Source organism: Dipteris shenzhenensis, chromosome 9, assembly GCF_047967505.1.
Source record: "Dipteris shenzhenensis isolate YYH24624 ecotype China chromosome 9, Dip_SZ_1.0, whole genome shotgun sequence".
Classification (NCBI taxonomy): Eukaryota; Viridiplantae; Streptophyta; class Polypodiopsida; order Gleicheniales; family Dipteridaceae; genus Dipteris; species Dipteris shenzhenensis.
Genome location: NC_141604.1, coordinates 13,753,299 through 13,889,998, shown reverse-complemented (window position 1 = coordinate 13,889,998; position 136,700 = coordinate 13,753,299). Strand labels below are relative to the sequence as shown.

The 136,700-nt window shown below is 42.2% G+C and overlaps 2 protein-coding genes across 2 annotated transcripts; one reads left to right on the top strand and one right to left on the bottom strand.

Annotated features, from left to right (window-relative positions):
- Nucleotides 1-48,867: 48,867 nt before the first annotated feature.
- LOC147898233 (uncharacterized) lies at nt 48,868-49,976 on the bottom strand. The gene has a single exon (XM_087379727.1). It carries the CDS (start codon nt 49,837-49,839, stop codon nt 49,228-49,230), a length of 612 nt encoding a protein of 203 aa, XP_087235853.1. The 5' UTR covers nt 49,840-49,976; the 3' UTR covers nt 48,868-49,227.
- A 20,166-nt stretch (nt 49,977-70,142) lies between these two features.
- On the top strand, nt 70,143-127,640 carry GLB1 (nitrogen regulatory P-II-like protein). The gene is made up of 8 exons (XM_087379392.1): nt 70,143-70,497; nt 71,407-71,452; nt 71,558-71,585; nt 71,749-71,836; nt 113,642-113,709; nt 126,872-126,941; nt 127,061-127,096; nt 127,294-127,640. Exons 1-8 carry the CDS (start codon nt 70,278-70,280, stop codon nt 127,374-127,376), a joined length of 639 nt encoding a protein of 212 aa, XP_087235518.1. The 5' UTR covers nt 70,143-70,277; the 3' UTR covers nt 127,377-127,640.
- Nucleotides 127,641-136,700: the final 9,060 nt, after the last annotated feature.

Here is a 136,700-nt window from a genome sequence, read left to right as displayed (position 1 = left end):
TTTCTCTCTCTCTCTCTCTCCTTCTCTCTCTCTCTCTCTCTCTCTCTCTCTCTCTCTCCGACTGCTCCTCTCCCTAATCTATTCTAAGGGCCTAAGTCCCTTCATAATTACTAAGGGCTTATAAGCCCTTGGTGCAAAGGCCACTCGTAGCACCTACCAACGGTGGCTGCTCACGTAGCACTAGCCAATGGTGATGCATTGACAGTGTAGCTCGCCAGACGCCCACCAACGAGGCAGAGCACCCGTGGTGGTGCCACCCTCTTCCCCTCTTAGCTCCTCTTGCTTGCTCGGCCCAGTGCTCGGCGACGATGCGACTCAAAAGTAGGCCTCGTTTCACACTAATTCGCTCATATCTTTTACGCTGTGACGTCGCCGATTGATGATCTGTTTGCACCAGAACATTTCCCTACACACGTAGGACAATCCTAGGCACATTATTAACATGATGGTCCCTACAACACTAACACATCTCTAACCCTCCTAACATAATTACATCAACACCCGCACTTGCGGTAGACACACCCGTTGCACCTGCATATAGTTGTGCTCCAGCCAACGCCTCCAACACCAACGCTCGCCAAATTCACATACAACTCTCCTACAACCACCGCCTCCGATAGTCCTCTACCCTAATGGCCCCCCTAAAATTCAAGAAATCCCTTTGACTCCTCCACGCCACAACATGGCCGGGCACCGTCGCAATGATGAGGATATTGACCTTGATGCGAAGGGAACAATTTCTTTAATCGCAACAATTTTGGCAATAATAATAACAATTGAGGTAGGCACCCCCTAGGCAAACTTGAACTTCCCAATATAATGGTAGGGGCGATCCAGCCCGATTCCTCTAGCATTTTGATGCCACATGCCAAGCAGGTGGAGATCAATCCAATGAAACCAAGGTTGCTTGGTTCCCCATGGCCTTAACGGATGAAGCATCAGAATGGTACCTAGAACTCGTAGTGGAAGAGAGCCATATGGGACCTGCTTCAAACATAATTCAAGAGGTGCTTTCAAAGGAGAGACTACAAGATGATCCCGCTCTTCAACTAAGCAAGATCAAACAAGGTCGTCAAGAAGATTACGCACGTACCTGGGCAAGATGAAACGCTTAATTGCCAAATGTGACCCATGCCCCAATGCTAAGTACCTCACAGCCTGGTTCATTGTAGGACCAAGGAAGAAAATTCGCAAGGACATGAAAAAGATTAGCAATTATGAAACGTTCAATGCTGCTCATGTGGTAGCTATTGACATCGAGGATGGCATGACTGCCTGACTTTGACATCAGAAGATCCAATGCACAAGATAAATACTCTAAAAAGGGCAAATCCAAGTCCACTGCCAAAACGTCACCTAGAGGCCATGACCATGAATCTAAAAGAAGAAATAATGCAGGCCATGAAACAAAAGCTTCACTTGTCTCAGCTGCTGCCACCTCAAACTTATCCACGGCGAGAAAATATTTGGTGCCCACACTGCGTGGCCAATCACACAACAAATGAATGCCCGGTCCTAAGAGCCAAGATCACTGCACAAGCAAATTTACTGCCAAGGTTGTGGTGTCGTATTTGCATCATCAATCACCATGATGAAAACAGTTGCATCTTCAACATGTGCAACAACCCGCCTCGACCTCAACAATACCAACTGGCACCCATGCCAATGTACAAGCAATCGGCACTTGCACAAGCACCCCCAGCTCCAAGGGTAAGTCCTATTCCCCTTTAGACACAAGTCTCGCAATCACTCAAGAATCCGAACCAAGAGTGCCAAATCCAGCTCCTCAGGCAGTTCCAATACAACAACTGCAAGCCGAAGAAGTAGACTTGCCATTTGAGTATGAAGCCGAGTACCCAATGTACTATGTTGAAAGTGTAGAAGGTTTAATACTAGTCTATGCAAATCAAGTTTGGCCCAATACATATCGAGCGCCAATCAAGTGCTACGGTTGTGGAGAAAATCACCGGATCGCAAAGTGCCCTCATCGTGGTAGCCCCGCTACTTTCCAACCACTCCAAAGATTGTGGCATAGGCCATGCCTATATGGATTGCCCCATGAAAAATAAGGTCCCACAACAAACAGAGGCTAACCCTGACATCCCAATCGGCATCATTAGTAGACCATCAAAGTCTAGGGCTGACAAGTGTAATATCACAACTTGTGAATGTAATTACACACCAATAAAAAGAGGCCACCAAGGACCCTAATATTCCACTCCACCAACCAAGATGACTTCTTAAGAAGACTGCACAACTACCTCTACCTCCACGAAGTAATGAGCATCCAAGCTCATTCACATCAGCTCCCGAGCCTCAAATGAAAGAAGCTCCATACCCAAATGCAAAAGTGGAGAAGGCTCATTTTCAGGCTCTTCAACAGTGGATACAAAAGGAACAAGCTCCATTTGAGGCTGAGAAACAAGCTCAAGATCCAATCCATGACTTGGCCCCATAGAGTATTGATATTGTACTCGAGCCTCTATTCCAACAACTAAATTCGCAACATAATATACCGCCATGCCAACTTGAAGGAGCCACACTCTCTAGCATTTTGAATTGCCCTGTGTCAATTCCCATCAGAATCCTCCTACAGAATTGTCCCAATATTTGGGAGAGTTTCAAAGGCTGGATTGAACTCACAAATCCCCCTCCACCTATGGAAGACATCGAAGATATCCCCGTGTGGATGGGTGAGAGAGATGACATATGCAACATTACTATGCCCTTGATCCACAAGGCATATAATGAAGTCCAAGCCATAGTGGATGGTGGAGTAGGTGTGAATGTCATAGCTCTATGATGAATGGGGTCTCCCACCAATGCAAGAGGTGAATTTCAACATACGCCTTACTGATCATTCATGGGAAAAACCCTTGGATATAGTGAATGGCATGTCAACAAAAGTCGCAGGAGCTCGCTTTTCCCCACAATTCACAATCTTGGATCTCCCTAAGAAATCCTATCAAATCTTACTAGTACTTCCTTGGTTGCGGTGGGAAGCATCAGTCCTCCATGATTGGGAAACTAATAGACTGACTATCCAAAATTGCAACATCGCAGTCAGGGTGAATGTGGGGACAGGAGCAATAAAACCAATTGTGCTTAGAGCATTGGATGAAACCTCTTCAATGACGATCTCAACAAATCAGCTCCCCTGCAATAGCATGCCATAGCGAACGATTCACAAAGCAATGTCAATAACTAGATACAAACATTGGCAACCATCGACAATTGCCATTCATTAGACCCCATCTTCTCACAGATAGATGTTAAGGTGATACACGTAGATCCTCAACTCACACATGAAGAACCAATTGATTTAGTGGTGCCATTCTTTAATGAACCTGAAGAAGGTACCCATACCAATGATGACTCAGATTTTCCTTGGGACCTTAAAGCTGAGGTTGAGAATGTTGAAATTGAAGATCAAGTCTTTGACAATGACCTAGCCATTCTGCATGCCCTAATGGCAGTCGAGATCCCAAAACCTGAAGCTCCAAATTTGAATAACAGCAGTAAAAGATCCTGCAAGAAAGCTAAAGGAGGAAATTGCAGAAAAGCCAAGGCCAAACACTTCAATGAATTTGAACGAGTCCAACCAAGGATCATCAAATTGTATCTTGCAAAGCCAGCTCCCTCAAAATCTAAGCCACCTCCTCTTGAATGGTCCCCTGAGGGATTGGAAGGAGTATGCCCAGCAAATGAACCCTTACTTGGGAACACCTTACCATTGGAAAAGTTACCCCATAGTTCCCAATGTAAGAAGTTTCAAAAGTATAAGCCACATGTGTGGATGAAGCTCAATCAAGAGACTATAGAAAAAGAAAGTCACCAAGATCCTAACAAATTGGTTAATGATACTATGCCACCCAATACCCATATCACATGTTAGGCTAGTTCAACACTTCGAGAAGTGCAAGAGTCCTTCAAGAATTACACGTGGCAATGTCCCCATAGCAATGCCAAGACCACTAAGAGAATCTAAAGTTCAAGAAACCGATAGCATTGGAGAAACTCCAATCTATAAGGGACTGGCAAAAACTCACACAATAAACCTCACCCTTGAAGGGGAGGAAGAAAATCTAGTTTTTATTAGGAAACAGCTTCGACAAGAAGATGAAACCAAACTCAAAGAATCCGTAATGGAATACCGTGACTGCCTAGCATGGTCATACAAAGAGATAAAAGGAATTTCACCATACGTGATAGTACACATGATACCTATAAGGAAAGGTTCCCACCCTAAGGTATGTGGACCTTATTAAACAAATCCTAAGTATGAGCTGGAAAGTAACAGTGTTCGAAAAGGTGGCAAGTTCTAAGATATATAGCTTCTTGGATGGCTTCAGTGGCTACAATCAAGTGCAAATTGCTCCTAAAGACCAATCAAAAATAGCATTTGCCTACAAAATGGGGTATTTTTGCCTATAGATTCATGCCATTCGGCCTTTGTAATGCCCCGGCCACATTCCAGCGAGTCATGTTCACACTTTCAAGTCATTTTTGAATAAGTCTTTACAAGTATTCTTGGATGATTTGTGCACCCACTCGAACAAAAAAGACCACTTCAAATGTCTTGAAGCAGTTCTAATCAAATGTAGGGATTATGGCATCTCCCTAAATCCGACAAAATGCTAGTTCATGTCACCCATGTAGTTGTTTTGGGACACATCGTTTCTCAACATGGGATTGCAACTGACATGGACAAAATGAAAATCATCATGGAATTGCCGCCTCCTATAAATTCCAAAGGTGTAAGGTCTTTATGGGACATGCCAGCTATTATAGAAGGTTTATATTACGGTGTGCCATGATAGCCAGACCACTTTACAAATTATTAGTGGGATTCTTATGGACAGCAGAGTGCGACCAAGCCTTTCAGCTTTTAAAGTGGTGCCTAATCATAGCACTCATCCTTATATCTCCCAATTGGGATATTTATTTTCATGTTCATACTGATGGATCCAAGTATGCAATTGGGAGTGTGCTTTGTCAACCTGATGAACATAAGAAAGACTACCCATTCTACTTTTCTAGTTGACAACTCAATGATGCAGAGCAACCATACCACCACAGAAAGAGAAGCCCTAGCAATGGTGTATAGTGTTAAGAAATTTCAGCACTATCTATTCACAAATGATTTTGTCTTCTACACTAACCATTAAGCATTGATTTATCTTGTGAACTGTCCATGTACAATAGGAAGAATAACTAGATGGCTCCTCTTGCTTCAAGAATTCAACTTCAAAATAGTGGTCCGCAAAGGGGCCCAACACTACATTGTCGATCACATGTCTCATGTCAAGTGGAGAGAAGCAGCCACTAGAGTAGATGATGATGCCAGATGCCACACTATTTCATATAGACATTGTTCCAGATTGGTGTGGAGATATCATTGGGCACTTAATAGCAAGAAGACCGCCCCTTGAAATGAAAGAAGTGGATGCTAGAAAACTAATTTTAAAAGTTGCACCCTATCAACTCATTGTAAGACAACTGTACAAGTTGGGCAAGGACTAGGTTTTAAGAAGATGTGTTATTCCTCATGAGATCATGTAAATCCTGAGTAAAGTCCATGAAGGCATTGTAGGAGGACACTTCGAAGGGGAAGCCATAGTAAGAAAAGTCCTCCTTGCCTATGAATATGTCAAAGGTTGTGATGTATGCCAACAACAGACCACTAAACCCCAACACAAAGACTTCAATCCCCTAACAATAGTTGTTGCACAAAAACCATTTGAAAAATTGGGGATTGACTATGTGGGTCCCATCCATCCAGTAGTAAAGGGAAGACATGCACGCTACATCATTGTGGCCATGGATTACTTTACCAAATGGGCTAAAGCTAAAGCAGTCAAAAAGGCAAATGCGAGAAGCACAGCAAGATTCTTATACGAGAATGTGATCACCCAATTCGGATGCCCCATTAAAATTGTGTCGGATAAAGGCAAGCATTTTGTCAATGAGGTAATCCAAGAACTCTTGTATGGATTTATGGTAATCCATAGAAAAAGCACACCGTACTACCCCCAAGGGAATGGACAGGCCGAATCCACCAACAAAATATTATGCATTATCCTCACTAAGGTAGTAGAGCCATAGCATTCTGATTGGGCAGAGAAATTGAATGCAGCCTTATGGGCATACCAAACCACACTCAAGGTCAATACAAGGAATACACCTTGTCAATTAGTATATGGCCTCAAAGCTGTGGTCCCACTAGAATTTGTGATACCAATCCTACGCATAATAGTAGAGGAATGCATGGGAGATCATGCATCCTTGAAAGAAAGACTCTATCAATTGGAGAAGCATATAGAGACAAGATTAGTTGCCTACCATGTCGTGACAACAGAAAAACACAGAAGAAAGGCATGGTTTGACATAAATCTTAAAGCCAAAGACATTAATGAAGGTGACTTGGTCTTGTTATACAATGCCAAAGTACACAAGGGAAAACTTAAGTATCTAGGTCAAGGACACTATCGAGTCAAGAAAATGAATCCCATCGGAGCTGTGCTACTAGAAACATTGGATGGAGTCCAATTCAACATAACAATAAATAGAAACCAACTGAAGTCCTACTACTTCAACACGCAAGCCATCCTCGACAAAAATGAAGATTTGGGAAACCCAAGTCTTCCTTAGTAAGGATTAGATTGTATCACGAGCACTCACTTGCATATGTATGTCTTTGCACATATAGGTAACATTAACCGATTTCAACCTAGGGCTCAGAAGTGATGCCTAAGTCCTAACTGCCCTATGAAATCCCAACAACAAAAAAGCATATAGTTAGTCCCTACCTAGATACTAGGTCATGTGCACTCACACACTTTCACTTAGACACATAGTCGATTGCATGAATAATTGTGCCACACACTTTCATTCCACACTCTCAAATCATGTCTAAAAATAAGATCTCTCACAAACATGCACAAATGTCATAGTTGCATGCCAACTAATCTAATGATCAATGGTACACCATATGCACATGAATGCAAGTTTAGAAACAATGCCACCACTACAAAAGATGCACAAAAAGAGCCCACTACCTCAACTACAAGATTCCCTCTAGAGTTCGCAGACATCCACCTCCTCTCAACCATGGTGACCACCATAGGCATTTGTGGTTCAAAGCAATAGCTTTGAGGAGGATTTTGTGCAAGACATGGAAACCCAAGAAGAACAAATGCCACCCCAGTCACCACTAGCCTACACAACCATTGACGGGGCCAAGTAATTGAAATTTATGTGGCCACCTACATTGACTTATGCTCTTTCCAACACAAGAACATCTTTCTTAGAAAAAAGGAGCCTGGGTAGTTTGTATGAGAGCCTAAAATCCTTGGAGGACAGCCCTACAATGACCACATACATTAGGGACTTTCTCCATTCTAACCACTCTAGCAATGCACAGGTTGGCAAGTACGGCACCATCACTGTACATCAGAGCCCACTCAACATTATCCTCGATAGTACAGTCGTTCAAAGAGCCTTCTCACTCCAAACACAAGGTGCCAAATACCCTACACGTCCTGTCGATGCTAAATTTCTCGAAGTATAGCCTCTCCTCGCCAAGGGCACAATGTTCCATAGGGACAGCATATTAGTTCGCACCACCATTAACCCTCAGCTCAAGGAAGAAGCACAATTCCTATCCACAATCCTGGGGGTTAAGTGTGGCAAGAATCGATTCCTTCCACTCTGCACATTTGTTTTGCTGAGTAGGAAACTAAAGCAAGACTGGATCCAGTACTTAGTCATCTTCTTCAAAAAAAAACTAGATGGTTCATTAGGCCAAAAATGTAAAATTCTGCACTTATTGGCTGTAATCATCAATAAAGAGCTACAGCCAATGAGAAATGACTCTGCCCCAGTCACTAAAACCTATTGAGGCGTTGGACATTCCCTTCTCACTAGTATGGGAGCCATCACCAACTTCTGCTACTATCACATTGGCAAATGCAAATACCTAAGAAGAAATGCCTATTCTAGAGGTCAAAATTGAGGAATTGCCCCACGAGATGCTCAGGTCTGTGCATAACTGCATAATATATCTCCAACAATAGTAGCAGCCAAAGCATGAGGCAATATTGGCACCAGAGCTTGAGGTAAGATTGGCACCAGAGCATGAGGCTACATTGGCACCAGTACCGCCCATTGATGCCATGCCAGTCCATGAGCCACAAGGGGAGCTAGTGCCAGATCAACAGTATGATTACTGTACCCAAGTGACTGAAATAACATTGGAACAACCCCCAACAAATACTACAGAATTAGCAAGATGGCTACATGGGCTCCAATTGTATCGACATTATCAGCAGTCCTCATCACCGTCTATCATTCTCCATCATCAAGCCAACCAAATGATCTAAATGTCCAAACTATTCACTAGCTTGGCCAAGGAGGTACATGGGCAAGAATTAGATAGACAGATTGCAGCAGCAATTGAAGACCAATTCCAGGCAATCGCTAGAGAGGTCAAGGCACTTCGGATGCAAATAGATGAATAAGTGCACGTGAACCAAGTTCTCCAAGCTCAAGAGAAGGCAATGAAGGATGTGACTTCCAACCTCCACTAAAGCCAAATACAACTAATAGCAATGGCAATCCTACAGACCTACTAAAACTCCTTGACCTCCACACATGCTCAGTAGATGGAGGCACTAGCACAAGCTCGTAATCCACAAAGAAGAAGAGCTCCAAGATTGTCAAGACAAGCTTGAAGACATGCAATAGTCTTTGGCAATATGCACATTCAGCATTGAAGAGCTTACAAGGGACTATAGAAGCATAAAGGACCAACTTGCTATCACTAAAGAGGCCAGCACTTCATAAGCAAAAGTTTTGGACCAATGGTCCACTACCACTGAAGTCATTCCTCAATAAGCGCCGGGGTCACCTTACTAATGAGAATGCTTAAGGAAGCATATACATCCATGTACCATCAATATAAAGAGAAAATGGATGAGATGCAATCCCAAAAGATAATCATCTCCAACCTTGAACTCCAATTGCTAGTGGATAGCAATGAGGCAATGGAAGACAACATCAATGAAGTCCCACTACAATGCACAATGGTGGTGTATCAAGAGCTTGTGACCGCTCTACAAGTGGAAGATCACCTCAATGCATGAGTGCTTATCCAATGGAAGCAACTCCAAGTCAAGGTCATATCCCCTCATCCAAAAATCAAATGGGAATGTTCCATAGGGACCAAAACTCTGTGCATAATGTGGGGGTTTTAAAGGTCACTGTGCCTTTACCCTGGTTATGTACAATATTCAAACACATATATATAAATGAATGAAAAAGAAGATTAGGGTGTTCTGCACCCACCAAAAGCTTGTGTGGCTCTCTGTTTCTCTCTCTCCCTCTTCCATTCTTGCTTCTGTTGAGAGCACTCTCAACTGGTATCAGAGCCCGGGTGATCTAGCTGAGCGTGCGTGAATGCTTGAAGCTCAGCAGCTCTGTGGGAGGAAGGAGAAGCTCTATGGGAAGCTTTGTGGGTGACTTTACTTGCATCCGAGCATGCAAAGACCTTGGAGGAACCTTTGGAAAAGTCACTTTGGTTTTGCGAAGTGGTTTTGAGAGCCTGTTAAGTATTTTCAAAGAAAAAGTCGTTTTTTGAGCTTTTCCCTGTTCCGTTCGATGACAAAGACTCTGTATTGACTTGTAGAGGCAACTATTGCTTGCTTTTGGTGTCCACTTCACTTCAGGAGCTTGGAAACACCTTCATTCTTGAATCTGGGATCATTTCATTGGATTTTTGACTCACTGTGTTAGTTTCTGCGTTTTCTGCCCGAGTGTTGGAACCCAAGTTTGGAGCAACCATTTTCAGATCTGTTAGTTCCGGTGGACTCAAGAGGTCCTAAAACTTCTATGTTGGTCATCATTCGCACTCTGGTGGAGTTTACAAACAGCTCTGTTTCCAAAAACGTTTTTCAGTCTGTGTGTTGGACCCAGTGATTGAGACCACGGTTTCCAAAACCATCTGTCCCATCGCATTTTGGATGCCCAAAAACCCCTACCTATCAGTTCTTACGTGATTCGGTGGAGGATTTTCAGAGTTATAGATCTCTGTGTATTCGATTTCATCTCTGTGTTATGCATTTTTCATTCTAAGGTTTTGAAACCTTAGATTTATGCCACATGGTAGTGGATAAGTGTTGACTCTCATTTCTCACTCATCGGTTGGGATTTTGGAGTTCTGGAAGAAGAGAGATATTTGCAGATTTTCTTGCTGAGTCCGATTATGCAATGGCACCCATGTTTTGAGGCATCTCAGGTTCTATTTTTAGTAGCGGTCATTACCGTGGGACTATGATTTCTTGAGTATTATGCAGATCACTTTGGTTGCGTTTGAGCAGTCTGCACTCATTTGTGGTGTGCATTGGGTTGCAGTGCATGATTTATAGGCCATTTGGATGCATTGCGATCCTTATTGGATGCGCTAATAGGCCCAAATTGCCTTGTGGGATGCTATTTTTATGGACGCTTTGCACATGGATACTATTTTATGCTGAGGGACAGCTTTGACACATTGCAGGTGATGCACTGATAGTGCTATGCTCTCTTGGATGAGATATTATTAATGCATATGCCGGTGGATGGTGTTTATGCTTGAGTCATTTGGCACTTGTTGGCATTTTGGATTGCCATTGCAGTTGGCATTTTCTTTTGGGCCAGATTTGCTCATATGGATGCATAGTATATGCACATGAGTCAGATGCTTTGAGACATGAGTTTTGGTGATATTTCACTCTATTGTGGCATACACATTTGGGTGCACCTAGTATTTGGTGTGATTCTCTCTTGCAGGTGCTAGCATTTGGGATTTTGTTTCATTTGCATCATGGCATCCTCTTCCATGTCTGAAAAGGAGTTTTTTAGCATTAAAAAGTTTGATAGGACAAACTTTTCTTTGTGGAAAGAACAAATAAGGGATGTGCTTATTCAAAAGAAGCAGATTAAACCCTTGGTAGGGAATGAAGCGAAGCCTGCAAATATGTTTGAGGATGATTGGAATGAGTTGGATGCATTAGCAAAATCTACTATCAGACTTCATCTTGCAGAGTCAATTTATTTCACAGTAGTAAATGAGCAGATTACGGAAGATTTGTGGAAGAAACTGTGTGCCACTTATGAAAAGGAAACTGCCTCTAATAAAGTTTACCTCATGAAGAGGTTGTTTGAGCTGTAGATGAAGGAAGGGGTCTCCATTACTTCTCACTTGAATGAATTCAATATTATTTTCAGCCAGCTTCAGGCTCAGAAGATGAATTTTGATGCGAAGACTAAGGCAATATTTCTCTTACGTTCATTGCCATCCTCATGGGATACCTTCCGTACAGCTGTCAGTAACTCTGCACCTGGTGGAGTACTGAAATTTGATGATGTTGTGGGTAGCTTGTTGGCCGAGGAGATTAGACGGAAGTCTATGTATGGCAACAAGCAGGATGCAACCTTAAATGTGCAAAGGGGCAGATCACAATTCAGGGGGAAGTCCCAAGAAAGAGAGAAGTCTCGTAGCAAATCCAGGGCATGGAACATTGAGTGTTACCACTGTGGCAAGAAGGGCCATATGAAAAAGGATTGCTACAAGCTGAAAAGAGAGCAAAAGGATAAGAAAACGAATGCAAATTGGGGTGCAAATCAAAAGGAAGAGAGTCCAAGGGAGGACAAAGGAAAAGTGAAGATCGAGGAGATCAATGCAGTCACACATGATAATGACAATGACGTTCTCTTCATGTATAGTTTATCTGCAGAGTTGCTTACCTCTTCACATGATGCATATTCCCAAGATTGGATTTTGGATTTTGGTGCTTCATTCCATGTTACTCCCCATAGGGAATGGTTCTCCACTTATGATAGTGGAAAGACATGTAGTGTGCATCTTGGAAATGACTATGCATGTGACATAGTGGGAGTAGGTGACATAAAGTTTTCTTTTGCAAATGGGTCTGCATTTATTTTGAAACATGTGAGACATGTGCCTAAGTTGACCAAGAGTCTTATTTCAGTGGGTCAGCTAGATGATGCTGGTTTTCACACCACTTTTGGCTTTCAGAGTTGGAAAATCCAGAAGGGCTCTATGCTTTTGGCCAAGGGTGCCAAGTGTGGGACTTTGTATCCCTTACATGTATCAGGGGTATTTGATCATGTTGTTGCAATAATCGAGCAGCCAAGCACTTCTTTGTGGCATTGCAGGTTGGGGCACATGAGCCAGAATGGAATGAAACTCTTATGCCGTCTGGGTTATGTACCGCATTTGAGTTTCTTTGATTTTGAATTTTGTGAGCACTGTCTCTATGGGAAGCAGACTAAATCAGCCCATAAAATAAGGGAAAAGAAAGAGTTTAAAAAGCTTGATTTGGTGCATTCAGATGTATGTGGTCCCATGCCTACACGGTCATTAGTTGGGGCTGAATACTATGTGATATTCATTGATGATGCAACTAGGAAAGTGTGGGCTTATGCTATAGCTCGGAAGAGTGATGTGTTCCAGGTATTTTAGAAATGGTTGGCCTTGGTTGAGAATCAGTCAGGTAGAATGCTTAAATGCCTACGGACTGACAATGGTGGAGAGTATCTCTCTCATGACTTTCAACATTTCTATGATACACGTGGGATTAAGAGGGAGCTCACATCCCCTTGTACTCCAGAGCAAAATCCAGTTGCAGAAAAGATGAACCATACCATTCAAGAAAGGTTGCAATGCATGCTTTCCAATGCAAGTCTTTCTGGTGGTTTTTAGGCTGAGGCAATGAAGACTGCAGTGCATGTGATCAATAGATCACCTAGTAAGAGTTTGGATGGTGGTATTCCTAAAGAGGCATGGAGTGGCAAGAAGCCCTCTTACTCTCATTTGCATATATTTGGGTGTGAGGCATATGCACATGTGCCAAAAGAGCTTCGAAAGAAGCTAGATCCTAAGTCTAGGAAATGCATCTTTCTGGGGTTATGGTGAAAGTGGAGAGATGGGCTATTGTCTCTGGGATCCAAAAGCAAAGAAGATCACACACAGCCATGATGTAGTCTTCAATGAGAAGAAGATGCATAAGGCACCCATGAGGGATGTGGAAATGAGGAGAATCACTTTCCAGGATGTGCAAATGAGGAGAATCCACTTGCATATGTTGATAAACAGCAAGCTGTCCATGCACCAAATGTGCAAGAAATAGTACCACCAAGTACTCCCACAGGTATACAATCAAGGGCAGATGATGGATCATCTATTGGTGGAAATGATGAGCCAAATGTGGCTGATATGCAAGTGGGACAGCAAGCTGAAATGACCTTGAGAAGATCATCTAGAGTGTCTATATCGCTTGATAGGTTTATTCCAGGGGTAGACTATGTGATGCTTACTGATTGTGAGGAGCCTTCTTGCTACAGAGAGGCTATGATGCGCAAGGATCAACGCAAGTGAGAGTATGCTATGCAATCAGAGATGAGTTCACTTATGAAGAATAAGACTTGGGACTTGGTTTCTTTGCCACATGGAAAGAAAGCATTGCCATGTAAATGGGTCTACAAAATGAAGGTCACAGGTGATGATGTGCCTAGGTACAAGGCCCGTTTGGTCGCTAAAGGATTCAAGCAAGAGAAGGGTGTGGACTTTGATGAGATATTCTCTCCGGTTGTGAAGATGACCACACTTAGATGCATGCTTGGATTAGTGGCAGCAGAGGATATGGAGCTTATGCAGATGGATGTCAAGACAGCTTTCTTGCATGGGGATTCGCATGAGGAAATTTACATGGTGCAGCCGGAAGGCTTTGAAGAAAAGGGCAAAAGTTTGCAAGCTGAAGAAGAGTCTCTATGGTCTTAAGCAAGCGCCTAGAGAATGGTATCAGAAGTTTGATGCTTTCATTTGGTCCCAGGGTTTTAGAAGGAGTGAAATTGATCACTGCCTCTACACTAAAAGGGCTAAGGATAATAGCCTGATAATCTTGGTACTATATGTGGATGATATGCTATTGGCTAGCAAGAATACTTATGAGCTAGATGCATTAAAGGCCAAGTTGCATGAGGCCTTTGATATGAAGGATTTGGGACTTGCAGGTCATATTCTTGGTATGCGCATCATGCGTGATCGGAGTAGGAAACTCCTTTGGCTTTCATAGAAGGAGTATGTTACAAAAGTATTGCAGCATTTCAATATGGAGGGGGGGAAGGCAGTGAGTACTCCATTGCCTCCATATGTGAAACTGAGTCATACAGATAGTCCCAAATTAGATGAGGAAAGGGCCATGATGGCCAAAGTTCCTTATGCATCAGCAATTGGGAGTCTTATGTATGTTATGATAACTACTAGACCAGACATTGCATTTGCAATGGGAGTTGTTAGCCGGTATATGGTTAATCTAGGAAAGAGGCATTGGGAGGCAGTTAAGTGCATCATGAGGTACATGAAGGGTACCAAGGAGATGTGCATCTTCTTTGGTAGAGGAGACATGCGTGTACTTGGGTACACAGATTCAGACTATGCAAGGCATGTGGATAGTAGGAGATCCACTTCTGGTTATGTGTTCACCTTTGCAGGTGGTGCAGTGTCGTGGATGTCTCGTGCACAGAAGTGCATTGCTTTGTCTACCACAAAGGCTGAGTATGTTGCAGCCACAAAGGGTTGCAAGGAGGCTATATGGCTTGATCGGCTAGTGGGGGATTTGGGGATTCATACAGGTGTACCGACATTGCATAGTGATTCCATGAGTGCTATTCAGCTAGCACGGAATCCGGTCTTTCATGCAAAGACCAAACACATTGAGGTTAGGTACCATTTCATCAGGGAGGTACTTGAGGACAAGCGCATAGAGCTTGTCAAGGTTCATACAGATGATAACCCTGCAAATATGCTGACGAAGAGTCTACCTAGTCAGCGGTTTGAGTATTGTCGTGTATTGATGGGCATTGGATAGTATGCTCACTGGTTATTCTCCCTTAAGGCACGTTGTCCTTTAAGTGGGAGGTTGTGGGGGTTAAAGGTCACTGTGCCTTTACCCCGTTATGTACAATAATCAAACACATATATATAAATGAATGAAAAAGAAGATTAGGGTGTTCTGCACCCACCAAAAACTTGTGTGGCTCTCTGTTTCTCTCTCTCCCTCTTCCGTTCTTGCTTCTGTTGAGAGCACTCTCACATAATCTGCCAAGACTTGTTTGAAGATGAGAAAAATAACTTATGCCTGTCTATACATGCTAGGTTTATAGCACTCAGGATGGATGCTTTCATCGCATATGTATGCCTCATGGGTAGTCGTCCCCTCAAGGCTATTGCTGGTTTGTTGCCATTACTACAAAGGCCATCACTATTATTTGCAATGCATGGCATAACCAACATCCCACCCTTGCAGCTGATGATCCCATCGCACTAGCAAAAAGAAGTGTCAGAAGATGATAGGGCCTATCTCACATCCAACTTCCCATATCTAACCACTTACTCTGCCAACCTCATAACCTCACTTACCCTTGCTGCTACTACCCTCTTAACCTTCCCTGAGCTCCATCCTAACATCTATTCCCTTCATCATCTCTTTGCTCATGCCTCTCACCATTTTCAACTAACCCAACAGTCACAAACTTACAAGCCTCTCACACCTAGCTTCTTCCCTTCCCTTGCTAATCCTACCCTCAAGGATTACCAAGCTTCTCAAACTATTTTTCCAGTTCTTCCACCCCTCCCCTCTGCTCCCCCTACCACAACTAATACTCTTCCATATTTCTCCTCCCCCATGTCCCTAGATTCTCTCCCTGCCCCATCATCACCTCTGACACTACTTGTGCTGCCATCAGCAAAAAATGACATAGTATTTGATTTTGAATATTAGGATACGGATAATCCAATTCGTACTCCCATGCCAAATTCCAATGATGGGTATGGTTTTGATGAGATACCACTTCCCAATAACCCCATCAAGGAATTTTGGAGCAAATATCATGATATGAAAACTCGAGGTGGATGAACCTTGGACAACTTCCCTACCAACCTTCGTCAGCGTCAAATTACTAAATATTAGATAAGCAAGTTGGATCCCCAACCTGATTGGTGCCATCCCAAGCTCTTTGATGTAATCTTCTTGAAAGAGTGCCTGCATGTAGCTCCATGTCTCAAAACCCATCCAAGTTCTATGCAGTTCCATCATGTCAAAGATGGGAGGCCAACATACACACTTTGGGTGAAGATCGCACCATTAATTGGCCAATGATCAAACCATACTCTAGTGTAGAATGGAATATCCAAGGCACAATGATCCGATCACTTCAATAGCATGAGCAAATAATGTGCCGCAACATTGACCGCTTCCTTCACCAGAGTGCTATCTTTTGCAAAACATTGGAATACATTCTAGAGGTCCCCAGCCACCTCGATCACGATTTGCCTCCACTCAGTTTCAATCCCAATGTATGGATCGATGCTCAGATTACAAGCTGACTTTACCAAAGAGTCATCTTCTTAGAAGCATGCCACGTATCTCTGTTCGAACAAATGGTGGATATAGGCTACCTGGAAACTGAGCAAAAATTATATGATGCCAAGGCTTTATAGTAGCATTGAGTGGCATGACACAAGTTCCATAGCGACTGGATTACACACATGGCATCCCAATTCCATGATCACAATAAGCCATAACCCAAGGACAGGTAATAAAATGGATCCAAGAGTATGTTGTCTCTGTGCCAACATGGACTTAGGTAGTACAGAATGTATGTGTAGAGTAGCGGCAAAGCTCCACTTGTACTTGCATAAGGCTAGGAATAATCTCTCTTAGGAATCCTCAACATGCAAGTTCTACTTGCAGTCCTACATGCGATTCCTACATGCATGTTCTACATGTAAGTTCTACATGCAACTCCTACATGGAACATGCAACATGCCAGTTCTACATGCAACTCCTACATGCAACATGCAACATGCAAGTTCAACATGCAACTTGCAACTCCTACTTGGCAACTTCTACATGTAGAGAGAGAATGTCTTACAATTCCTACATGCAAAGAGAGAAGCTCTCCAACTTGTATAAATACCCCATAATGGAATGAAGCCCACACTCTTTGGGGCATTGTGTTGAGTTCTACTTGGTATTCCAAGAAATTGTCTCAAGTGTCCATGCTTCCTTTCACTCCATGTCCAAAAGCATATCCTAACCTTGCAACTCCTCCTGCCCTCTCCTCCAACCTTGCAACCCATCCTCTCCCTCTTCTCCTCCTCCTCCTCCTCCCTCCTCCTCCTCCCTTCCTCTCTCTCTTCTTTCCCCCATGCTCTTACATCTTCTTCCTCTCCCACTCCTATGCTCCCCTTGAACCCTTAGTTCCTCAACCCTTAACCTCCATGATCTACGAGCAAGACGAGTTCTCCACCATGTACTCTACCCTAAACCTTGGATCCTCTTTCTAACCCTTGAACCTCTTCTAAACTTTGGAACCTCTCTTTGAACCTTGGAACATCCTTCTAAACCTTGAATCTTCCTCTAACCCTTAAACCCCTCCTAAACCCTTCAACCCCCAATGAAGGCGAAAGCATTCATTACCCCAACCATGATGATGCATGTTCCTTTCACACATGCATGCACTATGTTTGCTTACCCCTCTTAAGCCTACGTCTCTCACCAGAATACGACTCGAGGTCCTAAGCTACACTTATACTACAAACGACAACACCAATATATTTGTAGGTGACAGAAAGCCCCGGAACCCTGCATACTAAGAATACCCTGCTCTTCTTGGGGAAGCCGTGGGAAAGAGCCAACACATATCCAAGACAATCCTTTGATTCACTTGGACAATCTATAATATAGGGCAAGAAATTCCCTTTAAAAAGCAATGGTCTAAGATTGTCCTAATCATAACACATTGTGATGCCATTTTAATGGCCATTTGTTCAAACCTCCATGGGTACCTATGAAATGTTATCATTAACAACTTGCATTTAAATCCATTTATGCAAAGGAGAAAAGGGCATAAAGTATGTTCATCTCTCGATCTGTCAATTATTTGAATTCTCCTTAGTGGGATTCATATAGTAATAAAAATCAAAGGGTCCCAATTATTGCCATGGTACTCCCAATTCACATTACTAAATGGTTCTTCGATGGGGGACCACATGAAATTCCATACAAAATCCCATTAAAAGTATTCGTGAATGTAAAAAAATCCAAGTGAAGAAAGTCTATAATTGAATCCCTCTCTTATATTGCGGCATTCCCCCATTCACTAGGCATTTCTCAAGTAGGTAAAGACATATATCCATGAAATGAATTTAATTCAATCCATGGAGCCATGTTATGGTCTCAAAATGCAAACAATGAAATTTTCTTTTGTTAGGACATTAGACTTTATCTAGTTTCTATTATACTTGAAATACCAAGTCATGAAAGAAATCCTTCCCAGTATAAGACACAAGCAATTAAACTCCAATAAGGATCTCCTCTTTAAGTCACAAGCTTCCATGCTAGTAAAGTGCTAGTAACCATTAGATTATCTTAACTAAACCTTGGGACCTTGTGTGTAAATAAGAATTTATATCATTTAGTATCATTATTGATCCAAAATTAGTTCCATGCTAGTACCTAATCAAGGTAAAGCCCTACTAATGAAAAGTAACATCTATAAATGCCACTTAAAGAATTGGCAATCCTAGTAATCCAAAGAGAATCGTGAAGGAAAAACTAGAGCATAATCAATCATTATAACAATTTTTTTTCAAAAGAAACTGTCCTTCTCTATTTCTATATCAAAGTTTATGAGAAACTTATAATGCAAATACTCTTAAACAAGGTAAAAAGTCCCATGTTAATTGCGTAAGTGTTATGAAAACCATCATCAATTTCTTACTATGGATCTTTTATATATGACCATGCCATAATTAAAGGAAATGAAAATGCCAAAGGTCTCTAGTCACAAAAGCGAGTCACAAAAGGTCTCTATCATGATAAGCAATAGCGCTCCACTATCACTGGCATAGCAAAATGTTTGCTCAGAAAATAAGATCTCCAAACATATACACCAAAAGCCCTACAATGAAGCATAGTAATCAATGCTTCAAAATGGGAATGGAACCAGTAAGGTGTATAGTAAAGTGAACTATAACTAAGCCCTCAAAATAAGATACTAACTCTTTAGTCAATGAAAACAACCACAAAAGGGAGCTTCGTAACACACGCCATCACTTAAAAGTGAAAAACTCTAAGAATCGGGTGCTTTTTTAATCAACAAGGTTGTATATACTTGCAAGAAAGTAGGAGGAGTGAGGTGGATAAGCCAAACATCCAATGGTCTAATGACTACTTCTTCAACATACATAGTCAATATACATGAGGGTTCTATTAGACAACTTCAGTGCTCATAAGAAAACACACATGCAATGATGCAAACAAAGCTACCAATGCCAAATCATCGCCGAACACAAGATGCAACGTAAAATTAGTGCAAATCTTCTTGTCAGTCGACTCTTAGCATTTGTGGAGGAGATCGTGCTATACTAATTCTCATAGCAGCATGGCTCTAAAGTAATATGCCAGAGCGGTGCTTCAGTCTAGTAGTAGGGACTTCCAGGGGCTTCTCAACAGAGCTACAAAGTAGTTGGGAGTAGAGGACGTCTCAACAAAGATGAGAACCAAACTCTCTCAACCGAAATTCATAGGCCTGCAAGCCATGCGACTCCATGCACACTGATGCACAATAATTTCTTTTGGGTCACGACCATTTTTAGAGATACATTCTGAGAATATCTGTGCCAGCTATAACAAAGATAGCATAATCCGTTTCAACACAATGCAGTATTTCAATGGCCATTTCAATGGTGCGAGTGGAGTATTAGATGGGGCTCCAAGAAAAGCGCATGCTAGTCTTTCAACAATGTGACCTTACATGCCATCGAAATTGAAGTGACTCCAAGCGTATTTAGGGCCCCATTTTCTACTAGAAATCAAGAGAAGTCTCCTTGTGGCACAGAGCCAAATGGAGAATAGCTAGTTGTAAATGTAGAGCTAGTCCCTCATGTAGAGATGAACTGTCACCCCATACTACGTGCGAGAGGACACAGATAGTCATATACCACACCTTGCTAATATCCCTGAGTGTTTTTGCATTGTCGTTGCTCTAAACTATGGGCTTGTTATGTTGTAGCTTCCATCGGTTCATGTTGTGGTTTCCATGGGCTCATAGTTGCTCACCAAGCCTGGGATTTCTCTCCTTAGTGTGGTCTTTTCCTCCTTAATTCTCATGATCGATTCATAGTGCTAATTGATCAGGGTACTCGATACTTGTGTTGAGCTATCCAATGGAATCTCCCTTGTGTTTTGAGCTAAGTGGTATAGAATAGATACGTTCCCTAAGGCCTTTGTCCAAAGTACAATGTCTTTACTTGTGTGAGAGGGGAGGAGTAAATATACCTGCCAAGTCTTCATCTATACTCTCATTCATTCATTTGTACCTGGCCATTCACCATTCGATATAGAAGATGGGGTAGTTTCCCATGTGCCTGTAATGGCCATCGTGGTCAATGCTCATAAAATAAAATCATGCATTTAGATTCTTAGTCTCTATTTGATAAGGATTTCTTACTCATGGGCTTAGAAGGTAGTAATAAAGTCCAGACTATTGCCTCCACATCTAGTAGATGGGTATGGCTGTCTGCCTTATAAATTCCTTATCTTATTCCAAACTCCTAGTTAAAGAATTCGTGCATCTATTATCAATTGCTTCCCCTCCGAAAACCGAGCATATCAAGGTTCAATCAATATGATAGGGTTCTAGTTACCCTCCAAAATATCATAGTCTCTTCATGATATAAAAAAGAGGGAAATTATATATATATATATCATTGGAAGAATTACCTATTAAGTATATTTGATGCTCACCATATATATATATACATAATAGGTAACTCTTCCAATGACATGGGGTCAAAGCCACTAATGTTTGCATAAGTTATCCAACTATTGATAACTCCAAGATCACAAACATCCTGAAGGGGATGTGTGTGTGTGTGTGTGTGTGTGCATACATGTGTGTGTGTGTGTGCATGCGTGCATGCACGTGTCTATGCATGTGCATGTGCATGTGTGTGTGTGCATGTGCATGTGCGTGTGTGTGTGCATGTGCATGTGCATGTGCATGTGTGTGTGCATGTGCATGTGCATGTGCATGTGTGTGTGCATGTGCATGTGCATGTGCATGTGCATGTGTGTGCATGTGCATGTGCATGTGTGTGTGTGTTTTAACCTATCAAACATCTATCCTATTAGAATACTGGACTAGTTTTCAATGTCAAAGTAGATCAATTACAAACATCTACCATTGCCCTTTCCAAACAACTAGTGAGAATAGTCCATTAATAACCAACATCAATACCTCATAAGTGAGAATAATCCATATCATACCATTCCTCTTAACAAGGTGTCCAAGTGGGAGTCAATTATTATACTCACATTTATATCAGTATATTGTAAAAAGTACAACGATATTGATTATTAGTCTCCAATAAAGATTTCAATTATATTTAACAATACTTGGAGAAAATCCATTGTGGAGTGTTCCTTGAAGTTGCCAACACCATGTCTTCATGCCTTAGATTTTTTAATGCAAACCTGATGGAGAGGTATGCCGACTCACCTGCATCCATCCACAAACATAGCACGTTAGAACATGTACACTATGAATTGTGGGACTATAGGCTTCAATGCCGGCACACAGTTGTTGTCCGTGTCACTCAATCTAGATTAGCATAATCAAACCCTAGCATTTTACTATTCAATAGTAATCAGAGGTGGGCAATCAAAGATATGAAGAAATGTATATAAAATGTTATTGAAATCCAAGTAATAAGTGGGAATCTCAAATAAACCATAAATATGGGAGTTCCAACCAAGTCCAAGGGAATTCCCAAGGTCAAAAAATCCAGATACAACCTCAGTATACTTACCATACATTGGCTAAAAATTAAATACTTACACTTATACCTCAAAAATTTATAAATGGAATAACTGAGACAAAGGTTAGAAAATTCAATTTACATTGGCTAGAGTACTAGCCTAAGAAGCAACTTCAAACCATAAAGGAGATTGCCCAATGAAGCAACCTTAAACCATAGAGGAGATTGCCTAAGAGTATGCCAAGTGTAGCGCAGTGAAAAGCATTCCCAAGTATGTAATTTCTCAATGGGGATCTTCCTCCATTTTCTTGCTTGCGTAATCCTGAAAAGGTATAGTTGCTTTCACCATTAGACAACTCTGACTAGTCAATGATAAGCATAAAAAGTAACTATACTAGTCATTTCCATTCAATGTAGTAAACCATAAATTTGGGTATTCTAGCTAAGTCCTTGCTAATTATTACAAGCCCAAGGATTCTCCAAATATATAGTCAAATTAAGAATGCCAAATTATAACGTCCAAGTTGTTTAACTAAGGCTAAAATATAAAATCCAAAATGTTGATCTAATTCAAAGATCCCTCCCCATCATTCAATATTTCCAAAAAAATCTCTGACTGTAAAAAATGTATGCCATTAAATACATCTTATCTATGGTCATCTCTGGCCATCTTAACATAAAGGTATTAAATACTTTAAGAGAGACTAGGTAAACTTTATCATGTAATTCAAATGATTAGTGTCTACTAAGGTCCTTACGATTCTAATAAAATTTCCATGCCAAGTGTCCCAATGCAATAAAACTGTCATGGTGAATTAGGGGTAGATTAGTAGAGGGGGGAAATTATTTCTAGTACAACCAATACTAAACATTCAACGGATTATAGAGTGCTAAATTGAAATCAACGGATCCATCTCCTTCTCACTTAAAAGACATTCCCTAGGAAAGGACCCAATCCATCATTCATCTAGTCATTCCACAATATGGCTCTTTAGTATCTCTCCTTTTATGTAATCCGTATTAATAAAAAGGCATGTAATGGACCCTAAATGCTAGGCCGATAGTCAAGCAAGTACTCTTTGAGTTTTGTAAAGGGATAGAATGGTAGAACTACGAAGCAACAAAACATGAGATCGGAGACTCATGTCAATGCAATCTTGCCCTTAGCGAGCATAAGTCTCCCTGGTCATAAGTCCTAATACTAATGGCCATTGTAGCGATCTATCATAGCTGTGGAAAGGTAGATCATTATAAAAGATTTCTTCTCATTTCCTACATTCCAAGGTTCTACCCTCAGGTTGGCTTCATTATTTATATGAGAGAAGGCATGCTTTAAGTCCAACGAATCACTCACAAACAACTTTCATCAACAGTAAATCCAAGTCTAGTATCCTCTCCTTTAATCTATGGCCTTATTTGCACGAAATGGTAATTATTGCAAACAAGTAGAAAACACGTTGGTAACTATTGGCCTCGCTTTTGCCGGTTTCAGTGCACCCATAGTCTTCAAAGCGGCCAACTTTTGGCACAGCTACACAGTAGAAAAACTGGAGAGGCTCATTGTTTTTTGCTCTCCCAACAAGCTCTTAGTAAGCTGCCGACCCTCGACCCAGAGCCCTGCTTTCTCATGCCGAAATAGCAATGAGCTAAATGAGCTCAATGCTCGTAAATAGCGCAAGGAGCTCGTGATCTACGGGCATACAAGGAGACCGGTCTCAAGGTCTTGAGGCTCACGAGTAATGAAAGTAATGAAAGTACCTCTCTTCCAGTCGAAAAGCATGCATGAAACACCTCTCACAGGGCTTTTGTGCCATTGGAATTGTTGACTGAGAAACAACTCCCAAAAACTCATTCAATAATGTACGATTTGCGTAATAAACGGGCTGTGTAGATACTATTCCCTCCGGTTGGCTACTACTCAAATAGTCTGCACAACCTGCTCTAGACGTAAGGAGGCTCTGAGGCATAAGCAAGTCTTTGAAGCTTCTATTCAACATCCATAGAGCTAGTGAAAAAAACACCTGGTAAATCCCTTGGAGACTTCGCGATGCTGCTCATTGCTATCAAACATTACAACACGTAGCATGAGCATGAGCTCTGCTATGCTGGTATTGTTTTTTGTGCTCTATGATTCTTTCCAAGCTTCTACGAACTACGATTGGTCCAGTAGCATGACATGGGAAGTATGCAAGCAAAACTGGGACTGATGGCTTTTCAGCTTCGATGAAGTATTATGGGTTGTGATTCGTGGGCAGAGTTGTTTTTCACGACCAGCGGGACTCAAAATAATTAGGCAATCGAGCTTGGGTACAGAGGAGAACTCAAAATCCTTGGTAGAAGAAGAGCTTCAAGTGGCAACTTACCTTAGGTAGCTCGATCGCTCATGTTCTCAGCACCTTGGGCTATTGTAGCCAGTATATCGGTCGCTAGATGATACGAGTCAGAATAGCAGGGCTGTAGGACTCAAACTTTGGGCTGCAAGTGTGTTCACTGCACGAGATTCTAGAGTTATGTGATTATTGTGGACTTTGTACACTCCCCAATGTTGGAAGGGAAGGAAAGATGTACTTCCCAAGGGAATGAATTCACCAATAGAGCACGCTGTAGTTTCCCTACAAGTCATTAAACTACTGGATAGTGAGCTGCCTCTGTATGAAATCTGGAGATGCCGCATTTTTCAATAATCTCCAATCGGGTTACTTACCCTATGTAGAGCACTTATAATTTGAGGGTGTATCTTTCCAATAAGGTTACTTGTGGTGTGTGTATCCCACCACCATTCTCCTTATTGGACCCACCCATTTATGATTCCCATTTGTAACTTCTCAATGTACTAGTATTCAGGCATGTGATAACAATTTCCACTAGCCCATATCCCCATCAATCACCTTACAGGGGCAAAGCATTCCATGTTCATCTAAGTAACCATTTCTCATGGTCACTCCATGAAGTCATTGCTTCAACCATGGTCTTCTATGGTACGACCATCAAAGTATTATAGTTAGAAGAAGGTAACCATTTCGCGCCCAACCGAAGAATTTGCAACAATGCATAACTCACGGTCCCCCAATCCATAATATTTTCGAGGAACTTCAAGTCCTATAGTAACATGTTATAATCACGGTCATGTCATAAGGTTGGAGATTTCAGTCAAGTCCAAGAGGCTCCTCTCCCATACCAATGTGGGGAGCCATAGTACATGTGTCATGTGGACCCAACATGCACACCCTAGGATCATAGGGGTCCCCAAGGGGAGGAGTGTATGTGTATTTATCAAATGTCAATAATAATATCAAGGGTCACCAAAACATTGATCAAGTGCCAACGGTCCCCAAGAGCAATCTAAGTGGGTGCCAATTTATAGATACACCCCCAGATTGCAAGGATCCCCTAGGGGAAGTGTGTGTGTGTATTTCCCACCAACTGCATTCCCGCAAGTCCGACATACAATCCAAGTGAGGGCAACAGTCTGCCCATCACCATGGATTGGGTCAGACTATTGCCCTAGTTCAAATCATGAACTTAAACTTAAATTGAAATGGATATACTAATGTCTCAATCCTCTCTAACCAGTAAGTGAAAAGTACATAAAAGTATCAGTCACCACCTAGCAACCAAGAGAAAGCGTTGTTCCTATGGTCCCCATGCCCTAAGTAGGCCTGAAATTTAAACTTAAACGGATATACTAGTGTGTCAATCCTCTCTAGCCAATAAGTGAAAAGTAAGTAAAAGCATCAATCCTCTCTAACCAATTGGTGGAGGGTGGTCAAATTTCCATAGTCCTGGAAGAGTCCTTAGACCAGTAGGTCAGGGACATTCATAGAATGTATCAAGTACAAGATGCTTGACCAGTTGGTCAAGGGTATCAGTCCCAAGTATCAAAATAACATGCTTCTAATGATAATTAACACTTCGCACTTCTACAAATATTACCTCTACCATATGGAGACTTCTTGTGAATATCAAATATGTGAGGAGGAATTGCATCTCCTTGTAAATCTTCCATATCATGGGCAATGGATGCATCCAATAACTTGATGTTGGTCCAAAAATCATGGCATAGCAACTAAGGGAAGGGTTTGGTCCCATAATCCTCGTGCTACAATCAGGCTTGAAACTTCAATCAGCCAAAACAAGTCAATCCGAGTATAGCCATCACTCGTAAGATTTTTCTTATCTTACAATGGATATACTAGTGTGTGTTTTAACCTATCAAACATAGCACGTTAGAACATGTACACTATGAATTGTGGGACTGCACACTTCAATGCTGGCACACAATTGTTATCCGTGTCACTCGATCTAGATTAGCATAATCAAATCCTGGCATTTTACTATTCAATAGTAATCAGAGGTGGCAATTAAAGATATGAAGAAATATATATAAAATGTTATTGAAATCCAAGTAATAAGTGGGAATCTCAAATAAACCATAAATATAGGAGTTCCAACCAAGTCTAAGGTAATTCCCAAGGTTGAAAAATCGAGATATAACCTCAGTATACTTACCATACAGGCTAAAGGGCTATTGTAGCCAGTATATCGGTCGCTAGATGATACAAGTCAGAATAGCAGGGCTGTAGGACTCAAACTTTGGGCTGCAAGTGTGTTCACTGCACGAGATTCTAGAGTTATGTGATTATTGTGGACTTTGTACACTCCCCAATGTTGGAAGGGAAGGGAGGATGTCCTTCCCAAGGGAATCAATTTACCAATAGAGCACATTGTAGTTTCCCTGCAAGTCATTAAACTACTAGATAGTGAGCTGCCTCCAAATGAAATGTGGAGATGCCGCATTTTTCAATAATCTCCAATAGGGTTACTTACCCTATGTAGAGCACTTATAATCTGAGGGTGTATCTTTCCAATAAGGTTACTTGTGGTGTGTGTATCCCACCACCATTCTCCTTATTGGACCTACCCATTTATGATTCCCATTTGTAACTTCTCAATGTGCTAGTAGTCAAGCATGTGATAACAATTTCCACTAGCCCATATCCATCAATCACCTTACGGGGGGAAAACATTCCATGTTCATCTAAGTAACCATTTCTCATGGTCACTCCATGGAGTCATTGCTTGAACTATGGTCTTCTATGGTACGACCATCAAAGTGTTATAGTTAGAAGGAGGTAACCATTTCACACCCAACCGAGGAATTTGCAACTATACATAACTCATGGTCCCCCAATCCGTAATATTTTCGAGGAACTTCAAGTACTATAGTAACATGTAATAATCACGGTCATGTCATAAAGTTGGAGATTTCAATCAAGTCCAAGAGGCTCCTCTCCCATACCAATGTGGGGAGCCATAGTACATGTGTCATGTGGACCCAACATGCACACCCTAGGATCACAGGGGTCCCCAAGGGGAGGAGTGTATGTGTGTTTATCAAATGTCAATAATAATATCAAGGGTCACCAAAACGTTGATCAAGTGCCAAAAATCCCCAAGGGAAGTCTAAGTGGGTGTCAATTTATAGGATATAGCCCCAAATTGCAAGGATCCCCTAGGGAAAGTGTGTGTGTGTGTGTGTGTGTGTGTTTCCCACCAACCACATTCTGCAGGTCTGACACACAATCCAGGTGAGGGCAGTAGTCTGCCCATCACCATGGATTGGGTCAGACTACTACCCTAGTTTAAATCATAAACTTAAACTTAAAATTAATTGGATATACTAATGTCTCAATCCTCTCTAACTAGTAAGTGAAAAGTACATAAAAGTATCAATCACCACCTAGCAACCAAGAGAAAGCGCTAGTCTTATGGTACCCGTGCCCTTAGCAAGCCTAAAACTTAAACTTAAATGGATATACTAGTGTGTTAATCCTTTCTAGCTAGTAAGTGAAAACTAAGTAAAAGCATCAATCCTCTCTAATCAATCGACGCAGGGTGGTCAAATTTCTATAGTCCTGGAAGAGGTTAGACCAGTAGGTCAAGGACATTCATAGAATGTTTCAAGTACAAGATGCTCGACCACTTGGTCGAGGGTATCAGTCCGAAGTATCAAAATAACATGCTTCTAATGATAATTAACACTTCGCGCTTCTACAAAGATTACCTCTACCATATGAAGTCTTCTTGTGAATATCAAATATGTGAAGAGGAATTGCATCTCCTTGTAAATATTCCATATCACAGGCAATGGATGCATCCAATAACTTGATATTGGTCCAAACATCATGACGTAGCAACTAAGGGAAGGGTTTGGTCTTATAATCCTCATGCTACAATCAGGCTTAAAACTTCAATTAGCCACAACAAGTCAATCCGAGTATAGCCATCAATCGTAAGACTTTTCTTATCTTACAATGGATATACTAGTGTGTGTTTTAACCTATCAAACATTTATCCTATTACACTACTGGACCACTTTTCAATGTGAAAGTAGATCAATTACAAACATCTACTATTGCCCTTTCCTAACAACTAGTGAGAATAGTCCATTAATAGCCAACCTCAATACCTCATAAGTGAGAATAATCCATATCATACCATTCCTCTTAACAAGGTGTCCAAGTGCAAGTCAATTATTATACTCACATTTATATCAGTATAGTGCAAAAAGTACAATGATACTGATAATTAGTCTCCAATAAAGATTTCAATTATATTTAACAATACTTGGAGAAAATCCGTTGTGGAATGTTCCTGGAAGTTGCCAACACCATGTCTTCATGCCTTAGATTTTTTAATGCAAACCTAATGGAGAGGTATGCCGAGTCACTTACACCCATCAACAAACATAGCATGTTAGAACATGTACACTATGAATTGTGGGACTATAGGCTTCAATGCCGGCACACAGTTCTTATCCGTGTCACTCGATCTAGATTAGCATAATCAAACCCTAGCATTTTACTATTCAATAGTAATCAGAGGTGGGCAATTAAAGATATGAAGAAATGCATATAAAATGTTATTGAAATCCAAGTAATAAGTGGGAATCTCAAATAAACCATAAATATGGGAGTTCCAACCAAGTCCAAGGGAATTCCCAAGGTCGAAAAATCCAGATACAACCTCAGTATACTTACCATACATTGGCTAAAAATTAAATACTTACACTTATACCTCAAAATATAAAGGGAATAACTGAAACAAAGGTTAGAAAATTCAATTTACATTGGCTAGAGTACTAGCCCAAGAAGCAACTTCAAACCATAAAGGAGATTGCCCAATGAAGCAACCTTAAAACATAGAGGAGATTGCCCAAGAGTATGCCAAGTGTAGCATAGTCTAAAAAATTCCCAAGTATGTAATTTCTTAATGGGGATCTTCCTCCATTTTCTTGCTTATGTAAACCTCAAAAGTTATAGTTGCTTTCACCACTAGACAAGTCTGACTAGTCAATGATAAGCATAAAAAGTAACTGTACTAGTCATTTACATTCAATGTAGTAAACCATAAATTTGGGTATTCTAGCTAAGTCCTTGCTAATTATTACAAGCCCAAGGATTCTCCAAATATATAGTCAAATTAAGAATGCCAAATTATAACATCCAAGCTATTTAACTAAGGCTAAAATATAAAATCCAAAATGTTGATCTAATTCAAAGATCCCTCCCCATCATTCAATATTTCCAAAAAAATCTCTAACTGTGAAAAATGTATGTCATTAAATACATCTTATCTATGGTCATCTCTGGCCATCTTAACATAAAGGTACAAAATACTTTAAGAGAGACTAGGTAAACTTTATCGTGTAATTGAAATGATTAGTGTCTACTAAGATCCTTACGAATTTAATAAAATTTCCATGCCAAGTGTCCCAATACAATAAAATTGCCATGGAAAATTGGGGGTAGATTAGTAGAGGGGGAAAATTATTTCTAGTACAACCAATACTAAGAACTCATTTTAACATTCAATGGATCATACAGTACTAAATTGAAATCAACGAATCATTTCCTTCTCACTTAAAAGATATTCCCTAGGAAAGGACCCAATCCATCATTCATCTCATCATTCCACAATATGGCTCTTTAGTATCTCTCCTTTTATGTAATCCGTATTAATAAAAAGGCATGTAATGGACCCTAAATGCTAGGGCGATAGTCAGGCAAGTACTCTTCGAGTTTTGTAAAGGGATAGAATGGTAGAACTACGAAGCAACAAAACATGAGATTGGAGATTCATGTCAATGCTATGTTGCCCTTAGCGAGCATAAGTCTCTCGGATCATAAGTCTCGATACTAAGGGCCATTGTAGCAATCTATCATAGCCGTGGAAAGGTAGATCATAATAAAAGATTTCTTCTCATTTTTTGCATTCCAAGGTTCTATGCTTAGGTTGGCTTCATTATTTATATGAGAGAAGCCATGCTTTAAGTCCAACGTATCACTCACAAACAACTTTCATCAACAGTAAATCCAAGTCTAGCATCCTCTCCTTCAATCTATGGCCTTATCTGCATAAAATGGCAATTTTTGCAAACAAGCAGTAAACATGTTGGTAACTGTTGGCTTGGCTTTTGCTGGTTTCAGTGCACCCATAGTCTTCAAAGCGGCCAACTTTTGGCATAGCTACACACTAGAAAAATTGGAGAGAATCATTGTTTATTGCTCTCCCAGCAAGCTCTTAGTAGGCTACTGGACCCTTGACCCAGAGCCATGCTTTCTCATGCTGAAACAGCAATGAGCTAAATGAGCTCAATGTTCGTTAAATAGCGCGAGGAGCACGTGATCTACAGGCGTACAAGGAGATCAGTCTCAAATCTTGAGGCTTACGAGAGTAATGAAAGTATATAGAACTCCTCTCTTCCAGTCAAAAAGCATGCATGAAACACCTCTCACAGGGCTTTTGTGCCATTCGAATTGTTGACTGAGAGACATCTCCCAAAAACTTGTTACAATAATGTGCGATTTGTGTAATAAATAGGTTGTGTAGACACTATTCCCTCCGATTGGCTACTACTCAAATAGTCTACACAACGTGCCCTAGATGTAAGGAGGCTCTTATGCATAAGCAAGACTTTGAAGCTTTTATTTAGAGTCCATAAGGCTAGTGAAAAAAACCCTGGTAAATCCCTTGGAGACTTCGCGATGCTGCTCATTGCTATCAAACATTAGGACACATAGCGTGAGCGTGAGCTCTGCTATGCTAGTATTTTTTTTAATGCTCTATGATTATTTCCAAGCTTCTATGAACTATGATTGGTCCGATAGCATGACATCAGAAGTATGCAAGCAAAACCGAGACTGGCTTTTCAGCTTCAATGAAGTATTATGGGTTGTGATTCGTGGGCGGAGTTGTTTTTCACGACTAGCGGGACTCAAAATAATGAGGTAATCAAACTTGGGTACGGAGGAGTGAGAACTCAAAATACTTGGTAGAAGAAGAGCTTCAAGTGGAAACTTACCTTAGGTAGCTCCACTGCTCAAGTTCTCAGCACCTTGGGCTGTTGTAGCCAGTATGTCAATTGCCAGATGATACAAGTCAGAATAGAAGGGCTGCAGGACTCAAAATTTGGGCTGCAAGTGTGTTCACTACACAAGATTCTAGAGTTACGCAATTATTGTGGGCTTTGTACACTCCCCAATGTTGGAAGGGAAGGGAGGATGTACTTCCCAAGGGAATTAATTTACCAATAGAGCACGCTGTAGTTTCCCTACAAGTCATTAAGCTACTGGATAGTGAGCTACCTCCATTTGAAATGTGGAGATGCTGCATTTTTCAATAATCTCCAATAGGGTTACTTACCCTATGTAGAGCACTTATAATTCAAGGGTGTATCATTTCAATAAGGTTACTTGTGGTGTGTGTATTCCACCACCATTCTCCTTATTGGACCTACCCATTTATGATTCCCATTTGTAACTTCTCAATGTACTAGTAGTCAAGCATGTGATAACAATTTCCACTAGGCTGTGAAGAGAGTGGGAGAGAAGGAAGGAGTCTCACTTGTAGCTTTCTCACATACACAATGGGGGAATATACACAAAGGTGGAGGCTGAAAACAGTTTTCCTCTTCTTAGTTGTGTAAGCCAAAAGAACTCTAAGTACAAAAGAATAGGTGAACCCTACATGTGGGTCTCAAACCAAACTTAGCTAACTAAGGTGGCATACTAATTGAGCCACTAATTAGAGTACATAAAGATAGATGTCATCTAGTTATTATTCATGGGCAGTGTACCAACCGCATCTGCAGCTAACAAGTCGATGACATAAATGCACAACGGTCACCCTGGCATATCACGAGTAGAGCTCGATATCTCAACACTCCCCCTCGAGCCCAATCCCAATTCTTGCACACCAAGCAGGTCTCTGAACTTGCGCAACTTCTCTGCACCCAATGCCTTCGTGAATATGTCAGCTACCTGATCCTCTGTGCTGACATAAACTAGATCAATAAAACCCACTGGAACCTTCTCCTGCACATAGTGATAATGCAACTCAATGTGTATTCTTCTAGCATGATAGACTCATGTTGTCACAATAAATGATAGCTGGCCCATTTGTAGACTGATGCATATCATAAAGTAGCTTATGCAACCAAGCTACCTCACATGCAGCCATTGTTGCACCCCTGTACTCAACCTCTATGCTCGATAAGGCAACTGTAGGTTGTTTCTTATTACTCCAAGTGATTGCAGCACTCCCAAAAGAGAACATATATTCACTTGTAGATCATCTATCAGAAATACTACCAACCCAATCAGCATCAGTGTATCCATGCAACTGTATTTGAACCCCAGTCTCGTAACATAGTCCATACTACAATGTGGACTTCACATACCTCAGTATGTGTCAAGCCACATCCAAATGTGATTTCCTTGGAGCCTGCATAAACTAACTTACCAATGTAACAGCATAGCTCAAATTTGGCCTGGTAATAGTCATATAAATCAAACTTCCTACTATGCATCTATACATAGTAGGGTCTTCCAGAAGCTCACCTGCATCTGCACTCAACTTCACATTCTACTCCAAAGGAACTAAAATAGGCTTACAGCCTATCATCCCATAGTTGGATAGCATGTCCAATCCATACTGCCTCTGCAAGAGCCATATCCCACTTGTGGATTTAATCACCTCAATGCCCAAGAAGTAACGCAGCTCTCCCAAATCCTGCATCTCAAACTTCTACTTCAATAGCATTTTCACATGAAGGATATCTTCATCACTATCACCTGTGATGATCAAATCATCAACATAAATGACAAGCAGCATAATGCCTTTCTCTATTTTTCTCACATAAAGTGAGAAATCTACCTTGGAAATCTGAAAGCCAATAGTGACAAGATATTGTCCTATCTTGTCATTATGCTCTGTGTGCTTGCTTCAAGCTGTACAAGGCTTTCTTCAACCTACAAACAAACTCAGGATGAACAGCATGAACATAACCTGGTGGCTGCTCCATATAGACCTCTTCTTGCAAATCACCATGCAAGAAAGCATTCTTTACATCCATCTTATGTAAAGACCATCCCTTTGATGCAGCCATAGCAATGACTGCTCTTACGGTTGCCATCCTCGCAAGTGGACTGAATGTTTCTTCATATATACCATATGTTTATGCATACCCCTTGACAACTAATCTTGCCTTGTATCTGTTCTCAGAACCATCTGCATTGTGCTTCACCTTATAAACCCACTTGTAGCCAATTGCATTCTTGTCTTTAGGCAAAGGCACCAATTCCCATGTAGCATTTTCTTCCAAGGCATCCATGGCTTTCTCCCATTTTTCTTTTCCCATGGCTTGCTCAAAAGAAGTGGGTTTTGGTTCATGTATCACTTTGACCATATAAGCATAGTGAATGGCTGTAAATCCATCTTCCTTACTCTAGGTGTAACAACAGAAGGAATACCCAACTCATCATCAAGGCTCTGTTCTGAGCCACTAGATTCACCATCCACATAAGAGTGACCTGCATTCACATCAACCATGGGCTGATCTACTTTCTCTTTTCCATTTCGTGATACTTGCATACCACTATCTGCATTGCTTTGAGGAGATCCTCCTTATCTCAATCTGCCTGTCCATGGCAAAGTATGTGAACCACTGCTAGAGGACACTACATGTCCACTAATATTTTGTGATTGCTGCTGTGAATTTTGTGCAGCATTACCATTTTGTGCATCTACATCATCAATCACATTTATAGGTTTATACCAGCTGCTCATCTCATAAAAAACAACATCTCTACTCACTGTAAACTTACGAGTAGAAGGGTTATAGCATCTATACCCTTTCTATTGCAAAGAATAACCAATAAAGATGCACTTCTCAGTTTTTGGATCCAACTTGGATCTCAACTCATTTGGCACATGAACATAGGCAATGCAACCAAAAACTTTCAAATGAGAAATATCTAGTTTCCTACCATTATACCTCTCCTCTAACATCATGCCATGTGTTGCTACAGTGGAAGTCCTATTCATTATGTAGACTATTGTAGCAATTGTTTCAACCCAATAATAATCTGGCAGGTCTTTTTTGTTAAGCATGGCACGAGATACCTCTCCAATATGCATGTTTTTCCTTTCTAGAAGTCTATTTTGTTGTGGGGTATGACTGCATCAATATTGATGCTTTATGCCATGCTCCTGCAGGAAACTTGCAAACTCATTTGAAAGGTGCTCTCCCCCTCCATCTAACCTTAGGCATTTTATTTGCAAGCTTGTTTCTTTTTCAACCATAGCTTTAAAAGCTTTGAAATGCCCAAACACTTCACTTTTCTTTTTCATAAAATACACCCAAGCTTTTCTGCTATAGTCATCAATAAAAGTGACAAAATAATGACAGCCTCCAATAGATGCAGCTTTAGTAGTCCACACATCAGAGTGGATTAATTCCAATGGCCTCTTACTCTCTTGAAAATGTCTAGGAAATGGTTTCCTTGCTTGTTTTCCAAATTGACAGGCTTCACGTACCTTATGCATTTCTGCAACCTTGAACTTAGGCAACCCTACAATAATATTTTGGGCCTGCATTAATTTAAGTCATTGTACATTAACATGACCAATGCGTTTATGCCAGATATCAATATCTGCAACTACACCGGTCCCATGTGCAAACATTGCTACTCTCAATTTAGGCATGTCCGCATCCAACGTAAACATCCTGCCCTTCTTCTTCCCTTTTGCTATCAAGCGAACTTTATGTTTCATATCCTCAACAAAGCATCCATGAGGATTAAATCTGACCTGCAAGCCCTGCTGAGAGATGGCTCTTGCCACAGACTTCAATCCCCAAGCAGTAGTGCATCAAGCCTAAGTCTGTCATCTCAAACTCTGTGCTCAACACCTTTCTAGTCTACTGGATCATGTCTTCATAGTCACCTGTAATAAGGAGATTATCCACATATAGAACAATAATAGCAGATTTTCCACCTTTCCTGTACACATACAAGTTAGCATCTGAAGCACATCTTTTGAAGTTTAATTTATGAAAGAATTTGTTTATCCATTGGTACCATGCTCTTAGGGGCTGTTTTAGACCATACAGAGCCTTCTTCAACTTACATACCTTGTTCTCAGAATGGGGGGCCTCAAACCTAGGTGGCTGAGCCACATACACCTCCTCCTTGAGGTCACCATTCAAGAATGCTGATTTAATAAACTGGCCACTTTTTATGAGTAGCCATTGATAGTACTGTGTGAATAGTGGTCATTCTAGTAGTCAGAGTGAAAGATTCCTAAAACTAAAACCCTTCAACCTATGAAAATCGTTGTGCAACCAATCAGGCTTTGTACTTTTCCAAAGTCCCATTGGCCTCGTACTTTACCTTCAAAACCCACTTGGTGCCAATAACCTTTCTGTCAAGTGGTCGATCTACAACTCCCAAGTTTCATTCTTCATGATGCTATCATATTCTACTTGCATAGCATTTTTCCAATCTCGGTCTGCAAGTGCTTCCTCCAAACTCGCAGGCTCCTTTACTTCTACAATAATCTCAGCCATCAAGGCCATATTAACTATGTGAGCAGAAGCCCTCCTTTGCTCCTCGATTCTCTGAGACTACCTTGGACCATCTGCATGCTGCTCAACAGACATAGGCATCTAGTTATCATGGTCGTAGAGCTACCTTACCCATTGCGGCAATGGCTTTTTCGGTGGTGTAACAACAGGTTGGTGACTTATACCTTCATCATTTGATATTTTCTCCTCCTTTATAGCTCCTAGGATAGGTCCATAATGAATTACCTCTTCGCTTGATGATAAAGTGAAAGAGCTCTTCTCTACCTCCACTGCATGTGGCTACTCCCTAAACACCACATCATGGCTCGCTATGATCTTCTTTGCCTCTCGGTCATATAACTTATAGGCTTTCTTCTCATCACAATAGCCTAAGAAGATACATTGGTTGTAGCTTGTTTCTCTCTTTGTCTGGTATATGCACATAGCATTTACACCCAAATGTTTTGAAGTGGTAGACAGATGGCTTATTACCGCTGTAAGCCTCATGTGGTGTTTTACCTTTGAGTGCATTTGTATAGCTACGATTAAGGATGTTAACCGCAATATTGACAGCCTCAACTCAAAAGTGGTTTGGCAGTCCAGCACCTTTCAACATGCACCTCCCCATCTCCATGGTGATCCGCATTCAGCATTCAATAATTGAATTTTGCTGAGGTGTATGTAGTGTCATCATTTTTCACTTGATCCCTTTGCTCTTGCAAAAATCTCCAAACTCTATAGAAACAAACTCACCACCACCATCTAATCTGATTTTCTTTACTTTTCTCCCTGTTTCATTTTCAACAAGCTGTAGCCATTCTTTCGATTTATCAAAAGCTTAAGCCTTTTTGCGAAGAAAGTACACCCACATCTTCCTACTATAGTCGTCAACAATCAATAAAAAATAGGAAGATCCCCCCAAGGCATGTGTAGGCATCTTACCACACAAGTCAACATGCACCAACTCTAGAGGAGCGTTTGCTCTATTCTTGCTTTCTTGTGGGAATGCCTTTCTCTGTTGCTTGCCCATCATGCAAGCTTCACACAATTCTTTGATTTCTACTACTATAGGTAAGTGAGCAACCATACCTTGCTTCTGCATCTCCTTCAGCACTGCAAATTTGATGTGGCCAAATCTTTTGTGCCAAAGTCTGCTTGTGCCCACTCCAGCGGCGGCTGTAAGAGCACTTAGCTCATATAGGTTGTTCCTCCTTACTCCTATGCCAACAAGATTGCCAACACTATCCAAAATTTTTGCTCCTATCTTATTGAACCTCACCTCATGGTCAAGGTCAATTATGGAAGCAATTGATAGCAAATTTCTCTTGATTTGTGGAACATACAGCACATTAGATAGCTTCTTAACATCTCCATTTAGAGAAACAAATGAAACCATACCTGTACCCTCAACAGGGCATTTTGTGTTAATTCCAACCGTCATAGTGATGGGTTCCTATAGAGGCTACATGGAATAATATAGACCCTTCTTGCAGGTCATGTGACCGGAGGCACCACTATCCAACACCCATGAATCAGTGGTTGACACTTCTTGAACTGAGGAACATTCTTTCTCAATGGCCGGGAATAGATCCACTCTGCTTCTGCTGTGTTAGTTGTCTCTTTCCCCTTATCTATCTTCTTTAGGGTACCATTCTTTTCAACTGCTTTCTTGACTCGGCAATTTGCAATCACATGGCCCTTCTTATTGCAGTAGAAGCATTCTCCCTGAAACTTCTTCGTGCCATCCTTCTTCTTTTTGTCACCACTAGTAGAGGACTCACCTTTGGTGGAGGAACCACCTTTGCCTTTCACAGTGGCAAAGAACGTGGCATCCCCATTGCCACCTCCATCTCGAGCTTTAAGCCTCAATTCCTCCTCCATAAGTAAAGCATAGAACTCCTCAAATGACAATGGTTGGGGTCTCACCTGAGTGTTAAGCGATGTTACCAGTCCATCAAACCTTGGTGGACATATCTGGAGACACCACCGAGCTAGCTCTTCGCTAGTCTTTTGTATCCCAGCACTAGCCATCTGGTCATGCAGATTTTTTATTCAGGTTATGAACGCCTCTGCTATCTCTCCTTCATTAAACTTCTCAGCTGTGAGCTAATTCTCCAGGTTCTAGATCCTTGTCTGATTCCGCATCTCATACTGACTCTTCGATATGTTCCAGGCCATAGTTGCCTTAGATGTATGCTAAATCAAGGTCAAAACAATATCAATAGTACTTGTAACTAGGGCACAGAGAGCATCTACGTTCCTGCATTTCCAAGCTCCTAGATTGGCATTAGGAGGTATCATACTCCCCGGATTTGCTGGGTTTGGGGTTTCTTTTGGTTCTGGGTCAGAGTCGCCAGTACTATCTCTAGAAGCTCATATGAATCCAAAATAGTAGTAATTTTAAACTTCCACAGAGTGTAGTTCGTACCATCTAGCTTGCCTTCAGTGAAGGTTGGTGGGCGAATCCTCAACGCCTAGATTGTTGATGTAGCAACAGCTGCTAAACTCGAGTTGCTTCCTATTGAGCCGCTTCCTGTTGCCATCACTCCATATGCTATTGAAGCCCTCACCTCTCTTCTATTTTTCGATCCTTAGAGCTACCTGGGCTCTGATACCATGTTAAATTACATGGCGCAGTGGAACAAAAACTGAACAAAGAATAGAGAGTACACAACAAACTGGCGATGAACAAAATTTTCCTTCAACACTGATGTAGTACAGATGATGGCTCCATCCACCTATTCGCTCCCACAGTGGAGCTTAGATAGCAATCTAGACAAATACTAGGTGAAGAGCTACTAGCTGGAAGATCTTTGCTTAAAGATCTGATGTGGTGCAATGGACTGGGGAGGTCCCCTCTTTATAGCTATGAGGGCGGTAGTCAAATCAACGTAGTTGGTGGAACCGACCTAGTCGACGAAGTTGACCAGTCAACCTAGTCGATGGAACTGACTAGTCATCCATGGAATATTAAGGGAATATTTCTTATATCATCGCCTCAGGGGCTCTCGCTCCTGAACCCCCACCAAGGGGGCCGCTGGCTCCCGTGGGACCCCCCAACTGGGATCCAACTAGCCCCTAGGCCCCAGCAAGAATAAGGGGCTCCCACATGATCACCTTTCTACCATCAATAGTCTCATTGATAGACCTCATCTGACATGCAAGTCAGAATCCATCCAGTGTCTCGGGCTCACACATGGCGTCTCCTCATATGGGGGCCTTACAACTTGAGCACCTTGGACCACTGGTGGTTACCAGGAGAGTGGGGCATTGAGCATATCTAACAATCTCAAGCCTCCACTATTCCATTTCCTTCAGTGCTTCATCTTCTATCCCTCTTGACCATTTCTTTCTTCCTTGCACTCTTCCTACAACTTCTATCCCCTCTCGTAATGGATCCTGCACAGTCCAGGAGCTCCTCACACAATCTTTCCTCCCCTCTACAGCACATTGCCAAAGCCCCTCCTCCCTTCATCTTGATATCGTGACATATGGGAGCTCCTCTCTCACTGTTCAAAAGCCCAATTTGGATGCTCTCCAAAACTTCACCAAGATGGTGCAGGACGTGAACGTGAAGGAGGGACAACTAGTCTGTCAAGGTCACAAGATTGCCATCAATGAAAGCATGATTGAAAAGGCTCTAGAATTTTCTGGAGGCAGTATGCAAGCACACTTTTTTGAGAAGCAGTGGAAGATTCGGGATATTCTAGATGTATACCCCATCGCTCAGATCAGTAAAGATGGTGGAGTCAAGATTTCGAGCTTGCTAACAGACCTCCAAGATGTACTGAAGAAGACAATTCACTTCTTTCCTGATACGAGAGGAGCCTACAAGTTCTAGTAGGTTCAAGGAGCAGTAAAGCAACTAAAAGGACGTGATATATCTTTCTCAAGGGCGATCTCCAAGAGCATGTTAACCAACCTGAAGAATTGCGTGGATGGAAAATCCCAATTGTCATCTCAGTCTGCTAGAGTTGTAATGCACCTGATGGCATCCACCCTCAAAGGGATTTTTGAGCAATACGAGAAGCAAATGTCTCAGAAGGTGACTTTTCTACAAGAGAAAGCCATCGATGCAGCAAAGGCAATGCAACTTGAGAAAAGTCTCAGGGAAGGTGCAGAAGCCAAGGTAGATGAGGCACAAGCAAGGGCCGCCACAAAATTGGTCGACATGGAAAGGCATAGAAGAGAAGAAGCAGAGAAGTGCATGAAGGAGCTCCGAGATAGGCTCAAAGAAGTGAGAAATGATGGGGACATGGCGGACAAGGAGCTAGAAAAGATGCAAAAGGACCTTGAAGATCAGAGAGCCAAAAAGGGGGGTCTTTGCAAACGGCTCTGCAACATGCAGAACTCATTGAACATTGAAAAAGACTAGATGATAGAGGAGCTGAAAAGGGAGAATGTAGAATCCAAAAAGGTGATGCAAAAACTGTGAGAGAGCTTCAAGATCAGGAAGGATGGGGCAGAGAGCAGTCGGGGTGGAGAAGACAATGAGGCAACTTCCCAGGCCAGGAAGGATGCAGAGAGCAGCTACCACGGTGGAGCAAGTTCCAGCCACCGTAGTGGAGAAATTTGCAGCAGACACAATGAGGGTTGTTTTTATGAAACACTGTTGGAAGTCCAAAGAGCAACCTACAATATCCTGCAAGAAGATCATGATAGATGTTTGCACAAGCTTGCCATGGCTTTTGACAGTTATGAAAAGTAGTCCATCGCCCTGTGAGATTTCCAAACTAGAGTGGAAGTCTTGGAAACTGCCCATGAAGAAGTTTTTCAAGAATTTACGAAAGTTCAACAGATGCTGAGGGATTCTGATGCAGCTATTGCACAGATTGAGCAAAAAGTAAAGGAGATGAATGAGAACATCCACAGCCTTAGGATGAGGGAGGAAGGAATCAAGAAGCAACTTTGTCATGTACAGAGCAAGACTGTGGTATTGATGGCCACAATAGTTAAATCGAATGCCTATTCTACTATGCAATAGGGTCCAAAATGCATGGTCTACCATACCTCCATCATAGATGACTGTTGTATCTGATGGCCTACATGCTACCACCCTGTGCACATTTTTTGCTTTGGAGTGTGGGTGCGTACAAAATCGCTATGTAGAGAATGCCATTTGCCATTGCCCAGGTCATGGACAGATCAAATGTGCCTGCTTGCTACAGCTATCTACGACGAGAAAGTAGATGTTACAGCTCAATTTGCCATTTGGGCAAAAGATCTTAAAGACAAGGAGCTCAAATTGAAGAAGGCCAAGACCGAAACTAACTGTGAGGAAAAGGAGCCTCAAGGGAGGAACCAGCCCCCTTTCAAAAAGGGGCAACAAGGATCTAGCTTGCAACCAGGAAAGGAAAGAGGAAGCGGCATGAAGGAAAGGAGTCTTTGACATTGTAATCTACGTAATCTTCTATTGAATTGTTAATCTTCTCCAGAGTCTACTTGGGCAATGTTTTCTCAGCTAAGTGACTAGATACTGTCCTTTGATCCATGCCAATGTAGTGATAATAATGAGATGAAAGCTTTTGATTTGACACGTAATGTGAGACGAAAGATTTCGATTAGATCACTAATGTGAGACTGAAAGATTTTGATTAGTAAACTATTGTACCACGAAAGATTTCAATTAGACAACTAATGTGAGACGAAAGATTTAGATTAGACAACTAACATGAGACTACAGAATGAGAAGGTCGGGCTCAATGAACTCTTTTCCTATTTAAGTGTAGTGCAGACACAACTAAGAGCCCGTTATAAAATCTAGCCCCAAAAGTTTGTACATTGATCCACCTACTACGAATCTATGGCATACCCAAAAGACTTTGGAATGCTTTTGTTCTATCTGAAAATGATGTTGGATGGCATCCTTGTAGAAACAGACCCAAAGAAGGAGGAAAATAGCTGCAAGGACATGCTTCGGTGGTGGGTGTATTACTTGGAGTTGGCAAAGATGATGATTATTAAGTTCCCTGACTATTGTTTTTTTTGCTCCTTTAAGATACTTGTCAAGCTCATGATGTAGGTTTCTTTTGGTAGGATATGAAAGAGGCTCGAAGATGTATAGAGCACAAAGAGCAGCATGAAGAGGACCCCTAGTGAAAGGAGGAGTTACTATGGGCATATAAGTCGACAGAGTCAAGCAAGCAGTGTGTCATTTGAGTGTGTGAAGAGGTCTGCCATAGTGCAGCAGACTGGCCTCTAGAGCTGGGAGATGCTTACTATAGAGAGGTTGATAAGATAGTTAGAAGTTTGGAATTTCCTTGAAATAATAAAAATCTTGCAGACATTTCTTGAACTCGTGGATATTCTCATGGTGCTCGTAATACCTGATTTTGTATCGACCTGCTTCCACGTCAGTACTTAAATGTTTTAAGTAGCCCAATGGAAAATTTGACGATTAACAATAACCAGTCTAAAGGGCACTAGCACTGTGCAATAAATTTTAGGATAGCATGGCAGTAGTGTAGGGATAGCACGGTAGTAGTGTAGGATAAGTTATCGCCAGCGCGGTGGTTGGTTGCACGAGAATATGAACAGCCACTAGCACGATGGTTTGCTTCTATTATTACAAGATGAATGGATTCGTTATGGGAAACTAGTGCGGTGGTTGTTGGGATATACTAAAAGCAAGCATGGGATGAAATCTGACGGTTAACGAAACAATAAATAGCTAAGGGCACTGTTTTCATATAGCACTGTGCAATAAATTTTAGGATAGCACAGCAGTAGTGTAGGGATAGCATGGTAGTAGTGCTAGATAAGTTATCACCAGCATGGTGGTTGGTTTGCACTAGGATGTTTTCATTATGACATAGGTTGCATCTAGACTTAATAGCTCTTATTAGATGAGAGTACACACATGTTTGTGGACTCTTATATAGCAATTCGTAATTGCGACCTCTATTGGATGTTTTTTTGTACCAAAAAGCTCCGACTACTACATCCCACTTCTCATAGGTTGTTCCCCAATTATTCTTAAATGTTTCCTCAACCTTGTACTTAGGTTTTGTGCACTACAACTGAAAGTATGGGTCATCTTCCTCGTTCTCCCCAGAATCTACAACAACTACAAAGTTATCCCCCTCTTCCAAACAGTCAGTGAGGTCATCAAAACTCTCCCTAAACTATGGCAAGTTGTTTGTCTCTCCATTGTTTGTGACTCCATCTGAATTTAGAGGAAAACTTGAACTCAACCCCATGTCTTCGCAGTTGCAATGTTCTCACAATCGTCATGATCCCCTATGATGTACGCACTGCAAAAATGAGAAAGTTTTCTCGTTTTAATCAGTTGGCTGTTTGAAAAGCCCCATATGTTGTGCATACCATGAACCTTGAGATGAAGTAGAATCCACATGCAGATTTAAATTGAGAGGTAGCACCATCTAACCACACCCAATGTTGTTTTATATTTTCTGCATGGGGTTTTCCTTTTTCAACCATTCCCAATGCAGTAGAAAAGCATGCTGCACAAATAGGGTGTCATGTTCCCTATCATCTAAAATGTAGAAATGGTAAGTGCGTTGCATTGACCTGGACTCCTGTGAGTCATCAAGCAGATTGGCATCATGCATGGAAGAGTCAAGCAAATGACTATACGTGATATGCACAAGAATTGTTATCTGCTTGTTGTACTAGTGAGCACTTTGCATCTCATCTTGTTCTTGAAAAGAATAATTTTTTGTAAAATCTATGACAGATACAATAGTGTCACAAGGAAAATTGCCAAGGCACGTCCTGAACTGCTTATCCTGCCAGCTGGCCGTGAAATTGTGGAGCACATATTTTGGGATGGATTGAACCACGTGACCTACAAGCTCCCTTGGCTGGGTGCTCTTATATGACAATAGCCATCTCTTTTTATCGGATCCTTTAACATTGACATTTTCAAATCTCCTCCGTTTTAGAGCAACGTGGTTGTCTTCCCTCATTTCATTTGGACAGACATTGAATGTCTTCTTCTTCAACTTTAAACTGCAATGCTTGCATGTGCTGCAAATGCATTCAATCCTATGCCACTCACGGTCTCCCTTTGGATAAACCAATGGCTCCCATAGAGACCTCTGGCTACAAAAGCACCCTCCCTTGCAACACATGATGAGGATCCAGGTGGCCTACAAACTGCGCATTCATTGGGGAGGCATTGGCATCAATCCCCGTGGAGCAATGCTCCAACATTATCAGGTCTTAAGTCGTTCATAGCTTGCCGGCGGGCTAGGTCAAAGTCTATGTGTGTTTTGCAACAACATTCACATCTTTGAGTTTTCTGACATACTAGGGCTTACAATGCTCAAAGCTCCTCTGCCCAATTGAAATGTCCAAATTCTAATCCACAAACTTGAGATACAACTCCGTCTGCTGACCCAACATGTGGGAACAACAGAACAATGAGTCCCCTTTTTGCTACTACTAAAAAAATACAAAACACAGTCTAATTAAAGTATATAATGAAGCAAAATAATTCTCAACCACCGCGCTAGTTTAGGACAGTCACAATTTCAAACACCGGTTTGGTTTCGGACACGTTTAGGACAGTCATAATTTCAAACACCGGACTGGTTTAGGACATTGTCACAATTTCAACCACCAGGATGGTTTAGCATGACGATCTCAACTTTGCATATAAGACAATAACAAGTATATTTCTTTTTATTTTTGAATTTCACCATTAGAAAATAACAATATATTACTTTTTATTTCTGAATTCCATAATTTAACAGTGGTATATAACCCGAATAGCAGAAAATTAAATTTAACAAATTTAAGCACTAAAACACAATAATTTCAACCACCGGGCTGGTCAATAACTAATGTCTATTCAACCATGCTGGTTCAGGACAATCACGTAACTAGTGATGGAGTGGAAGCAGCCACGGTTGCATGATGTTCCAACCATCAGGCTAGTTTAGTAAAATAACAATATGTTGTGAAATATATTGCTATTAATTTTTGCTCAACCATACTACCGGGTTGGATAACAACTAATGTCTGTTCAGCCATGCTGGTTCAGGACAATCACATCATTGGCGATTGAGCTAAATCAGCCTCCTACGGTTGCATGATGTTCCAACCACTGGGCTAATTTAGGACAATCACATTTAGTCCTAGCCTAGTTTAAGAAAAGAAACAAGTAAACTATCCCAAAGCTCAATCACAAACAACCACTGGGCTGGTTTAGGCACCACTGATAGCATGTGTATGATGTGCTCCTCAAACACCTTTCATCCCGTCTGCTTCTTACAGATGTCCTTTCTATTTAGAGAAACTCTCGTATTTTCATGCCAAAACTTCATCAATGTAGCAATGACTTCCACACTTAGGCTGTCTCTCCTTTTCTTGCGTTCTGTTGAAGCCCACAAACTTCTCAAATCAAGATGATCGTGCATTGCTTCTGCTCTACGTTCAACCGTTGGAGCCACATTGGTCCTTCATTGTGCACCCAGGCCATTTCTCCTTTGTTTCAGGGGACACCAACATAGCTAATGTCACTCTCTTTGCAGCTAGTTGATCTAAGTTGTGCATCCCTTTCACTTTTTGTAGGCCATTTCTCAAGTTAGAGAGCATCGCCTCTTGGGCGTGCATCTCCCAAGGTGTTGGTAGGGTTGTTACTCTATGAACTTTAGGGTGCATGCTAAAGCTTGTGAAGACTTGAGACTGTTAATCACCTGAATGGCCTGATGTTGTTGTCTCGAATGCTTCCAACAATCATGACACCACAACTCGTGTTCTTTGCTCTGATGGCAATGATCGAATGCGTGCATCAGCAACCACTTCTTTCTTCTACTCTCCAAGGAGTCTTCTTTATTCTCGTTGTTTTCCCCTTCATAGATGTTGCAAAAGTGTCTTCCGTTGTCAATTTGATATAATGCCAATGCTTTCCTCGACCCGCACTATGTTCCTTGTGCCTCGACCTAGCTTTTCGACTTTCCTGTCTCGCAGCCTCTGTCTACTTCTCTTGTAAGCCATGGCGAGCTGCATGTTGCCATTGATGCCATGGCCACGATCAATCCAAAATACACCCAGAGAAGCTAGCTGGTGAAGCAAGCAAAGAATAGAAGACAACTTACTCGAAAGAAGACAATGACAAACCAAAGTTTGCGCAAGGTCACATCGAGGTGCGTGCGGGTTGCAAGGGTTTGTAGGACAAGAGCAAGTTGCAGGTACTTAAATCTTCCAAGATTTGATGGGCAGGAGGTGTGAAAATTCAAAATTCGTGAGCATAGTGAAATTTCAACTGCCTGTTTTTCTCTTTCCGACGATACACGTCAGCAAAATTGGATACCCAAACAAGTGCAATATGGCCTAAAATGCTTTAAAACACAAATAGGACAAAGGACACGCTATCGGATTTGATGCTGTGTATTATTAAATGCAATGACCTTTGGCATGCTTATGAGCCATATAGCAAGCAAGTGCATGGAAAAAGAAACAATTCAAAATTGTAAATAGTGTTGGATTTATTAAAATATCTTTGCACGTGCACAAATTGCACTTTTTCAGCTTCTTCCATTTGAGGATGAATCTAGATACCAATACCAACAACTATCAATGTTTTAAGACCACCATGCACTAGTCCCAATAGTTTGAATTTCTAATTTTTAATCCATTTTAGTTTTCAATAAATCAAAATAAAGTTATGGAGCGTGTCCTCAAATGGGTATGCATCACTTTAGCACAACATTGGAGACCCATTAACCCATGCATAATGATCTCATTTAGGTGTGTCCTTGGGTTGAGGAGAAGTCACGTAGTGTACTTTAGAATGATTACTTGGTTGCATTTATGTATAGAATAAAATTTTGATGTTTTTGAATAAATTGCTATATCCTATAGTCTTCAGGATGCATGCTTCACATGCAACATAGCACTTATAATGCTTTAACGGTCTCGTTTTAAATCCTTATTTCATAATTTTTTGCTCTCATGTTCAATTTGGAATGTGTACTACAACTTGAAGACAAAGTTTGTCGAATTCTGTTGAGCAATGCATAAGTTATGGGTCATGCAAGATACTCGTATATAGAAAAGTCCGTGAACCTCACAAAAAATGGCTACATCCAAGCGAACAATGACTCCTATATAGTAAAAAATAAGGAATACGTACAGACTCCTTTAGAGTTAAGGTTAGGATTTCTAACCCTTGTACCTTTTTAGCACTCTTTGTATTAGTATTATGATGTTGAGATGAATATGATGTTAGTCCATCATGCTATTTTGAATTACATGCACTGGTATACATGGGTTGGTTAAATACAAATTCTAATTAATTATTAGGTAGTGGAAGGTCAAGAAGGTGGATGACATGGACCATAACACCATATTGTCATATGGTTGGCTAGTATATTTTTGCCTTGCAAAAGTGATCAACTACCTCAAAACGCATGCCAGACGTCCAATGAGTACCAACATCATGGTCATATAACACATGTCCTAGAACAAGCACCAATGGAGAGTTGCTAGTAACAAGCTCCTAGATCTGCATGTCCTCTGCTAAGAACCTTGCTCATGACTTGAAGCAACACATGGATGCTTGCATGGTGGTGTCCATGAAAGGAACTCGCAAGATTCTTGTAAAACTATATAAGTCTCAACATCAATTCAAACGAAGGGGTATTTTAATTCAAAATTCCAAGGTAAATTTATAGAAATACATTTTTAGAAGGGGTTTTTTAATCAACTTTAAAAAAAGCCCATAAGTTTATATAGAAAAGGGGTCGTTTTGTTTATGAAAAGGTTACAGCCCTTAAATGCACGTTATACATAGGTTTTCGAGTAATGCACCCCATGATGGTGATTGAAAAACATTATGATCTCTATGTGGCACAATTTCTCTGAGACACTAACACTACAATATAGCTACGGATTCTACAAGCTTGATTATGACTAGTGGCAAGTTGAAAATAGAGACCTAGCAATATGATATCACTCGTGAAACTTGTCATTTCTTAAAAAATAGGTTGAGAGGGCATGGGCTATTAAATGTTAACAAGAGGCTATCATCAATCTTTTATCCTAAACACTCTGGTGCTAGTTGTGATGCATCTCCAAAACAGTTTCGTGATCTATCTTTCTATATTTTATCCTTGTGTAATGTGTAGATAGCACCATGTCTCCTAGATTAGGTAACCCCTTACATATCTCAATTTTTTTGTAGCTAATTTATATCAGACGATTTTTACGTATCTCTTTCACTAATATTTTTTGCTAAATTGTGTTTCTCTTGAATATAGACATAAAAGTGATGAAAATTCCACTCTCAAAGAGTACAACTCCGCCTATCATAATGGGACAAGGGAGATTTTCTCGGAATGAGAGGAGGAAAAGGATAAAAAAGCCAACGTGATGGTGAGGAGGAGATTAATAGCAAGAGGAATCGGGGGAGTTACGAGAATCTAGGGGTATTTTAAAGTTAACAAATATAAGAGTTGGGGAGTCTTGGGTAGAGAAAGTGTAAACACGATGTGAAGAACATTTATCTAAATTAGGGTAGAGTGGGATATTATCCTCTTGTGCACTAAAAACAATATTTCGAATCTACCTAGGATTGATATAAGCATCTAAAACAATGGAAGGTATCTTGAATCTACGTTGGTATATTTGGAATCTACCAAGGATTGATATAAGCATCTAAAACAATGGAAGGTATCTTGAATCTACGTTGGTCGAGTGGGTTATCGTCCTATTGTGCAATAGAAAGAAATGATTCCGAATCTACCACGATTGATATAAGCATATAAAACAATGGAAGGTATTTTGAATCGAGGTTGGTGGATCTTGACCCTATTAAATTCGACGTTCAATTTACAATCATTCAGTGTTGCCAGCTGGAGAAAAGGACACAACCAACGAAAATCTATATTAAGTGTGGGACATTACAACGAACGAACCATGTTGTTTGACTCAGCCTTTGTCCTCATCCACGGCCTTTCAACCCGCAACGCGCATCGATAACATCGTGTGCCTATTCGACTGCAATTCACCTCGCAATTCACCTCAATCGCAAACGCTTTCGAAAACACTGTCAATGAGTAGGCGGAACGAGAGAATAAATCATGCGACTTTAACAGCGTACAGGAATTCGATGTAGAAGTTCAAATGTTACATCACCCATCTGTTGGATACACAGCTGTTTGGATGCATAGCCGCAAGCAATTTGGTTATGCCAGTCAGATTCCGCATGCAATCTCTCCTTTAGAGTTACAAGAGCCGGAACATCGAATTCTTATGTATGCACAAATATACATGACCACTTCACAGTGGTAAAATTACATCCTCTTCTAACAATAACGCACAGTGGTTGGGAGCAAGCAGTGCTTACCTACTTATAATCATCTTCTTGGTAGCAGCATCATTGAAGAAAACTTGGCCGAATGACCATGTCCTCTTCATCTGTCGAATCCTCGGTTGATGTGGCAGCTACATAAGGGATCTGGGGTTTTTAACCATCGAGCGAGTAGCTTTTCTGGCAAGTATAGGACTCAATACGTATGGTGCTAAAGCTCGCGCTAAAGGTGATATTCACGTTGCAATTGGAGACGATATCCGAGTGATGAGAAAAGAGATTAAGAGTTGAGACACTGCCAATCACTACGACTGAAGTATTTATGGGTAGAATTCCTGCAGCAACATCGCCGCTCAGATAAGATCCTTGCAGTGGGGTTGTTCCTTGCGCGGTTAAGCCAATAGAAATTGTGTTAGACGATTGCGAGGAAATGGAGCCTGCAGGGACAGCGACGACTCCGACTTCAGTGCCGTGGTAAAACAAGCTAGCCGCGCTGCCATTTGCTACATGGAAAGTGCCCCGATTGGGATTATACACATAGACCTGCAGAACCAGTGTCAGATTGATGGAGATGACAGTTGATGGATATCCTATAGGAGTGAACGAGAGCAGTTGCATAGTGGGGACTTGGATGTCGGGGTCTTTGGGCTTGAACAGAGTGAAGAACAATATGAGGAGAAGGATGATAATGAGCACAAGAAAGATGCCAGAGATGATGCAAGCAGTCTGCCTCTTCTCGTTGAGGGATCGCTGACGGGAATTTCCCATAGCAGGTTGCAAGAGAGTTTGTGTTAAGGAGCTTGGAAAGAAGGGGAGACACGAAGCACAGAGGTAATTGCAGGCGAGGGAAGGCGAACGAGCAATGGCAGGGCTGTGGCTATGGCTATGGCGATGTCGATGAAGCAAGGGAAGGCGAAAGAGCAATGGCGATAAAGCAGTATATTCACCCAAGAAGACGATGAGAGTTCAGTTGACTATTCAACTGTGTGACCTGGGTTCACATGCACGCACCTGTGTGCGCAATGAGACATGAGTTCCCACGACTGATTACGCATAGATGGTGGTGGCACTGTGAGTACTTTGGTGGCGAATCGGACATTTTCAAAATGGTCAGCCAATGCATTCTGGAGCGTGCTTTGTCCACTTTTGCCACTCCGTTTGCCTACGCCTATCATTGGCCTAAATGCCAGCTGCTCGTCGGGCCCCTCCACTCCCCCCAGTGCTAAGACTCGTGTCGCACCCACCACATTGTCAAGGTTAGTCTCCACTTGCCTCATGTTGTCACGGTCTGTGTCTCTAGCGGCTATCATAGCGAGAGGAGTGTGGTGTACGTGTTGCCGCCCCCTTCTTATTTAACACTCACCCACCCATTCACACACCCATAGTCCACTCTAAAAAGATCAATTATAACATTACTAACCAAGTTTGTATTCACATAATAATGCCGTCAAGCATTTGAAGGTTGAATGGAAGTGCTAACATGGATTAAATTTATCATGTGATATTATAGCTAACTCAAAGCAATTGATCAATGCAAATGTTGAAAAGCATGACCTTAACAATTTGAAGATTGAATGGGGATTAAAAGAACTTGTGATTTATCTAAGAGCAATTGATCAAAGCCAAATATGCCAATGTTGAAATGCAAGACCTTAACAATTTGATGTGTTGGATCTACTGCAATTTTACACTATCTAACAAAGCATGCCATGTGCATGGTCTTAAACTGGACTCTTGAGTGAGCTTTTTAAAGGCAATCAATTAATGATTGTCATTGTATATATGCATAGCGAGACAATAAGACAAAAAGAGAGGTGGCCCACCTTGGTGCCATTCAAAGTTACTTTTTTATTATAGCAACTAGTCATTTTTATGTTTGCAATATAGGGCCTTTCGTTTAATAGTTCCCCCATGCGTTGTACACAAGATTATAATATTCTTTATCATAAAGGACTATGCACAGTGCAATTAATCATTTATAATAATTTATACTATGATATGAGAGCTTTGTATCTATTAACTTTGAGAGATCTTTCCAATATATAGGCTAGGTAAAAATAGTCCACAAATGGAGCCCTACAAATAGTCCTCTCTGATGTTGCAACATATTTGAAAACAAGTTTGTTAGTCAAAATATTGTAAAGATGTTGCACGATGCACAAATTTGTATAGACCCATATCACGATCATTACTAGCTAGTTGTTCATCACCTTTTTCTTACTTAGTTATATGTCTCTGTTGCTCACTAAATACTTGTTTAATATAATGTCAAATAATGCACACTATGTATATGCCTATAACACCATCGTCACCCACTAATTGTGTTTCATCACACTGTCACTTTTTGGGAAAGAGTTGTATATCATACTCACTCTTTCCAAAGATGCATTATATTTTGCTTCATCAATTCAATTTACCTAAGAATTAGGGCATGCTTATTCACACAAAAGTGATGGTTTCAAGGCCTCATCTTGAGCACATAAACATAGAGTCATAAAGCGACACAATTGTAGAGGGTTGTTTTTTAAAGACAAAGACCTAGCTACCCATTGCAACTAGCCCATCTCATCCATCCTTGAGACTTTATCCTTCTTTGTCTTATCAACCTTGCGTGATGGAAGCCATTCATGTTGCACTCATGAATGCACCTTCATCCATACCATGGAATTATAGCCCTCACTTTCTAGTCCCGACAAGTAAAGACTACGATTTATCTCATAGAAAACAACTCTATGTGATTTGAAATACATAAAATGGATTTAAAAATACCTTAACACAAGTTATAGTTTAAAGAATTGCAAGTTATAATCAACAAGATATCCCCCCCCCCCCCCCCCCTCTCTCTCTCTCTCTCTCGTTGCTACAAAATGTATTGCTCTTCTATTACATGCATGCTAATGAATAAACAATGAAATTTTGTCCTTTTTCTTTTTTGTCATATGGAATCTATAAACTATGACCTTGGCAATAGCTCTTCTTTGGAACTACTTAGCCACACCATGAATGTATCTTCATCTATACCATGGAATTATAGCCCTCACTTTCAAGTCCCGACAAGTAAAGACTTCGATTTATCTCATAGAAAATAGCTCTATGTGATTTGAAACACATAAAATGGATTTAAAAATATGGTTCAACACACCTTAACGCAAATTCAGTTTAAAGAATTGCAAGTTATAATCAACAAGAGTACATTTATCCCCCCCCCCCCCCCTCTCTCTCTCTCTCTCTCTCTCTAGTTTGCTACAAAATTTATTGCTCTTCTATTGCATGCATGCTAATGAATAAACAATGAAATTTTGTCCTTTTTCTTTTTTGTCATATGGAATCTATAAACTATGACCTTGGCAATAGCTCTTCTTTGGAACTACACAGCCACACCATGGCCTCTATATTGTCCAAAGAGTTGGCACGATGATTGGAGAGGGCTTAACCACCTTATTACATCCAAAGACGGCTCAATTCCATCTTTGCTTATGTGATTTAACCCCCCAAAATCCATGTGTCATCCACGTGAGGAGGGGGAGCCTTGAGACCCCCCCACACTCAACACATTCATGTCACATAACGTGTTTTGCCATTTTTCCAACAAAATCTCTTCTTTGGACATTCTCAAACTCCAAGGAAAAGGGAAAAGAGCTCATAATCTCACAAGAAGATATGAACTATCTTACTCATACTATTCTGAACTATGGCTTTTATACAAGATTCATCACCTATATTAGCAATAAAACCAAATATATTTCTGGTATAACTATATGGAGGATAAAACTAAGTCTATTTGGTGTATTTATTATACTACCAATATATCTTTGTTTATTGATGGGTTTGTATTCTCAATAAAAATTATAATGTCACCATGAACCATGTGTTGGCACGTAATCTAATGCTTGGTTATAGTGTGCAATAATGTGATAACACCAAATGTGATCATGTCGTGAAAATCCTTATAAGGTTTGAATCAAGAGATGCTCTTCAATGGTAACATTAACAAAGTTCACCAACCTTCCATACACCATTCCATATGAGGCTTATATGAGGGGTTTGGCCATACACAAAGGCATCTATTTTCAACACCCTCCATGGGCTAGACATTGAAACATATATTAAATTGACCACCCAAAAAGCTAACCCAACCACTAGGGTTCAAGGTCCTCCAACATATTAGGTTGACCCCATCACATAGGTAACCCCTTAGAGGGTTAAAGAATCATTGTGAATGCGACTACCACACATAGGGTGAAAGCTGCCTGAGAACACCATGATGCATAGACAGTTTGTCTACTAGAGAGCACACAAAGAGCATCACATTCCACGATTTTCATGTTTTTTTTTTCAAAGTTAATGCACTTGTCTATCGGAAACTATCATATGAGTAGTAACCAAAAGTCAAAATATCTAGTCTGCAAGGTTTTCCCTACTTTGGTACCTCTATTGGCAATGTGGCAAAACGTGCCATATGTCAAGAAGGCATGGAGTGCGGGAGGGCCCCAAGCCCCTACCTCCTAGTGATGCCATAACCTCTATATCAGCAAGACAATTGGACAAGGGTTCATTACCTTAATATATCCAAGGGCCACCCAATTCCACGGTTTGCTTATGGGATTTAGTCCCCTAAATCCATGACATGTCATTAGCATGCATCAACCTTCCATACACCATTCTATATGAGGGGTTTGGGCCACACACAAAGGCAGGTACCTATTTCCAATAGATTTGAGGATCAAACCCATTTTGTGTGTTCTTGATTGCAAGATCTTTTAGCTTATGGAAAAAAAACATATAGTAATGTTAGTATAAGACTTGGTATGCTTTATGAATTATAACAACAACAAAACACATTAAAAAAGAGAAGAATCATAAATATGATGTAGACCTTGAATACTAGTTTTTAAAATGAGAATTACGTGCTTCAATCATGGTGCATGAACTAATAAATGTAATAAACTATATATTGAAAATACATCTTGACTTATTAAATATGACAATGTAGTATTTTAACACATCATTTATTTAATATAACAAATGTATGATTGGTGAATTTATTCATAGACTAACAAACAAAAAAACACCATTCGATATATGGTAGAAGTCTTCTCATGAAAACATAGTCAAACAATTATCCATGTCAATCACAAAACATTTCCTTTGCTCTCATGTAAAAGGAAAGGCCTTACTTTAGGTATGTTTTTTAAAATGGGAACCTTAGGTATGATTTTTAAAATGGGAACCTTACAAAAGTTTCTCTCTATCAAAATAATCTTTTTTTTTAATTTTCCTTGCTAGGATATTCTTTTTAGAATAGCCCTAATGGTTAATATTAGGGCATTAGCTGTAATTTGGGGTCTCAAAAGGGACCAAATTAGTGTTTCCTAATCTTTAGGAATTAGGGGAGGGATGTAACACCCTAAGGAGACCATGCTATGGGATACACTGAACAAATACTTACTCATGCGAATATGGAATACATAGAGATGCAAGAATATGAAAAGAGACGCATCTTTGGAAATACGAATGTGTGAACAGATAGCATAGAAAAATATCCCAACAGATGTTGATCACATGGGTATACAACGTGCGATTGCAACCGCCATCTGCATGCAATTGTGGGTACTTGTGCCTCTAGAAATCCGTGCTAACTCTGCGATAACCCCCACACACTGTTAATGCCTCAACACATGGCACTCACGATGGACTATGGAGATCCATAACTAACAAACTATGGGCTGATGAGAAGTCAAACTAGTTCTGTGCAAGTGCATTACAATCATTTTGGACAACGCCAAGGCAAAGAAAGTGTGCAAGTAGAATTTTCGTAATATTCATGAAACACAGCCGTGTGAAAACCAAGTAAAGAACTAAGAACTTTTTATTCATATATGCATAATCTATCGGAACACTTTGACTAAATGCTGTAAGTCCACCACCATCTCCTTCTTTGCCTTCTTGTTGCTTGTGGCATCATTAGAGATCCCGCGTCGTTCAACTCACAGAAGCTCCACCGGTGTCACTCAGTCCTATTTCATCCACTCCATGTCTACCTGCTCTTTGCCTCCGCCTCTACTAACGTCACTCCCGCCTCCATGTTTTATATAAGTCCACCAACCACTGCATCTGATTCCACTAAGAAGGTTCCACTTGGAGTGGCTCAGACCATTGTTCTCACGGTATCTGCACGCAAATTATTGCCCCGGGTGGCAGGTTCAGATCTTGGCACTCTTGCAAGGACTCTGGGCATTCAAATTCGTGTGGCCATAGAGATGGAGTATCAGAGAGCCAGCCTCTATGTCTTGTGGTCTAGCTGCCTCCTATTGCTCTCTAATTTATCATAGAATATGTTTAAAGTAGAAATAGTAGAGGTTTAAATCAAAAGTAGCAAAGGTTTAGAGTAGGAGTAGTCGAGGTTTAGATTAATACTAGCAGACATTTGGAGTAGGGATAGTAGACGGTCAAAAGAAAGAGATTTATATCAGAAGTAGCATACATTTAGAGTAGGTAGGAATGATTTGATGCAGTAGTGATCTAAGGTTCTGTCAAAGATGCGAAAAAAATAATGGAGCGACTTCCAAAAGTGTGTCTTGAACATATCTTCGAAGGTCTGAATGTGGTGACCACATGAAGTTTGTGGACATGTACATAAAGGCGCATTACTTGAGGGAATAAGATACCCTCATTCAAATTGATAACTATTTCTATACGGAGCCACTGATGATGCTCTTCAGCCAATAGGGCAAGTGTAGGAAGGAACCTTAGAAAAAGGATCAGTGACGATTGGAAGAAATGCATTGTGACTATGACTACAAGATCAGGGATTGAGGCAAAGGTAATATTAAACTCCTGCATCTGAGCTACTAGGGCTAAGGAGGAGCCAACTTCTATAAAGTCAAACCTGGGGAAGTTATAGGTGATATTGAATCTGCTTCCCACATTCGTTCAAAATCTGGCTAACTCCATTGGCAATGTAGCAGGATGTAAGTGGGGTCGATCCTCCTTTCTATTCCTATGTAACAGTATGTTTGCCAAAATGCTCCATGCTTTAAAAATGGGATCCTCCACTGTGACTGTAGGCCTACATCGGCGTCTGTGTGGGGGACTTGATTGTAGTCTGGTCTGCTATATCTGCCCCATGTGTGTTGGTTTTTTTTGTACCGCCACTTTTGAAAGCTACATTGGATCAATTCGGTGAGAACTCACACCTCCATGATATCTTTGCATGTGAGGTGGAAGCTCTACAGCTTGCCTTTCCATTAGTTAATACTACCATGTCATCAACCATGAAGAATGAAGCTATGGCGTCATGTCATGTGTCATGGTCGGGAGTCGTGTCTTGCAGTAGTTGGTCTTCTTCTTTGTGAGGGTGCTAGTCAACCTCCTCTTAGCCTTCTTCATCATAGGGCCCTTCCATGTTGGAGAAGAGCATGGTTTTGAGGATTTTGTACCAGCAAGTGGTACCCATGTCTTCTGGTCCCTCCTATTTGAGAGGCTACTACAAGATGTCCATTGTGCCGTGCTGTGATGTGGAGGGCTGAGGTGGGGTTTGTGCTTGTGTGTGTGCCCATGATAGTTGAGTTGGGGTTTGTGCTGGGAGTTGTGTCTAGGCTCTGATTTCGGTGGTGGTTGTAAGATGAAGTTAAAAAAGTCCCAAACCACATCCATGCCATCGGGTTGTACATCTATTGGGTATGCCACATGAGAATCATCAAATTGACTTATGTCAATTTGAATCGTATTCTATAGGGCTTGGAGTATATTATTGTACAGTACTATAATGCCTACAGGAGGATACTATTCACTACTAGCCCAGAACAAGTATTGGAAAATATATTCGGCATCACTTCAACCATACATTTGCATCCACTCTAGACTTCTATGGAGGATATCTGGATTGCAAGGTTGGTATTCTAAGGCTGATGGCTTAATGAGTTCAAGAAGAGGCATAGCCATGGTAAACTCTATGGAATCCTGTAACACTCTACTCCATGCCATAAAATTATATACAATGGGGTGGTAAAAGAGTGTAAGGATGTCCATATGGACATCTAGGACTATATTCTCATAAAAATATGCCATGGTACAGATTGGATGGGCTTGGGTGTGGTAGTAGGACTATATATCCTCATGAAAATATGCCATGGTGCAGATTGGATGGGCTTGGGCGGTAGTGTGGCAAAAAACCTATTAGAGGTCATCCAATGTGAGGGTGTTGTAAAAAAGTATGCCAATGGGGAGGATTGCAGTGGAGATGGTGTGCAAAAAGTAGGTAAATGTGTCATGGACGATGCGTGAGGTGAAGAAAAGAGTGGAGGCATGGGAGACGCTTCCATCAACCTCTCGTGGGGATGAGATCAGGTCCTTATTGTGAAGGGGATGCTCCATGTAGATCCATCTGGAGTGAGATCGATGTTGGATTGTTGCATGCAGCTGGTCAACGAGTGTGGCCTGATGTTGCACCTAAATCTCAAAGGCCCTTTTTTCCTCCTAGACTCGGGCATGTTGTTCTTGATCCATCATTGTCTATCTCTATAAGGCCTCGAAGTCTACTTGGAGGGTGTCGGTTTTGGAGTTTTATGTGGCTAGGGCCTCTTGAATCTGTTGTAGCTCTTGCTCTAGCTTTTGGTTGTTCTATATTGCCTGGAGTCCGCTGGCCTCCACCACTTGGTGCTCTGCTTTTTCTTTTTGGAGGGCCACTTCTATTTGCTAGATTTGGTTGTTGGTTTGGAACAACACCATATACTGTCCCATGAAGATCTCCATTCGCCGTTGAAGGATGTTACATGTGGTGACCATCAGGGTCGTGATAGATTCCATGAAAGTATCTCCTTCTGGCCGACCTAGGTGTCTCTGGTCTAGTACAATACGGTACCCCACTGCAGAAGCATAGGCACTGGAGGTGCAAAATTCCATGGCTTGCTATGATAGAAATTGGGGCAGAACAAGGGTTGGAGAGGCTACTAGCCCGGGCTAGTAGTAGGTTGTAGAGGGGGGGCTCGGGCTCTTGTGGCTCCTATGTCATGTTAATTATTTCTTCCCCCTAGCCAATGGGTCACTTCAATTGGTGCTTGTGGTGGAGGCACTTAGCATTATTGGCTGCTTTCTTTTGTGTAATTGTTGGAGAAGGTCCTGGTGTAGTTTCTTTGCCACTTCCTTTTCCCTTTGTCTTTCGACTTCTACTTCTTCCTAGAGCCTTCATGCAACTTCTTTGTCTTGCTTCTTTTTAGCAGAGCAGCTACCTTCTCCTAGGCCTATTGGCTCGGCTCTTCTCTCCTCCTACTAGGCAAGGGCTTTGTCGACATGGAATTTGTGGAGGGGGCCACGAGTAAACCAACTTGTCCTTTCGCATCACCATAACCATACGGAATGGGGTCATCAATGATGGATGAGGGGCATTAACAACATCGGGTTGCCAGGTTTCTTGCCATGTGTGCAGATGCTCATGGTAGAAGAAATCTGCCCAGTTGTGTCTTCGAGATTGTGGAGGCATGCCAGGAAATTGGGTAGCCCCACACTATGGTGCTTCATGAGCTAGATTTGCACAAGCAAGGTGACTGCACGAGTCACACCCTGGAACTGCTCAATCCAGGAAGTCATGTCTGAGGGGTAAGAATCTAGTGACTTGGACTGCATGCTCCAAGAAGTTTTGGACATCCACGGTATCTGGGATGCATCATTTTTGTAGCGTGCAAGTCATCGATTGCTATGCCAAAGATTTTGGCTCGTGGGTAGCTAGCTATGCTGTTCTAACTCCATTTGGTCAGGGAGTGGAATGGACATGGTGTTTGAGGAAGATCGTGTGGTAGAGGGGAAAAAAGGACCATGCATTGGTTTTTAGCTCTTTGATGGAAAATAGATCGTGGGCACTAAGGGAGTGCAAGGAGGTGGTGGACATCTAGAGTGATCGATGGGAGCTGGAGTGAGCTAAGAGTGTTTTGTGCATTGTTGAAATTCAGTAGAAATTTTGGCAGTGTTTCATTATGATAATAAGTGAGGTCCTGCATGTTTATATAGGGGACATGGTAAAGCAAGAGGGTCAACTTTAGCATTAGCACAATGACTAGCACTAAAGCAGCAAGTGGCATTGATATAGCAGTGAGTGACATTATTATTAGCAGAGTAGATGGTGAGTCATTGCTTTAGTCACATGGCAATGAGTGATCCAGTCATTGCGTTATCAATCTCACTACATTTTCCTCATAGTAGGGACTCAATTTTTGGGCCTTGTTGAGAAATCTAGCTGACTGACTGACCTCTCTAGACTTCACCTGAGTGGGTGCAAGTGCATGTGAAGTGCGGATGATGCATCGGTGAAAATTGAAGGTATTACAATGTGACCTTGGCCACATGTTGGTGGGTGTGCAAATGAATGGAGTGCGAATGAACATGTGGAGCCTAGACACCTAGTGGAGACAGATTAAACCTTATGTAGTGGAGGACTTGTCAATGAATGGCAAAGACTCACTATTAAAAAAAGAGGATGTGGAGCTTGGACCATGCCCTATTCTTACCTATGATGTCAACTTTCTATTCTCACCTGGACCCAATGCATGGATGATGGACTAAAAACCATAAAACTCAAAGTACTTGGCATCTCTCTAGGTAGTGTACTTGCTCAATGCACCTGTGAAGAGTGTCCTTGAAGCATACACAAAGGGTGTCGCAAGTTTGTTGGCATCAAATTGCTTCAATTGAGCACCCTTTTTAACCAAACAGTAGAACTACCTGACGTTCAACATAAACTTGCAAAATCCATTGAGTCCCTAAGGTTCTTATGAGCAAATTGGCATTTTCTTCTAGTGTTCGTGGCGTAGAGTCAACAACATGTTCTTGTGAGTCTGTACCTTTTCTAGGGTTTGGTTCTTGTGGGCCTTTCATGTTCATTATTGTTGTTGAAGTAGAAGTCAAGGATGAGTTTGATGGGACACACTTTGAAACCCAACGGGCCTCAACCTTCCCTTTGAGTGTTGTAGAGGTTCTTGTGTAAGTAGAGTCATACAAGCCTCCAAGGGATGGAGCTTGCAGCAAAGGGTGCACTAGAGCCCTTATTGAGTACTAATCTCTACTAGAGAAATCAAAATGATAGTAATCAATCAAGTACAAACTGAATCAAGTCAGCTATGGAGTTGGGACTTAGAAACCAAAGCCCGGTACAGTGATGGCTCTCTGGTGAGCTGTGAAAATATCTCATATCAACATCCATCGAGCTATCTCACATTGTGGTAGGGGACACGGTCTCCTCAATCTCTGAATTCTCTAGGCTATGTCCAGAGTGACCCCTCGTCTCTGTCGGTCTCCCCTTCAGAAAGCTGTGATAGGTTAGACCTCAATAGAATGTGCTCTGGGCACTCTCTGTCTCACGCGTGGTCTATGTGTCCCTCTCTCAGTGGCACCGTGTTAGCTCTCTTGATTGATCCAAGCCGCCCTCATATCAGCTAGCTCCTCCTCCTCTATTCCGTGCATCCTGACTCCAATATATAGAAGGGTGGAGAGTATCTCTCTCATGACTTTCAGCATTTCTATGATACACGTGGGATTAAGAGGGAGCTCACATCCCCTCGTACTCCAGAGCAAAATCCAGTTGCAGAAAAGATGAACTGCACCATTCAAGAAAGGTTGCAATGCATGCTTTCCAATGCAAGTCTTTCTGGTGGTTTTTGGGCTGAGGCAATGAAGACTGCAGTACATGTGATTAATAGATCACCTACTAAGAGTTTGGATGGTGGTATTCCTGAAGAGGCATGGAGTGGCAAGAAGCCCTCTTACTCTCATTTGTGTATATTTGGGTGTGAGGCATATGCACATGTGCCAAAAGAGCTTCGAAAGAAGCTAGATCCTAAGTCTAGGAAATGCATCTTTCTGGGTTATGGTGAAAGTGGAGAGATGGGCTATCGTCTCTGGGATCCAGAAGCAAAGAAGATCATACATAGCCATGATGTGGTCTTCAATGAGAAGAAGATGCATAAGGCACCCATGAAGGATGTGGAAATGAGGAGAATCGCTTTCCAGGATGTGAATCCACCTGCATATGTTGATAGACAGCAAGCTGTCCATGCACCATATGTGCGAGAAATGGTACCACCAAGTACTCCCACAGGTATACAATCAAGGGTAGATGATGCATCATCTATTGGTGGAAATGATGAGCCAAATGTGGCTGATATGCAGGTGGGACAGCAAGCTGAAATGCCCTTAAGAAGATCTTCTAGAGTGTCTAGACCGCCTAATAAGTTTGTTCCAAGGGTAGACTATCAGAGATGAGTTCACTTATGAAGAATAAGACTTGGGACTTGGTTTCTTTGCCACATGGAAAGAAAGCATTGCCATGTAAATGGGTCTACAAAATGAAGGTCACAGGTGATGATGTGCCTAGGTACAAGGCCCGTTTGGTTGCTAAAGGGTTCAAGCAAGAGAAGGATGTGGACTTTGATGAGATATTCTCTCCGGTTATGAAGATGACCACACTTAGATGCATGCTTGGACTAGTGGCAGTAGAGGATATGGAGCTTATGCAGATGGATGTGGCTCTCTGTCTCTCTCTCTCTCCTTCTTCCGTTCTTGCTTCCGTTGAGAGCACTCTCAGAAAGGGAGAGTAGAGAATTTGTAGAGAGGCGGGTTAAGCACCTACATCTGCAGCTTGAAGACACTAGAATGGATGAGAACCAAGTAGAGGCTGATCTAGCCAAAATGAAAGAACAACTTGAAGCTCAGAAAGCAGAAAAGGAAGTTATTTATCAATGCCTCTACAACATGTAGAATGTATTGAACATTGAGAAAGACAATCTTATAGCTCAAGTGGGAAGGGACAATGCACATGTTGTGGCAGTGATGCAAGGGCTACAAGAGAGCCTTAAATGCAAGAAGGATATAGCTCAAGAAAGAACCGGAAGAATATAGATCAGGTAGAGAGCATCCAAGATGGAGCTCACGACAAGAATGAGAATTTGCAATATTGGAAAGAGAAGGCCCAACATTGGGAAAATAAGAAGAACTTCCTAGAAGTAAATTACAATACCACTCTTGAGGAGCATGTTGTGGATCTTGAAAACTTTAAGAGGTAATCCTCCATTCTTTTTTATACCTAAAATACTATGTCGATCTTGAGAGAGGCCTACACCGGAGTTGCTAAAGACTTCCAAGAGGTGCAGTTCCAGTTGGTAGATTAAAATAGCACTAATGCCATTAGTGAGAACCAAGTGGAGGAGCTAAAGGAGAATGTTCACTCTCTCAGGATGAGCTAGGAAGGAATCAACAAACAACTTGCACATGTACAAGGTAAGACTGTGATATTAACAACCACTATAGTTAAACTAGAGGAATATCCTCTTACAATGTGGCAGGGTCATACGTGTATACTCTACTGTGGGCACATTATAGATGAGTGCTAGATCCAATGGCCCTAGTATAGCCACCCTATGCATGTGTTTTGCTTTGGGTGTTTGTGCATGTAAACTCTATATGTAAAGATTGTCATATGCCAATGCTCAAGACTAACTATGCTTGCCTACTAGAACTATCTATCAAGAGAGAGTAGGGGTGGCATGTGCATTAATCACAAAAAGAAAGGATCCCTTTGAAGGAAAGGTATAGCCCCATGATGAAAGGAAGCAACTGCCCTTCTTTGATAAAGGGAAGATACAATCCCCTGATGAGAGGAGAAAGAAGCCCATTGATGAAGGGAACAACCCATCACCGAAGAAGAAGCCCCTATTTGATGAAGGGAAGATGCAGCCCCCTGATGAAAGTAAGAAGAAGCCCAGTGATGAAGGGAAGGACCCATCAACGAAGAAGTAGCACCGGTTTGATGAAGGGAAGATATAGCCCCCTAATAAAAGGAAGAAGAAGCCCACCCATCGATGAAGGGTGCTTCCTATCAACTCACAAATAGTTTTACAACACTTGCTGAGATGTACATGTTTTATTTTTTATTATTTTTAATGAAAGCACTTTGCCATAGTTCTTGTACTTTTAAGATCTTATTGACCACCTTTTAGAGCTTTTGGGCATGTTAGAGCACTTTTGTGCACTTTTCTAACATTGTTTGACCAGTATCTAGCACTCACAACTACTCAATCTCTCTCTTTTCTAACATTGTTTAACCAAACAGTTATCCTTGCTCTTGATCAATGATTGTTCATAATTCTTTACATGAAATGAAAAGTTAGCAATGAGGCAATTAAATATGCTAGCAATGCTTTTTGGATGAAAGTCTTCATGTACATTAATTATACATGATTTGATTTTGAGTGTACCAACTATGATTTTATACAACAATAACTATCTAAATTGTGTTCTATAATTTATGATATTTATGCTTTGCAAATGTACTATAGTTGGGCTATTCTTAGCTAGCTTAAGATTTTTAATTTAATAAATCTTAATGATTCTTATCATTCATGAAGTATATCGAGTTGTGCATGGGTGAAATTAATTACTATCTAGGAAGTTATGTGTGGGATCTTGTAGATGAGACATCTTAGAAAATTGGGAATACAATCATGGAGTGCCTTGATTGAAAATACCAATAATCATTTTTTTGTCTAGTGGATAACTATCCTTTGTTCTATAAGTTTTAATATTGATGCTTTGTTGCAACTGCACTACTTTATAAATATGGTTTAGATATCTATCTTTTGTTCTATAATTCCATTTGCGACTATACTGCTCTAGGACAATGCGGTTACCTATGTTGGGCTTCTCTTTTGTCCAATAACTCCCAATTATAAGAGGCAATGTTCTACTTTAATGTGTTAACAAAAATTCTTAGTTCCATTTTGTCAAATTATATAGCTTCTTTTAAAAATTTTGCACTTTTATAAATCTTTGATGTGGTGGTAGAAATTATGCATCATTTATATCTTGAAAATGATGTGACATCATACATGCATGCATCATTTTGATGCATGCACACAAAACATTAGTAAGAGTATAAGACAATAATGTATTTTACTTTTCATAAAAGTTTTCATAAAACATGTTATAAAATGATAGCACATAACTGTGGTAATGTTTGAAGTTATCATATCCTAATGTTTGAGATTCAAACGATATCACATATCTACTAGGTATCCATATGAAACATGTTTTCAACATCTTAGTGATGGGTTAGTTGGTTGTACCATAAACATGGATCATGTATACGCAAAATACATATCATGAACATATATTAGGATTTGAGGTATAAGGAGTGTTTTTCTTTTTATGTAGGGGCATTTCAATATTGGAAATGTTTATATTAGGAGGACACATACTTATAATCAAAGAAATTCAAGTGTGAATGTTATTTGCATTGGCTTCAAGGACAAAAGGTGGGTCTTAAAAAAGCAATATGAAAATGACATAGGAGATGGAAAATAGAATGTTTTTTAAAATGCAGCATATTAACTTTTGGAGTGTAATATGTACCCATTTAGGGAGGCCCACGAATGCAAAGTACAAGGGATGCACATTATATGCATAAATCATGCTTGAAATTTTAGATGTTATGGTCTATATTAAGAGGATAAGAATTGAAAACAAGGATTAAAGATGATAGTTGAAATTAAATTAACTAGCAATGAACATAGAAAATGATATATTGGATGCCTTAAGCTTCCAACAAGGAGTAGGTAAGGTGATTCTCACTTGTGAACAATTCCTAAGGTTACAAATATGATTCAATCCTGTATGTGTCATCCTATGGCCTTGGACTTGTGTTTAAATGTACAATGATCACCAGGTTGAATGACTAAAGGATCTTAATTGATCGATCATCGATACCTTTCTCCCATTTTTGTGTGGGATTGTTATTAGCATAGAGAGTCTAGGGGATGAAACACTTGCCATAGCATTGTTCCATTTTTGTAGTAGCTTATCTTTCTTCTTAATCTTTGAAATGTTTATGTAAAAGATAGCAATTGTAGATAGTATTGAAGCCTATCTTCCTTAGAATGGCACTATAAGTGCTGACTTGGTTCATTGGAGGATGGCGGTAGGTGAGTTGGTCTACCTTCAATATCTTGATGATCATGAATAAATACAATTATATGGAATGTTGTTGATGCCTTTACCCTCGATGTCTTATTGTATGATTTTGAAATCACTTGGAATAAGCATCTATACTTGAAGTGGGAATTATCATGGATCCTCAAATTGTATGTCCGTTAATTTTGAGTAATAGCCTATAGGTCTGTTTATTTTGAGTAATAGCCTATAGGTCCATTAATTTTGAGTAATAGATTTATTGGTTCCACGTCTCGAATTTGTATATTCCACATTTTGTATTCTAGGTCCTAGGTGCACCTATCCTACATTCCATGTGTTGGGTCCACATTTTAAGTATGTGCATTGGATCTACTTGTTTTGATTCTAGGTCCTTGGTTGTGTCTTATGTTTTGGGATCCTCAAATTCTAGGTCTGTTAAGTTTGAGTTATTAATAGCCTATAGGTCCATTAAGTTTGAGTAATAGGTTTATTAGTTATACATGTCTCAGATTTGTATAGTTCACATTTTGTATTCTAGGTCCTAGGTGAACATATCCTACATTCCATGTGTTGGGTCCACATTTTGGGTATGTGTGCTTGATCCACTTGTTTTAGGTCTCAAGTCCTATGTGCACTTATTCAAAGTATCGTGGCTCAAGTATTTACCTAGATTGGTGAATTCTGAGAAAAAGTACTAGCAAAATTGCATTCTCCTTGTATCTATTGAGGCATGGTGGAAAGGAATTCCCTGACACCTTTGCTAGAAATGGATTATTCGAGATGTGATTTTATATTTTGAGTTTAATATGAAGTTAATGGAGGACACTTTGCCTTTGCTTAATCTAACTAGCTTCATACTTGCCTATCAATTTGATGTTTTGAGTCTTGTATGAAGTTAATGGAGGACATTCAGTCTCTACTTACTCAATATCACTAGCTTAAGGCTTGCCTATTGACTAATAGTCAATCTTTTATGAAAACATTGTGAATTAGCACTATAAATCCTACTAAGTAGTCCAATCTTATTATAGGCAATGCAAACAAATTTAAGCTTATGATATTTTCGTGGTCCTATTGTGCATGCACCCAATGCTTATAGAGTTTTTTTTTGTTGTTTGGGATAATAAGTATCGCCTATGAAAATCATTTGCCTATGCCCTCACCAATGGCTTGGCAAGAAGCTCTTGATTTGTTGTCCTAGTACTCAGTTAATGGACTATCCCTATCTTTCCCAAATAGGCTTTTGGAATCTAGGAGGATGTATATATTCTAGCATTTTTGTTGTGAGCACTTCTCCCACAAACAGTAGAACCTTCATGATGGATAGAGATGAGCTTTGAAATAGTCCTACAAGATCTTGCTTGATGCTTCCAATGCCTTCTTTTATTAGCCAATTCATTCATTGATGTAATTTCCTTTTGCATAAGCATACACACATTGAATAGCTTCCATATAAAGTTTTTTTTTGGGTAACTTTGAAATATTTTGGAAGTTTAAGGTTTTCTATGGTACTCTCTTCCATGTGAGCATTTAGTGTTCCAATGTTGCCTTGTAAATCTTGTTTCTCTTTTTGAAGGCTGGCATTCCCTGTTTTCTTCTCTATCATAATGACATTCTGTATTGATGATATGCAATGAGCTTCCAACCTTTGACAATATCCTAACATACCATTCTCACCCTCTCACATTCTGTATTGACATTATCTACATGAGCTTCCAACCTTTGACAATATCCTAACATACCATTCTCACCCTCTCACAAAAGCTTCATAAAAGCCTAGCTAGGATTCTTAACATGCCATCTGTTGAGAGATTTTGAGCATGCCAGTCCAATTACGTAAAAGGCAAATGACTACAAGCTACTATGAACAATTGATATGATGGAGAGTAGGGGATACTAATAGTAAGGAATTGCTCAAACAAATTCAAGCAACAAGCTCTTGACTATCTCTAACTATGGCTCTTGCTATTTTCATTTGAACTTATGTAGCATTGTTTTTGGTTCTTTTTGCAACTTATCTTTATCGTTATGAAATATTTCAAATGTTGATGAAGTGTATAACAACTATTCACTAGCATTGAAGCATGTCTTCCCCAAAATGACATTTACAAGTTTTAACTCTATGCATTGTGGATGGTGTTGGTCCACCTTCAACATCTTGATGATGAGTAAGGCTGATTATATGGAATTTTAATGATTCCTTGACCCTCAATGCTATATTCTATCATTTTCAAATCACTTGGAGAAAGTATCCATATTTCAAGTACCAATCATCATGGATCCTCGGATTCTAGGTCCATTGATTTTGAGTTCCAAGTTATTGGTCCTCGATATCAAATTGTACATCCCATGTACAAGATTTTGAGTCCTAACTTCACCAACTATCTCAAATTCCATGTCCCAATTCAACTTGTTGTAAAAGACATGTGATCTACACTATCTAGCAAGAAAGAGTATGAAATTTGAGTAAGATAGCCTTGCTAGTTCAAATATGGTAGCTTTCCATCAAGCCGTAGATCCTTTAACTAATTAGAAGGATATATCTTTCCATGGATATATGGCTTGATGGAAAGATATATCCTTTTGATTACTCGCTCCACAAGCTTCACAATTGCATGGAATTGACCAGTTCAGGGAATGTGTCAATTTTAGTGGAAACATGTGCTAATATGTGGCATGATACATTTGGATAGCCTTGAAGTCTTGGATAGTGAAATAGGCGAAGTAATTGTGGTATTTATGAGCTAGAGTTCCTTAGGAAGGATTGAATTTGGGCTAAAGCATGATCACCAGCAACCATTTTTTATGAAGTTAAGAGACTATATTACATATGTATAACTTGCTCGATTCATGACTTATGCACTTCTCAGTGAAATTTGACAAACTTGGTGTGTAAACTAATATAAGCATTTTGAACTTTAACATGAGATCAAAACATTACAAAATTGGCACTATGAATTTGATCATTAAACTATTGTAATGCTCTTATACCTATGAAGGATGTACCTTGGACTGTATAGGCTATCCAAATTAATAAAAAATATCAAATAATTGTTCTAAACATATATTTTTTCATTTACAAGTGTACTACTTGAGCTTCCATAAACAAAGGAGGCTTTGCTATGGCTTAATGGGTTTCCAATATTACACTGCAATTGTTTGCCTACATTTGCGGCCACACTCAATAACTTTTTCTTATTTGGTTGGAAAGGCAAAATTTTCAAAAAAATGCGCTCCACACTTATGGAGCTACTACATAATGGTCTTAAAAATTTACATTTGGTGATATTTGTAGCTTAATTCACCCAAATGGATGCACTATAAAATCTAAATTCATACATGTGCAATGCTCTTTAAATAAACTCGATATTTTTTATAATTTTGCATTAGTTCCTTTTCCACTCACTTACTTGTAATGAGGCATAAGTGTGCAAAATGTGGTTGCATTTCTTAATCCATAGCATCAAACCTAGTGGAGACCCATTTCACCTTTTACTTTTTAAAGCCATTTTGGGCCTCTTTGCACTTGTGTAGGGGCACAAGTTAGTGACATGTATAGCCAAAGGCGGGAAAACACTCAAGCCTATTTGATAAATTTGTTTTTGCAATTTAAAAATCCATAAAACTTTTCATGTTCTAGTTATATTTTGGCCTTAAAAATTTTCATGTTCTAGTTATATTTTGGCCTTAAAACTTGAAAAGTTTTAGGAAAAACTAAGTGAAGTGGGAAGTTGTAGGCTTCTCTATCTACAAATATCTAAGAACAATGATATGCAATTTGATCCATCTAAGGGCCTTTTCCCCAAGTTATATTAGTAAGCTTAACATAACCAATACTTGAAGATAACCTTGAAAAGCCACTTCATTCCCAATGGGCATAGGGAGCCTTGGCAAGTGGTTGAACACACCCCATCAGATAGTCTGCCCTAGTTAAGGGTCGGGTGAGGTTAGAGTGATGGTGAGGCGAGAAAAAAAAGGCACTACATTCATTGGTACTCATTATGTTATGCATTAAGTGGTCTTAACTAAAATCAAGGTCACAATGGACTCTTCTTTTCAAGACCTTTCAAATGCCCCATGTTGTATATTTTTGACTTCATCTTGACCATGGAAATTTCTTAACAAGAATCTTGCTTAAATTGGCATTCCTAGTGCTCACCCTAAACCTAGCTGTTAAATTTTTACACTCCAACATCTTTCTCTTCAAAGAGGTCTTAAAGTACCTCTTTAAATTTTTAACAAGGTGTTAAAAGATTTAAGTTAAGTAGAATGTAGACTTATGTGGACACTCCATTAATAGGCCTTAATTGGTGGCCTAAGTATAACATGCAAGACTTTAGTGTTCTCAAAAAACCTATACGATGAACTTGCAACAGTTTCATTTTCACCTCTGAAAAATATTTTCTCAAATTTGTAATATCTGCGAAATTTGAGCAATGTAGTGATATTTTAGCAAAAAAATCTGCAGATCGCAAGGAAAACCTTCAAAATTTTGACCTCAAAAGTTTAATGATGGTTGAGAAAAATGGTGCAAAATTTTAAAAGTTTTTATTGTGAATTGTTGATTGGTCCACTTGTGTGTTTTTTGTTTTTTATGATTGATTATCTCCACTTATTCCTCCCTCTTTCTCTCTCTTTGTATTTGAAGGCAAGCCCAACCCCCCTCCCCCCCCCCCTCTCTCTCTCTCTCCCCCTCTTCTCTTTTCCAAGCTACGCATTTGAGGCAGGCCTTTTGAATGCTTTACGAACATTCATCTTGTTTTTGTTGAGGAACAAGTGATGTATATTAAAGAAAAGAAAAGACCAAAGTGAAACTTTTTCTTTTTAAGGGGTGTGGTTGGTTGAGAAAAAAGTTTTCTATGAGAACTCACCCCAAAGGTTATCTGTGTGATTGTTGAGAAAAATGTTGTGTGAGAACAATATCCAAAACAGTTACAGAGTATGTGAAGCAAGGGCCCCTCATTTTTTGAAACCCTTTCAACGGAGTGTAAACTCAGACAAAACATGATGTTACACGCTATACTATCAGGTAGCCAAACAATGACTTGACATTAGGGTTCACTTATTTTAGGTCCTCTAAAGGGGTCTCTCACAAAGATCTTTCACACCACCAAGTCCCAATAACTAGCGTACGTCTCTTTAGAAGCTTATGTTGTTATAGAAGATTAGAGCTTAATCTCGCTGGAGGCATGGAATCCTTACATGGCGTGCGCCCAAACTAAAAGCCTACCCTTCAATCAAACTAACCCTCAATGGCTCTAGCTCCTCCTGCCATTCTGCCTCGTTTCCTCGACCCCCCGCCACGCATTTGCCCTCCCCCAGTCAAATTCCCCGTACCTTGGGGCTTCATCTCATCCCGTTCTGTCTCTGGTGTCCCACTGCCACAACCCTCCTACCGCACCCAGCTGCTGGTTGCTAACGGAGGACATAATGCTAGATGCCAGACCGAAAGCCCGATCAGCACTCCTCAAGGTTGCAAATTTCCTTTTCTTTTGCCTTATGTGCTTCTAATTCGCAGTCGTTTTCACTCTCTAGTTTCTATACTTTTTTATTTTCCGTTTGAGCTATATCTCTTCTGCTAGAATGTTGCCTGGAGCCAATGCTATTTATTATCAAGTCGCACTACACGCTGCCAGTTTTGTGACAAGTCTATCGTTTATATTACTTACTGTCTGTCTTCCAGTTTATGCTCTCTTTCCGATCTGCAGTAGCCCGAAAAGATTTTCTTAGATAGAACTCCACTTAATTCTATGAATTTGATTAGCACGAGTACTAGTACTCTTTTGAGACCTTTCTATAGTCCCCCTCCTTGACGTGCTGCTCCCACGTGTCTGGTCCTTGCCTTCTTAATCACCTCCTATGTTGAGTCACCCCTCAGCTTTAAACGTCTAAGGTTTTTGTACTACCTAGACACATCGCACAAGGGCAGAATCCTCTAGCTATGTAGGCTAGCCTAGGTCCAGGATTCACAGTGATCGATGCCTCTTTAGCATCAGCCCATTGGTCTTAATTAGCAGGTTTTAACAAGTTAACCCTGGCCTCTTTTTCTCCTTACAACTATAGCTAATACTTATGAAGTGTCGCCCAGTTGAACCAACTGCTGAACTGTGTTTAGCTTGGGACATAAGATAATATTCAATGGACACACAAGAAATAAAAAGACCAAGTTGCAGCTCTCCGTGTATCTTGCAACCGCCTTTTACTATGAAAACATGTCTGGCCTGTCTAAGAGCGCACTTGATTAGCTGGTTGCTCTGACTGAGAGAGAGAGAGAGAGAGAGAGAGAGAGAGCTTGTTCATTGCCAGACTATATATTATTTAGATTGAACTTTTAAGGAGATGTCACGAATTCTTATTGGCTCCATGCATCCTTTAAAGCAGGTTTTTCACCACCCGCAGAATTTTACAAAGTGGAAGCTGTCCTAAGGTTCGTATTCAGCATATTTGTTAATCTTCTTGTTTTAATGCGAAGGGATCAAAATCTCTTCTAGATGTGATACCTAATGGTTTTGAACGTATTCTTTGCTGCAAGGCCTTGGCGTCTTTCCCATGTTACATCGGTACTACAAGTCCTACTGTTTGAGCTTATTGAGTGTATGTTGGTTTAATTTGTTGCTCATAGCATTTCTCTTAATGATATTGAAATATTTCAATGGAAAGGACCACCTTTGAAACACAAGGCACTGTTTCTAATACTTGCCTGAGTTCAAGTTTCAATCATAGGGTCTTCTGAAATTGGGGATACGAGGAGTTACAGTCTCTGATGTGCGGGGTTTTGGTGCTCAAGGTGGCTCTAGAGAGCGCCAAGCAGGTGAGAAGAACCGTACTGTCAGCTTTGGCTATTTTGTTTTGCCGTGTTTTTCAAAAGTCATTTTTGTCAAAGCTAGTGTGTGCGCATGTGTGCATTTGTGCATTTGTGTGTGCCTTGTACATTTCAGATTTATCACGATGGTCTTATTGCACATGTTGCCTGCAATCATGATGGTCTCATGTGTTGTCTGCTTGATTTGATTAAATTTCACATTAGAATTTAGTAGCCAATTAGCCAATCAACTGTGAGGATCATGGGAGGAGTTCATTTGTTGCATGCAATCTGAAACGTGCATACATATTTGTTACACTCAAGTTGAGGCAACATGACCTCGAAAGGGTTAGTCGACATTTTCCTTTAAAGGATCAATGTTTGTATTATATTTGTTTGGGCTTCACGTAAATGATCAAGAAAGGAATCAAGGTCAAGGTCCTTGGTGAGGGTGACATGGCACAAGACTAGGTGGATCTAAGGCTAAGGGGTCTAAATGCATTAAATGTGCCAAGGGGCAAAAGGTTTCAATGATATCCCAAGAGAGGGGTAAATGATGCATTGAGGAGATGCCCTCAAATGTAGACATGTGGCATACTAGATCCATCTAGGGAATTGGGGCTTGGTGGAATCTGCAAGCTGGAGCCTTCACGTATGTGACTATTCTGAGGTTGTGCTACCACCAAGGTTGGCTGGGAGGAAATTGTGTGCCTGCCTCGTGATAGATTGTGAATTTGATTTGTGAAATGAGAAAAGGATTGAGAGCGTAAGATTTTGGTATCAGAGCGTGGTTATCGGAAAAGAGGGATGACGGTGTGGACGAACGATGCGTGGAACATCAGGCTGTCATTTGGCTTCTTCGTTTAGCCTTAGCAAGCTACAGCCATGAGGCCATTAGAGGAACAAGTCAAGGCTTGCTACAAGCCTTTCAACTACGAGGACTGTATCAACTTCAGAGTTACCAGCCGCGCAGGCCTTGATGCCCTCAGCCTCTATATAAGAATCTTTGTGGTCTGCAGCTACTGTGGAGTAAGGACGACGAGTAGAGAGTAGTTAAGCCCATGGCTGATGCCTTTGTCGTGAACGTGGGCGTTACAATTTGATTTGTACTTGATCGCGCACGGACTAGGAGAAGCTTGTGTCTTGTGATCGAATTACATAGTGTCTCTGTAGTGTACGTTTGGAAAGAAGATCCGGGTGTTAGGCGAGAAGAAAGGGACCGAGGTGCGATCTAAATTGGAACAGGCCAAGCGAGTCTAGCGTGTGAGCAGGAGTTCACGTTCGTGAAGACCGCCATAGCATTGGCTTGTGAGCGGCTGATTTTAGTCGGTATCAATCAATCGCAACGATCAATTGCACAGTAACAAATTGACCATGAGGATTTCATAGTTGAGGTTAAAGGAAACTTTTAACCAAGGTACATGAACTCGCACCACCACATCAGCCTTCGATTGCAGTTCACTACGTTTGCAAGAACCTGTAACGTGAGATTCAAAAGAGCAAATTCACAATAGTACCTGTTTATATGGATGTTGAGTTGTGGGAGCTCAAGGGTCTCAAGATACAAACGGTGCTGGAGTGACCAGGGGGTTCTCTATGCCTTTCAAGTTTTGTTGTGGTATATGCTAGTTTATATGCCCTCGGTGTTTGAGTTATTTGAGATTGCAGATATTTCCCTAGTATAGGGAAAAGATATTCATCTTGGTTCTCAGCTATTTTTTGTTGATGGTTACGCCTAGTTAGACACCTTTTGTGGTTATGAGATTGAAAAGCAGTTTATAAATACCAAAAAAAAAACACCCATCAACCTAAATGGAAGTAGAAGAAGAAGCTTCTAGGGTGGAGCTCGTAGAATCGGGAGTCCGGCCGACCCCGCAGGTGTCGCGCCCAGCAAGCCATACACTGTCTGGCAGAATTGCATTATTGGAGGACGCCTTGCAACATATTTTAGCTCAACAATTGCAAGCAAATGTAGGGCAATCCGAGCTCAGAATAATGGTTCATAGTATGTCTGCTAGACCATCTTGTGAAGAGAAAGGGAAAGCTCCAATGGAGCTTGAATCCAGTGTTCGTAGGTCGAGCCTAGGAGGGCTAAGGTGCCTAATATTATCAATTATAGGCGATAAAAGTATTCAGGTCGGATGTCTGACCGTAGTTTCGATATCATAGAGACCTGGTTACACAAATGGGACGAGGCCTTCGCCATTTGTGAAATCAGGAATGATATGAAGAAAATCCGCGAGGCCACCCATATGTTTAATGAGGCAGCGGATCGGTGGTGAATAAAACAACAGAAAGATGGAGTGGCATCCACTACTTGAGAGGGGTTTAAAAAAGAATTTAGAAATTACTTCTTACCTCCTGACGAAGCATCCCGAGCTTGGGATCAGTATCGAAACCTTCGTCATAGAAATTTATTAGTGGCGGAATACACTGATAAGTTTAGAGAAAGTGTAATGAAAGTTTATGAATCTCTACCTAAGTCAATCTAGGTAAAAGATTTTATCTTTGGACTGAATGATCGGATCAAGATGGAAGTTCGGGCTGCTAAGTATGCGAACACGCTAGATGAAGCAATTGCCATAGCCTTGAACTATGAGGATGCCAAAGGGAACAGACCAAGTGGGTTTGTGCAGGTTGGGGCTTGGTATGAGTACCCGAAGAAAACTGGGTTTAAGAAGAAGTGGATTAGCAAAGGGAGTGTCTCACAGCCTAGTGGTCAAGCCAAGTAGGCGAAGCCAGTTGAGACACCTAAACCAAGTACCACCATTGGAATGAAAAGAAAAATCACACCAATGGCAGCCCGGGATTGGTCGAAGTCTTCTTTGAACCCAAAGCAAAGAGAAAAGCGAGGAGAGAAGGCTTGTGTTTTGGATGCCTTCAGCCTCATCAGTGGAAAGATTGTCCACGAAACAAGGATCGTCGGATGGCTAAGATGGTGATCTCAAAATGCGACATGGAAATGGAGGAGAGTCCCAGAGCCGAATAGATGCAGATTCAGCTAGCGGGATCTTCTCAAAGGTCCGTACCTGTTTTGTTATGTGTGTTTGTTGCTAAGCTTATAAACAGTGCACCTGATAATATCCCATCAAAGCCCGCAGCAATGGGGTATACAACCTTTAACGATATAGAGTTAATTTAAGATGAAAGGGCAAATAGCCAATCATGACATCATTGTGTTGTTTGACTTAGCGTCAACGCACAATGTAATTAACTCCAAGCTTGTAAAGAGGCTGAAATTAAAGACTAGCCCATCTGACTATGCATATACAGTTAGAATGGCAGACGGAAGTTCAACTAAAGTATGGGACCAAAGGGTTACCGAGTTGGAGATTCGAATTCAGGATTATGCTGAGAAGCTTGATTTTGAAATGACAAAGCTTGCTCATTGTTACGCTTAAGTCGAGGTAACATGACCTCGGAAGGGTCAGTCGGCATTTTCCTTTAAAGGATCAATGCTTGTATTATATTTGTTTGGGCTTCATGTAAATGATCAAAAAGGAATCAAGGTCAAGGTCCTTGGTGAGGGTGACATGGCACCAGACTAGGTGGATCTAAGGCTAAGGAACCTAAATGCATGAAATGTGTTAAGGGGCAAATGGTTTCAATGATATTCCAAGAGAGGGGTAAATGATGCATTAAGGAGGGACCCTAGAATGAAGACATGTGGCATACTAGATCCATCTAGGGAATTTTGGGGCTTGGTGGAATTTTGTAAGTAAGAGCCTTCATGTAAGGAATTTTTCTAGAGAGCTTACTACTATTGAGGTTGATTGGGAGGTGAATTCGTGTGCCTGTGTCCATGATTTGATGAAAAGCTAGGAGTTAGCAGTTTTGGATGTTTCATTTGGTATCAGAGCATTTCGTGATTGGGTTGGATCGAGGACTCATCAACGTGGCGATCTGTGAATGATGAGGGAACGATTGGTGACGTGTCGGACTGTTGATCTGATTTTTCGTCAAGCCTTAGCGTGACTCCACTAGGAAGCCAATAGAGGAGCGGGGAATCCTGTCTTACGGAATCTGAGAAAAAAAAAAGACAGAGACTGATGCACATGCTAGTTTACGGGTGGTTACTTTCGGGATTCCGTGACAAGGCATGGAGGGACTAGTTGTGTAATATTGTGGTATCGTATCACTTGCATGTGGAAGACGAAAATAGTATAGCTGAGAACGGTTGCGTCGTTTAGTTCAGGCCATCGGGTAGTTCGTCAGCTTGGGTAAGCGTTGACGAGCAGCGCACGACGAGAGCCACTTCCGCAATAACCGATGCTTTCTAGTAACTCTTTTCGAAAGCGAGGTTACTGGAGTTACGACTACCTACAGAGAGCTACTGTGTGGTCACGGGACTTGCTTGCGATATTTGCTGGCGGAGATTTGGTTAACAACAAAGGCTGGAGCATAACATTATCACGATTTGGGTTCTCGTAGTAATTATAGTGCAAACGCCTTGCATTAGTTCGAGGTTCGCCTTGTATTACTTATGCACTCCGATTGAAGGGTGTCATCTGCATATGCGCTGGAGTGCCATGAAGTGCTTGGTCTCGTGAGCTCGTGGGAAAGGAGTAGATAGTACAGCATGTTCGTGGTCACAAGGCAGATCATGAATGCGTGTTCACAAGGCAGATCATGAATGCGTGTTGGAACAACCTTACAGGGATAAGTTAATTTCTTTGTGTAGCAAAAATATGATCAGGGAGCTTTCTATGCCTTCTAAGTTTCGTTGGAGTATGTAATCGTTTATTTGCCTCTGTATTTGAGTTATTTCAGATTGCAGGATCTAGAGAAAAGTGGGTTTTGGTTGCAGTGTGGTTTCTGATGTCTGGTTGGCTGTAAAATTGAGGGTTGGACTTTCGACTGGTAAATACAGTTTCAAGCGGTGTTTTATTATTCATTCAAAAAAAAAAAAAACACCCATCGACCTAAATGGAAGTAGAAGAAGAAGCTTCTAGGATGGATCTTGTAGAGTCGGGAGTCCGGCCGACACCGCAGGTGTCACGCTCAGCAGGTCATACACTATCTGGCAGAATTGCAATGTTAGAGGATGCCTTGCAACAGATTTTAGCGCAACAGTTACAAGCAAATGTAGGGCAATATGAGCTCAGGAAAATGGTGCATAGTATGTTTGCTAGACCATCCCGTGAAGAGAAAGGTAAATCTCCAATGGAACCGGAGTCCAGTGTTCATACGGTCGAGCCTAGGAGGGCTAAGGTGCCTAATATTGCCAATTATAGGCCAAAAAAGTATTCTGGTCGGATGTCTGACCGTAGTTCCGATATCATCGAAACCTGGTTACACAAATGGGAAGAGGCTTTCGCTATTTGTGAAATCAGGAATGATATGAAGAAAATCCGCGAGGTAATGAGGCAGCGGATAGGTGGTGGATAAAACAGCATAAAGATGGAGTGACATCCACTACATGGGAGGGGTTTAAAAATTAGAAAACACGTCTTACCTCCTGACGAAGCATCCCGAGCTTGGGATCAGTATCGAAACCTTTGTCAGAGAAATTTATCAGTAGCGGAATACATTGATAAGTTTAGAGAAAGTGTAATGAAAGTTTATGAACCTCTACCTCAGTGAATCCAAGTAAAAGATTTTATCTTTGGATTGAATGATCGGATCAAGATGGAAGTTCGGGCTAAGTATGCGAACACGCTAGATGAAGCAATTGCCATAGCCCTGAACTATGAGGATGCAAAAGGGAACAGACCAAGTGTACAGGTTGGGACTCAGTATGAGTACCCGAAGAAAACTGGGTTGAAGAAGAAGTGGATTAGCAAAGGGAGTGTCTCACAGCCTAGTGGTCAAGCCAAGCAGGCGAAACTAGTTGAGATTGCTAAATCAAGTATCACCATTGGAATGAAAAGAAAAGTAACACCAATGGCAGCCCGGGCTTGGTCGAAGTCTTCTTTGAACCCAGAGCAAAGGAAAAAAGTGAGGAGAGAAGGCTTGTGTTTTGGATGTCTTCAGCCTCATCAGTGGAAAGATTGTCCACAAAACAAGGATCGTCGGATGGCTAAGATGGTGATCTCAAAATGCGACGTGGAAATGGAGGAGAGTCCCAGAGCAGAACAGATGCAGATTCAGCTAGCTGGATCTTCTCAAAGGTCAGTACTTGTTTTGTTATGTGTGTCTGTTGCTAAGCTTATAAACAGTGCACTTGATAATATCCCATCAAAGCCCGCAGCAACGGGGTATACAGCCTTTAACGATATAGAGTTAATTAAGATGAAAGGGCAAATAGCCAATCATGACATCATTGTGTTGTTTGACTCAGCGTCAACGCACAATGTAATTAACTCCAAGCTTGTAAAGAGGCTGAAACTAATGACTAGCCCATCTGACTATGCATATATAGTCAGAATGATAGATGGAAGTTCAACTGAAGTATGGGACCAGAGGGTTACCCAGTTGGAGCTTCGAATTCAGGACTATGCTGAGAAGCTTGATTTTGAAATGACAAAGCGTGCTCATGCAGACATAGCCCTGGGCAAGGCTTGACATTCTAGGAAGAATCCAACCATAGATTGGAAAAAGCACATTTATCAGTTTAAGATGAATGATGTGCTGTATGTCTTACGAGGTGAAAAAGATATACCTCAAGGATCGTTGGTTTCCACAATGGAAATTCGAAAAGCTCAAGAAGAGTTTTTGTTTCTTTGTACAGGATCGGTAGAGCCGATTGATGATTCTTCGGCTAGTACTGATGTTGCTCAAAATGGAGAGATGGCCAAGCTGGTTGATCAAATAACAGAGGAGTTCTCTGATTGTTTTAGGGATGAGTTACCTTATGGGTTATCTCCAGAGCGGAATGTTCAGCATAAGATTGAACTAATCCCGGGGGCAGAACTTGTAAATAGAACCTGTTTTACCGAAGAGGCGGAGGTACGAAGACAACTGGAAGAATACCTCAAGTTGGGGCAGATTCAACCAAGTTTCTCACCTTTTGCTTCGCCAGTGATATTAAAGAAGAAGAAAGATGATACTTTTCGTCCTTGTATAGATTACAGAGCATTGAATAATATTACTATTAAGCACAGTTATCCGATGGCTCGAATCGATGATTTGCTAGATGTATTACATGAGGCCGTAATTTTCAGTAAGATAGATCTTAAATGTGGCTACCATCAGATCCGTATTAGAGCCGAGGATGTGCATAAAACCGCTTTTAGAAGCAGGTTTGGACATTATGAGTTTTTAGTAATGCCCTTTGGACTTACCAATGCTCCAGCTACATTCGTCATGCTTATGAATGATTAACTACGTCCGTATATCGGAAAGTCTGTAGTACACTTTATTGACGATATTCTTATATTCAGCAAAAGTATTGCTGAGCATTACGAACACTTAAGAATAGTGTTCAGCACTTTGAGGAAAGCCAGTCTTTATACAAATAAAAAGAAAACTATACTGTGTATGGTAAGACTTGAATATTTAGGATTCATAATTACTCATGAGGGGGTAGAAATGGATCCAAAGAAAGTGGCTGCGATACTGACTTACCCAATCCCTCAGAGTTTGACCGCTTTGCGATCATTCTTGGGATTTGTCCAATTTTATCGAAGGCATATTAAAGGATATTTCGAAATAGTATCGCCATTGACTGATCTAACCTCAGATAACGTACCTTTTATATGGGGAGAGAATCAACAGGAGAGTTTTAACACCATAAAACAAGCTGTGGTCTCAGCACCGGTGTAAAAAGTAGTTGATCCCCATAAACCGTTTTTCCTTGAAACCGATGCAAGTGGCATTGCGGTAGGAGCAGTTCTTCTCCAAGAGGGAAGGCCAGTAGCCTTTGAAAGCAAGAAGCTTTCTCCCTCTCAACGAAATTGGCCAACTCATGAATTAGAGTTGTATGCTGTTGTCGATGCTCTGAAAACATGGAGACATTATTTGTATGGGTCAGAGTTTTATGTTGATGTTGATCATGATACTCTAAAACATTTTTCTAAACAACTTGACTTGAGAGACTGCTAAGCTAGGTGGGCATAACTCATGAAGGAGTTTAACTTGACGATTCGGTACCGAAGAGGGAAGGATAATAATGTTGCTTATGCGTTGTCACGCATTATGCATAATATGAGTTTCACGGTATTAGAGAGTGCTCTAATGACTGAGATTAGAGAAACTCAAAAGGTGGACGAGTTCGTCGAAAGCCTTTAGCCTAAGGCTCACGTATTCAAACCCGGTGAAAAGGATGACCTGGCATTCAGAAAAGGCCAAACTTATGCAAGATATGCCATAAGGGATGGTATGCTGAAAAGAAATGCCAAGGTAGTAGTACCTAATCAGAATGATCTCAGGTAGAGAGTCATTCGACAATGCCATGATAGCCCATGTGCGGGACATTCAGGAGTCGAGAAGACATATGATCTCGTGAGACGAGATTTCTTTTGGCCAAAGATGGAAAAGCATATTCATGAATATGTGACACGTTGTTTTTCGCGTCAAGTAAGTAAGGCAGAGCGGGTAAAGCCACCCGGACTTTTACAGCCCTTGGAGATACCACTGGGTAGGTGGGAGAGCATTTCTATGGACTTTATTGTAGGTCTGCCTATGACACAAGGTGGATATGATTCTATCCTTGTGGTGGTTGATCGTCTTACCAAGATGGCTTACTTCATTTCAACTAGAGGGTCTATTAGTGCCCCGCAAGTGGCAGATTTATTTATCAGACATATATTTCGTTCGCATGGATTACCCAAATCCATAGTGTCAGACAGTGATGTCAAATTTACCGGTCATTTTTGGACTGCGGTGTTTGAGACACTAAGGACTGAGTTGGGAATGAGTAGTGGGGATCATCCAGAAACGGATGGTTAGACGGAAAGAATCAACCAAATTTTAGAGGATATGCTTAGAGCATATGTGTCATTGAGGCAACATACATGGGACAAGTGGTTGCCATTGTTAGAATTTGCCTACAATGATAGAAAACATTCCTCTACAGGTTGCAGTCCGTTTGAACTGAACTATGGTTATAGACAAGCGAATCCAACTACAGTTGGAGTACCTCAGAAAGTGCCTAGTGCTGCGAACTTTGTGGTTCAAATGCGGGAGATGGTAGCACTTGCGAGAGATAACATCCGCCAAGCCATGGATAGAGCTAAGGCGTATGCAGATGAAAACCGATCTGCTAGAGAATTTAAGGAAGGAGAAAAAGTTTTTCTCAGAGTTCCTTTGCGCTCTAAGTCTTTGACTGTAGGAGAGCGTGCTAAGTTATCACCTCGATATTGTGGGCCCTGGTTAATTCTAAAAAGAATAGGCAAGGTAGCCTATAAATTAGAATTGCCACAAGGTTGTAAGGTGCATCCAATGTTTCATGTTTCTTGTTTAAAGAAATTTTTGCATACAGGTGACTCACTAATAGAGGGTGTTGTTTTGTTTCAAGAGATAGAGGATAATGCAAGACGCAAACCAATAGGAATCCTGGACCGAGGAACAATGCAAGTACGTAATCGGAAGATACCCACGGTGTTGGTTGCATGGCATGATTTACCTCTATCAGAAGCTACCTGGGGATCCGTATACCAGTTACGGAGAGTGTTCCCAGACTTTATCATCGAGGATGCTGAAGCCTAAAGAGGGAAGGAATGTTACGCTCAAGTCGAGGTAACATGACCTCGGAAGGGTCAGTCGGCATTTTCCTTTAAAGGAGCAATGTTTGTATTATATTTGTTTGGGCTTCATGTAAATGATAAAAAAGGAATCAAGGTCAAGGTCCTTGGTGAGAGTGACATGGCACTAGACTAGGTGGATCTAAGGCTAAGGGACCTAAATGCATGAAATGTGCCAAGGGGCAAATGGCTTCAATGATATCTGAAGAGAGGGGTAAATGATGCATTAAGGAGGGACCCTAGAATGAAGACATGAGGCATACTAGATCCATTTAGGGAATTTTGGGGCTTGGTGGAATTTTGTAAGCAAGAGCCTTCACGTAATGAATTTTTCTAGAGAGCTTACTACTACTGAGGGTGGCTGGGAGGTGAATTCGTGTGCCTGTGCTCGTGATTTGATGAAAAGCTAGGAGTTAGCAGTTTTGGATGTTTCACTCAAAAACTGCTAATATATGAAAAGCTAGGAAGAATCCAGCCATAGATTGGAAAAAGCACATTTATCAATTCAAGATGAATGATGTGCTGTATGTCTTGTGAGGTGAAAGATATACCTCAAGGACCGTTGGTTTCCGTAATGGAAGTTCGAAAAGCTTAAGAAGAGTTTTTGTTTCTTTGTACAGCATTGATAGAGCTGATTGATGGTCCTTTAGCTAGCATTGATGTTACCCAAAATGGAGAGATGGCCAAGTTCGCTGATCAAATAGCAGAGGAGTTCTCTGATTGCTTTAGGGATGAGTTACCTTATGGGTTACCTCCAGAGCGGAATGTTCAGCATAAGATCGAACTAACCCCGACTAATCCCAACGCAGAACGTGTAAATAGACCTCCCTATAGGTTAAGTTTTACCGAAGAAGCGGAGGTACGAAGACAACTGGAAGAATACCTCAAGCTGGGGTAGATTCAACCCAGTTTCTCACCTTTTGCTTCGCCAGTGATTTAAAAAAACAAAAAAGATGATACTTTTCGCCTCTGTATAGATTATAGAGCATTGAATAATATAACTGTTAAGCACAGTATCCGATGGCTCAGATCGATGATTTGCTACATGCGTTACCAGCAAGATAGATCTTAAATGTGGCTACCATCAGATTCGTATTAGAGCCGAGGATGTGCATAAAACTGCTTTTAGAAGCAGGTTTGGACATCATGAGTTTTTTGTAATGCCGTTTGGACTTACTACGCCCGTATATCGGGAAGTTTGTAGTACATTTTATTGACGACATTCTTGTGTTCAATAAAAATATTGCTAAGCATCACGAACACTTAAGAATGGTGTTCAATACTTTAAGGAAAGCCAGTCTTTATGTAAATAAAAAGAAAACTGTATTGTGTCTGATAAAACTTGAATATTTAGGATTTGTTATTACTCTTGAGGGGATAGAAATGGATTCAAAGAAAGTGGCTGCAATACTGTCTTGGCCTATCCTTTAGAGTTTGACCGCTTTGCGATCATTCTTGGGATTTGTCCAAATTTATCCAAGGCATATTAAAGGATATTTCGAAATAGTATCACCATTGACTGATCTGACCTCAGATAACGTACCTGTTATATGGGGAGAGAATTAACATGAGAGTTTTAACACCATAAAACACGCTGTGGTCTCAGGACCGGTGTAAAAAGTAGTTGATCCCCAAAAACCGTTTTTCCTTGAAACCGATGCAAGTGGCATTGCGGTAGGAGCAGTTCTCCTCCAAGAGGGAAGGCCAGTAGCCTTTGAAAGCAAGAAGCTTTCTCCCTCTCAACGAAATTGGCCAACTCATGAATTAGAGTTGTATGTTGTTGTCCATGCTCTCAAAACATGGAGACATTATTTGTATGGATCAGAATTTTATGTTGATGTTGATCATGATATCCTGAAACATTTTTGTAAACAATCTGACTTGAGAGGTGGCCAAGCTAGGTCGGCAGAACTCATGCAGGAGTTTAACTTGACGATTCGGTACCGAAGAGGGAAGGATAATAACGTTGTTGATGCGTTGTCACGCATTATGCATAATATGAGTTTCACGGTATTAGAGAGTGCTCTAATGACTGAGATTAGAGAAACTGAAAAGGTGGACGAGTTCGTCGAAAGCCTTTGGCCTAAGGCTCATGTATTCAAACCTGGGGAAAAGGGTGACGTGGCATTTAGAAAAGGCCAAACTTATGCAAGATATACCATAAAAGATGGTATGCTGAAAAGAAATGGCAAGGTAGTAGTACCTAATCAGAATGATCTCAGGCAGAGAGTCATTTAACAATGCCATAATAGCCCAGGTGCGGGACATCCAGAAGTCGAGAAAATGTATGATCTCGTGAAGTGAGATTTCTTTTGGCTGAAAATGAAAAAACATATTCATGAATATGTGACACGTTGTTTTTCGTGTCAGGTAAGTAAGGTAGAGCGGGTGAAGCCACTCGGAATTTTACAACCTTTGGAAATACCACTAGGTAGGTGGGAGAGCATTTCCATGGACTTTAATGTAGGTCTGCCTATGATACAAGGTGGATACGATTCTATCCTTGTGGTAGTTGATCGTCTTACCAAGATGGCTCACTTCATTCGAACTGGAGAGTCTGTTAGTGTCCCGCAAGTGGCGGATTTGTTTATTAAACATATATTTCGTTTGTATGGATTACCCAAATCCATAGTGTCAGACGGGAATGTCAAATTTACCAGTCATTTTTGGATTGTAGTGTTTGAGACACTAAGGACTGAGTTGGGAATGAGTAGTGGGGATCATTCAGAAACGGATGGTCAGACGGAAAGAAACAACCAAATTTTAGAGGATATGCTCAGAGCATATGTGTCATTAAGGCAACATACATGTGACAAGTGGTTGCCGCTGTTGGAATTTGCCTATAATGATAGAAAACATTCCTCTACAAGATTTAGTCTGTTTAAGCTGAACTATGGTTATAGACCAGCGAATCTAACTACAGTTGGAGTACCTCAGAAAGTGCCTAGTGCTGCGAACTTTGTGGTTCAGATGTGGGAGATGCTAGCACTTGCGAGAGCTAACATCCGTCAAGCTATGGATAGAGCTAAGGCGTATGCGTATGAACAGATCCGTTAGAGAATTTAAGGAAGAAGAAAAAGTTTTTCTCAAAGTTTCTTCGCACTCAAAGTCTTTGATTGCAGGAGAGTGTGCTAAGTTATCACCCCGATATTGTGGGCCGTGGTTAATTCGAAAAAGAATAGGCAAGGTGGCCTATAAATTAGAATTACCATAGGATTGTAAGGTGCACCCAGTGTTTCATGTTTCTCATCTAAAGAAATTTTTGCATATAGGTGATTCACTTATCGAGGGTGTTGTTTTGTTTCAGGAGATAGAGGATAACGTAGGACGCAAACCAATAAGAATCCTGGACCGAGGAACAATGCAAGTACGCAATCGGAAGATGCCCACGGTGTTGGTTACATGGCATGGTTTACCTCTATCAGAAGCTACCTGGGAATCCGTAAACCAATTACGAAGAGTTTTCCCAGACTTTATCATCGAGGACGCTGATGCCTGAAGAGGGAAGGAATGTTACGCTCAAGTTGAGGCAACATGACCTCGGAAAGGTTAGTCGACATTTTCCTTGAAAGGATCTATGTTTGTATTATATTAGTTTGGGCTTCACGTAAATGATCAAGAAAGGAATCAAGGTCAAGGTCCTTGGTGAGGGTGACATGGCACACTAGGTGGATCTAAGGCTAAGGGATCTAAATGCATTAAATGTGCCAAGGGGCAAAAGGTTTCAATGATATCCCAAGAGAGAGGTAAATGATGCATTGAGGAGATGTCCTCAAATGTAGACATGTGGCATACTAGATTCATCTAGGAAATTGGGGCTTGGTGGAATCTGCAAGCTGGAGCCTTCACGTATGTGACTATTCTGAGGTTTTGCTACCACTGAGGTTGGCTGGGAGGAAATTGTGTGTGCCTGCCCTGTGATAGATTGTGGATTTGATCTGTGAACTGAGAAAAGGATTGAGAGCGTAAGAATATTATCTCTTGAGCAAAATATTTTACTTGATTTTGAGGCTGACAATGTGAGGAAGTTTGTAGGTGGCGATTGTTTCAATGTTTCAAATTCTCAAACTTTGTGAAGTATACCGATTTGGGCAACATAGGTGAACAACAATGCAACTTAGAGCTTAGTATTCCGAATCCACTTCAGAGTTTAAATATCTACCTCTTGATTAGAACTAGGTGTATTTGATTGACAGCTTCAGTCAAGTTCTACTAATTGTTGCTAGTAGTAACTACTTAAGGAAACTAGAAAAGCCATAACTGAAAGCCAAGAAAAAATTATTTCTTACCAGGAAGAGGACATGGGATGTAGGCAACTTCCATGACATTGGCTAGCCAAATCTAGATTCAGTCCTTGCATTTGCAGCCATTTAAGGCTAATGCTTGAAAATACCAAAAAGTTATGGACTCAAGGCCTAGGGAAGTGGCCCATGTGTAGTGAGCCCAAAAGGTATCATGTAATTGGAGCTACATCATCCTTCTGTATTTATTCCACCATCTATTTGGAGCCTCTATAGAACACGTGTGGCTTCGCATCATTGTGAACGTCACAAATGGCGAATGTTTTGTTCCTTGTAATGAAGGCCGAGATTGGGCCAAGTTAGTGAGGGTTAGGGCTAATCCGGCTAGGGGATGTTTAGGCCTAGAGGGGGCAAAAAGGAGATATAGTTGAAGGGGGGGGGGGACTTTGATGTGACATCTAATCCTCTTTCTCTCTCTCTCTCCCCCTTTCCCCTTCCCACCTCTTGCGCTCTCCTACAGCTCCAAAAGGAGGTGACCACCCTTTGGGACAACTTCGAGTGGTACACCAGTAGTAGAGGCTCAGATAGACACCATGAAGTCGGCTATCGCGGAGACATCCAGATGGGTGGACGTGGTGAAGCGGGAACCTGGAAAGGCAACTATTTCAGCCACTCTCTTGGAGCATCAATAGAGGGCCAACAAGGCTCTCAATATCATAGTTTGTGGGATTCCTCGTACAGTTACCACATAGATGGATGATGTGACCACTTGCGTGGCTACCTCCCTAAGGGTCCCAGAGCTTGCAAACGAGGGGGACTGGTGTGTGGGGAGAGACCCCAATCGAGAGCAGCCCCTTGTCATAACTCCGCGATACTCAAGCCCGACTAGCAGTTGAGGAGAGACACATTCTGATATAGCAGCGGGACATGGCTCGGAAGGAGGGGAAGTGGGCAATAGTGTTGGAATATGAAGCCAAAGTGAGTCTAAAATGAGTGTTCTAGGTGTGTTTTATAGTCTAGTGAGTCCTAGACATGCTACGTGTCATATTGGGAGTTATCCCATATATACTATGGCTTTCTAGAGTCTAGTGTCACACTATATAGTGTTGTACTTGTCTATTGTCTATTATATCAGTCAACATCAGGCTATCAATACATTGTAAATATTTTGGTTATTGCCTTGCACTTGTACTTTCCATTTTGCCTTTCATTATGCTTTCCATATTTCCATTCCGTTCCTAGCTAGCTACCATGTCTCTTCATATGGTATCAGAGCCTTCCTTCCTAGCCTTTCCCTTCCTCCTTACTTCTCCATGAGGTAGAGGGTGGCCGGAAAGAGTAGCTGCCCTCTCTTCTCTTGGAGGAGCTCCCCTTCCCTACTCCTCTCCATTGAAAGCTTCATCAACATTGGGATTCTCCTCTAACGTTGTCTTCTCCTCTAACGTTGTCTTCTCCAACTTGAGCTTCTGCAACCTCTCTTCCCCTTCCTTGGTGAGCTCTTCTCCTTCCTTCAGCTACAAAGACGTCTTGGAGTGGTGCTGTTTCTGTGACCTGCGGACGATGTGACGCTTATATTTGGATCTGGAAGTAGAATCACGACTTTGTGTCTTTAGGAAAGTTGTAGAGGACCTTGAGTACTACAATTTTCGTTTTTACATCATTGCAATCCAAGTTTTCTATGAAAAGATATAGCTCATGCAAAAAGTGATGAAAATGATTCCTGCGCGTGGATTTTGTTATTGAGTTCACGAGATGATAGTTTCCAGACTACTGTCACTATCTTGATCTCCACCTCCATCTTTTGTTGCTCCAGTTGGTGCCCACGAAGCTAAGCTGTAGCTGCCCATGCAGCTGCTCCTGCAAGGCAATAACCAAAATACTGACAATGTATTGATAGCTTGATGTTGACTGATATAATAGACAATAGACAAGTACAACACTATATAGTGTGACACTAGACTCTAGAAAGCCATAGTGTATATGTAATAACTCCCAATATGACACGTGGCATATCTAGGACTGACTAGACTATAAAACATACCTAGAACACTCATTTTAGACTCACTTTGGCTCCATATTCCAACACCCCCCCATGAAGGCAAGGTGAGAGATTACTGGAATGGAACCAAGAACAGAACATGACAATGACAGTCATCAAACTATGCACCCCATGTAACTCAGAGGCTAAAATCTGAGCGTGTTCAGAGGTTGATCCCAGCACTCTCATGGCTTGAGACTCAACATGCTCAGAGGCTCACGTTATAGTAACGGAAATCGCAATTTGCTCCTGCACTAGAATTTGTAACCGGAACTTGAACAAAGCGTGGGAACTTTGAAGAGCTTGTTGAAACGTGATTGCCAACAAGTAGAGTAGTTGGGAGATGAGGGAGAGAAGCAAGAACACAGCACTAGGGGCCAGAAAGAAGGGCTGGCTCCCCCCGAAGGTCTTTATTGCAATAGAAAATAGTCATTGTACAACTGGCTCTTCACAAGAGCATGAACTGAGTACAAAACTGAATGATCGTGAGCTCTTTGGCTCTTCTTTTATAAACTTGTCCTAGCAAAAAGCTACACTTGCTTTTTGAAAGCTATTTCTAGCTTTAGTGCTTTTTAAAAGCTATTTTATGCTTTAGTTCTTCCTAAAAGCTACATTTATACGAAAACCAAGCTTTCTAGCTTTTTCTGCTGCTTTTAGGGCTTTTCTTGAGAATTGCGTTGCTTTTTCTGCTTGTCTGCCTAGCTGGGGCCCTCTTCCATATAAGCGCCCACTTTCTGGATGCTTTTTGCCTTTGGTATGCCTCTGGGTCCTTTCTTTTCTGTATGATATACAATTTGTTCTGGTTGGAGAATCTCCTCCTTCTCTTCCACCTCAGGTGGCTCTTCTTGAATTGGTTCTGTGGGTTCTGGTCCTTGATACTTCTTTAGAAGACTCACATGAAAAGCATTGTGAATCTTCTAAGTCTCGGGCAGCTCTAGTCAAAAAGTGACTTCGTTTATGGGCTCACTAACTCGAAATGACTCATAATATCTTGGAGACAACTTGGGATATACTTTCTCTTTTCCTTTCATCTTCCTGAGACATGCTTTTTCAAACTTTAGTAATACCCAATCTCCTTCTTGGAGGTTCATCTCCCTCCGGTGCTTATCTGCTGCCTTCTTTTGCTTGTGTTGAGATCTTTTAATCGCTGTCCGAACTTGAGAGAGAGCTGTTTCTAAGACTCGGACATACTGGTCGGTTGCAAATATCTCATCCTTTGTTCTAAGAATAGGTGGCAAAATCACCTTCCCATAAATAACTTCCAATGCAGCTTTTTCAGTGGAACTATGAACAGTGTTATTGTATGCAAATTCCACAAGAGGAAGATACTTTTCCCATTCGATCTTTTGCTCGGAAGCATAACACTTGAGAAGATCCAATACCGTGGAATTGGCACTCTCACTTTGTTCGTTAGACTGAGGATGAAAAGAAGATGAAAAGTCCAACTTCATCCCCATATTATCAAATAATGCTCTCTAGAATAAACTAGTCATCCTGGGGTCTCGATCACTAACAATCGACTTAGGCATCCCATGGTGCTTGAAGATACAATCTAGCCATGTGGTCTGCCTTAATGGTTTTTCTTACTGAAATGAAATGGGCCTGCTTGCTGAACCTATCAATGATAGTCCATATTCCATCATTCCCGTTTCTGGATCTAGTAAGATCAAAGATGAAATCCATAGCAATACTTTCCCATGGTCCCTGTAGTATGGGCAGTGGCATGAGAAGTCCTGGGGTCTTGTGCCTGTCATACTTTACCTTTTGGCACGTAAGACATTCTGTTACAAACTTATGAATGTCTTTCCGCATATCTGGCTAGAAGAAATATCTCTCAATGGCCTGAGTAGTAGACAAAATGCCTCGATGCCATGCATAAGGAGGAGCATGACATACTTCCAAAACTTTGGCTCGCATATCTTGAGTCACACAAAGGTGATCATCTTTCATGAGAAACCCGTCTTTCAATGTATACTGACTGGATGATACTCCTTTTGAATATTTCTCATGATCTCTCCGAAGTCTGGATCTTGTAAGTAGAGCTCTTTCATGGCCTCTAAGTCCCGATGGTATGCTATGGTGACATTATTCGCTTTAGGCCTTCTGGATAAAGCATCTGCAACTCTGTTCTGAGCTCCTGGTGTATAAAGAATCTGAAAATGAAGCATGGACAGGAAATTTGCCCACTTCATCTGCTTTTTGGAAATCTTGGTCTGAGTTAGGAAATACTTGAGACTTTGGTGGTCAGTCTTAACCGTAAAATCGGACAGGAAATTTTCCCACTTCATCTACTTTTCAGAAATCTTGGTTTGAGTCAGGAAATACTTGAGACTTTGGTGGTCAGTCTTAACCGTAAAATCAACTCCAAGAAGATAATGCTTCCAAATAGTTAGAGCATGAATAATTGCTAACATCTCTTTCTCATAAACACCGAGAAACATCTCTGCACCACACAGCCTCCGGCTTTCATAAGCAATGACTCGGCCTTCTATGAAGAGCAGCTCCCACACATTCTCCACATGCATTGCAGTCCACATCAAACGATTTCTGTAAATCTGGAACAATGAGAATGGGCTCAGTTCTTAACTTTTCTTTGAGAGCATTAAAAGCTATCCTTTGTCTTTCTCCCCACTTGAAGACTACGTTTTTTTTTGGTCAAATCATGTAAGGGGGCTGCTATGTCAGCAAAGTGTCCGATGAAGCATCTGTAATAAGAACAAAGTCCAAGAAAACTGCGTACTTCATGTACTGAGGTGAGCTCTGGCCATTCCTTTATCGCTCTTATTTTAGCTGGATCCATTCGAATCCCTTCCTTGGAAATAATGTGTCCAAGATAATGAATCTCGTCTAACAGTCAAGAACCGGTTTCCAATCCCTCGCATAGACGATATTTTGGATAGTTTGAAAGGAGCCTCTATTTTCATCCGCATTGATTTAAAAAGCGGATATCATCAGATAAGGATTCAGCCCCAAGATGTCCACAAGACAGCTTTTCGGACTACTTTTGGACGTTATGAGTTTCTGGTGATGCCTTTTGGACTTACCAAAGCACCGGCTTCTTTCAATCGAATGATGGTCATAATTTTCAGATCCCACGGGCACTTTATAGGTGCTTTCTTTGATGACATTTTGGTCTTTTCTAAGACAGAAGAAGAGCACAAAGAGCACTTGGCTACTGTGTTTCAAGAACTCAGAAATCACAAGCTTTTTATAAATGCCAAAAAGAGTGAAATAATCCACACACATGTGATAAGAGCCATCCTTCTTTTGAATTAAGTGCACTGGAGAACAGAAGGGGGAAGAACTGGGCCTGATAAGTCCCTTTGAGAGCAAATCCTGTACTTGTGCCATAGTTTCTTCGGTCTGGGCTGCACTCACACAGTAAGGCGGCCAATTCGGAGGCTCACCTCTTGGAAGGAGCTCTATGACATGATCTTCAGGCCGTTCTGGAGGAAGCTCTCCTGGTAAAGAATCTAAAAAGTAATCTTTGAAAGATTCTAAAAACTGAAATTTTTATTTTTTCCAATGGACTTATTTCCACTTGGGGTTCACCCTCTTTTTCTTTAAGAAAAACCATGTACGCAGAAATTGCAGATTTTATTGACTTGGCAATGGAAATATTTGATATAACTGGAATGGTCTCGCCTTTTCCTTTCGCGAAGATTTTGTGTTGCTTTTTCCGATGCTCAAAACTGAGAGTTCTTGCTTTAAAATCAAGAACCACCTCCTTTCTATGGAACCATGGCATACCCAAAATTGCATCATAATGCTTGAGAGGTGAAACATAAAACTCCTCATGGTCCACATAATCTTGTACATGAATCCTAAGTTTTCCAATCAAAGGTGTAACTTTGGCTGGATCCCCTTTGAAGACATGCTTTGCATCCAAAGACAATCCCAATTCTTCTATTTAATTCCTAGCCTCAAATAAGATGAAATTATCGGTAGCTCCTGGATCAAAAAGAATCAAGGCATTCTGATCTCTTACTTTACCCCATGCGAGGCAAAGCTTTCTGTTTTCTGGTTCTGTGGTTCTTCCCAGCATATCTGGGGTTCCTCCCGCCATGGGCTTTGGTTCTTTTGGGGTTTTCTGGTCCCTTGGACCCGCAATCCTATGGGGGCACTGGGCAGCCGCATGCCTTGGTGCTCCACAACCGAAACACTTACCTTCCTTTCGGAAGATCGCAATCTGCTCTAGAGTAAACTTTGACTTTACTTTGAAGGGCTTGAATGGACCCCTCGGCTTCTGAGGCGGAAATATTTTTGAATCTTGAGTTGGTGGTACAACCTTCACACCCTTTCCTTTTTCTGCCATAGTTTGAAGAAGATCTTCGCTTAGCAGTTTAACCACTGAAGCTGAATGCATCAAATCTTGGAGCTTCGTCTTCTTTGGATCAGTGCTTACTTGAGTTCGTATGTTGGGAAGCAATCCCCCTCGATTCTTCCGAAGCTTTGTCTTTTCTGAAATTTCTTTGAAGGGCGTGATTTGAAGATAGGCTGTCCAAAACTTTTGATTATATGTGTCGATGGTGTCAATGGCTGCCATGCACACACTTTCCCATGCTGTATGAACGTCATCATAGAAATTCTTAGGCAAGAACTGTTCATAAAACTGCTTCTTGAAATCTTTCCAAGTCTTTGAAGATTCTTCCGCAACAAGAAGAGCTCCCCACCAAGCACTGGCACTATCTGTCAGATGACGACTCACAATCTTTAACTTGGACTTCTCGCGATAGTGCCCCGTTTTGAAGGCTATGTCAAATTGACGGATGAACTGCAAAGCTTTCTCAGTGGCTCCATACTTTCCATCAAAAGTACTGAACTTGACAGACTAACCTCCTTCCTGGAAATCCTTACTTTGAGATCTGGATCTTCTTTTGTGCTTATGATGTGAGCGTCCTCGGGATTTAGAAGAAGATGAGGAAGAGGAAGAAGAAGAAGAACTAGAAGAAGATGGGCTTGAATTGGGAGTTCTCCTTCCATGCTTTTGACTTCGTCTCCCGTGTGGCTTCAAACTCCTCCCTCGTTTTCTTGAAGTTTGACGCTTCTGGCGTGATGGAGGACTCCGTGAATTCTCCCTAGAGAAAGGAGAATGCTTAGAAGACTCTTTCGATGGAGAAGTATGAGAAAGTTCTTTGTCTCCCTTTTCTTTTCGTGGCTTTGACCCTGGATAGGACATCATCTCCTCGAATAATTGCTGAAATCGAGGTTTCTCCTTAAGAATCTGGAACTCCTTGATCTTTTCTTTCATGAGTCCTTCACTAAGATCGTCCTCAGGTCCCTTAGATTGCTTCTTGAAAGCTGAACCGGGCCTCTTGGAAGCTGAACTCCCTTGCTTCGAAACCATGACTTCTTGTTCTGACACAACTAATTGCAGAGTTCCACCCCTCTTTGAGGTAGTAAATGGGTACGGCTGAAGACGGGAGCCGACGCGATGCGCGATGAAGTAAGGGTGGGAGTGGCTTTTAGTTGTATGGTGCAACCAATTGTTTGGGGAATTGCGACCATAAATACGCAGATATAGCAAGGGCCTGCGAATCTTTGAACCTGCAAGCTTCTTGGATCGTGGTCATTAAAGAGAGCAACCAACCTTGGCTCTAATGCCATTGAAACCGTAACTAAACGAAAGAATAACCCTCAAATCAATCACAAATTCCTCCTGGGCTCCTGGGCACGGCTTGTAGGTGCTTAAGGGCTTCAATCCAGTCGTAGAAACCAAAATCGCAGCAAAGGGAACACTCAGGCACAGAATCGCAGCAAAGGAAACACTTTGGGGCTCAAGGACCTGGCACGCAATCCAAGACAGTCTTTGTAAAAGAAATCGCAATTTGCTCCTGCATTAGAATTTGTAATTGGAACTTGAACAAAGCGTGGGACAAAGTTTGTCGAAACGTGATTGCCGACAAGTAGAGTAGTTGGAGATGAGGGAGAGAAGCAAGAACACAACACTAGGGGCCAAAAAGAAGGGTTGGGCCCCCCCCGAAGGTCTTTATTGCAATAGAAAATAGTCTTTGTACAATTGGCTCTTCACAAGAGCATGAACCGAGTACAAAACTGAATGATCTTGAGCTCTTTGGCTCTTCTTTTATAAACTTGGCCTAGCAAAAAGCTAAACTTGCTTTCTGAAAGCTATTTCTAGCTTTAGTGCTTTTTAAAAGCTATTTTATGCTTTTGCTCTTCCCAAAAGCTACTTTTATACAAAAACCAAGCTTTCTAGCTTTTTCTACTGCTTTTAGGGTTTTTGTTGAGAATTTCGCTGCTTTTTCTGCTTGTCTGCCTAGCTGGGGCCCTCTTCCATATAAGCGCCCACTTTTTGGATGCTTTTTGCCTTTGGTAGGACCTGCTTTTTGCACTCTTCCCCTAATTCTAGGGCTTCTTTGCACTTTCCTTGGTCCTACACATTGCCACAAATAACATTCAATATTTTAACCCGTTAAAGGTTAGTCTAATGCATGCATTCTAGTTCTTGGACTATTTCTAGTCCCTTGTGGGCGTCCCTACAGTTCTCTTTTTACTGATGCCAAGCAAAAGTAAAACAATAAAACTTATTCTTGGTTAATTAACTCAACCATTCTTTGACCAAAGTCAATTCTAATAAAGATTATTCTTTATTTTCTTGGGAGAAGTCCCAACTAGTGACAAAGAGTGCATCACATGTGACATTGCTGATCCGGATTGTGAATGACCTGACTCACGTCGAGGTACCTAAATCAAAGAGACAACGGTATTAGCCCTGAATTTGGTAGTACTTGGGGCATCTCATCAAATACGTGCTCCTCTAGCTCTGCCTTACGCATGTGGCAAAGAGTGCATATTCTTAGATCTTTGGAATATATTGTGGCTACAATCTCATACCCTACCTTGCCTATGAGATAAAGTCCAGAGATGACCCATGGCAATTCGTGCGCGGGAGAGATGCATCTGTAGGTATCGCGGTGCTTGAATTAAGACATGCTTGTTCAAGTGGAGAAAATTATATTGAACAGGTCATGCTTTAAGCTTGCTGAATGTATACTTGCCATAGGTAATCTCTGATGACCTAATGGATCTCTTGTTGTGGAAGGGGGCATCTAGGACGTACTTGTATAGATGTTGGAGAAAATGATGACATGTAACCTCTCAAAGCTGGCTCACACAGCCTCTCTGAGGTTTGCTACGCAAAAGATCATGCTCACAAAGCTGCTACTCTGAGTAGGGCATAAAAAAGGAGAGACTTCTGGAAGTGGGCCTCATGACACTGTCATTCCAGCGTTGCTAGCCTTTTTTGAGTTCATTAAAGCACTACATGAAGAAAATGATTTGATGTACAGGGAAAGGCCGCCCCCTGCTCGCTGCCTTATCCGCTCCGCCTCCCCTTGCTGCTCCCCCGCCCCTGCTCCCCCCTCCTTCTGCCTCCTTGCTTCCCCTCCTTGCCGCCCCACACCTCCTCCTGCCCTTTTGCCCTCCCGCCAGCGCGCCCCCTGCCATTCCGCCTCCCCCCACCGTCTTCTTCTCCTCTTCTCCCGCCTCCTTCCATTTCTTCATTCCTTCCGCCTTCTCCTCCCCTTGCTCCCTCCTTCCTCCCCTGCCCTCTCCTTCTCTCTCCTCCGCCTCTCCGCTTCGTCCTTTTTCATTTGCCTCCTTGCAGCGGGAGCATTCGTGTTTGTTACGGGGAAAGAAAATCTTGGTGGTGACCTTTGGTTTGGCCAGAGGGGCTCTATGGCAACACCCTTGACTCCCATAGCCGTTAAGGTTCTTCTTTCCCCAGCTGACAAGCAACATGTACAGCAGGTAGCTCAGTCCCTCCAGGTCAAGGCGCTTGTGGGTCTCACGCCAACACGGAGATAGGTGTGAGAGTGGATCCAGGCGAGCTTAACATTAGAGGACGACCACATCCAGGAGGTCACCATCTATGGACGAGGCGTTTTTCTCATCCAGCTGAGCTCCCCTGACACCACCTCGACACTTATGGAGCAGAGTTCCATACTCCTTGGCCCACATCTTGTCTACCTCTTTTCTTGGTATCATGGGTTCACAGTGGAGGACATGGATACGACACACCATGTTCCACAGTTTTCAGTTACACTCCGCTTCCCAGGGCTCCCCAAGGAGTATCGAGCCATCCTCCCTTCCATTGGTCGGGCATTTGGCACAGTGCTCGAGTCCCTGCCAGAGACGGCCGCCTGCGTTCTAGCAGATGATGAAGTCCCCAGGATCAGATTAGTGGTGGAGAGTTCGGAGTCCCTCCCAGAGTTGATTCTTCTTGAGACCTTGGAAGGGGGTACACTTCGCTAGAGGGTGGAGATCTCCGAGTTACCAAGCCAGTATCTTCGATGCAGACAGATGGGTCACCTCGCCAGAGATTGCCCTCGTGGCCTCCCTCGTGTGCCTCCCCCCCCTCCTCCAGAGGGTAGGCAGAGTCAGTAGACCCAAGTTTAGCGCCCTCTCAGGCAGGAGCAGCAGGAGTCTCAAACCCCATGGGTTACCCTCTCGGAAGGGAACTGGACACAGGTTAAAAAGAAAAAGAAATCAAGCAAGCAGGCCCGCAAACGCCGTAGACAGAGGGCCAACTGCAGGGAGAGGGGCAGGGTTGATCGAGAGGCCTCGAAAGAGGAACAGCAGGAGCCACCTCCCCCAGCAGCTGAGGCCGTCGTCCATCCAACCGATCCTCTAGCTTCGGAAGTTCAGCCTCCGCACCCACCCTTGTAGCAGCAGAAAGAAAGAAAGAAAGAAATTTTATTAGAGTCTTCGGAAGACCGATGGGTCTATGAGACTGAAAGAAAACCTGATACAAATCACAGTAAGGGTGGAGCTACTGAAACGAGCATCATCACCCGTGCTGAATGCTAAGTCTGATCGTACATAATTAAATACATCTGGATGTAACAATGAAAAAGGGGGGAAGAAAGTGTGAAGGTAGGGGAGTGGCAATCACAAGGTTGACAAAATATGAAGAGGGGAGAGGAGAAGAGTGGAGATGAGGAGAGAGGGCACAGCTAGAGGGCACACCACAAATGACTAATTGTACACTAGATTTAGTTGAAAATGTAGAATATATACAAACCCATTTAGGGTTAGGGTTAGGGCATCTAACCCTTTCCTTTATGGCACTCTATAAGTGTTAGTGCTATGCACATATGATCACATGATGTTGAGCGTGATCTCTCAACACCTTCCCCTAAGATCAACATCATGAAGTAGGCCTTCCGTCAAGATGATGATTCTGGGGAATCAAAAGGACTGGAGTGGAGCGGAATCCTCTGTATGTCGTGTCGCCTCCCGTGGGACGTATCCCGGGTCTAAACAATGACGGGAGGTTCCCTAGAGTGATCTGTGTGTTTTCTTGATGTCTCGTGTGTCGTGTTGCGGTCGTCAGGTCGGGATCTCTCTCACGTCTACGGCTAGAGACTGGATGATCAATGTCACTCGATGGGAAGAACTCTGTGATCGTGCTCCGAGAGGTGTCTGATGATGTGGCCAAGCCCCATTGCCAGAGTAAGTACTCTCTGTGTCGGACCCCCTCGTGAATGAAGGCCATGAGGCATCTTTGATCTGGGTAGGCGAGGAATCTGGAAAGGAGCTCGGAGCTGTCTTTGAAGAGGCAGTGGTAGCGACCTCGAATCTCGTAGTACACTGGGCACCTGAAAATAAAATGCTCCTCCGACTCAACCTCCTAACAGTCGCACAATATGCATAAGCGATGCTCCCTAGGAATCCTCTCTGCTCTGCTGCTCTCTATGCGGAGGCGGTGTGATGATATCCGAAACTGTCCGATGGAGATCCGTAGTGAGTGAGGCATATGAAGCTCAGTGTACCCCGGTGGTGTGATAAATCCCTCCTCCGAAATACGAAGACAGTAATCTTTGTAGAAACTCAGCTTTACTGGAAGCTCCCTCGGCTCCAACCAGGTCCTAAAGGTGTGTAGCTGCAGGAGATCCTCTCGAATGACCTGGTTGGTGTGTGGCCCGATCGGGATGGTGGGTGGGAGTACCAGAGGGGCATCTAAACTGTACTGAAAAGGAGGTATCCTATCGATGTGGAACCCTAGTCTCACAAACCATCTGTGAGTCCGTTTATACCAGCATCGCTTGTCTCCCTTTGCTGCCAATCTCATGGAGAAATCGAGAGCCAACCATGGCAACCTCTGTCTCTTTGATGTGCAGTCCCCATATGATCTAACCCGGTGTAGATATGTGATGGATTGAAAGGTTGCATCTAGCTGGAGCGGAGAAGCACCAAACTCGGCCTAAATGATGTGATGTGGTATAGACGGTTTCCCTTGGATCATCCGTGAGAGCATGAGGATCTACAGGCACTCCACCCGTGTCCACTCTATCTGTGACATGTGAGGCCCCCAACAAGGGCTGCCATACATACCAGTTGATCGAACCAAGGAGTCGAAGAGAAGAGCCTTGGTCTGAGGGTCCTGGAAGTGGGAGTGGAAGCATTGTCTCTCTAGCTGAGCCAATGAGGCGTATCCCTTGCTCAGTCTAGCCAGTATCGTTGGTCTCATCGTGAAGATCGAGCCGGAGAAGATGACCCCCAAGTGTATGAGGATACGATCTCAAGTGGTGACCCACCGAAAGTAAAAGTAAACTGCTTCCGTTGCATGTTTGCTCGAGAGGTGTTAAAGATCATGACCTTGGTCTTGCCAAGGTTGACCTCCAAATCATGGGATAAACAAAAAGCCTGCAGTGCATCCAGGTGTCACTGGAGCCCCTTTGGGTGTGGACGACAAGAGTGCCATGTCATCTGCATAAAGAAGAATCTTGATGATGATCCTGGCAAGTGAGCAACCGGTCCCTCCGAACGCCCCCATGAAAGTCTCAAGCTCATCGATGTAGAGGGGGCCAAACAGGGTCGGTGATAAGGGACAACCCTGTTTGTGTTAGAATTATTGTTATAATTTAGCAGTGACCAATGTAATGTAATAAGTAGGTTAGGGGCACTTTTCCCTCACTTAGAGGTTTTTTCCCCTAACCATAGTTAGTTCACTAACTACGGTTAGTGAAGGATAAGGTTTTGTCACTTAGACAAAACCTATCACTCTCTTTAGTTGTAACAACTCTTCTATTGCAACTATTGTTTTCAGCTCTCACTCTCTTGCTCTCACACTTTGCTCTCTCCCTTCCACTCACATTTGGTATCAGAGCAGGCTTAGCTCCTGGACGTGCCCCCAGCCCGTACAGCTCCCGTACCATTCCGTACAGCTGCCAATGAACAAGTCCGTACAGCCATTGTTGGATGTTCCGTACGTCCATACCAGCTCGTCGTCAACCCGTACAGTTCGCCGTACAGCCCTAGCCCGTACAGCTCTCGTACATTCCGTCAGTCCGTACAGTTGCTGTACGCTTATTCGTACCTGCTACAGCGCCATCCGCACGCTTGTCCGTACGTGCACGCGTCGACAGCGCCATCCATACCTGCACGTGATCCGTACATACGTACAGATCTGAAGCGGCGTTCGTACAATCTGCCAGTTCCGTACCTCGTCGTACAGTTCGTCGACGGTACAACCGTACAGCTCATCCGTACAGTCGTCAGATCCGTTAATCCGTATAGCCGCTAGATCCGTACATTTATACAGATCTGTATTCCGTACAGAAATCCGTGCACCGTACTGTACGCCCGTACACAGGAGGGTACATGTCCGTACAGCTTGACTGTACATTCCGTACAGTTCCGTACGTTTGTACGGAGTGTGTCATTCGAGGCAGATTTTTGCTTTGCAGGCCATTTTGTGGGCAGATTTGGACACATTTTCTGTATTGGGAATTTTGTCAAATTTGGGGCTTTTGCATTTGTTGCAGAGATTGCAAAAATTTGGGGCTTTTGCAATCACACTGCAATTTTGCAGTGAAATTTGGGGCTTTTGCAGACAGAGGGCAATTTGTGCAACATTTGGGGCTTTTAGACCATTTGCCCCTTTCTGGTTGCAATTTCAAGCCACAAATTGGGGCTTTTGTGTTGGGAGAGCAATTTCGCAGGTTTCAGTTCACACTGCCTTTTTGTAAGTGTTTTGAAGCCCTTTTGGCAGGTTTTGGGAGAGATTGGATGCTCTGGCAGAGTTCTGACAGAGACATTACAGAGTTTTGAGTTGCATTTTCAGCCAGTGTTTGGCTGTATTTTTTTGGGAATTGTGCACTTCATTCCCAGCAAGGGAATTCAGATTTGCATTTGCTGTATTTTCTTTCTCAGACATGGCCCAGCAAAATCAGAATGATTTCCAGTTCAGTGGTCTCTCACAAGAGGATAAGCTGGATGGTACCAACTACTCCCTCTGGAGTTTTATGGTACGCAATATTCTGATTTTCCGTAATCTGTGGGACTATGTAAATGGGGATGAGATCCGGCTAGCAAATGTGGCACCTAATACCCCTCCCCAGCAAGGAGGAGGCAGAGGTCATGCACAGGGTACAGCTGCAGCACAAGTTATTGGTGCAGTTATACCTACCACTCCAGAGCAAAAGAGATGGGATTCACGTGATGCTTTAGCTTTGTCATGTATTTCTCTTTCAGTGAAAAGATTCATCATTCCGCATATTCGGTCGCGTAAGACCTCAAAGGCAGCATGGGATATTTTGGAGAGCATGTATGCAGCTCGGAATGATGCCAGGGTGTCTTTTTTGAAAAGAGAATTGTCTCATACACATATGGAAGAGGATGACTCCATGTCAGTGCACCTCACAAAGCTACAGGATTTACGAGAGCAATTGCTGAATATTGATGAGATCATTCTTGATTCAGAGATGATTACCACTACTATGAATTCTCTTCCTGAGTCTTATCTCAGCTTTCATACCTCGCTGAATTTGTCGTTGAGGGGGGGTGCAAATCCTCTCAATTTTCACGAGTTGATAAGACTTCTGTTGCAGGAAGAGCAGACCAGGAAAAACATGGCTTCACGAGCAGGTGAACATGCCATGCTTTCAAAATTCAAGCCTAAAGTAAAGGGATAGGCAAAGACATCAGCAAATCAGCCTTCTAGTGGTTCAGGACAGCCTTCTCAAAAGGCTAAGTGTTATGCTCTAGCCGAGATAGCATGACCTCGGATAGATCGGTGGGCATTTTCTCTTAGATGACCAACTTTTGAAATAGTTAATGTGCGTAATTAAAATGGTCAAGAGAAGTAACTGCCAAGGTCCTAGGTGAGGGCGGAATGGCATTGACTAGATAGTTCTGAGTGCTAAGGCCTAGGTGCACCTAAATGTGCAATAATGCCAAGGGGCAAGTGGATTTTAATGTGCCCAAGAGAGGGGTAAAAAGGTGCACCAAGTGGAGAGGCTATAATGATGACATTTGGCAAGGAGAACTATCTAGGGAATTGAGGGTCTCATGGATAGGAATGAAATAACGTAGAGATCTGAGAATCAACTATCCAAGAGAGAAGGCTGGGTGGAAATATAGCAAGCCATCGCCCGTGATAATTTTAACGACGAGAAGAGATTTATCCCAAGGGAAAAGACGACGATAGAGTAAGTCTGTGAGATTCGCCAAGTCTGTGAGATTTTGGTATGAGAGCAGGTTAGAGATCGAGGGATACGCGGATTGTAACGACGAACAATAGGGACGGATTGCTGTGCGTGACGTCCAACGGAGACACAGACAGAGGGATCGTGACCTTCACGTGACAGAAGATGGCGGGGTGTTAGGTGACTGGCCGTGATAAAGGAGCGCAGGCACGCGATACGTGATTGAGCGACATGCACGATCTACGACGAATTAGGTGAAGGCGTAGGATAATGGGTAGCGGGACCTTCTGTAATCGGAACCTGTTCTCAGAGAAGGTACGGCTTCCGTCAACGGCAAACGCCTCGTGACCTTCAGGGAGTTCATCGTTGGTCGCAGGAGTCTCCGTTTTGCCCGTCAACCTGGTGATTGTTTTGCGTAGCACTTCCTTCGTGTTACGCGGCAACGGAGGGCCAGACGTTGTGGCTGTGGGAAACTAAAGGTCGCTTGCGAAGGATGGGCAAAAAAGGGTGGTGCGAAACCAAGACGCACAAAAAGCCGGCTCATTGTGTGAAGATACGTTCTAAAGCATCTGTTGCTAAGTTAGTGACGAGTGCACCTGATAACATCCTATCTAAGCCCGCAGCAACGGGGTATACGGCCTTTAATGATACGGAGTTAATTAAAATGAAAGGGCAAGTGGCCAATCATGATGTCATTGTGTTGTTTGACTCGGCATCAACTCACAATGTGATTAACTCCAAGCTCGTGAAGAGGCTGAAATTAAAGACAAGTCCATCTGACTATGCGTATACAGTCAGGATGGCAGATGGAAGTTCAACTGAAGTATGGGACAAAAGGGTTACCCAGTTGGAGCTTCGGATTCAGGACTATGCTGAGAAGCTTGATTTTGAAATGACCAAGCTTGCTCATGCAGATATAGCCCTGGGAATGGCGTGGCATTCTAGGAAGAATCCAGCCATTGATTGGAAAAAGCACGTATATCAATTCAAGATGAATGATGTGCTTTATGTCTTACGAGGTGAAAAAGATATACCTCAGGGACCGTTGGTTTCCGTGATGGAAATCAGAAAGGCTCAAGTTGAGTTTTTATTCCTTTGCACAGCATCGGTAGAGCCGGTGGATGAGTCTTCGGCTAGCACTGATGTTACGCAAAGTGGTGAGATGGCCAAGCTGGCTAATCTTATAACAGAGGAGTTCTCTGAGTGTTTTAGGGATGAACTACCTTATGGGTTACCTCCAGAGCGGAAAGTTCAACATAAGATTGAACTGATCCCGGGGGCAGAACTTATAAATAGACCTCCCTATAGAATGAGTTTTGCTGAAGAAGCGGAGGTGCGTAGGCAACTGGAAGGAATACCTCAAGTTGGGGCAGATTCAACCAAGTTTCTCACCTTTTGCTTCACTAGTGATATTAAAGAGGAAAAAGGATGATACGTTTCGCCTCTGTATAGATTACAGAGCATTGAATAATATCACTGTTAAGCACAGGTATCCGATGGCTCGGATTGATGATTTGCTAGATGCATTACATGGAGCCGTGATTTTCAGCAAGATAGATCTTAAGTGCGGCTACCATCAGATCCGGATTAGAGCCGAGGATGTGCATAAAACCGCTTTTAGAAGCTGGTTTGGTCATTATGAGTTTTTGATAATGCCCTTCGGACTTACCAATGCTCTAGCGACCTTCGTCATGCTTATGAACGATTTACTACGTCTGTATATCGGAAAGTTCGTAGTACATTTTATTGACGATATCTTGATATTCAGTAAAAGTGTTACTGAGCATCGTGAACACTTAAGGATAGTGTTCAGTACTTTGAGGAAAGCCAGTCTTTACGTGAATAAAAATAAAACTATATTGTGTATGGTTAGGCTTGAACATTTAGGGTTCATAATTACTCCACAGGGGGTAGAAATGGATCCGAAGAAAGTGGCTGCGATACTAACTTGGCCAATCCCTCAGAGTCTGACCGCGTTGCGATCATTCTTGGGATTTGTCCAGTTTTATAGAAGGCATATCAGAGGATATTCCGGAATAGTATCGCCATTGACTGATCTGACCTCAGATAAAGTCCCTTTTATTTGGGGACAGAATCAACAGGAAAGTTTTAACACCATAAAACAAGTTGTGGTCTCAGGACCGGTGTTAAAAATAGTTGATCCCCAGAAACCGTTGTTTCTAGAAACCAATGCAAGTGACATTGCGGTAGGAGCAGTCCTCCTTCAAGAGGGAAGGCCAGTAGCCTTTGAAAGCAAGAAGCTTTCTCCCTCTCAAAGGAATTGGCCAACTCATGAATTGGAGTTGTATGCAGTTATCCATGCTTTGAAAACATGGAGGCATTATTTGTATGGTTCAGAGTTTTATGTGGATGTGGATCATGATACTCTGAAACATTTTTGTAAACAGCCTGACTTGAGGGGCCGCCAAGCTAGGTGGGCAGAGCTCATGCAGGAGTTTAATCTAATGATTTGGTACCGAAGAGAAAAAGACAATAAGGTGGCTGATGCGTCGTCTCGCATTATGCACAACCTCAGTTTCACGGTATTAGAGAGTGCTCTAATGACCGAGATCAGAGAAACTCAGAAGGTGGACGAGTTTGTCCAGAGCTTATGGCCTAAAGCTCATGTATTAAAATCCGGGGAAAGTGAAAAGGATGACCTGGCATCCAGAAAAGGCCAAACTTATGCAAGATATACCATAAGAGATGGTATGCTAGTTAGAAATGGCAAGGTTGTAGTACCTGGTCAGAATGATCTCAGGCAGAGAGTCATTCGACAGTGCCATGATAGCCCGTGTGCGGGACATTCAGGAGTCGAGAAGACCTATGATCTCGTGAAGCGAGATTTCTTTTGGCGAAGGATGAAAAAGCATATTCATGAATATGTGACACGGTGTTTCTCGTGTCAGGTAAGTAAGGCCGAGCGGGTGAAGCCACCCGGACTTTTACAGCCCTTGGAAATACCACTAAGTAAGTGGGAGAGCATTTCCATGGATTTTATTGTAGGGCTACCTGCAACACAAGGAGGGTATAATTCTATCCTTGTGGTGGTTGATCGTCTAACCAAGATGGCTCACTTCATTCCGACTAGAGAGTCTGTTAGTGCCCCGCAAGTGGCGGATTTGTTCATTAGACATATATTTCGTCTGCATGGATTGCCTAGATCCATAGTGTCAGACAGAGATGTTAGATTTACCGGTCATTTTTGGATAGCGGTATTTGAGACACTAAGAACTGAGTTGGGAATGAGTAGTGGGGATCATCCTGAGACGGATGGTCAGACGGAGAGAGTCAAACAGACTTTAGAGGATATGCTGAGGGCATATGTGTCATTGAGGCAACATACATGGGACAAGTGGTTGCCATTGTTGGAGTTTGCCTACAATGATAGGAAACATTCATCTACTGGGTTCAGTCTGTTTGAGCTGAACTATGGTTATAGACCAGCCAATCCAACTATAGCTGGAGTACCTCAGAAAGTGCCTAGTGCCGCGAACTTTGTAGTTCAGATGCGGGAGATGCTAGCACTTGCGAGAGCTAATATCCGCCAGGCTATGGATAGAGCCAAGGTGTATGCGGATGAAAATCGGTCTATAAGAGTATTTGAAGAAGGAGAAAAAGTTTTTTTCAGAATTCCTTCGCACTCGAAGTCGTTGACTTCAGGAGAGTGTGCTAAGTTATCACCTCGATACTGTGGGCCGTGGTTAATTCTAAAGAGAATAGGCAGTGTAGCACCGAGGAACAATGCAAATACGAAATCAGAAGATACCCACAGTGTTGGTTGCATGGCATGGTCAGCCTCTATCGAAAGCTACCTGGGAATCCGTATACCAGTTACGGAGAGCGTTCCCAGATTTCATCATCGAGGGCATATGCTTTAGCCGAGATAGCATGACCTCGAATAGCTCGGTGGGCATTTTCTCTTAGATGACCAACTTTTGAAATAGTTAATGTGCGTAATTAAAATGGTCAAGAGAAGTAACTGCCAAGGTCCTAGGTGAGGGCGGAATGGCATTGACTAGATAGTTCTGAGTGCTAAGGCCTAGGTGCACCTAAATGTGCAATAATGCCAAGGGGCAAGTGGATTTTAATGTGCCCAAGAGAGGGGTAAAAAGGTGCACCAAGTGGAGAGGCTATAATGATGACATTTGGCAAGGAGAACTATCTAGGGAATTGAGGGTCTCATGGATAGGAATGAAATAACGTAGAGATCTGAGAATCAACTATCCAAGAGAGAAGGCTGGGTGGAAATATAGCAAGCCATCGCCTGTGATAATTTTAACGACGAGAAGAGATTTATCCCAAGGGAAAAGACGACGATAGAGTAAGTCTGTGAGATTTGCCAAGTCTGTGAGACTAAGGGTGATGCAGGTAAACCCAAGAAGAAGGGAATATGTCATTACTGCAAAAAGCCAGGTCACTACATTGGAGAATGCAAGAAAAGGCTTGCAAAAGAAAAGAAAAACAGCTCCGGTATGGCTGTTTCAGATTCAGCTCCTCATGCATCTGACAATGAGCAAGCTACAGCCAACTTTGTGGAGCATGACTAAGCCTTCTTGTCTTGCAGTTCAGACTCTCAGTTGGCTGCTCTGGATAGTACAGCCACTTGTAGTTATGATTCTTCCAAGGATGCATCAGCTTTCAGTGTCAATGAGACACAAAATACATGGTATTTTGATAGCGGTGCCTCAAAGCATATCACTTCCAGGAAGTGTCTTTTCACATCTTTGCATCCACCACCCGTTGGTAAAAAGGTCACATGCGCCAACAACTCCTATTCAGTTTGTGGTACAGGAGAAGTTGAACTTACAGCCATTGATGGCTCAATATTCAAAATTTCTGGTTTCTTGTATGTGCGTGGTATCACAAAAAATCTACTTTCAGTGTCCACTCTTAACAAAGCTGGATTTCAGGTCATTTTTGAAGATGACGTGTGTGCAGTCCATGACAGAGAGCATGACTATGCCTTGAGATTGTCTGGCACTTTGTTATGTGGTCTTTTTCAGCTTGACATGTACGAGAAAAGACCAGCACATGCTCTTGCCGTTTCCACTCCTACTGTTGCTATGCAGAATGCGGAGTTATGGCATGCCAGATATGGACACATGCATTATGGCAGCTTGATGACGCTTCAAAAATATGCTATGATTGATGCCTTGCCTCCTCTTGAAACACCTCCTCCACATGCTTGTGAAGGGTGCATTCTTGGTAAAATGCACAGATTTCCTTTCAAGAAGGATGGATCAATAAAACCTGTTCGAAAATTACAGCTTATCCATAGTGATGTCTACTCCAACTACACTTGGGTTTATGGGCTGAAACGCAAATCAGAAGTGTTTATGGTTTTCAAACACTTTGCAGCCATGGTTGAAAATGAATCAGGACTCAAGATACAGACATTACGCACAGATAGAGGAGGGGAGTATTTGTCTGCAGATTTTGATGCATTTTTGAAAGACAAGGGCATTGCACATCAGCTTACAGTGAGGCTAACTCCTCAGCAAAATGGCAAAGCTGAGAGGAAAAATCGTACTCTTATGGAGATGGATAGATGCATGCTAAAAAGCAAAAAATTGCCTCACAAATTTTGGCTTGAAGTCCTCATGTGTGCCAATTATGTTTTGAATCGGGCACCCACAAAAGCTTTGAAGACCAAAACTCCCTATGAAGTTTGGTAAGGGAGAAAGCCTTCTGTGGATCATTTTCGTGTTTTTGGATGCCTTGCATATGCTCATGTGCCCGTTGAGTTTCGGCATAAGTTGTCTAATAAGGCAATCAAATGCATTTTTGTTGGGTACAGTGCAGAGAGCAAGGGCTACCGTCTCTACAATCCTGTCACACGCAAGATTATTGTCAGTAGAGATGTTATATTTTCAAAAAATCAGCTTATGCAGGTACTCTTCTTGATGAGGAGGAGCCTGAGACATTTGAAGAGGCACATGATAATGTGCATTGGATGAATGCCATGCACGATGAATTGCAGTCCATTCAGAAAAATCAGACATGGGAAGTTGTCGATTTGCCACCAGGTAAACATGCCATAGGTACACGGTGGGTTTTCCAAGTTAAAAGAAATCCAGATGGGACCATTGATTGGTACAAGGCAAGGCTGGTTGCAAAAGTATATGCTCAGAAAAAGGGCATAGACTATGAGGAGAGTTTTGCTCCTACATCCAGAATGACAACCATCCGGTCAGTTATAGCTATGGCTGCAAACTTTGAATGGAATGTTCATCAGTTGGACATTAAAACAGCTTTCCTTAATGGAGACTTGTTGGAAGAGGTTTATGTCAAACAACCTCCAGGCTTTGAAATTTCAGGAAATGCACTTCACGTATGCAAGCTGAATAAAGCTTTGTATGGGCTGAAACAAGCCCCACGTGCATGGTATGCCAAAATTCATGCCTTTCTGACCAGCAAGGGGCTGCACAATAGTCCAACTGAGAGCACCCTCTACATCAAGAAGGATGGGGGGGATATTTTAGTCATCATTCTTTATGTAGATGACTTACTGCTCACAGGGTCAAATGAAGATAATATTGCAGATTTTAAAGCTGAATTGCAGACCACTTTTGACATGTCAGATTTGGGGCTGCTACACTTTTATTTGGGGATCCAGTTCACTCAAGAGAAAAGTGGCATCGTTATGTCTCAATCCAAGTATGTGCAAAAACTCTTGGACAGATTCAACGTGCAGGATTGTATGCCCATAGCTACTCCCATGGAGCTGGGACTGAAGCTTACAATGCATGATGCAGGTGAATCAATTGATGTCACACTCTACAGTCAGGCTGTTGGATGCCTCATTTATCTCTGCAATACACGACGTGATATTCAGTTTGCAGTTTCTCAGGTGATGAGCCGATATATGCACAGCCCAAAGACTATGCAAAGGCTGTAAAACGCATCTTCCGTTATTTGCAAGGTATCAAGTCTTTTGGCTTGATGTTTCCCAGGGGGGTTGACTTGCAGATGCATGCCTAAAATGACTCAGATTGGGCTGGAGACTATGACACTAGGCAGTCCACAAGTGGCAATTGTTTCTTTTTGGGCAAAGCTTGTATTTCTTGGTTGAGCAAGAAACAATCTACAGTGGCTACCTCTTCGTGTGAAGCTGAGTACAGGGCAGTTTTCACAGCGACAGTTGAATGTGTTTGGCTGCGTCGTTTATTTGCTGATCTTCATCTTTCATTGGAGGGTCCTTCTCCAATTATCACTGATAGTCAGAGTGCTATTGTAGTGGCAAAGAATCCTGTGTTTCATGCTCGCACGAAGCACATTGAGGTTCACTATCACTACGTCAGAGAGAAGTTGCATGCAGAAGAGATCAGTATGATCTATGTGTCAACACATGACAATGTTGCAGACATTTTCACCAAAGCACTTCCACGTGGAAAGTTTGAGGCATTTCGCAGTGCCCTGAACTTATCTCCTTTTGGTGATTGATCATTTCCTTGTACATGACATTGGCAGTGCAGAGGGGTGTTAGAATTATTGTTATAATTTAGTAGTGGCCAATGTAATGTAATAAGTAGGTTAGGGGCACTTTTCCCTCACTCCCTAACCACAGTTAGTTCACTAACTACGGTTAGTGAAGGATAAGGTTTTGTCACTTAGACAAAACCTATCACTCTCTTTAGTCGTAACAACTCTTCTATTGCAACTATTGTTTTCAGCTCTCACTTTCCTGCTCTCACGCTTTGCTCTCTCCCTTCCACTCACAGTTTGATCCCTATGGTACTCAAGATCTCATCTGTCCAACCTGCGCCTGTCCGAACTCGGCCTGTGACTCTCTCATAGAGTGCCATGACTGCCCAGATGATCTCCTGATCAAATCCCAGTGTCTGTAGGCGTGTGATGAGACGAGCTTGAGGTACTGTGTCAAAGGCTTTGCGGAAATCCACAAAGTAGCAATATACCCTCTTCTTCCATGATCTGGCCTCCTCAATGACACTCTTGAGTGTGAGTATGTGATCCATAGTCCCATGGTCTCGCCTAAAACCGGCCTGACCCTTTGCTCTTAGCCCTCTCATCTCTGCGAACAGGCTGACCGATGCATCCAATATAGCTGCATAGATCTTGGACATCACATGTCCAATCATGGTAGTCTTGTAGTTACTCGGGTCCATGGGATTCCCTGCCTTGTGGATGGGGGTGATGGTGTTGAGTGTCCAAGTGCGGGGGAAGCCAAGGCAAACAACGTCATTGAATAGCTTTGCTAGGATCGGGGCTAATGTGTCCCAAGAGCTCCAGATGCGGCGATGGCGGAAGCCGCAGACGCTCTGACAAGGGCCGTGGAGGAGCTGATCCAGAGCCCCGACGAGCTTGATCAACAGGGGGCCTGTGGGCGTCCTTTTCCCTCCTCCTCCCCCCTCGTCCTGCCTCCCCCTCCTCCTCTTCACTTCCCTCTTCCCCTCCAGGGTTCCCCCTGCCCCCTCCCCCCCCTTCAGCCCCCCCTTCTTATGGTCACTCTCACCACCCGCCCCCTGCGCCCCGCGTCCCTACGTCTCACTCTCCCACTGCTCCCCTCTCTGTTTCAGTAGCAACTTCTTCTGCTTCGACACCCTTGCCATTAGGCAAGGGAACGACGATGTCCCCTTCCTGCTTCCTCATCGCAGCAGTAGGTCCGCCGCTCAGAGAGGGATCTTGAGAGACGAGGCTCGTCTTCCCGGCCACCAGCTCCCAACTTTCAACTTGGGCGTCCCTTATCGTGGGACTTTTGTTAGGACCCTGGAACTATTTGGAGATCATGGACTCATACCCTCTACCATTGGAGGTCACGCTCATGGTTCTTCAGCCCTTGAAAGGGGGGTTTGATTAGTGCAGTGGGATCTCAGACACTCCCCGTTTGGAGATTTCCGTTTGCCTCCACAGGGTTGGAGAAGTGGTCCCCGGAGGTGTTTGATGCTATTTTGGGTAATCAGATTATGCTCATGATGGACGAGTGGATGGGATCACAAGGACTAGATCTTTGGTACGCCCATGGCATGGAGGTGAACTTTCAGTTGAGCTTCACGTGCGAGGAGCCAGTGTGTGGTTTGGCGACATGAGTTATCAGATTGCCGATGGAGGCAAAGGTGGAGCAGGCACACTTTTGGCCCCTCAGATGTGCGTGGAGTTGTTCGGGGTGGAAGCCTCCTTCATGATGAAGTGGGCACGGAAGATTGGTATTGAGCCGGTATCCACCCTAGTACGACGTGATCACTCTGCTTGATATTGCATACAAGATCCTCGCCAAGGTCTTGAGTTTGCGGTTACGGCCTCATCTTACCAACATCATCCATGACACACAGACTAGGTTTGTCCAAGAGCGCAGCATTCTGGACAACATCTTCACGTTTTGGGAGACAGTGGATTGGTTCAGGGAGGAGTCACAGCCACTGGCCATCCTTCTCTTGGACTTTGAGAAGGCCTACGATAGGGTGGAGTGGTCTTTCCTGGAGGGCACTATGAGGAGATTGGGCTTCTCAGACAGATGGGTCAAAGGAGTTTCAGAGCTATACGCAGGGAGCTCTAGTTAGATGATTATCGGAGGACACATAGGTGAGGCCTTTCCTCTTTCTCCCTCGGTTCACCAAGGCTGCCTACTAGCTCCCTTCCTCTTCTTGTTTGTAGCGGAGGCTCTGCGCTACTATTTGAGATCACAGGTGGCGGGTCTCACAGGGTTGAGGCTCCCAATTAGGCAAGAGGAGGAGCTTCTTGACTCAGAGTTTGCAGATGACACGGCCTTGTATGTTGAGGGCACCACGGCGAGTCTAGAGAGAGTCAGAGGTGCCTTGGCTGTCTATTGTGAGGCCTCGGGGGCACGGTTCAACTGGACGAAATCCATAGGCTTTCATGGGCTTTGAGGAGACACAGGAGATCCGTGAGTGGGGGAGTGACTTTGGTTTCAAATGGATACCGCGGGGCCAGACAACGAGATACCTCGAATGCCAGGTGGGTATTGAGATTACAGCAGAGCAGCAAATTGCCCCGGTCCTTGAGAGTGTTTGGTGCAAGCTTCTCTTTTGGAGCTCGGCCAAACTCTCCCTCGCAGGTCACGCCTTAGTGGCAAACCAGGTCCTTGCCACTGCATGGTATATTGCCTCTTGTTGGTGCTTTCACAGAGGATGCATTGGGCAGCTCCAATGGTTGGTACGGAACTTTCTCTGGGTAGGTTCAGACGGCACAAGGAACACTAGGGCCCGAGTAGCTTGGCAGATAGTGATCATGCCGCAGGCACTGGGAGGCTTGAGTATCATTGATCCGGAGATGCATAGCAGGGCCCTTCTGGGCAAGTTGGTGGTTTGTGGCCTCACCCCTGGTGCCGAGCCTTGGAAGCTCCTCTTACAGAGAGGGCTTCTGAGGAACACCCCATGCACTAGGGGATAGTGGCAGCCTTCACATAGATGGATCTTCTCAGAGGCCCATCTTACAGGGAAGGGCTCCCCCCTGATGAGGAGTCTTCAGAGGGTTTTGTAGAGACTCGCAAGGGGTCTCATCCATGCTCTGCCCAGATGCAGAGAGGAGTTCGAGCGTCAGCCCCTTATGTGGCACCCAAAGGCCAGAGATCATGAGGGACGTATGCTTGGGCAGCGGACTCACATTGGTTGGGCACAGTGGGACAGTGGTCCAGCAGGGTCTTTGGTCGTTGGAGCAGACTACCTATGGAGGTAGAGGCGAGGCTTGATGCCCTAGTGCATCTGAGAGGGGCAAGGCAACGGATGGGCGAGATCGACTTAGCCATTCCTGAGTCCTGGTGGGAAGGACTCCACATTTGGAGAGAGAGCAGATGGTTGGGGCAGTTTTCCCGTACTGGTGTTCCCTTGAGGATGTTGATGCAGCGCGGCAGCACGCACCCCGGCTTCTTCCGTGTAGGACTTGGAGGCCTACTTCAACCCCTCACTGGGAGTGACCCTGAGATGGATGGGAGTCTTGATGGGATACACTGGTAGATGATCAAAGTGGTAGGACGCTTGGGGAAGGAGTGGCACATTGATCCTCTGAGTATCTCAGAGTAGGACACCTCTAGATGGCGCCTTTGGCTATGGGAGGGTCGACCCATGAGGGAGGTCCAGTGGGACCTGGGGAGTGGTTCTGGCCCTCCAGGGGCGACCTAGCTGAGATGATAGATGAGGTGACTTTCTTTTTCTACACCACACGGATTGGCAAGAGACTTCAGATGGACTTGTCGAGATGGACTCCCTCGAGGGAGAGGCACTGGGTGACCCAGAGAGTGCCCCGGGATGTTCGATCTAGGGTTTGGACGCGGTTGTGGTCCAGCTTGCGGCCGAGGAAGATTTCATACTTCTTCTGGCTGGCAGCCCATAGAGGCTTGCTCATCGGCCCGTGGTTGGAGTAGATGCGAGTGGAGGGGCAGTGCCATTGCTGCTCAGATGGTGTCCTGGAGACTATCCCACACTGCCTATGGAGTTGTCGTAGCGCAGCAAGGATCTGGATGAGAGCCCTCAGGATCATGACACGTATGCAAAGTCTTCACAGAGACTACACTTGGGGGATGGTGGCTTGGTTGACAGAGGGAGGACACGCGTTTTAGATTGATGAGATCTCCCTAGCCTACCGGATACAGGGTCAGAGCATTCAGAGGATTGCACTCCACGAGGCAGCCCCCTTGACGCCCTCCTCCTCCTCCTAGGGAAGATAGTGTTTGGGAGGTGGTAGCCAGCATTACAGCTTGGAACATTTGGGTGGCTCGCTGCAGTCTTGTGATGGGAGAGCACCCGGTTCCACCCTCGGCTACCTTGGTTGCCATCTGGCAGGATATCATTTACACTCTACGGTCCACCTGAGAGCGTGGGACTCCAAGCTCCAGGGCGACTATTGAGAGGTGTGCTCGTTTCTGAAAGGCTGGGCCTGCCAGGGGTTTTCTACATCTTCAGGGATTCGCTGGCTGTATAGTCCCCCCACTTGGCTGTTAGCCCCAGTTCCAGAGATCCCCTAGGCAGTGAGCTGGGCTTCTCTGGAACAGGCCGGTTTTTCTTTCAGCCTTTTCCGGTTTTTTTCATACTCAGCACCTTTGGGGCTGTTGTCTTGTATGAAATCTTTCAAGCATTAATAGAAGGTTCCTTTCTTTGAAAAAAAAAAGGTTTGATGTAAGAATTTATGTATGTGATTTTTGAGGCCTGAATTGTAACAAGTGCCTCACGAACATTTTTATTCTAGGATAGTTGTAAGGTAGGTCAAGAATTAGTTATTTCTCCCCGCCGCATATAATTCCCTCCCCCCCTGCCCCCTTCTCTTTCATGGTAATGTTTTCAGCTTCCATTACAGAAATTGTCAGTTGCAATGATGTCCCACTTTATGGCTGGTAATTTACTTTTTAATGGCCCCTTCAGCACAATAAGAATGCATACTGATCAGTTCTCAATTATGTTGTCCAAAGCTCAATATTTAACACCCTTGTAGGTTTTGCCAATTGAGAATCCCTGTCTTGTAATATCTAAATGGTTATCCTTTTGTAGGCTCTGAATTTTGCGAGGATAGCTTTGTAACAAAAGTAAAGCTGGAGGTAGTCGTTTCTAAGGACCAGGTAAATGCATCTATTACACTGCGTGTACCTTTATTTTTAAAAAAAAAGTTGAGGGGGGGGGGGGAGGCCTCCATACGCCATATACAAAATTGAGAAGGGTTATTTAAGGGTTAAGAGACCTTACACTTGTTGTATAAGATGGTTTTGCTTGATAGGTCTACCATTTGTATGTGATATAAGATACAATTCCTTGAATGGATCTTAAGGGGATATTTACGCAGATGGTTAAAATTACGCCCCCCCCCAACCCCCCCCACACACACACCCTCTTCCTTTCGCCTCCCCTCCCTCTCCCTTGGTATGATTTCTTTTCCACGTTAGGTCACCTCCCCATCTGTGAGCGCCCAAATGAGGAGAGCATGGGGAGGTGCACCAAGAGGGAGTTAAAAATGCCACACGCGCAAAACTGACAGCACTGGTAGGGCTGCCACATGGGCAGAATGCTAGCTTCCATGCTGGCAGGAGGGACTGCTTGAGAAGGTGCCAGATGGCTGCAAGTGTAGCAGCATCAGCCTGGTGCAGAGAAAATCCTGCAAGGACAGCCAGGTGGAGCTGCAGGGGCAGGTTAGAGGACAGCATGCATTGCTGCAGGTCTGCGCAGCATCCAGAAACCACACTGGAGTTGTTTGGAGCAGGACCACTGGTTGGAATCGTGTGGAACCAAGGCGTCTGGAGTGGATTGACGCGTGGCAGCAGTGCGCCCATTCCAGGGACAGTTTGGAGTTGGTCTGCAAACAGCAAACAGAGGAAATGTCTGCGCAGCATTTAGACACATTCTGGAGCTGATTCTGAGGTTGGAGCAGAAATGACTACCAGGAAGGTGCGCAAACACTGCCTTATGTCAAGGGTCAAGGAGCAAACACTGCCTTATGTTGGGCTGTCCATTGGAGCAGCAGGAAGGTGTGTTTGCGGGGTATCATTACAAATCCCAGAGAAGCTCTAGGAGAGCAATGCAGGCTGAAGTGTTTTGAGGTGCCATGAGGAGGTAGAACAGTTTTGAGTTTTACAGGGGTCCACATCTAGTCACCATCTTGCTGATAGAGGGCGGCACATTGTGCACATATTTTGTATGTGATTTGGTCCATCTTGGGACACATAATATTACTGTTTCTACTTTCTCTCTCTTTAGCATTGTTCAGTTACTATCTGCACGCGCCTCTCTCTCTCTATATATATACTAGTACACACCACGGAACGAAGTTAGATTTGATTTTAGCATTGTGTGTTCCTGGGCACTATCTCTTTGGTTAGCTTTCACTGTAGGGAGCGTTTGGCTGTAGCAATCTTTCTTTTTCTAAATGAAAGTAGTGCATGTGTATATCCTTTTTTCGAAGTTCGCATAAGCTAAGCTGTTACATAATTGTATTTCGATACTGCTACATCTTAGGTCTTTGAATGCTACGAGTGCTATTGCTTACTTTGTCAATCCGAAAGCTTGGTGCAAAACCTATTGATAGAAAGCTCGCAGAGTTATCTTTCATAAGATTACAGGGAGGAAGTACAGTGAGTCTTCCCGCTTTGTGCAGCACAAGTATGCCTCATACGAGAATTTTGTTATTTATGTATTGCAATTTGAAATTGCCAACATATTCAGTTTGCTTTTTACACAGGACCCACAGAAGAGTACCTTATGGAAGCCTGATCCCTTACCTAATTGCCAACTCCCCCTTGTACTCCCATGCCTTTCTAAATAGAAGTGTGATGCTAGAAATGGTGAACATCAGGGGAGAAATCAGAAAACTAAGAATTGTATTTCTCTGCCCTTGCTCAGTCCGCCCATTTTAATCTTGACTAAATGAATCTTCGCCATTGATTGAAAGGGCTAAAACCTTCCTATTTCCTTTTTCTGATCTGTGGCTAATGTTGTAACAAACTCAGCAAGGCAGACCAGTCCTGCAGCAAGGGCTGGAGTCTTGGTCTCTCCATTTTCTAGATCTGTGGCTAATGTTATAGTCATGTTAGCAAGGCAAGCCGCAGACCAGTCCTGTAGTATTGTGGTTACATAGAAGTTGCAGCTTGGACTATTCCCAACAATTGTAAGCTGATGTGTGTGCAAGTGAAATTTCTAATGATGGTTCAGTGGCTGTTTAATGGGAAGTGTTCAGTGGGCAGTCCTCTGCACAGCTTAGACAAAAGTAAAGTACTATGTGTGCCTTTTGGGATGTTATTGAAATTTAAGACTTTGACCAAGTGGTGACAAAGTAGCAGGGAGGAGTGATGAAGGAGAGAAGGCACACGTACAAATGGACGAATACACTCGAATACACTAGATTAATCTCAAAAGAATGAATAAATACAACTCCCATCGAAGTAAGGATTAGGGTCAATTATGTCAATGCTTCATACAAAGACCTTCGTATAAATGGATCCCGGTATGTGTGATGGAGTTTATGGTTTTCAATCTTTTGAGTAACTGTCATTAGATTTGAATTGCACTGTGTGGTGTGTTTTCAGAGGATTAGTTTGGACGTGATCCTAGATTCATTTAGATATATATTAATCTTAGGCTGTTTTAGCATTCTATAAGTGTTAGTGCAAATATACATTTGCATATGATATTGAGATTGCTCCTCAATACCTTGCCTTAAGATCAACATTATGAAATAGGCCTTCCCTCAGGATCAAGATTTTGAAGACGGATCGAGAATTACTGTCCATAGCTCTTCCTTAATGAGCTTCCTTTGAGTTGAACCAAGAGCTTGTTGGTGTTTCTCAAGATGTTTGCAATATTATTTTTGCTGTCATGGAGTGATGTCACCAAGTAGCACTCTTTCTTTGATGAAATGCTTTCGGACATCAATACACTTTGTCCTTGAATGATATATTGAATTCTTGGCCAGTGCTTGAGCTGATTGATTATCACAGTATATATTGTTTCATAAAAAAATTCTGTTTCTGACTATAGTCTTTTGAGTCATAGCCATATGGCTTTACATGCTTTTGTTTTTAGAGCTCTAAACAAGTACTTTATCCTTTGTGTGCAATACAGGTAAAAATTTATCATACACTACCTCAGTTGGGGCTTTACCTGTGATAAATGAATTAGTATAGTTGTAGGCAACCTCTACGACAACTGTGGATGGTCATGCACATGACAATACAACAATTCCAGGAAGACTTTATTTGCAGCCTCACTATGTCCATCAATTTCTGGATGATAACAAGATGTGGATTTCAGCTTGGTACCCAAGTTGTCAAACAATGCATGGACTTTGTTACTCGTCTTTTCCGATCGGGATAGTAAGTTTTACTAGTAATTTTCGCCATAGGAACGTGTTCGCATGGTGTCTTTGGAATCGGTAAAGGTTGAAGTGTGAACAATGGAGAGTAGAGAGCAAGAGTGTGAGCAAGAGTGGAAGCTGAATAACTGAATAGAATGAGTGTAGTACAAAACTGAAGTGAGGGGTTTTGTCTAAGTGACAAAACCCTATCCTATCCACTAACCGTATTTAGGGATTGGATTGTGGTTAGGGGGAAAAACCTCAATGAGGGAAAAGTGCCCCTAACCTACTTATTACAATACATTGGCCACTGCCTAGAATATAATAATAATTCTAAAACGCCCCTGCAGTGCCAATGTGGTGTACAAGATAACCAAAAGGAAATAAGTTTAGGGCACTGCAAAATGCCTCAAACTTCTCACGTGGAAGAGCTTTGGTGAAGATGTTTGGAACACTGTCATGTGTTGACACGTAGATCATATTGATCTCCCCTGCATGCAACTTCTCTTTGACATAATGATAATGAACCTCAATGTGCTTCGTGTGAGCATGAAACACAGGATTCTTTGCCACTGCTATAGCACTCTGACTATTAGTGAGAATTGGAGACTATTAGTGACTATTAGCCCTTCAATAAGAGACGAAGATCAGCAAACAAACGACGCAGCCAAACACATTTAACTGTCGTTGTGAAAGTTGCCTTGTACTCAGCTTCATATGAGGAAGTAGCCACTAAAGCTTGCTTCTTGCTCAGCCAATAAATGCAAGCTTTGCCTAGAAAGCAACAATTACCACTAGTGGACTGCCTGGTATCATAGTCTCTAGCCCAATTTGAATCACTATAAGCATGCATTTGCAAGTCACTTCCCTTGGGAAACATCAAGCCATAAGACTTTGTACCTTGCAAATAGTGGAAGATGCGTTTTACAGCCTGCCAACATGTAGTCTTTGGGCTGTGCATATACCTGCTCACTTGAGTGTTGGAAAGGTCGCCTCCCCATCTCTAAGCCCCCAAATGAGGAGAGCGTGGGGGAGGGAGCCCTAGGGCAGGATGTGCCCAAAGAGAGATTACGTGGATGTGTGGATCTGGGACAAATCTGGAGCATTCATGGTTGGCAGGGTGTCCCAGGTAAAAGGCGCGATGACATCAGCAATGTACGGAACAGTACGGTGCTGCATACGTGGCTGGAGAGAGCCTGGCAGAGGGCAGAACCAGCAGGGAGAACAGGCGCTGACATGGCGGGGGATGGGGCAGCACATGGCAGCCCATATGGAGGGCTGGTTGGGCTGGGCAAAGCCAGCCAACCAGGCCCTATCTAGGGCTGGCCAAGGGCTCAGCCCCTGCATAGAATCGTCGGCCAGCAAGCCCTGGAAAAGAGAGCCGAGGAGGGCGATTTTGTGGGGCCAGTAAAGGGCCCTATTGGGGCTGGTTGGGCTGAGCCAACCAGGTCGGTTGGGCCAGCCAACCTGGTCTATCCAGTCGGCCCAGATTGGGACAGACTGGTTGGTTTTCTCAGCAGGCCTTAGGGCCTATATTAAGAGAGGCTCTTGGCCTCATTTATCATCCAGCATAGCCAGCAGTTCCAGGGCAGGAAGGAGCAGCAGGAAGCCTACTCTCTGGGCCTATCTACAGGAGGTGAGAGAGTGCAACAAGGGCTGCAGACTTAGCCAGGAAGGGGCTGGACCTTGGCTGTCTTCTAGGGCAGCAAGGTGCTGACATCATCATCTTCTGGAGCAGCCATTCACAAGCAGGTTGGAGCAGTGGAACAGTTATCTTGGAGCCTACATTCAGGAGGACCAAGGGGACCTGTGTGCTGCAGACAAAGCTTGGCAGGGGCTGCCCACCTAGGCTGATTCTCAGGCAGTAAGGTGGAGAAGAATACACTGGACGGAAAGTCTACATACGCTCGAGGTGGAGCACGCATGCTCAAGTCTAGAGATAATTGGCAAATAGGAGAAAGACCTTGTGGTAAGATCAAAGGACCACACCATTGGTGGGACTCTGGATCTATCTCTTTTGTATTGTGTCCATAGTTTTGGACGGAAATATATATTTTGGTGGTTTCTCTATGTGGCCGGTTCATTGTCTATTGATGAGTCTGCACATCTATTGAATGCACATAAGTAAAGAAGTTTGTGATTCCACACCCCACACGCACACTGTGTGAGCTCCTGGGCATTACTATAAGTCTTCCGCTGTGTGTACCCTCTGTTGGGTTCATTTCTAACATTGAGATACTGCATACTGAATATCGGGCCTAGTATTGCACAAATAGATGAGGCATCCAATAACTTGGCTGTAAAGTGTGACATCCACACCTGCATCATATATAGTAAGCTTCAGTCGCGGCTCCATGGGAGTGGCTATAGGCTTACAATCATGCATGTTGAACCTATTCAAGAGCTTTTGCACATACTTGGATTGAGACATAACGATGCCACGCTTGTCTTGTATGAACTAGATCCCCAATTAAAAATTTAACATGCCCAAATCTGTCATGTCAAATTCAGCTTTCAACTCAGCTTTGAAATTTGCAATTATTTCCTCATTTGACCTTGTGAGTAGCATGTCATCTACATAAAGAATGATGACCAAAATATCCCCCCCATCCTAATTGATGTAGAGGGTGCTTTCCGTGGGACTATTATGTCCAAGAATGCATCAATCTTCGCATACCATGCACTTGGGGCTTGTTTTAACCCATATAAAGCTTTATTTAGCTTGCAAACTTGAAGTGCATTGCTAGAAAGTTCAAATCTAGGAGGTTGTTTGACATAAATCTCTTCCTGTAAGTCCCCATTAAGGCAAGCTGTTTTTATGTCCAACTGATGAACATTCCAAACAAAATTTGCAGCCATGGCAATAACTGACTTGATTGATGGTGGTCATCCGGGATGTAGGAGCCAAAGTCTCCTCATAATCTATGCCCTTCTTCTGTGCATAGCCTTTGGCAACCAGCCTTGCCTTGTAGCTATCAATGGACCCTTATGGCTTTCGTTTCACTTTGAAAACCCATTTGGTACCAATGGCAAGCTTCCCTGGTGGCAAATCCACAACATCCCAAGTCTGTTATTCCTCAATGGACTGCAATTCATTGTGCATGGCATGCATCCAATGCGCATTATCCTTGGCTTCTTCAAAAGAGTCAGGTTCTTCTTTATCAAGAAGAGTATCTGCATAAGTTGTCTCTACAGAAAGAGCCCCCCCTGTGTGCCTTACTGCACTATGAGTTCTACCAGGAAAAGGTGCCTACTCTCCTTGAGAGTCTGTAGCAACCAATTCGGAACTATTTTGGCTGGATGTATCTCTTGAATCTCTTGCTTGACAACTTCATCCACACCTTGTGGAGGTACAAAATCAGCATGTGGCTGAATCGGGGCATGTGGATCAGGAGGAGGTTGCTGTAAATTCTGATTTTGAGCATGAGCCTCAGCTGGGGAACCAAATGCTATAGGAAGCATCCCCTCAAAAACATCATCTGAAGAAGCTGGAATAGTAAATTCAACATGTGTATGTGCTGAATTCTCTGAAAATTTAACATCTCTACTCACAAAAATCTTGCGAGAAGCAGGATTGTAGAGACGACAGCCTTTGCTTTGTGCACTATACCCAACAAAAATGCATTTAAGTGCCTTATCTGACAACTTATGTCGAAACTCCACAGGCACGTGGGCATATGCAACACAACAAAAAACTCTGAAGTGATGCACTGAAGGCTTTCTCCCATGCCATGCCTCATAGGGAGTGATTGCCTTCAAAGCCTTTGTGGGAGCCCGATTCAAAACATAATTGGCACACATGAGGCCTTCGAGTCAAAACCTGTGAGGCAACTTCTTACTAGTAAGCATGCATCTATCCATCTCCATAAGAGTGCGATTTTTGCGCTTAGCTTTGCCATTTTGCTGAGGTGTAAGCCTCACAGTAAGCTGATGCGTGATGCCTTTCTTCTTCAAAAATGCCTCAAACTCATGGGACATATACTCCCCCCCTCTATCTGTGCGAAGTGTCTGTATCTTGAGTCCTGTCTCATTCTCAACCATAGCCACAAAGTGTTTGAAATGCATAAACACTTCTGATTTTGCCTTAAGACCGTAGACCCAAGTATAATTGGTGAAGCCATCTATGAATGTAACATAATAGAGATAACCACCAAAAGCAGGTGTCCTCACAGGACCGCAGACATCACTGTGTAGGAGCTGTAATTTACGAGTAGCTCTTACTGCACCATCCTTCTTAAAAGGAAATCTATGCATCTTGCCAAGGATGCAACCCTCACATGCATGAGGAGGAGGTGGCTCCAAAGGAGGCAATGCATCAACCATAGCATGCTTCTGAAGTGTCATTAAGCTGCCATAGCTCATGTGCCCATATCTGGCATGCCATAACTCCGCATTTTGCATCGCAGCAGTGGGAGTGCTCACTGAAAGTGCAAGATCGGATCTTTTCTCGTAAATGTCAAGCTAGACAAAGTGCTAGACAACATCAAAGCATAGTCATTCTCTTTGTAAATGTCAAGACCGCGATACAAAGTGCTAGACAACATCAAAGCATAGTCATTCTCTTTGTCTCAGACTGCATAGTTAGCATCATCGAATATAACCTAAAATTCTTTTTTATACCTGGCTCATAAAGAACATCTGTAATTCTGAAATCTGTGCCATCCGTGGATGTGAGGATAATCTTTTCTTTAGCTATGCGCTTCTTGCATTCACCAATGTAATGACCTAGCTTCTTGCAGTAGTGACAGATGCCCTTCTTCTTAGGCTTATCTGCATCACCTTTAGCCTTATAAGAGGGCTCTCTTGAATCAGCTTTATGCTGATGTGCAGGCTGATTGGCATGTTGCTTTTGCTGCCCTTTTCCTTTGGGCTTAAACTTAGAAAGCATGGCATGCTCGCCAGCTCGTGTTGCCATATTTCTTCTTGTTTGCTCTTTCTGCAACAGAAGTCCTACCAACTCGTGAAAAGAGAGATGATTGTTGCCCCCCCTCAGTGACAAATTCAGCGAGGTGTGAAAACCAAGATAAGACTCAGGAAGAGAATTCGTAGTAGTGGTAATCATCTCTAAATGCAGAATAACTTCATCTATATGCAACAACTGTTCCCTTAAATCCTGAAGTTTCGTGAGTCCAACATGAAGTACCCTTGAGGGCTCAAATGATCATACTTTGCCTTTTGACCAATACTACATGATGAAACATACCGAAAGACATCTTTCCTAATATGAGGCAAATAGAAATACCTAGCCCAAAGTAGGTGACATACCCTAGTGTCTTGCAAATGCGGGGCTGCTTAATCACCTTCTATCTCATATTGAGCGTCACACAAATTCTATTCTGACTCCATAGTTACCCATTGCATACATATTAATCCTTATGACCCCCTTCTTCACCCAATTTTGTTTAGACACGTGAAAAGTCTGGAACATCTTTATACTTCTCCTTCATAATTGTTAGCTTCACGTGAACTTGTGGCCTTCAAGACAAAGCGTTGGCTGCAATGTTCTCCTTTTCCGAATGTGTGCTGAATCTGAAAATTAAATGCAACTAGGGAGTTAGCCTATCTCATGTGCTTTTCTCTCACAAGTGGTAGCATGAGAAAGTAGCAGACGCTGTGGTGATCAGTCTGGATCAGAAAATCAACACCCAAAAGATAGTGCTTCCAGGTCATAAAGCATGGGTAACTACAAGAAGCTCCTCCTCATAAACACTTGTAATTCAGCTCAGCTTCCTTCATAGGCTATTGCATGTCCTTCCTTCAAGAGATTGGCCCCAATGAAACCACCACTAGCATTAGCTTGAACGATAAATGGCCTATGCAAGTCTAGCATCACTAAAATAGGTCTTTAAGTGTTAAAAAAGCTGATGTCTCCACATGTGGAAATTCTGCTTCTACTCGTTAAATCATGCAAAAGGGATGCTTTATGCACAATGGTGTATGAATCTTGAACAATTGAGCATAACCCTAGAAATGACCTCACCTCATTCATTATCTTTAAATCAAGTCATTCAAGAACTACTTTAGCTTATCAGGATCCATTTTAATCTCACTGTTAGAGATTATGTGTCCCAAAAGTCTTAACTCAGAAATAAGAATTCACTCATTTTGGCATTTATGAATAATTAGTGCTCTCTTAACAACTCAAACACAGTCCTCAAATTCCTTCTATGCTTCTCTTCATCCTTACTAAAGACTATAATATCATCAAAGAATGTCCCAACAAAAGAGCATGTCCTTTTTTTGTCCGAAAGGCTGTTTTGTGAATATCCTGAGGGGCAATCTGTACCTACTCTTAAGATCTATCTTGCTAAAGACTGTTGCACCCTTCAAAGTATCTAGAATCTCATCAGTTCATGGAATCGGAAGACGATTCTTGATAGTCATCTTATTCAATGCCCCACAGTACTAGTGAATAGAATGGTGAACTACTAGGTCTAATCAATCCATGCTCAAGCAATTCGTAGACTTCTTTCTGAACCTCTTGCTACTGTGGCTTACTTATTTTCTAAGGCAGTCTATTGGGTGGCGTGCTTCGAGGAATTAGGTCTATGCCATATGGTAAGATCCTTTGGTCTCTTAGTCGGCAAAGACTTATGTGGATCCTATAAGAAGCTCTCCTTGAATTCTTCTAGGAGCTCTCTCCTATTTGTTGCAGTGATACTATCTTCATTCTCTAGTTCGTCTGACTCCAAATCAACTGAGAACATTTTAAGAGAACGCAAAGTTGAAGTGAGATTGCAGCAACACGAATGAAGTACAACACTAGGGTAACAACAAGAGCTCAAGAGAACACGAAGCTGAAGGAAGCTGAAGTGAGATTGCAGCAACAAGAATGAAGTACAACACTAGGGTAGTCATAGAGACAACAAGAATGAAGTGCAACACTAGGGTAGTCATAGAGACAAGCTAGCGAGCCTCATGGGGGCTGTTACTTCCCATGCCCTCTTCCTAGTAAGAGTGATCTTTCTCTACCCTTCCCTTCTATTTTTGCTATTTTTGCTATTAGTCTCTTAGTTTTTCCATAATTAATTACCTCTAGTAGCCTATAATAGATGTTCTATTTCATGAGATTTTAGCAACAAGAATGGAGTACAACACTAGGGTAGTCATAGAGACGAAATCCTAGGATGGACCCTCACTAGGATCAATACATGTGCGGTGACTAACTCACAAACTCAACCTCTAGCTGAGGTTACGGAAAAACAAAACCTTATAAAGGGAAAAAGTGCCCCTAGCCCCTTATTATATGGTCCTTTGCCTTAGACATTAATATTTCTAAGAGAACATATAGATTTCTTAAATACCTTTTGTAGGTGATTGTGACTCACCATCGGTACAAGGTTACGCGAAACACTAGCCTGAATGGTTACATCTCAACCTCCATGTGAAACCATCACAGTCTTATTTTCATATCAGTGGATGTGTACTCTCAGCTAGATACCAACAGGTACAAGTAAATTAATGAATGAATCGTAGAATGCTCCTGCTGCCTTTCTTCCTCTATTAGGATCTGGAACGATTCCGAAAGATGATGCTAACTGTGAACGATGATGTTAACTCGATGTAATGATCTTACGAGAAGAACCGTTATCAAATAAAAACAATGCTGGTTTATTTCCCACATGTTCCAAAGTTTTCAGAATCTCAATTTCTGGTCCATCTACTATCTCCTCTTCAAAACTGCTTTTACTCTTGTTGTCTCCTCTCCGAATAGGCTGTTCTGACCTTTGTTCCCTTCCCTCTGAAAGGGCACTCCATTACATCTAATACACAGGCCCGCCTTCTTATACCTCGTGACGTGTGTTGATCCAACTGCCTCGTAAGCGGTGCTTTGGTCTTTTGGCTGATTGGTCTAAAGCCTCTTCCACGTTGGGATTTGGCTTTATTCACTTGGAATCTATCTTTTCTTTCTAAACCCCAACCTTCCACCATCTCCTCTTTTCTTCTTAATCCTCATTGCCAATGCAATAATCTCCTTCAAAGTTTTTGGATTGAAACCTTTTATTTCAGTTTGAATACTCCTATACAAGCCAATGGGTTTGTTCTTCCTTTGACTAGTTCTCGAAGATTGTACTTTCAAGAGCATTGTCGGCAATCAATCAATGTAGTCCCGAATAGTCTCACTTTCTCTTTGTCCAAAGCTATCCTGTTGGATGAGTATCTCCTATTCAAACTCTGGTGATAGTTAAGTGTTTGGCATCATATCTCGTGTTTCCAAAGCTTGGTGCCAAAGAGCGGCTGATCCATAAGAAGAAGAGTAGCAAAATTCAATTTGGCTTGGTCTGTGCTTTCCTCTCGTGCAAAGTATGTCTCTAGATTCTGATCCATCCAAGAAAAACCTTGGGCTTAGGATCTCCATCATACTTCAACATTTGCACAGTTTTCTCTCTTAACTTGATCTTACGGCTATGGCCACGGCATCGTCTATAAGTCTCCCAAGATGAATCCGACATCTTTGGTAATTCTGACCTACAGCGTCTCGTAAACATCTTAGTTGCTCATTTCTAGCTGATCCTCCTCTTCTTCATCATTATCATAGTTTTTGGAACATATTTCCCACACTTGTGAAACCAACTAGACCGCGTCTGCATTCCTTTTTTATGGGCTGATCCTTCCACATCCTTGGCTATATGCTTCTTGGCTATCCTCTTTCCGGACTTCTCTCGGGGCCTAAAGTATAGCCCTCACAAGGTGTTAGTAGAGACTAGAAACCAGCACCCGATAGGGTGTGAATGAGGTACACCCCCTACTCAGGCTATCCCAAGTATGTTTCATTTTTTTCAGTGATGCAAGGCTTCAATACAACAATAATTTGGATCCTCGGGCAAAACTCAAGGGGAACCTACAAACCCTATACAATACATCCCCAACCTGTTTCTCAAATTCTGAAACACAAAAGCTTCACGTTAGAATCAGTTAGCCCTCGTAATTCTAATTAGAAAATATCTAGAATCAATTATTTTAACTCTAACATAGTAGAACTCTTAGAACTTGGATAAAATAGGTTAGAAATAAATAAAATTGGCCCAGGTGTACATACAAGTGAAAAACGAAATCTAGAACTGGAGAAAATGACATGAGCTTAAATCACAAATTCTGATTCTGTAAAGTGCAATGTCCAGAACATGGAAACAGGTAAAAAGCAGAACTGCAGCAGGTCGTTACGGGATTTGCAGCAAATCGTCAGGCTAGGAGTGTGCATTATTTGCTGCTGTTTTTGGTATCCAACCTCCTGTTTCTGTGTGGAAACTTTTGTGCACGGCTCTGGCGTCTCTATGTCCTCTATGCGAAGAGTCGGGGAATACAAATACCAAATGAGCCCCTAGTCAAAGGGCTCTGCTGGTGTAGAAGCTAGTTTTTCTCTACCGAGGTGGGCTAGAGTAACATCTCTTGAGGAGAGGCTCACCTGAAACTAGTCATGCACTTGGTTGCGGGTGCCACCACTAGTGTCGTGGAATTCCTAAACTAAGCATTCAAGCTGTTTCTTATAGGACCTATGGGGAGAGTGGGAACTTGATGACAGTCGGAGTTGAGCCCTTTTTGCCATACCAAAGGTCACCATGCATGACTTCGAATCCAGGCAGACAGCCTCCAAACCGGAGACAAACCGGAGAAGAAAAGCAAAGCGGAAGGGAACAGGAGCGGAGTGCAATAAGAGAAGGGAAAGGGTGGAAGGAAAGGGGGGAGGGGAGGAAGTTGGTGGTGGGGAACCCCATAGGATTCCATTGTTATAATACTGTTTATTTATTCAAAGTCAAGCAGATCAGCTTCATAACTGGTATAGTTTTTGGATTCGTTTAATGTTTGAGGGAACCATACACAGTCATTGATTAGTAGACATAAAAAAGCTGCTTCTGATCGACTTGCACTATCTGATATTGCTGCTGAGTTGTATAACTAGACTTCGGGAGCTTCTAGTGACTGGATTTCGTTATTTGCAGGTGGATGCGGTTATAAATGCAGTCATTGATCAAGCAAGGACGGGGGAAATTGGAGATGGCAAGATTTTTGGTGAGATTCCATTGGCCATAGTTTTTTTTGTGGGTTGGTTGGTTCTTTGCTGCATATGTGTATTTACTGAGTTTGTTATCAGAAGGTTGCTTATGTTCCATCTTCATATTTGGTAACAGTAATACCGGTTGCCGATGTGATTCGAGTCCGAACAGGTCTGGTGCAATTTTCTGATTCTTATTTTTATGTTGGAATTTGAAGATTTTCTTGTTCCCCTCTGAAAGCACTCCAGCAAGGCTTTTCAGCTTGAGGAAGTTTCTTTTCTTTCCTGTAACGCCTCGCATGATAATTAACATGACGAGGTTGAAATGTTTCATGCTATTAAAACTCCTTGGGAACTTTGCTGTTTAAGGTGAGCGTGGTTTGAAAGCAGAAAGGATGGCTGGTGGAAGAGCTGATCTTTTGTCCTCCTCAAATGGGAAACTATCAAGTTAATTCCGCAAATGCAAGCAAATTTGTGCTATTTATAGAATAGCAAAGCATTTTATGTCAATATGATAAGAAAGAGTGCCTCTCTTCTAGGAGACCCACTCAAAAAGCTTATTTTCTTCATAAATTGAGTCTGTTAGTGGGTTCTGCCAAAGCAACCCTCTTGTATATAGGAACTTCAATCGTTGTGGTTATTTTAATCTATTCTTACGCTTTGCTTCGTAAGTGAGGGCTGTCATGTCCCAACTCCCTATGCAACTCATTTATAAATAAAGCTTAGTTCTAATATTCAAGTCTTGAAAAGGACATACTTCTATTAAATTAGGTCTATGTTCTTCTGTGGCAATTCCAAAGTCTTTATTGTTTTTCTTATGTGATGTTGTGGTTTTATACATAAAAATTAAAAAAATTGAGGCCTCGCAAACCCAACGCCCCCCCCTCTTTCCCCCTCGCCCTCCCTCTCCTACTGTGCACCCCTGCTTTGAGCCAGCCTGTTGCTGGTGCTGCAGGGATGCAAAAGGCCTTTGGCCCCTTTTGGAAAGAGGCTAGCAGCAGCCTTGGTTGCCTCCAGCCCACGAAGCTTTCTGGTGGGTGGCTGCCTTTTTCCTCAAGTTTTTTGGTGGGGAGCTGCAGTTTTCTTTTTCCTCTTTTGCCATCCCTCTTCCCCCATTTTTAATTCCCTCCTTTTCACCCCGTTCACCTTTCCTTTGCTGGCAGGAGCAGTTTTTTACTTTTGTCTCCTTGGGGAATGCAATCCTGGTGGTGACCCTTGGCCTTGCCAGAGGGTCACTTCCTCGGCTCAGTAGTTCCGATTTCCCTCTCCCCAGAGGACAAGCACCAACTGAGATTGCAGCTTAGTCTTTGCAAGACACAGCATTGGTGGGCTGTGTTATATAGGCCTTACTGCCACGAGGACCCACAGATGAGCTTGGTGCTGGAGGGTGACCACATTCAAGACGTTACCATCTATGGAGAGGTCTTTCTTCTCCAATTGAGTCCTCTGGCAACTCAGGCCCTTGAGGAGTAGAGTCCTATTTTCCTCTGCCTGCATCTGGTGGTGTTCAAACTTTGGTACCACTGCTTCATAGTTGATGATATGGATACGACGCACCATGTGCCACAGTTCCTAGTGAAGCTTCATTTCCCGTGACTTCCAAAGTAGTGCAGGTCCATTTTATCTTCCACTAGAGGCTATTTTGGCACGGTGTTGGAGTCTCCGCTTACAATAGCATTGGTTCTTGCAGATGCGTGGGTTCTGTGGCGTATGGTGATTGCTTAATATCTAGAGTCCCTACTTGAGGAGAAATTCTGCCAGAGAGTTGAGGTTTCAAGCCTTTCAGGATAGTGTCTTTGATGTAGACAAATGGAACACTTGGCGAGAGCCTACCCTCGCAGGGCAAGTAGGGCCTCCACCCAACCCTGCAGCCGTGCATCAGCCAATAGTGAAGAGGCCCGTGCAGGCATGTGGATGCTAGAGATAGGACTCCATTTCCGAGTCTTGGAGAGAGGGTTTACACAGAGCCTCAGCTACCCCGCTGCCTGTATGGCTAGTTTTCTAGAATATGGGTGCCCTTGAGGATTCAATATTTGCACCAAGCTCTCAACTTCTTCCACTCCATGCATTATAGAGTGGGGGGGTTAGATTTAGCAGGAGAGAGATGGAGACGATGGGGCCTTGGATTTACTTGAGTGGTAGCATGGATCAGAGTATCGGGCTGTGTAGGCAAGTGCTGGCCCATCGACCCAGCACCAGTCACATTAGCATAGGGCATGTCGCAGTGGCACCTTTGGTTGTGCGAGGCTGTCCCCTTCGATCGGTAGGGTGGGACCCCAATGAGTCGTTTTGCCCTTCCAGAGTAGGGCACTTTGAGACGCTTATTGAGGTGCCCTTCTTTTCGTATATGACAAGCATTGGTCGTTGTCTTTAGCTAGAGGTGGTCGTCTAGACTCCGAGAGAGCAGCCCAAGAGGTTGCACCGGCCTATAGGAGCTGGGGATAGGTCAAGGTGCAGGAGGCAACTCCTACTTCCCGTTAGCATCTTATATCTTCAATGAAGGGTAGTATTTAGGAGATGGTGTCTAGCGTCACTACTTGGAACATTTGGGTCGCTCATTAGGTTTTCCTAATAGCGACCCTCATTGCCATTTGGCAAAGATACAATGTATACCTTGACACTATGGAAAGGAGAGATGATGGGATCACGGACAATTGCTAAGAGGTAGGCGTGTTTCTGGTTTTGGAAGGCCTGGCTTGCAAGTGTCTTCTATGTATGCGAGGTTTTCGTCGGTTATATAGTCCCCCCTCCTATTTGTTGGACCTTCTCTTAGAGACTCCCTAGGCAGTGAGTTGGGTTTTCTGAAAATGGATTCGTGGACAATCAATGTTTTCTTTCCTGTCTTCTTTGACGATCCCTGCCTTACGGATTGCTGATTTGTATGGTTGGTTTTTTTTTGAAGCATTTATAGATTTTGTTTTCTCTGGCAAAAAAAATATTGTAGTTTAGTTCTTATGGAGATAGTGTCAAGTTTTGTTTATCGAATGGGAAAGCATTAGTCTTGAATAGAGAAACCGAACTCATGCATTTTCCTCTATTACTAATGCAACGAATCCCATGTAAAGAGATCTTCAATAAACAAAAGGTCCATAGCTAGTTATTGGTTTGTCTTTTTATGAAACGGTGGTTATCCTTTTTCTTAAAAGCTAGTGGGCGAAGTGGTAGGGGCGTTGACTGTGTTTTTCTTCATTTTTTACTATATTGATTAAAGACTTTTCCATTTTTAAAGATATGCCTTCAATCCACCTATCCTCTTTCATTTTTGTTGTTAGCTTGTCTCTATTTCTGTTGTTAGCATGTCTTCATAGGCTTAACATCGTTTTTTACTCTTGTGGTGATTTATTCTCCTAATGGAAAGACAACAGTTCGCTCACTTTGAGTCCTCTCTCTCATGAATTTTCTTGTGTGCATTGATCCTTGATCATCTTGCTTTTCATGTATCTAGACTAGGCTTAGCATGATCCTGCGTTCATGACATGATATCAGAGCAGATTTAGATTAGTTTTAGGTTCTTGAGAATTCATTATACTGATTCTTCCATCCATTTCTTAGAGAAGTTCCATTTATTGCTATTTATTTTTTCTTGAGAGATTTCCATTGGGAGAGTGGGCTTCTTCTATATGAGAGATCAGTTCTATTGTGTGTGAGAGAGAGAGAGTTGATAGAGAGAGAGAGCTCTTAGTCCTAGTTTGAAAATACTACATTCTTGCATAATAATTTTGATGCTAGGAGAGAGGAATCTCTTAGTCCTAGTTTGAAAATACTACGTTTTCGCATAATTATTTTGATGATAGGAGAGAGGAGTCTATTCTATTAGTGAGGGTGGAAGACCAAGGGAGAAAGCAAAAGAGCAAGATGAAACTAACAAGCAAGCAAGGCACAATTTTGCAGACCAACACAACAACAAAGTACTCACAACAAGACCTAGCAGCAGAACAAAGCCAGTGATGCACATCAACAAGTAGAAGCAATAATCTATGTGCTCACTGGGTCTGCAAGTTGCATTATATGCAAGCTTGGGAGATTATTTGTCATTTTTGGCTCGAGCAAGTGGGAGTTCTTGGTTTCAAGGGGGGCCAATTAAGTTGGCAGGAACTTTTACTATCTCCTTTCCAAGTCCACGTCCCTCACTTTGGCATTTTCCAATAGCTCTTACTAGCTTGGCGTAATGTTGTGACAGATGCTGTTGTCTCATGGAGGCATTCAACTAAAGGCAAAAGAATCTACAATAGCAACTAAAGCTTGATTCACAAAGGCAATGTTTCAAATAACTTTGCTCAGCAAGCACAATGACTAAGCGACTAGAAAACAAAGGCAGCAACAAAAGATAGTTTCAAGCTCGACAACTCTATTTCATGATCTGATTTGCAACAATCCACGACTCTGTTCTGATGCGACTCTGTTTCACGTTTTTGCTTTGGTTTGCATGAGGTTTCTAAACCATTTATTTATCAACACGTGGTAGATAGTTAGGCTAATCCACACACATAGCTTGCAATAGTTTGCCATCTGGCAAAACCATCCATAGGTGCCACGTCATCTTGTGACTCGTGTCAGTGTAGTCACCTTATCCAAGTATGGTCATGTTAACCCAGTGCAAGCCAAGCACACCTACCCCTTGCTAAGCATAGTTTTCACACGTGTGAAACACTCCCACATCATCCACTGCCATCTCATCATCCTTGGGCAATATTTGACTCAAATTCAAATGTGCATAACTTTTGATCCATAAAGAATTTTATATTGATGTAAAAAGGAAAAATGATCAACAAATAATGCTTTATGCTCTGAGTGCAACATATGAGTATTTTGGATTTTCTAAAGGCTAGAAAATATATAAGTGTCAAGTACATAAAGAAAGAAAAAAGACACTATTGTATATTTTTACCCTTTTGTCTACAAAAAGTGGTATAGCCACCCTCTAAAGCCATGTGATGCACTCAAGGTGAAGAGACAAAGTAGCTATAAGGCCAAAGTTGCTTGAACACATAGGGAGAGAAAGGAAGAGTGAAAGTGGAATTTGTGATCTCGCGTCTCACCACCTTGCAATAGCTGTGCTAGCACCAAGGGGGGGTGTAGAGAATTGTAGTGCCATGGAGCACTAGAGTGATGGTGCATGCCGAGGGAGTGTTATGAAGACAGATATAGTGATTAGATGAGAGTTGATGAAATAAGTGATGATTGGATGGACAAGATAGAGAATATAAATTTGTGACATGTGTCCTTGACTTGATGAGATAAATCATGTAATATTGCCTTTATATTGAGTCATTTTGCTAATGGAAAGACAACGTTTTACTCACTTGTTCTCTCTCTCTCTCTCTCTCTCTCTCTCTCTCTCTCTCTTGTGTGCTTTGATCCTCCTTGATAGTCTTGCCCTTCATGTATCTAGACTAGGCTTAGCAAAACCCACATTCATGACAAGAGTAAGGAGGAAAATGCAAGGAAAGGGGGTAAGAGAAGTGAAAAAGAGGTGGGGAGAACCCACAAGTGAGAGATGAATAGAGGGTTAAGGGAAGTGCTCCAAGGCCCACTCGTGAGCATTTGATGGAATCGCTTATTTGCTGTGAATTTGAAGTTTGTGAAAAACCGTCCTTTGATCAAGAAGAGAAACATAGTTCACTTCCCATGCACGGAAGAGCTACCGAAGAAGCTTGGAAATGGCATTGTGTAGAGCTTAAGGGGCATGAAAAGGTTGGTGAAGAAGGAACACCGCTCAAGGGAGCATCATAAAACTGCACCAAATGACGAGAAGGAAATTGAAAGACTTAATTAGTGAATCAACAAATCCGACCTTCATCAAGAAAATGTCAGGGCATGCTGCCACCATAGCCAAGCTTTGCTTTTGAAGAGGAAGCCTTATATAGGTAGAGCACTATGGCATTTCATAAGCTTTGTGTCTTTCTAGTGTGGTTTTAATTTGAAAAGGGCCCTTACAAAAACCAAAGCGTTAGCTATATTTACTTGCCAAGTAAATTTAATTTTCCATTAATCTAGCCTTTATTAGATAGATGCTAGATTGTCCTCCACCTAGTTCACACTCATTAAGAAATTTAGCGCTACTTTTTGTGCATTGAGTAACAAAAATGATTGTTTGTCATCGTAATTAATACCATAAAAGTGGCCAGTAGAGAAGCTGCTGCATGTAGCTACAAAAACCACCAGAAACAACAAAAATCATGTAGCCTTGCTTGCACATCCTAGAGAATGTTCAAGCAGCATAGATGGTTAAGTGGCTAGAAAAAGTGTAGGAGAGGCAAGAGCTAGAGAGTAATAAGGAGGGAAAAAACAAAAGTAATCAACCCAAGTTAAAGCTAACAATAACCCTGATCAAAGGGTTAGGTTAAAAGCAAGCTAGGTTGACCCAAAAGATGAGAATATAGTAGGGCCAGAATTTGAGGACCTGAATTCCAATTTCACACACACACACACACACACACACACACACACACACACACACACACACACACATAGATACATATAGATATACATATACATATATATGTATATACATATACATATACATATATATATGTGTGTGTGTGTGTGTGTGTGTATACATACATACATACATATACATATATATACATATATATATGTATATATGTATATATACAGATATGTATATATATATATATATGTGTGTGTGTGTGTGTGTGTGTGTGTGTGTGTGTGTGTGTGTGTGTGTATCTATATATGTATATATATGTATATATATGTATATGTATATATATGTATATCTATGTATATATATATGTATACAGATATATATACATATATATGTATACAGATAAATATACATATATATTATATATGCATATATATGTATATATGTATATATATGTGTGTGTGTGTGTGTGTGTGTGTGTGTGTGTGTCTATATGTATGTATGTATGTATGTATGTACATGCTTTTTTTTTAGTGAAATCTTTTATTTCTTTGTGGGAAACCCCAAAAAGAGGTAAAAACTTAGCAATAAGTACAAAGGAAAAATTTACAAGTAAAGCCTCATAGCAAAAGTCATGAGGCAGCCAAGTAAAAAGTTACAAGATCAAATTGGAGGAGGATCAAACACAACATCCTCCAATTTCAGATTGTTGCTTTGTAAAAATTGATGCAATGAAGAAACTGCACCGTCAATAAAAACCACCTGTTTTTTGCCCTTGTGATTCTTCTTAATATAAGCTAGGAGCTTGAATTTTTGAATCACAGGGTTAAAAACCTGTTTCAACATAGGATGAAAAGACTCCAGAGAAAAAGAAACATCTACATCTTGAACAGAAAGAGACTCTGGCATAGTCTTCACAGGCATAGTTACTGGATCAATATCTGCACTCTCTGATGAAGGAGTTGCATGTGATAAATCAAGACTGATCATATCAACTTCACTTCAAGTATCAACCAGAGAAATAGCATGCACAACATCTTTTATGATCCACTCATCAAGGGGCACATCCATATCCTGAGGAGAAGGAGGTTGGTGGTGCTCAACAAGAGTTCGATCCTGAACTTCTTTAGCAACAGAAAGATTGACCAGTGATTTATCTACCTTCCTCCACTAATGCTTCGGAGCAGTGAAAGAGGGCTTATCTAGTGAAGCCATATATGTATATATATGTATATATATATATATAGATATATATACATATATATGTATATAGATAAATATACATATATATTATATATGCATATATATGTATATATGTATATATATGTGTGTGTGTGTGTGTGTGTGTCTATATGTATGTATGTATGTATGTACATACTTTTTTTTTAGTGAAATCTTTTATTTCTTTGTGGGAAACCCCAAAAAGAGGTAAAAACCCAGCAATAAGTACAAAGGAAAAATTTACAAGTAAGGCCTCATAGCAAGTCATGAGGGAGCCAAGTAAAAAGTTACAAGATCAAATTGGAGGAGGATCAAACACAACATCCTCCAGTTTCAGATTGTTGCTTTGTAAAAATTGATGCAGTGAAGAAACTACACCGTCAATAAAAACCACCTGTTTTTTTCCCTTGTGATTCTTCTTAATATAAGCTGGGAGCTTGAACTTTTGAATCACAGGGTTAAAAACCTGTTTCAACATAGGATGAAAAGACTCCAAAGAAAAAGAAACATCTGCATCCTGAACAAAAAGAGACTCTGGCATAGTCTTCACAGGCATAGGAACTGGATCAATATCTGCACTCTCTGATGAAGGAGTTGCATGTGATAAATCAAGATTGATCATATCAACTTCACTTCAAGTATCAACCAGAGAAATAGCATGCACAACATCCTATATGATCCCCTCATCAAGGGGCACATCCATATCCTGAGGAGGAGGCTAGTGGTGCTCAACAAGAGTTCGATCGTGAACTTCTTTAGCAACAAAAAGATTGACCAGTGATTTATCTACCTTCCTCCACTAATGCTTCAGAGCAGTGAAAGAGGGCTTATCTAGTGAAGCCATAGCAGAAACCGGAGGAGAAGGAAGAGTAGTCTTGACAACTAAAGAAGGAGCAGGAGGAGTGATCCTGGAAGCAGAAGGGCAGTCACGTGTAAAATGACCAACCTAGCGGCACCGATAACATGCTGTAGGAAAAGAGGAAAAATGCGGCCTGATATGCATCGGATGGGCAAATCCCAGATCAAGATCCAGAGAAGAGGGCACAGGCTGCATCATATCCCATAAAATAGAAAGTCGAACATCTCGGGTAGCTTGCAAATACTCCTGTCTCAGAATATGTAAAGGCCTCCCCAAAAGCGCTGCAAGAGTAGGAAGATGCTGAAGAAGAGGCAGAGGCAACACTTTGAGGGTAATCCAAACAAGACAATGAGTTAGAAGCGAGGCAGACGGCGGATCGAAAAGCGGATCCCAGGGCATCACATAGGCAAAGAAACCAACCCCATGAATACCAACACGACTGACCAGTCGCTCCACCACATCATTTGAGGAGTAATGGGCATAATAAAAACCTTTGCCCAGAAAGATTTAAAAGGAGGAAATGCAATCTTGACCCACTGCAACTTTAGCCCAATGATTAAGTTGAGCTGCATATAAAATCTTGCCCATAAAATAAAGACAGATGCCAAACTGATGAGCTTGTTGAAGACCAGATACCAGAAGGGCAGGATCCAGAGAACAAACAAACGGGGAACCCGATGGAGGAATGTCTGTGTAAGAAACAGATTACAGCTCGCGAAGAAGATCCAGCTGGAGTGAAGAAGAAGGACCATCTGCAAGATCCAACTTTGCCGATTTGACAAAACGCGAAAGAAGCAAACCACCATGCTTTCTCCGAATGAAAACACGTGCAGGAGGAGAGGCAATAGGAGGAACCAAAGCAGAGAACACAAAGGAGCCATCATTTGCAGCAGGAATGATGGAAGAAGATGTAATAGGAAAAAGGCTAAGAGGGGGCTCCTGCTGAGGCACAAGGGACGAAATATGTGCAGAAAAGGCAGGTTGTATAGATAAAATATTTGTAGGGACAGACAGCCAGGGTATAGAATGGACAGACGAGGTAGCTGCAGGTACTAACGGGGTAGGTGCAGGCACGGACGAGCAAGGGAAAGGTACGGAAGGCCATATGGACTGACAGGGGATAGCCGGCCGTATGGTAGGAGTGGAGATTGATGGCACAGGTGCGGTCTGTCGACGACTTGCAGAGACTAAGAGGTTTGGGAGGTCGAGGGTTATACGGAAATGGTCATGGGCTACACAAAAATGGTCGTAGAATGTCCAAAAATGTGCAAGGACTGTACGGGAGGCTGTACGAAAATGGTCGAGGAT

Coding starts and splice junctions, on each gene's coding strand:
- LOC147898233 (XM_087379727.1), bottom strand. CDS start 49,839: ATGGGAAATTCCCGTCAGCGATCCCTCAACGAGAAGAGGCAGACTGCT.
- GLB1 (XM_087379392.1), top strand. CDS start 70,278: ATGGCTCTAGCTCCTCCTGCCATTCTGCCTCGTTTCCTCGACCCCCCG. Junction 113,710..126,871: donor TAGTCGTTTCTAAGGACCAG/GTAAATGCATCT, acceptor CGTTATTTGCAG/GTGGATGCGGTTATAAATGC. Junction 127,097..127,293: donor TGTGATTCGAGTCCGAACAG/GTCTGGTGCAAT, acceptor TTGCTGTTTAAG/GTGAGCGTGGTTTGAAAGCA.